We start from the raw sequence: 113167 nt of genomic DNA on the forward strand, positions 1-113167 counted from the left end.
ATCAAAGTGCTTAACGCGAATCGGAGAACTCAGTTGAAGGGTCTTTGGAGCTGGGGACATAGCCAGGATGAAAACTGCCTCTCTTTTGTGTATATGGAGTTACCAGTGCCTCTGGGAAGTCTGAAATCGTATATCAAGCAGGTGATACCGTAAACAAATGTGAAGTCAGCAATAGGTGCTAGATTTTCATTTGGAAGTCATATGTAAACAAGCGGTCATTAAATTGTGGAGAGCATGAGGAATGAGGAGGAGAGGGAACCCCACAAAGAAGCTTGAGAAGGGAGGGTCAGCGACACAGGAGTAAACCGTGTCCTGGAATTGGCTAGCAGCATCTCTGCAGCAGAGGTTGAAGGCTTGAGTGAAAAGTGAGCTCAGGGGGAACAGCGGGGAGGGGCGGGGGGAGACAAGGTAATGAGGATAATTGCTCACATTAATGAGTGGTTGCTAGAGCCAGGCATTGTTCTAAATACTTTAAATTTATTAATTTGTTTAATCCTCACAATGACCCATTATCCCAATTTTACAGAGGGAAAACTGGGACAGGGATTGAGTAACCTACCCACCGATTCCAGGCAGTCGGGCTCCTTTATGCTTGACTATATGCTCTAACACAGTAAAATTCATTTTCCAGGCATTTCATTGATAAAGGTAGGCAACAGGGACTCCAGATTAAGGAAGGATGTTTAGGATGGGAGGTTAAATTTAGTAAACCAACTTCTATATTTTATTTTATTATTTTTTTTAAACATCTTTATTGGAGCATAATTGCTTTACAATGGTATGTTAGTTTCAGCTTCACAACAAAATGAATCAGTTATATATATACATATGTTCCCATATCTCTTCCCGCTTGCGTGACCCTCCCTCCCACCCTCCCTATCCCACCCCTCCAGGCGGTCACACAGCACCGAGCTGATCTCCCTGTGCTATGCGGCTGCTTCCCACTAGCTATCTACCTTACGTTTGGTAGTGTATACATGTCCATGCCTCTTTATTGCTTTGTCACCGTTTACCCTTCCCCCTCCCCATAGCCTCAAGTCCATTCTCTAGTAAGTCTGTGTCTTTATTCCTGTTTCACCCCTAGGTTTTTCATGACATTTTTTTTTCTTAAATTCCATATATATGTGTTAGCATACGGTATTTGTCTCTCTCTTTCTGACTTACTTCACTCTGTATGACAGACTCTAGGTCTATCCACCTCATTACAAATAGCTCAATTTCATCTCTTTTTATGGCTGAGTAATACTCCATTGTATATATGTGCCACATCTTCTTTATCCATTCATCCGATGATGGACACTTAGGTTGTTTCCATCTCTGGGCTATTGTAAATAGAGCTGCAATGAACATTTTGGTACATGACTCTTTTTGAATTATGGTTTTCTCAGGGTATATGCCCAGTAGTGGGATTGCTGGGTCATATGGTAGTTCTATTTGTAGCTTTTTAAGGAACCTCCATGCTGTTCTCCACAGTGGCTGTATCAATTTACATTCCCACCAACAGTGTAAGAGGGTTCCCTTTTCTCCACACCCTCTCCAGCATTTATTGTTTCTAGATTTTTTGATGATGGCCATTCTGACTGGTGTGAGATGATATCTCATTGTAGTTTTGATTTGCATTTCTCTAATGATTAGTGATGTTGAGCATTCTTTCATGTGTTTGTTGGCACTCTGTATATCTTCTTTGGAGAAATGTCTATTTAGGTCTTCTGCCCATTTTTGGATTGGATTGTTTGTTCTTTTGTTATTAAGCTGCATGAGCTGCTTATAAATTTTGGAGATTAATCCTTTGTCAGTTTCTTCATTTGCAAATATTTTCTCCCATTCTGAGGGTTGTCTTTTGGTCTTCTTTATGGTTTCCTTTGCTGCGCAAAAGCTTTTAAGTTTCATTAGGTCCCATTTGTTTACTTTTGTTTTTATTTCCATTTCTCTAGGAGGTGGGTCAAAAAGGATCTTGCTGTGATTTACGTCATAGAGTGTTCTGCCTATGTTTTCCTCTAAGAGTTTGATAGTTTCTGGCCTTACATTTAGGTCTTTAATCCATTTTGAGCTTATTTTTGTGTATGGTGTTAGGGAGTGATCTAATCTCATACTTTTACATGTAGCTGTCCAGTTTTCCCAGCACCACTTATTGAATAGGCTGTCCTTTCTCCACTGTACATTTCTGCCTCCTTTGTCAAAGATAAGGTGACCATATGTGCGTGGGTTTATCTCTGGGCTTTCTATCCTGTTCCATTGATCTATATTTCTGTTTTTGTGCCAGTACCATACTCTCTTGATTACTGTAGCTTTGTAGTATAGTCTGAAGTCAGGAAGCCTGATTCCTCCAGCTCCATTTTTCGTTCTCAAAATTGCTTTGGCTATTCGGGGTCTTTTGTGTTTCCATACAAATTGTGAGATTTTTTGTTCTAGTTCTGTGAAAAATGCCAGTGGTAGTTTCATAGGGATTGCATTGAATCTGTAGATTGCTTTGGGTAGTAGAGTCATTTTCACAATGTTGATTCTTCCAATCCAAGAACATGGTATATCTCTCCATCTATTTGTATCATTTTTAATTTCTTTCATCAGTGTCTTATAATTTTCTGCATACAGGTCTTTTGTCTCCTTAGGTAGGTTTATTCCTAGGTATTTTATTCTTTTTGTTGCAATGGTAAATGGCAGTGTTTTCTTGATTTCACTTTCAGATTTTTCATCCTTAGTGTATAGGAATGCCAGAGATTTCTGTGCATTAATTTTGTATCCTGCTACTTTACCAAATTCATTGATTAGCTCTAGAAGTTTTCTGGTAGCATCTTTAGGGTTCTGTATGTATAGTATCATGTCATCTGCAAACAGTGACAGCTTTACTTCTTCTTTTCCGATTTGGATTCCTTTTATTTCCTTTTCTTCTCTGATTGCTGTGGCTAAAACTTCCAAAACTATGTTGAATAAGAGTGGTGAGAGTGGGCAACCTTGTCTTGTTCCTGATCTTAGTGGAAATGCTTTCAGTTTTTCACCATTGAGGACGATGTTGGCTGTGGGTTTGTCATATATGGCCTTTATTATGTTGAGGAAAGTTCCCTCTATGCCTACTTTCTGCAGGGTTTTTATCATAAATGGGTGTTGAATTTTGTCGAAAGCTTTCTCTGCATCTATTGAGATGATCATATGGTTTTTCTCCTTCAATTTGTTAATATGGTGTATCACGTTGATTGATTTGCGTATATTGAAGAATCCTTGCATTCCTGGAATAAACCCCACTTGATCATGGTGTATGATCCGTTTAATGTGCTGTTGGATTCTGTTTGCTAGTATTTTGTTGAGGATCTTTGCATCTATGTTCATCAGTGATATTGGCCTGTAGTTTTCTTTCTTTGTGACATCCTTGTCTGGTTTTGGTATCAGGGTGATGGTGGCCTCGTAGAATGAGTTGGGGAGTGTTCCTCCCTCTGCTATATTCTGGAAGAGTCTGAGAAGGATAGGTGATAGCTCTTCTCTAAATGTTTGATAGAATTCGCCTGTGAAGCCATCTGGTCCTGGGCTTTTGCTTGTTGGAAGATTTTTAATCACAGTTTCAATTTCAGTGCTTGTGATTGGTCTGTTCATATTTTCTATTTCTTCCTGATTCAGTCTTGGCAGGTTGTGCCTTTCTAAGAATTTGTCCATTTCTTCCAGGTTGTCCATTTTATTGGCATAGAGTTGCTTGTAGTAATCTCTCATGATCTTTTGTATTTCTGCAGTGTCAGTCGTTACTTCTCCTTTTTCATTTCTAATTCTATTGATTTGAGTCTTCTCCCTTTTTTTCTTGATGAGTCTGGCTAATGGTTTATCAATTTTGTTTATCCTTTCAAAGAACCAGCTTTTAGTTTTATTGATCTTTGCTATCGTTTCCTTCATTTCTTTTTCATTTATTTCTGATCTGATTTTTATGATTTCTTTCCTCCTGCTAACTTTGGGGTTTTTTTGTTCTTCTTTCTCTAATTGCTTTAGGTGCAAGGTTAGGTTGTTTATTCGAGATGTTTCCTGTTTCTTAAGGTAAGATTGTATTGCTATAAACTTCCCTCTTAGAACTGCTTTTGCTGCATCCCATAGATTTTGGGTTGTCCTGTCTCCATTGTCATTTGTTTCTAGGTATGTTTTGATTTCCTCTTTGATTTCTTCAGTGATCACTTCGTTATTAAGTAGTGTATTGTTTAGCCTCCATGTGTCTGTATTTTTTACAGATCTTCTCCTGTGATTGATATTGAGTCTCATAGCGTTGTGGTCGGAAAAGATACTTGATACAATTTCAATTTTCTTAAATTTACCAAGGCTTGATTTGTGACCCAAGATATGATCTATCCTGGAGAATGTTCCATGAGCACTTGAGAAAAATGTGTATTCTGTTGTTTTTGGATGGAATGTCCTATAAATATCAATTAACTCCATCTCACTTAACGTAACATTTAAAGCTTGTGTTTCCTTATTTATTTTCATTTTGGATGATCTGTCCATTGGTGAAAGTGGGGTGTTAAAGTCCCCTACTATGAATGTGTTACTGTCGATTTCCCCTTTTATGGTTGTCAGTATTTGCCTTATGTATTGAGGTGCACCTATGTTGGGTGCATAAATATTTACAATTGTTATATCTTCCTCTTGGATCGATCCCTTGATCATTATGTAGTGTCCTTCTTTGTCTCTTCTAATAGTCTTTGTTTTAAAGTCTATTTTGTCTGATATGAGAATTGCTACTCCAGCTTTCTTTTGGTTTCCATTTGCATGAAATACCTTTTTCCATCCCCTTACTTTCAGTCTGTATGTGTCTCTAGGTCTGAAGTGGGTCTCTTGTAGACAGCAAATATATGGGTCTTGTTTTTGTATCCATTCAGCCAATCTGTGTCTTTTGGTGGGAGCATTTAGTCCATTTACATTTAAGGTAATTATCGATATGTGTGTTCCCATTCCCATTTTTTTAATTGTTTTGGGTTTGTTATTGTAGGTCTTTTCCTTCTTTTGTGTTTCTTGCCTAGAGAAGTTCCTTTAGCAGTTGTTGTAGAGCTGGTTTGGTGGTGCTGAACTCTCTCAGCTTTTGCTTGTCTCTAAAGGTTTTAATTTCTCCATCAAATCTGAATGAGATCCTTGCTGGGTAGAGTAATCTTGGTTGCAGGTTTTTCTCCTTCAACACTTTCAATATGTCCTGCCACTCCCTTCTGGCTTGCAGAGTTTCTGCTGAAAGATCAGCTGTTAACCTTATGGGGATTCCCTTGTGTGTTATTTGTTGTTTTTCCCTTGCTGCTTTTAATATGTTTTCTTTGTATTTAATTTTTGATAGTTTGATTAATATGTGTCTTGGCGTGTTTCTCCTTGGATTTATCCTGTATGGGACTCTCTGTGCTTCCTGGACTTGATTAACTATTTCCTTTCCCATATTAGGGAAGTTTTCAACTATAATCTCTTCAAATATTTTCTCAGTCCCTTTCTTTTTCTCTTCTTCTTCTGGAACCCCTATAATTCGAATGTTGGTACGTTTAATGTTGTCCCAGAGGTCTCTGAGACTGTCCTCAGTTCTTTTCATTCTTTTTTCTTTATTCTGCTCTGCAGTAGTTATTTCCACTATTTTATCTTCCAGGTCACTTATCCGTTCTTCTGCCTCAGTTATTCTGCTATTGATCCCATCTAGAGTACTTTTAATTTCATTTATTGTGTTGTTCATCGTTGCTTGTTTCATCTTTAGTTCTTCTAGGTCCTTGTTAACTGATTCTTGCATTTTGTCCATTCTATTGTCCATTCTATCTCCAAGATTTCGGATCAACCTTACTATCATTATTCTGAATTCTTTTTCAGGTAGACTGCCTATTTCCTCTTCATTTGTTAGGTCTGATGGGTTTTTATCTTGCTCCTTCATCTGCGGTGTGTTTTTCTGTCTTTTCATTTTGCTTATCTTACTGTGTTTGGGGTCTCCTTTTTTGCAGGCTGAAGGTTCGTAGTTCCTGTTGTTTTTTGTGTCTGTCCCCAGTGGCTAAGGTTGGTTCAGTGGGTTGTGTAGGCTTCCTGGTGGAGGGTACTAGTGCCTGTGTTCTGGTGGATGAGGCTAGATCTTGTCTTTCTGGTGGGCAGGTCCACGTCTGGTGGTGTGTTTTGGGGTGTCTGTAGACTTATTATGATTTTGGGCCGCCTCTCTGCTAATGGGTGGGGTTGTGTTCCTGTCTTGCTAGTTGTTTGGCATAAGATGTCCAGCACTGTAGCTTGCTGGTCGTTGAGTGAAGCTGGGTGCTGGCGTTGAGATGGAGATCTCTCGGAAATTTTTGCTGTTTGATATTATGTGCAGCTGGGAGGTCTCTTGTGGATCAGTGTCCTGAAGTTGGCTCTCCCACCTCAGAGGCACAGCACTGACTCCTGGCTGCAGCACCAAGAGCCTTTCATCCACAGGGCTCCTTAATTTGGGATGATTGGTTGTCTATTCAGGTATTCCACAGATGCAGGGTATATCAAGTTGATTGTGGAGCTTTAATCCGCTGCTTCTGAGGCTGCTGGGAGAGGTTTCCCTTTCTCTTCTTTGTTAGCACAGCTCCCAGGGGCTCAGCTTTGGATTTAGCCCCGCCTGTGCGTGTAGGTCGCCGGAGGGCGTCTGTTCTTTGCTCAGACAGGACGGGGTTAAAGGAGCCGCTGATTCGGAGGCTCTGGCTCACTCAGGCCCGGGGGTAGGGAGGGGCACGGAGTGTGGGGCGGGCCTGCGGCGGCAGAGGCCGGCGAGACGTTGCAGCCTGAGGCGCGCCTGTGCGTTCTCCCGGGGGAGTTGTCCCTGGATCCCGGGACCCTGGCAGTGGCGGGCTGCACAGGCTCCCCGGAAGGGCGTGTGGCTAGTGACCTGTGTTCGCACACAGGCCTCCCGGTGGCGGCAGCAGCGGCCCTAGCGTCTCATGTCTGTCTCTGGGCTCCGCACTTTTAGCCGCGGCTCGCGCCCGTCCCTGGAGCTCTCTCAAGCAGTGTTCTTAATCCCCTCTCCTCGTGCACCAGGAAACAAAGAGGGACGTAAAAGTCTCTTGCCTCTTCGGCAGTTCCAGACTTCTCCCCGGACTCTCTCCTGGCCAGCCGCGGTGCACTAACGCCCTGCAGGCTGTGTTCACGCCGCCAACCTCAGTCCTCTCCCGGCGCTCCGACAAAAGCCGGAGCCTCAGCTCCCAGTCCCGCCCGCCCCGGCGGGCGAGCAGACAAGCCTCTCGGCTGGCGAGTTCCGGTCGGCCCGATCCTCTGCGCTGGAATCTGCCCGCTTTGCCCTCCGCACCCCTGTTGCTGTGCTCTCCTCCGCGGCTCCCAAGCTCCCCCACTCCGCCTCCCGAAGCCTCCACCCGCGAAGGGGCTTCCTAGCGTGTGGACACTTTTCCTCCTTCACAGCTCTCTCCCGCTGGTGCAGGACCCGTCCCTATCCTTTTGTCTCTGTTTAGTTTTTTCTTTTGCCCTACCCAGGTACGTGGGGGGTTTCTTGCCTTTTGGGAGGTCTGAGGTCTTCTGCCAGCGTTCAGTAGATGCTCTGTAGGAGTTGTTCCACGCGTAGATGTATTTCTGGTGTATCTGTGGGGAGGAACGTGATCTCCGCGTCTTACTCTTCCGCCATCTTCCCGGAAGTCCACCCCAACTTCTATATTTTAAATTAGCATTATGAATTAAAACTGTCAGAACTGACAGTAATCTTACCACATTCTATTTCTTTTCTTTCTTATGGTCTTGATCCCTGCTCTGTATCCACCACCCAACACACACACACACACACACACACACACACACACAGTTCCTTTATAATAACTTCTGTTAGGGACTAAAAATGCAGGGAAGGAGGAAGGGCCAGGCATGGAGAACACCTACCAGAAATGTCCTCAGTGTATAGGGATTTTTAGTCAGAGCTACGTGAGTGAACAAGTGCCGTGTTGGAGGTGAAATTTGGGGATGAGGAAGCAGGGCTTTGATAAGACATGGTCCTGCTGTTTTTCAATTTGTTTCCTGCGTATTATGAAGGCAGAAGAAATGTGCACACCTTCCACCCGTCTTAGAAGGTGGTGCTGCCATTCTCAGTAATGAGAGCAGGAGAGAATGGCGTCGGAGGCTTCCTGTCCTCTCACGTCTCCGCCTCAGGGACTCCGCAGTCTCCCAGGGGCTCTGTGGGGATGGATGTCAAGGAAGGACGTGCAGACACTGACTGCTGCTGGCTGAAAGTGCTCTGCTGCCTGATTCTAACAGCAGATGGAGAGTTACAACAAAACCAACATAGACAATTTTTTCTTCTCTTCCATTAATTAAAATGTCTCATTCACTGGACGCATTTTTCTCTCCTGTTCCCAGCAGCTCCAAATCACAATGGAACCTATCTCAGACTCAAGGACACCAATCATGTGATTCCCCTACTCTGGCTTATCTCTTTAACTCTGTTTCTTTGAAAAAATGGAGGATTTTTAAAAAAAGAATTAAAATGAGACATTTATTATATTAAAAACTCAATATAATAATGAAAGATCAAAGAAGAAAAACACAAATCACCTTAGTTTTTATACCAATAGTATCTGGTGAACATGATTTCAGACATTGTACAGATATACTGACAAGAAGGCAGTCTAGAGGGAGGAATAAATAAAAAATAGACAGAAATTATTTTCAGAGACTATAATATGCCTTGCTGTGTTCACAGTCCCTAGAACAGTGCCTGGATCATGGTAGGTACTCAGCGCATTGTTGATAAAATTAGATTTGTTGGCTCATTGCAATAAGACAGACCACACGCCAGAGGAATGGTGGGACATCTCACCAAACAAAGGAAAAGAAAGAATTATTATAGGATTTGAGGTGAGGGTGGAGTTTAGGTGGATATTACATAAAGCAGAGTGTTGCTAGACTCAAAGCAAAGCAGGGCTGTATGTAAAAAGGTAAACATCAGGTCTGGTCTGCAAAGTGGACCCAGGGTCTGTTTCCTTGGTTACTAGAAAGTTGAGAGATGTGGACTGTTGTGTTCAGAACCCCCTACCTGCAGCTGTTCCCCAAAGTGTATAGGAGTTAGGAAACAAAGGGGCAAACTGAAGAGTTGTTTAGAAGGCAAAATCAGCAGAACTTGCTGACATTGGATGTGGAATGAGGGGAAAGAGTGAATTGATATTTGACTCCTCAGTTTATGACTCCTGTGAGTGGGTAGCAGACCATGTCTTTACCCAGTATGAAATATATGGAAACAATAGTTGGATTAGGGAAGCAGGAGAGGGAAGGGGTAAGATGATCACCTCACTTTTCTTTCTGTTGGGCTTCCGATTGCTGTGCGAACTCTACCGTATAGATGCACAGGCAGGGGGAGGTGTGAGTGTGGGATGCTGGAAGCAGGGGTGAGCACAATAGATGTAGATGCCCAGGAGTCATTCTCATTGCTTACGGAGGGTCTGGAAAAGCACTGGATCAAGAGAAGAACCCCGGGAAGATTACCCTACTTTTCAGAACTGGTAGGATGAGCCCACAGTAAGACCACAAGAGGACAGAGAGGTAGGAACCAAAGCGAAGAGCTGCTGTGTCAGAGAAACTGGGAGAGGGTTCCAAGGAAGGGTGAGTGGTCAGCCATATCAAGTTAGTAAACAGACTCAAGGATGAAAGAACAAGTTGGTTTTCACAGCTAGCAGGTGGGTGGTAACCTTGACCCGAGTAGCTGCAGGGATGTGAGTGGAGCAGAAGACTGATTTCCCTGTGTTCAGCCATTAATAACCAGTGAGGGGTGGGAAGAATAAGGCTCCACCTTTCAGGAGCTCCACTAAGAATGGGAGGAGACAGGGCAGTGACTGCCATGGGAGGCGGGGTCAAGCTATGATTTTTAGCAAGAAGAGTTTCCAGTGATTCACTTTTCCAAGCAGTAAGAGTCAGGACTTCACGTATACCTGATGAAATTTATGGAAAATATTTTAAATGTGTAAATCGTCTATATTCTTTTTCTGTACTGCCTTGAACGCTCCATCTCAATACTTACTCTGCATCCTCCTTCCTCCCCCTTCCCCAGCAACACACACACACACACACACACACACACACACACACACACACACACACACACACACCACACACACAGCCTTATACACTTGATTATATTATAATGACCATGCAGACCCCTTTTAGAAAGAATTCCTACTTGGACTGTACCCAGGAGGTATGGCTATGGGAAAGAGCAAATGAATCTCGAGCTCTGAAGGAAGGGCTAGTTGCACATGTATTTAGTCCTTCCAGACCAAACATTTAGGGAAAAAATGAAGTTTTTAAAAGATAAAACCAATAATAACTTTTATTTTTATTTTGTCCGGCAGAGGTGCCACCACCAAACTGAAGGCAACCAAACCACTCAGACCAGCAAAACCAGGGGAAGCTTATGGGTCCGGTGAGCTCCCATCTCCATCAGGTGGTGGCCCCACTCTTGGATTTTAAGGTCTGTGGAAACTGCAGGCTTCCAGGAGTTCTGTGGGGACAGAGCAGAGGGGTAGGGCAGTTAATATCTACCTATATTTGTTTTCTGTTAAGTGAATCAACAGTTAAGCCTGATACAAAAGTGCTCAGGCCCGTTGCCCTGCTCTTCTGATGGGTGGACCTGGCCGTTCTCCTAGTGGCCTCCTCCTCCTGCCTGCACAGCTCCTGTGCCTACAGTGGGCAGTGTCTCACACCAAGAATGGTAACAGGATTTCCCTGCCCTACATCATCCCCCATCTTGTGTCTTACGGGCAGGGCTCACACGCCTGAGTCCATGTGGCTGGAACGAGCCTGGGAGGACTGTCCTCTCTGATCCAAGTGAGGAACTAACATAATGAGATGCACTAAGCACCCAGCACGTGCCAGTTTCCGTCCTGGGAGCTGGGGATGGAGCAGGGTACAGCAGGGACAGAGTCTCCACCCCCTCACAGACTATATAGGTTAGGTAAATACAACCTGGGTACTCAGAACAGTGGCCATGGATCCTTCCTTATACCAGAATTATGTGGGCAGCTGTTTAAATGCAGAAACCCTGGACCTGGCACAGACTTGCTGAATCAGTATCCCCAGGACCTGGGAATCAGTATCTTAAGGACTGTGGCTTATGGACCTGCACTCTGCAGTTGAAGAATAACCTCCCTATAGCTACATGGTATTCTCCCACATCTTCCAAATGATTCCAAGTCATTAAATGATGTCCAACATAGCTATAGTACAAAGGTGTGTTTTACTGTATTCTAGTTCTTAGAAAACTGGTGTTCTAGATAAGCACAGGCACACCTCATTTTATTGGGCTTCACTTTATTGCACTTCACAGATGTTGTGTTTTTTACAAATTGAAGGTTTGTGGTAACCCTGCATCAAGCAAGTCTACTGGCGCCATTTTCCCAATAACATTTGCTAACTTCATGTCTCTGTGTCACATTTTGGTAATTCTTGAAATATTTCAGACTTTTTCATTATTATTATATATTTGTTATGGTGATCTGTGGTCAGTAATCCTTGGTGTTACTATTATTAATTGTTTTGGGGCACCACAAGCCATGCCCATTAACATGGCAAACTTAATCGATAAATGTTGTGTGTGTTCTGACTGCTCCACCAGCACAACAATATTGAAATTAGGCCGGTTAATAACCCTACACTGGCCTCTAAATGTTCAAGTGAAAGGAAGAGTTGCACATCTCTCACTTTAAATCAAAAGCTAGATGTGATTAAGCTTAGTGAGGAAGGCCTGTCCAAAGACAAGCTGGGCGTCTTGTGCCAAACAGTTAGCCAAGTTGTGGACACAAAGGAAGAGTTCTTGAAGGAAGTTAAAAGTGCTGCTCCAGTGGACACAGAAATGATAAGAAACAGCCTTATTCCTGATATGGAGAAAGTTTTAATGGCCTAGATAAAGGATCAAACCAGCCACAACATTCCCTTAAGCTAAAGCCTAATCCAGAGAAAGGCCCTAACTCTCTTCAGTTCTGTGAAGGCTGAGAGAGGTGAGGAAGCTGCAGGAGAAATGTCTGAAGCCAGCAGAGGTTGGTTCATGAGGTTTAAGGAAAGAAGCCATCTCCAGAACATAAAAGTGCAAAGTGAAGCAGCAAGTGCTGATGTAGAAGCTACAGCAAGTTACACAGAGACCTACCTAAGATAGTTAATGAAGGTGGCTACACTAAACAACAGATTTTCCATGTAGACAAAACAGCCTTCTATTGGAAGAAGATGCCATCTAGGACTTTCATAGCTAGAGAGGAGAAGTCAATGCCTGGCTTCAGAGCTTCAAAGGACAGGCTGACTCTCTTGTTAGGGGCTAATGCAGCTGGTGACTTGAAATTGAAGCCAATGCTCATTTACCATTTCAAAAATCCTAGGGCCCTTAAGAATTATGCTTAGTCTCCTCTGCATATGCTCTATAAAGGGAACAACAAAGCCTGGATGACAGTACATCTGTTTACAATATGGTTTACTGAATATATTAAGCCCACTATTGAGACCTACTGCTCAGAAAAAAAGATTCCTTTCGAAATATGAGTGCTCACTAAAAATGTACATGGTAACCCAAGAGCTCTGATGGAGATGTACAAGATTAATGTTGTTTTCATGCCTGCTAACACAACATCCATTCTGCAGCCCATGGATCAAGGAGTCATTCTGACTCTCAAGTCTCGTTATGAAAGAAATATATTCCATAAGGCTATAGCTGCCATAGATAGTGATTCCTCTGGTGGGTCTGGGCAAAGTCAAATGAAAACCTTCTGGAAAGGATTCCTCATTCTAGATGCCATTAAGAATATTTTTGATTCATGGAGAAAGGTCAAAATATCATCATGAACAGGAATTTGAGAGAAGTTGATTCCAATCCTCATAGGTGACTATAAGGGGTTCAAGACTTCAGTGGAGGAAGTAACTGCAGATGTGGTGGAAATAGCAAGAGACCTAGAATTAGAAGAGGAACCTGAAGATGTGACTGACTTGCTGCAATCTCATGATAAAACTTTAATGAATAAGGAGTTGCTTCTCATGGATGAGCAAAGAGAGTGGTTTCTTGGGATGAAATCTACTCATGGTGAAGATGCTGTGAAGATTGTTGAAATGACAACAAAGGATTTAGAATATTATATAAACTTAGTTGATAAACTAACGGCAGGGCTTGAGAGGATGGATCTCCAATTTTGAAAGAAGTTCTGCTGCGGGTAAAATGCTGTCAAACAGCATTGCATGCTACAGAGAAATCCTTCATAAAAGAAGAGTCAACTGATGGGGCAAACTTAATTGTCGTCTTATTTTAAGAAATTGCCAGAGTCACCTCAGCCTTCAGCAACCACCACCCTGATCAGTCAGCAGCCATCACCACTGAGGGAAGACCCTCCACCAGCAAGGAGATTATGACTTGCTGAAGGCTCAGATGATGGTTAGCATTTTTTGGCAATAAAGTATTTTTTAATTAAGGTACGTACCTTGTTAGACACTTTTTACACATAATGCTATTGCACACTTTATACTGTAGTATAAACATAACTTTTATGTGCACTGGAAAACCAAAAACTTCATATGTCTTGCTTTATTGCAATATTCCTTTATTGCAATAGTCTGAAACTGAATCTGCAATATCTCCGAGGTATGCCTGTGGTGTGTATGGCAACTTTAGAGTTACTGGAACTTATCATTGTTCAAGCTTTCAGGAGCAGCACCATGTAAAAGAACTCTCTGCAATGCTGGAAATGTTCTCTTTGCTCATCTGTGTGGAGACACATGTATCTATTGAGCACTTGAATTATGGCTAGTGTGACTGAGGAGCTAAATTTAAAATTTTGTTTAATACTAATACAAGTTTAAATACCCACATGTAGCTAGAGGCTACCATCTTGAACAAGGCAGCACTGTATAAAAAGGTGTTTAGAGCAGAGTAATTGGCATGGGCACATAACTCTCTTCCTTTTCTTAGTAATAGCATGGAATTCTGTATGTCCTGGCAGTCACTACCTCAGTGCCTTCAGCCGGTGCCCCCTTACGATCAGCCCATGCAAGTTAGCCTTTCATTCATGCTGGGATTGCATTGTTCCCTCAGCATTTCATCCTGTCTGTTGGTCATCTCCTGGGGACTGCAGCCCGCTCCTCCTTTTGTATCCAGCACCCAGAACCCCGCACATGTTCGTTTTGCAGATTCCCCAATGCTGTTCCTCTTACTCACTTGAGGTTGAGCATTGTCTCAGGTTAGCCACAGCTGTGACATACTCAGTTCCTAAGTAGGTTTCATACGTTGTTGCGTTCGGAAGTGCAGCCAAACATTTAGTGTCACTCCTAAACAGAAGGTCCTTGTTTTCTGAGTCGAACAAACAAAAACTGCTCGGGCACTTATTTCCATTTTTTCCAAATTGAGCCTGTCAAATGGACAGAAAGTGCATGAGGACCTGTGGCAAAGAGCTGCTGGGAGCACATGGATGGGATGGAGGAGACTGGAAGCTGGGAACCAGCCCTGGGAAGAAAGGGAAGCTGCAGAGGATGCCTCAGGATCTTTCCACATCCATCACCTGGCATTCATACAATTATGGACCACAAATCTGTACTTCCATGAGGCCCCAAAGTCCTCTGTAGGGTCTATCCTGGTCCCATCTCCTTGGGGAAGTCCCTGCCTCCTGCCCACTGCTGACTTCTCTGATCTCTCTTCCTCACTTTGTTGGCCATTTTCTTGGGGGTGGCTTCCAGGAAATGAGAGGGAAGAAGCATATCCCTTTTAAGTATTATTGTCAAAGAAAATATTAAATATGAGCAGCCCAGTGAGGAGTAGTACAGGTAGCTGTTAAAAGTTCATATCTGACTTTTAAGTTCATATGAACTTAAAAGTTCATCTTTGATCCTATCTTGATAAGAGGCTCAACTCCTCCAGGCCTTCTAAGATTGTAAGTGAAATAATGATTACAGAACATTTAGCATTCCATCTAGCACTTAGGAAATGTCCATTAAATACTAATTATTAGTACCATTTACCTTCAGAGGACTCACAAAGGTAGCTATCTTAATTTTTAAAAGAAGAAAACCAATGGTGGATCATTAATTTTTAAAAGAAGAAAACCAATGGTGGATCAACAGACAGGAAGCTGTCACTGAGGGGAGGGTGGTGTTTGTGGGTGGAGGGGTCTTTAGGATTAAAATACTCAGGCAGTCTCTCTCCCCACAAGGCCAGCCCTGGGTTGGTTGTTTTCCCCAGAGGACAAGTTCCCTCAGGGTAGGTTCCTGGGTTCTGCTGCCTGTTGGAATGGTTCTTAGTATGCCTAAGCAAGAGAAACACAGTCCACATTTCATGACTTGTATCTAGAAGGGCTGGGAAATAGGATCAGTCACCTTCATTTTAAAAAAGGCAGAAGTGGGGAAAATGAGGGTACCACAGAGCAAGATCAGCGTCGAGCTGCAAGGCAGGTACTTGGACCCTGGGAAACATGCATCAGATGGGGTCTGATCTCTAGTGAGCAGAGCGAGGCCTGGGAGATCCAGTTCCACAATCCATGCCCTCCCAGTTCTAACTTCCAGGAAAAGAATGCTGGGGTAGGGCTGGGACTCAGCTGGGAAATCCCCAAATAATCCACACGCACCCAGGAAGAAAGGGTTGGAGGCCCTGTCTGTGCCACCATACCTGCTGTTCGTTTAATATGCTGCAAACACAAGCTGCCTTATCTTCCCGTGAGACCACAGCATGATTCGGGGCTCGGGCCAGGTGGCAATCAATAGCCTCCTTCACAGGCTTCCTGCTTCCGTCGGTGCACAGCAGCTCAAAATCTTTCTCCTGCAGTGTTTTTGCCCACTCTTCAGCGTTGTTTCCTGGGTACAGAAAAGGTGGGTCAGCCACAGTTTTGATCAAGGCACACCTCACTGGGGAGATGTGACCAACCCACTGGCGTGTGGAGGGCCTGGACCCAGTGGCCAGCAGGGGTTACAGTAATGTGGAGAGGAAGAGAGTTACCAGGAATTCCCAGAGACCACTCCATTCAATCTGCCCACTCAGCCAGGGGAGGGGGAACCACATTCTATGGATGATGTTCAAAATGATCTTCATTTCTTCTAAATTCCAAAGCATTTGGATCTCCTGCTCCAGTGTAGAAAGAATGTGACCCTCTAAGCAGGTTTGTGCTGTACCATCTGGCACTAGCAAGCAAAAGAACTTTCCCCAGAGGCCCTTTTGGAAGGGCCAAAGATTTCACTTTTATGAGTGAAATCTGGCTCACTCGTTCTAGTTCTATGTGGAATGCATGCATGCCTCTGTGCATACAGGTCCATATCCTGTTCTCAGCCCCTTGCTTCATCTTTTCTGTATTCTATCTGAAAAAAGAACATCTCACCTATTCTCAAGGCTTAAGCTCCTTCCTCCTAAGGCAATTCTCAAATAAGTTTTCCTGGTTTTTGCTTCTCTCCTAAAATACAGGATTGCAGTCTTTTGCTTAATTTAATTTTCTCATTTAATTGAAAAACTAATATATGAATGCAGTATTTTAAAAGTTTAAATTTATACGGAGAGCAAAAATATCCCTTTTCCTACACTCTCCAAAGGTACGCTTTTGGTTTTTATAGAAAACTCCAAATTGCCTGCCTTTCCTCCCACCAGTACCTGCACATATCTTTGCTCACCTTTTAACATTTCTCCTTTCTTTTCTTACCCATCCCTCCAACTCAACACCTTCCAAGTGAAATCCATCCTTATTCTCTCCAAACCCATTCTGTTCTACTTAGTACTTTAAGCATTTATTCAGTACCATGTCCTCAGCCTTCTGCAAGACACAGTCTTATTGGAGGGGGGAAATAGCACACATACCAAAATCAAAAATGCAGGGCACAGATAATAACATTTTGTATTTTGTGTAACACTCTCTAAACGCTGTGTGAGCTAGGGAACCAGCACAGCGAGAGCACATTAACTCAGGAAGGCAAGTTTTCAGGTGTGTCCTGTAACATGTGTAGGCCTGAGAGGAGGAGAGAGGAACGCTTCTCTGTGAGGGGATGGAGGGCTCCAGCAAGACTCACGGACAGGTACGCGCCCGGTGTTCCTATTGGGTGGAGGATAGCCCCACTGGAACAGAGTCTTGGGCAGTCAGGCTAAACATGCTCTGATCCTCAAGGCCCTGAGTGTGGGATGGAGTGTGGCACTTAGGTAGGAAGAAAAGTGGGTCTATGAGAACTTATGAATGGAAATCAGTGTTAATGTGTGAGCCTGAAATAGGACAACTAGGAAAAATGAGATGGGAGGTGATTTGGTCTGGGTTAGGAGCAGTGGGCATCTAGAAGGGCGTGATAAAAAATTTTCTTTCCACTACAAATAATGCTTGTTTACTGCAGCTAATTTGTAAAGTGCTACATAGTTTAAGGAAGAAGACTTTGAAACCCAGTATAATCCCACAGCATTCACCTTCAACATTGGTGCATTACTTCTAGTCTCTTTTCTAGACTCGTATGATATGCAGACACATATCTATATAATTAGATCATACAGTCTCTATGCCTTCGTATCCTGGTTCTTCCATATCACAACATACCATAGAATTTAATGAAGACATACATATTCCGAAGAAACAAAAAACGTACTGACTGAAAAATTAATCTAGGCTCGACTGGCAGGACATATAATAAAGACCTCCATGAGGACAGAGGCTGTGTGAAGAGGACTGGGTTTTGAGAGAAGTATGAGGAGTTTGGATTTATACAGGTTGAGGTTGCAGTGCCAGTGTACTTTGTACATAAAAATGACCACAGGGCAAACAGAGATCCTGGGATGTTATTTAGATGGGAGGTGGGCCTCCTCTATAAATTCCCCTCAGGAGGTAAGGCTTTTGGAGTCTTTGCAAAGAGAGTTGCGGCCTCGAGAGGGGAGCCCTACTTGGAAGGATACAAAGAGAAATCAAGGGATGACAAAGAACCAGCCTAGGGTAACACTCAGGTAGCAGGAAAAAGGACAGCCCTTAAAGGAAAAAGCAAAAGTAACAGGAGGGAAGAAAGAAAAATTAGCCAAACCAATTATTCCTTCAAGTAAGTACTTAGCAACTTCTGTGTGCCATGTACTATGGTTGGTGTTGGGATGTAAGAAGAGAAAAAAAGAGCTCCCTGTGGCCATAGTTTATTACGGAATGTGATGAATTCAATAATAAGAGCAATATGGACAGAGGATTCTGTTGTGGGATGGAGGTGTGCCATTGGGGAAGGCGTCTTAGAGGAGTTGGTCCTGTACTAGTTCATTCTAAATGAGTTGCTGGAAACATCTGAGGTTGAGTAAAGGGACATGAGGGAAGGAGGGAAGTAATAGCTGCCTGGACTCTAGGTGGGGAATATAAGCAGTTAGTGATAGAGAGTGGGCAGGTGGAATACTCATTCTTACTGACATTTTTAAAATTTTTGTCTTGTTTGTTAATGTCATGGCCATCTAATATTCACCCACTAGTTTTAGTGCCCATTGATGATCCTTGCTTGAATCAATTATTACTATCTTGGTTGCCAAACGATAGTTTTTTAACTTCATAATTATTTCTGCATCTGTAATTAGCATTCTACAATAAGGAAGATGTTTCCCTTATACTCATTTGTTTAATCAGGATGGACTTATGCGTTCCTATTTTATTCAATGGGTTATCATTTCTTACTACTATTATTATGTCTTTTCAAGCTCAAAATGTCCCAGATTTGGCCAGTGGAGGGCTTTCACAATGGCTCCTATGTGCTTTGATACGTCCCATCTCTCTGAGCTCTTCAGCATGATGTTCCAGGTTCACCTTATACTTTTCCTGCCCCAGCCACAGAATCAGCTATTTTTCCAAGGGGCCTTGGTTCCTTCTATTGGAGAATGGTTCTAGAAGCCAAGGTCTTGGTGCTCATTCCTACAGGGGTGCCACTGTCTGTATGTTTTTCCCAGTGGACCTATAATATATTTACATATATATTGGACCTAGAAATAGTTATAAAGGACCTTTTGGGGACAACTCACAGAATTTGAATAGGGACTGTGGACGTGATGAGTATTAAATCCATGTTAGTATAAATTTCCTGATCTCCCTAATTGTAATGTAGGTATGTGAGAGAAAGCCCTGGTTCTAAGGAAATGTGCACTGAAGTATTTAGGGGAAAGGAGGCACAGTGCCTGCACCTGTAGGAAGGTTCCTGGGAGAGACTCAGGGCCACTGGGAAGCCCATGGTCCTTACCATTCTGCCTATCCAAGCAAACACTTCTCTCTTCACCGAACAAACAGGTTGAGAATCAGAGCTCTGGACCCTGACAGTGTCCATAACACTTCCACAAAGACATCCTGGACACAAGTGAACCAGCGACCCTGATTTATGGGGACAAAGGTTATGCACGTACCACCAGTGTTCTCTGTGACAGTCTCGGCCTTCACAAAGGCTACGTCTCCCTTCTCAACCAGACACCTGCAGAGTCCCAGACAGGGAGAGAGAAGAAAAGAGGTCAGAGACACATCTGTCATTCAGAAAGGCCACCTTATAGATCCAGGGCTGGCCATCTGATATCAGCAATTGTGATTCCCATTTGATCACTAATCTATTGTCACTGATCTTACATATTACTAATGTAAGTAATAAAAAGAAAACAAAACCTCTGATATGCTTTGTAGTTATACAATCTCACTTCTACACTCTAAATTCTAAATTCTGGCCCATTTTCTCCAACAGAGCTACATCCATTTCCTAGTTTCAACACAGATATTAGAGGGGCAGTTTTCCCTCAAGGTGATTCCTTACTCACAGTCTCCTTGTAAAATTGTAAACTTGTGGGCTGTGAATTGTTCTTACTCTAACTCACAAGCTGGTTGTACCTGGGAAGTTGGGATAATCTTTGTTTTTCCTTCCCTAGTGAGGATTTTAGTTACAATACCACCATCATTGTGAAGTTGATGGATTCATGAACTGCTAAGTGACACAGGCCCAAGTCAGACAGGATAGTTAAAAACTAATAAGGTCGTAAAGTGCCCAGGTGTCTCTTTAAAAATGATAGAGACTCCATGAGCTAGAAATGTAACCAAAGATGTAGAAGTCATGTACTTTACTTTTGTATTGATATATTTCCATGGTTGTAGGTTCCCCCAGAGGTGAATGGAAGAGCATGAGCCAGATGCTTGACTCCTGTGTTTATTCAATTATGGTAGGGTTTCCTCACCTGGCACTAGTGACATTAGGGGCCAGATAATTCTTTGTTGTAGGGTGCTGTCCTACGCATGTAGGATGTTTAGCAGCCTCTCCCAGTTAGATGCCAGTAGCATCCCCCAACTCCACTGATAATCAAAAACATCTCCAGACACTGCCAAATGTCCCCTGAGGGGCAAATCACCCCCCGCTGAGAACTTCTGACCTGTACCATACTGCCAGTCTTTGCTGTCTATGACAGCCAGGTCTGGAGACCGTGTCCTGGAGGGAGCTGGATGCCTCTTCTCACAGGTTTCTACTTATGTTTGTAAACGTGACACCCTAACATGCAGGACTAATGGGATAGGAATGTAAGAATCTCACCTGCGTTCCTAAAAAGGAATCTCGTCAGGGCTGGGATTACTATTATTTTTGTATGAGGATTATAATACTCACCTGAAAGCCCCTGAATAGCCATAGTATCTCTCATGGTTGTTGGGAAGACACTCCCTTCCCGGAACACCTTCTGAGCCAATGCACAGAGCACAGAGACTGGAATCTCGCAGAGACCCAGGAGCACAGCCTTCACTGAAAAATTTATCTGTGCAGAAGGATAAGAGAAAGTCAGCTCTTCCTGAGTCAATGTCAGTGGCCTTTACCTAACACATCACAGGTGTATATGGCCCAGGATAGGTAGAACATACTCATTATGTGACCTGCCATCAACTCAGGACCTGCCAGGGTATAGGCTTTGAAAGGAAACTTAATTGAGGCTGGGAACCTTTACAAGTCAGGTGGAGGGGATTCCATCAGCATACCAATAGTGTCTCACTCACCTAGAGAGATGGGATGGAAATGATATGAAAGTTGACTAAAAGGGGTAAAATTGAAGGTCTCATTCCCTGAGTTGTGCCACTTGTTTTTGGTGTTTCTTTTCTCTGATATTTATTAGAAGAGCCTTTAACAGAACTTAGAACTCCAACCTTGAGAAACTGCTGGGGAATTTCACACACAGTTCAGCTGCTCTCCCATAGCTGTAGAACTGCCAGGAGGCTCAGGAGAGCAGAAGTGCTGCCCTTGCTGGTGGGCAACAGAACTCCTGAATGCACCCCCCTCACACACACACACACACACACACACACACACACACACACACACACACACAGGACTTGCCTGGTTCATAACTGTCTTTAGAGACCCTCCTTTTGAAGTAGCTACAAATATTTGGAGGTGGCAGGGAGGAAGTACTCAGGAAGTTAAAGAAAATAAGAACCATGAGAAAACATGTCCATGGTGAAATTACACACAGATTTTAGGAGGTAGAACTAAGCTCATACCTGAAGATATTCAGAGGACACAGAGAATAAACTGATTTCCACCACTTTGAAGGGGCCTAGGAGCTGAGCAGTCACTTGGTGAGACTGCCAAGATCTTAAAGAAACCTGAAGATCCCTCATACCACATTGCCTAGAAAGCCCTGTGGCAGGGCTTGGAGCTGTCCACCCAATGGCCATTTCCCCTTGCTTCTTCATAACAAAGATCAAGTTTCTTTTCTTTTTCTTTTAATTTTTTTCTCCATTAATTTTTTATTGAGATATAATTGACGTATAACATTAATTTCAGGAGTACAACATGTTTCGCTACTGTGACTATATTGTGAATGATCACCACAATAGGTCTAGTTAACGTCCATCACCATACAGGGTTAAAAAACTTTTTTTCTGGGCTTCCCTGGTGGCGCAGTGGTTGAGAGTCTGCCTGCCGATGCAGGGGACACGGGTTCGTGACCCGGTCCGGGAAAATCCCACATGCCGCGGAGCAGCTAGGCTAGGCCCGTGAGCCATGGCCGCTGAGCCTGCACGTCCGGAGCCTGTGCTCCGCAACGGGAGAGGCCACAACAGTGAGAGGCCCGCATAACGCAAAAGAAAAAAAATATTTTTTCTTTTGGCTAGGACTTCCAAACTACGTTGCATAAAAGTGGCAACAGTGGGAGTCCTTGTCTTGTGCCTGATCTTAGAGGGAATGCGTTCAGCTTTTCACTGTTGCATATGATGTTAGCTGTGGGTTTGTCATATACGGCCTTTATTATGTTGAGGTATATTCCCTCTATGCCCACTTTCTGGAGAGTTTTTCTCGTAAATGGGTGATGAATTTTATCAAAAGCTTTTGCTGTATCTATTGAGATGATCATATGATCTTTTTCTTCAATTGGTTAATGTGGTGTATCACATTAAATTTTTTTTCTTGTGATGAGAACTTTTAAGAGCTACTCTCTTAGCAACTTTGAAATGTGCAATACGGCATTAACTATAGTCACCATGATGTACATTACATCCCCATGACTTATTTATTTTATAACCGAAGTTCTTACCTTTTGACTACATTCACCCAATTTGCCCACCCCCAACCCCTGCCTCTGGCAACTGCCAATCTGCTCTCTGTGTCTATGAACTTGGGTTATTTTGTTTTATTTTTGTTTAGATCCCACATATAAATGAGAACATGCGGTATTTGTCTTTCTCTGCCTGACTTATTTCACATAGTGCCCTCAGGGTCCATCCATGGTGTTGCAAGAGGCAAAATTTCTTTCTTTTTTATGACTGAATGATATTCTATTGTATATATATAAACCACAAGTTCTTTATCCATTCATTCATGATGGACACTTAGGTTCTTTCCGTGTCATGGCTGTTGTAAATAATGCTGCAGTGAACGTGTGGGTGCATATCTTTTCGAGTTAGTATTTTTGTTTTCTTCCAGTAAATACCCAGAAGTGAAATTGTTGGATCATATGGTAGTTCTACTTTTAATTTTTTGAACAAAAATCTAGTTTTATTTGGGACAGAAACATGCGCAAATAAACGATGACATTTTTCAGCCTCTCTTACAGCTAAATGTGACTATGTATCTAAGTTCAGGGCAATGAGAAGTTAGCTGAAGTAATTGGGCTAGAGTTCCTGAATAGCTCCTTTAACAAGGTGGCACATACGTCAAGTGCCCTTTCTCTTTGTTCCTTGAGGTTGCCTGGATCGTGGATATAATGGCAACCATGAGTGACCTTGAAGATGGAGGCCTCATGCTGAGAATGGTGCAGCAGGAAGAGAGAGGAGCCTGGGATTCTAATGAGAGTACCAGCCACAGACTGCTGTCTCTGGTCTTTTTCATGAGAGAGAAAAGTAAATGCATATTCACTTAAGCCATTATGTGCAACTGAAAAGAACCATTCTGATCCACCTCCCAGCCCTACCATTCCTTTTAGATATTTTCTTGAAGTTCACTAAACCAAATTGTATTACCATAGAGCCACAGCCACAGCATCTTGTACCATACCACACTCTTCCCAGTACACCTCTTCCCACCTGGCCCTGACAACAGTACCCTCTCAAAGCTCACTCACCAAATTCACAGTGCTTAATATTATTGTAGAGCAGACCCATGGGGATGTTCCAACCAGCGGTTCTGTCTACTGCAGTGTGGCAGGACTTCCTGCCTTTCAGATTGTTCCAGTTGAGATCAGTATCTGATTTCTTAACCACAGCCACAGCAAGGTACCCTGCAAGAAAGACACCTAAATAGGGAGTATTAACACCCCTGGGCCCTCCAGAGTGTCTAAACCTGCCATCTCCTTAAGGAGTAGAATTATCCCAAACCATTCCTTCTCTCTTTGAAAGGGTCTTCCCAATAACTGACGGGGGGGTGGGGGTGGGGTGGATACAAGTCATTCCAGGAGGTGGAGATTAATCTGAACTTAAAAAGTAAAGTAGTAAGAATACATAACCATCAGAGCAATGGCTGGTGTATAACCCTTCCCCAAATGCATGAAGCTACTGACATAAACCAGCAACTCACCCTCCACTGTGGAATAGCAGAGGAATGGATACTGAAGGGTACATTAGGAAAGAGTAGTAAATGAGCAATAAACCACAGGGATATTCTGGCCAGATAATTTGTGATAAGGAGAATACAGGTTTGCAGCACAATAAATATGCAAAGTGGAAACTGTCAAAATCAAGTTAGCTGCCATGATTAGCTGCAAATACATGCTGATCTTTAAAACTGGTAATAGAATATCAACTCATGATTTCAGTTTTCCAATTTAATTAATTCAGGAAATTGTTTCCAACAGAAAAGACACAAATCTTATTGTTCATGGAATAAGAATAGTTCTGTTTTCGGCTGAAGAGCTTGGTTCCTAGTGTGATGGGGAGAGGCTGAAGGTTGTAACTGGGAAAAGTGATGAGGACAGACTTGCACACTAATGGCTGGAAATGACCTGCAGGGACCTGAGTGTGGGCCCCAGAGCCCACTTTGATAAGATTTCCTGTCTTTCTGCTGCCACATCTTTCCAGATCCACCCCCAGCCAGAGCGCTGGGTGAGAGCCAGGTTGGCCTGGGTTCCTGGGCCTAGGTCTGGCTGGGAGACTAAGCAATCACATGCCCCTAGACATCTGCCGGTATGAGCCTCTCCCTTCAGCCCTGCCAGGCACGTATCAGCAAGGCTCCTGGGCTGGTGCTAACTCTCATCTAAAACTTTGCTGGCCTCGTGCAATGCGAGGCAGTCAGGAGTGGTGGGGAGGGCCTGTATTTGCTTGCTGGATGTTGGAGTCTAGACAACTTGTAATCTCTCTGAGCTGTTGGTCCTCTTATGCATCCTTAGAGGACAACAAGACATACCTTATAGGATTAAATGAAAATTCCCATGTGCAAGTCATAGCAAGTGTAAAAAAGTAATCATCATTGCCAGTTACTCTACTTCCATGATTCCTTTGCATTCTGAAAATTGGTCTCTTATCTACTTTTGATTTGAATTTAAACTTACCTTACCCTTTCCCAAAAGCAATGGGAATTTATCTTAAACTCATGAGGTTACCAATCTCAACTCACCGTCCTCTGGTGTGTTTGTACAATGTTGGCTCTCATTTTCTGTAGAGGAGAAAATGAAGAAGTCATTAAATACTCATTTATAGATTGGAAATCGTCTTTACCATGTGCAGCTCAGAATTAAAAGAGCCAGGAAAACTGTCTACATATCACCAGTTCCCAAAAGGTCCAGGCTGTCTGGATTATACAAGTTCACTTTAGCTCCCTGGCCTCTGGAATGTAGTCCAAAATTGTAAATTTCAAGTTTCCCACCCTATCTGTCCTGTGGCCACAGTGGTCTCTGCCAACCGTACTTGAATCCCTGCACCAGGGCAACAGGAGAAGTGTGAGCTTTGGAATCAAGAAGACCTGCCAGGAATCCCAACTGAGAATCTAGATGTCCTCTGCAGAGGGGTCACTTTTAGCTAGAACTTCCCAGTGCAAAGCCTCCAACTCCCTTGTGGGAGGTATGATAGAAGATTCCATCCTTCAAGAAAACTGTTGGGGACTAGAGATGAGGGAGCCCAGAGCCTAGGAAGTAGGAGGTGCTCAGTAAGCAAGAGCTTTATGGCCCATGTGGCATAAATCAGGCTGTGATTTTCCATTTCCTTTCTCCATGGCCCAGGGGAAATGAAACACTGAGAGAAGCCCCTTCCACTTACTGTATTTCTCTGCCAGGACAGGTACCAGACCACATTTGCCTGCTATGTAGATGTAGCCTCCATCCAAGCTCATGGCATCAGCTTCTCCTTTCTGCAAAGACACAGCACATCACAGCAGGTGAAAAGAGACCATCTTCTGTCCCACATGCCCTCCAAGCTGTTTCCTTGAAGCAGCCTTGCCAGCACAGGTCATGAAGGCCCAGCGAGACAGAAGCTGCTGGTACTGGACCCCCAAAGGATCAGTCAGGCACACCCAACATAGAAAATAAAATGTACTCCCATTTTCACCCAAACCATGATGAACTGATGATCAACTCTGGGTGCTTTGCTTAGTTTCTTCAGAAGGAAAGACCCACATTCAGTCCCCCTGTCCTCTCATAGGGCACACTGTCCCAGAGACACTCTCACAACACCTTTCTGACACCAAGAATTCTCATTTGTAAGACAAATGAGCGGAGTCAGAGACTCAGGGCTGTGTCTGTGGCACAGAGCGCCTCCTGATGGGGGCCCCAGACCCGAATCTCGGCCACATTGGCTGGGTGCTATTTTGGTGCTTGATCAATACAAGGTCTTTAATGAATGAGTCAAATAAACTCAAATGATCTGTTAGATATAATGATCTAATAGAGCTAATAAGCCCCAAATTTCAGAAATGCTTAAATTCAACAAGACTGCCAAGCTTCCCATTGGGCTTAGAAATATGCTTTTGAGGAATATACCCTAAAGGAATAATCAGATATGTGGGAAACTATTTGGGCAAAATGTGTAAGTGGGCAAAAGCATGCAAGTGTGATTCATAATATCAATAAGATAGGACCAAACTTAATGCTCAATAGCAAGGAAATGGCTCAACAAATCGTAGCACATCCACACTCTGGAATAGCTATCAACATTAAGCTATCAACATGTTTTCATAGAAACAACCTAAATGTCCATCGACAGATGAATGGATAAAGAAGATGTGGTACATATATACAATGGAATATTACTCAGCCATAAAAAAGAATGAAATAATGCCATTTGCAGCAACATGGATGGACCTAGAGATTATCATACCAAGTGAAGTGAGTCAGAAAGAGAAAGACAGATACCATATGGTATCCCTTATATGTGGAATCTAAAATATGACACAAATGAATTTATCTACAGAACAGAAGCCGACTCACAGACATAGAGAACAGACTTGTGGTTGCCAAGGTGGAGGGGGCTGGGGAAGGAATGGGTTGGGAGTTTGGGGTTAGCAGATGCAAACTGTTATACATAGAACAGATAAACAACAAGGTCCCACTGTATAGCACAGGCAACTGTTTTCAACATCCTATAATAAACCATAAGGGAAAATAAAAATAAAAATTTAAATTTAAAAAAAAGGAAAAAAAGAAATGAAAGTCCCCCATAAACTTGGTCCCCAGATATACCACTGTAAACAGAATAGTGTATATTCTTTCAAAAATAAACTAAAATATATTTTTAAAAATCATGTTTTCAAAGAATGACTTGTGACAAGGGAAAAGCTCCCTAGATAAGATTAGGTGAGAAAAGAGAGTAAATTGTATGAATGATATGAGCCCAGTTAACAGGATTTTCTCTGAGTTATAAGGTTACAATTAGTTTTTATGTATTTTCTTCTTTATATCCTCCAATTTTTCAACATTATCTAAAAGCAAATATGGAACGCTCTTGTGATCAACAAGGCTAAACTTCTACCGACTTGCACAATAACACGACCCTGTCACACTTGTCTCACTTGCCATGGCACACCGTGGGTTTCAGGCACACCTACACTCAGGTCCAGCCTCCCTAAGCAGACATGGCTCAGATTGCCCTCCACTGGGTGCTAACACTAGGAGGAAACAAGCCCTAAGGAGCCCTTCAGATCCAGAAGCCCAAAGGTCCTGAGGCTCCGGTGGGGCTGGTCTCCCACAGTGAGGGCAAGGTTCCTTGGAACTCGGCTTTTCGTGTCATTCCCAGGAACACTCACTCACCCTTGGGGACAGGTGGGCAACAGTGGCAGGGATGCTGCCCTACAGAGGCAGGAGTGACGTACCATTATCTTGGCGATGCATTCTTCAGTGCTGTCTGCCGATTCACACTCTATTTCCCCGTTACTGCTCACACTCCACATATCACACTTGGCCTTCTCCTGGTGGTGCACTGCACACCACTTCACCTTCTTGCATTCATCCTTTGAGGCGATCGGGCCTAGGACATAAGGAAGAGAACCAGAGATTAGAAGAGGCCCAGATGTTGCCTGCTGGTTATGCTACTGTCTTCATGAAAATGCTAGGATTTTTCAGCAATACACAAACAGATTCCATTCAAGGAATTAATCTCTTAGAAATCAAAGGTAATAACAGTCTCTTAGTTGGCTTCTTACCATTTAGATTTAACTTAAAATTGTTTCTTATGAGAAGTCAAGTTTCCTCCTGACCCCAAGGCACTCTATCACTTCAGGCTGGGTTTTTTTTTTTTTCTTCCCTCTTTGTTTAGAAATAGCACTTAACCATCTGAGCTGTTGTTATATATTTATTCATTATTTATTGTCTGTTCCCTGCAGGAGAACATAAGCTTGGCCAGGGCTAGGGTCATGCCTGTCTTGTTCTCCATGGCACCCTTAGTGCCTGCCTCATGGTCAGTACAATAAATGTTGGCTGAATAAATGGACACCAACCCAACTTTCAGACCCAGCTCAAGAGGCACTTCCTCAGGGAAGCCTTACCTCAATTCTGGGACCTGTCTTTCTTTGTTTTGCACTCTTCTAGAGCCATGATATTTTGTTCTGGGTTTTTGTTTTTGTTTTCCTTCTGCTGAGGAAATCTCTCATTTTTAATTGATCATTCAATGGAGTGACTATTCCTTCAACATTTGTCTTCCCCACTGGGCTGAAGGTTCCATGACAGCAGAATTTAATATATTTTTGACTCACCATTGTATGCCCAGCACGTTGCACAGTTTATAGATAAGTGGTCAATACATGTCTGTTGAATGAAGGTTCAAACACATCCCCAATGACCCAAGGAAATTCAGAAGCAGGATCGACCTGTCTAAAGCTCCAGCTTCACCATGGCACATGTTGACCATAGCATTGGCTTCAGATGTGCACATTTGTAGCAATTTCATTCTAGTTGACTTACTTCACGCCAGGCTAACTGGCTTCACAAAGTGGGTAGGGTAGCCTTGATTTATACAAGGGAAACAGTGCTGGTATCAATACAAATCATTTTAAGCATGAATTTCCTTTAATGCCCATTGGTGATGCCATTTAGCATTCATCTAACACTGGGCTGCACAGGCAGGGCAGACAAAGGATTGTTGGGACAGGTGTTCAATACCTGGAAAGACTCTATTGCTGGTGCACACCCTCACCAGTTTTCCAAGCTCCTAGAGCCACACGATCCTTCGCAAACACTTACGTGTATCTTCTCTTAGATTCCGGAGAGCGGTGACATACTCATATCCCAGGTAGAGCCAGGAGTCCATCTTAGGAGGAATCTTTAAAAACCCATTGGCAGAGTCCTTAAACAGCAGGTCCTTCCCATGAGGGGAGCTGAAGAGCTGGAAGCTTTCAGAGGTATCTCTGCCAAAATGTTCCTGTGTGTGGTAAAAACACAGATCTGAATGGCTACAGCAACAAGGGATGCTGCAAAATGGGACCGAAGAAAAATTTAAAACTCAGGAAACTAAACTAAAAAGTGAAATTTTCAAGATGCCAGGAGAGAGGGCAGTCGGATCTGTTCTTTCCCACCCAGCACCTTCCCCATTCACAGCCCTCTTGGGCCATATAACAAACATCCTATTTCACTGAATGTGTTTCTGTGCCTGTCTCCCTGGCTGGATGACAGCTCACTGAGTGCAAGAAACACATCTCCTTCAGAGGCTGACACTGTGTGGCTGCCTTGATGGACAGATGGACAGATGGGAGGGCCGGATAAGAGAAAGTTGGCTCAGTTCTGGTGTTCTGCTGCTCTAGGGAAGGAAAGCTGGCTGTGTGTGCAGCTCCCTTGCAGTCAGGCTGAAGGACCTTGGAAGAGAGATCATTTCCTTTCCAATGGGAGAGATATGGAATAGAGCAAGAAGGAGCAGCTTCATGTCACTGGTCTAGAACGTAAGGGTCTGACAGATGATAATGCAGGACTAAGCTCTGTGCAAGTCCAAGAAGGCTTTGCTGGGTGCTTTCTTACAAGTGGATGGTGTGTGGCATGGTCCCCACTGTATCCTGAACACAGAAGGGCTTCTACAGTGGCAAGAAGGGAGTGCAGGAAAATGCCCCAAATCCAAGCAGGAACTGCTAAGCAGGAAAGAGGATGGGGATTCGATACCTGGGCCTGGTTAAGAAGCTCCCAGATCAAGTCCTCCTTGCCGCCCATGCTTCGTGCCACGACAGCGTGGGAAGGGACCCGGGCCAGGTGGCACCTCTCGTACTCGTCCACAGGCCCCCGGGTGTTGTCCCTGCAGAGCAGCTCATACTCGTCCCTGTCAGCCTTGTTAGGCAGGTTCTCTGGGGGAGGGAAGCCCACGTGAGCCGACGGCAGGCAGAGCGTGAGGTGTGGTGCCCCTTCCGCTCCCTTGCAAAACCCCACTGAATCATAAACTGTGTGAGCCGAGAAGCCTAGAGTAAACACTGAGCCAGAAGAAAACTGACTTGCTCAGGATCCCACAGCCAATTTACAGGTAAAGCTTCTGATGTCCCGTGCAGGGGTGACTGCCCACACCCCACAAGAGGTCTCATCTCAGCAGGCTGACTACAGGCCAAGGCCGGCCAGACCTCCTCCCAATCCTTTGCTATTGCAACACTGACCAGGAGGAAGGGTCCCAGTGTCTAGGAAGTTGAACGATAGGATGAAGCCCAGGAGTCCAGCCGGGGACCCCACAGACACACGCCTCTGCGCAGGTAAACACCCCAGCAGTGAGAAAGGAGGAACACACTATGCTCATGTCTGACTACTGAGCATGTAGAAGAAGGCAGGAAGAAAAGGAAGGCCTTCTGCTTGAAGGGACCTGCAGATGCTTCTCCTGTCACCTACCAAATACCGTGGTGTGCTTGACAAAGGCCACTTCCCCAGCGCCCTCCATCAGACACCTGTGGGGAGGAGACACATTAGGAGGGTTCCTGCAGGGCTGGCCCTTCTCCTCAGGTTGAGGGTCTGACCACCCTGTCCAGCCTTGGAGAAAGGGCAGGGCCTGGGGGAGGCCTCTACGAAGACCCACAGCTAAGGGGGCACCATGGGGCACTGATATCCAGGGTACCATGGAGATAGGGGGGTGAGCTCACAGGAGCTGGAGGACCCTCACCATGTGCCCCAAAGCATCAAAAAGGCACTGAAGATGTTTCAATGAGAAAAGTGTTTTCAAACTTCTGGTGGAGGATAAAGGCATAGTGTCTCTTGAGGGAGGAAAGGTGCCCTTGGCTGGCTCTAAAACTTTAGAGTATAACCAAGGGAGGAGAGGGAGCAAGAAATCAGCCACATGAGCTGCCTGCACAGGGACAGTGAGAGGAGCCAGGAGAGAGGCCAGCGCCTTGAGCGGCCAGCGCTGCTGCAGTGGAGAGCAGAGGGCCCGCCACTGAAGAGCAGCATGGACACTAGGGCCGTGCCCGTCATTTCAGGCTCTGCCTAGTCCAGTGAGAGAACTCTGGGGAAACGGAAAGAAGAGCCCCAGGAGAGGGCTTCCTTGTCAATGTCACATGAAGAGAGTATGCACTGGCCCGGCCTGGCCTGGGGAGTCCCAGCTGTGTCACTAAGTCCCTGTGTCACTGAGGCGATTAGGCCCCCTGGTTGCCCCTTTGAAGACTGGGCTCTGCTGTGGGCCAGGGGAGATTTCCAGCCAAGGACATTGGACACTTAGGAGCCCGGATGGAGCAGAAGCCGGTCTCACTCACTTGAAGGCCCCTGAGTAGCCGAAGTACGGTTCATGGTTGGAGCAGGCGCACTTGTCCGTCCCTTTCCCCGCACACAGTTGGCACAGTTTGGGGAAGGCCGACTGATCCGCACAGGGGACGCAGCTGCCCGCGAAGAAACTGGCCGCTGCTGCTCAACACAGAGACACAGAAGCACAGGGCGTGAGCCAGCCTGGCCAGAGGCACTTACAGCTCCCAGCTTAGGCTCATGATGGGACAGAGAGACCCAGACAAAACCAGCACCCCCAGACCCAGTTTGCCTTTACAAGTGTTCACTCTTCAAGATTAAGCGTTTCCAAAAAGGGACGAGTTTAACCCCTTTCCTCCCTCTTCCCTCCCCAAGAACCAGGCTTGTGCCAGCCACCCTCCAAGACCAGGTCACCGTCAGCCCCCCTCCCTGCCTTGTCAGACTGGAACAGCTCAGAGACAGGTCTCCTCTGGGATCCATGCGTGAGAAATGGAGGACCCGCCTGGAGAGGTGCACGCCAAGTTCATGGCCAGCAGATGGCCACCAGGGAAAGCTCCAGCAGAATGGGAAAAGCATCAGCCACAGACAGGAAAGCACCCCAGGGAAGTGAACAGTGGGGCCCAGCAACCTTGGCCCTGACTGAAGCCCTCTGTTCCCTTCCCCCGACTCCTCAGGACAACCTCTGGTGGGGTGTCAGGAGCTCAGAGATAAAAGGACTTGTGACAGCCCCTAATGGCTGCTGGTGCAGCAGACCTGCCAGTTTAAAGCTGTTTAACCTCCCACCTCCATTCCCAGAGTCATCACATATCATCACCTGATCATGTTGAGTGACGCCAGTGTGGCCCATGTGGGCATCTGAGGAAGAGATGCCTGCTGAGGGCACTCACCCTCCTGCCTGCTTACCTCTCTGAAGAGATTCATGTGGCTCAGGCAAGTCCCAGTAAAGTAAGCCCATGGGGATATTCCACCCAGCAGATCTGCCGAGGCCTGTGTGGCAGGACTTCTTGCCTTTGAGCTCTTTCAGACCGAACTCAGTGCCCTTCTTCACCACGGCCACAGCGTAATACTGAGTTTGCGGCTCTGCAAAGGGAGAGCGTGGATGAAAGACTCTCAAACTGGGCCCCAGGGAAGCACTGCTCATCACTACTGGGCTCCTGAGTAGGGAAGGGGAACCCCGAGGTAACGTTTATGTTGGGTTGGCTTCTAAAGAGGGAAGGATCAGAAAAACTTTCCTAGGCTTACATGGGAAAGGAAGGACCACAGAGGAGACATTTGTAACAACCCTCCAGGCAAACCCAGGAGCAAGAAGCCACATGCACACATGCCCCAATGCTATTGCCTACCCAGGCCTTGCAGGGAGTGTCTGCCTACAACTACCAAGCCAAGCTCCCCTGGAAACTGGAACTGTGGCAACAGAGGCCACAGTCCTGACTTTCTCTAAGTATTTCTGTCCCTCACACAGCCCCAGGGACAGTGGAGTTGCTCTCAGATGAGATGCAAAGCTGTCAGGGCTCCAAGTTCATGCTCCTGTGTGATCTCTCCCCTGTGTGTGGCACCTGTGGTTCTTGGAGAGCTGCTCTTTACACATTTAAACCCCAGTGGTGCAGCTCAGATTGCACACAGCCTGCCCAGGAGGTCAGTGTCCTGAGCACCAGTCCTCAACCAGCCCAAAGCTCCCAGAGGCCTTGGGTTGTGGCTGTGGTGGTTGATAGGGCCTCTCATTCCCCACTCACTGCCCCCTGGGGCAGGCTCTTCAGTAGCTAATCTCCATTACCTGCCTGAATGAGACAAGACTCAGCATCTACCAGGAGAGAACAAGGGCCACAAACACCTTCCTGGGTCCCCGGGGAGAACTTACTATCTTTCGGGCCATAGTACTCTGCCACTACAGGCTTCAGGTTGTAGGGCTTCAGGCCTGCCTCAAATACCAAACCACCATCCAACGTCACAGCATCTGCTTCATTATCCTGGAAGAGAACAGACCAGAGTCTGAGGAAGCCCTTACTTCTGAGCAAGGTCTATCTATAGTTGGGTGGTGCTCCTTGGATCTGGGGCCCGAAGAACACTCAGTTTGGCCAATAGCTAGCTGCACAACACCACAAGCTTCAGTTAACTCTACCTCCCTGGTGAGGGGATTTGGCCACCATATTCCTTAATTCCTGCAAAGAGAAAGAATGGATCGTTTTTCTGTTTTCCCTGGTGAGGAGTCCAGCTGCTAGCCCAGAAAACTATCGTGATTTTTCAAGACTGACCTAAATTACAGAGGCTTTACCAGCAGGCCTCTTGGGGGAAAGCTGCCCGCCAACACCAGACTGGGTGCACAGCCCATGCACCACAGGCTCTGAAGGGGCTGCAGTCAAGGACTCAGGTCCCTCTGCCTGGCTATGCTGTTACACATATTTACATTTCAAGTTCAGGTCCTTTCATTTGGTGACCTCTTTATTTTGGGCCTTCTGCTGAGATCTTCCTCAGATGCCTCTGTGGAGAATTCTCTGTGGGGAAGGGGAGCCTTGAAGACATCCTTCTCCACTCTGATTCAGTACTCAGTACTTTTTCTTCCTGTCCTGGGTCCATATAACTGCAGGAGTCTTTTGTTCAGGGACGGGTGCTTTCTCTGGCTTTAACTTCTAGCCTATACTCTGAACTGAGTGTTAAATGCTAACTATTACTTCCATTATGGCTGATTGTTCATTTAATCAACTACACAGACACCATTGTCCAACTCAGCTCCATTTTACACATTAAAAAATAGAGGCCCAGAAACTTTAAGTCACCTCCCCAAGCCACATAGCTAGTAAGTCATGGAGCTGGGATTCGAATCCACGTAGTGTGGGTTTATTTCTCCCATTTACTGTTACTTGCTGGGTTTTTGGTTTTCATTTTTAGTTTTTGCTTCCACTAATTCTCATCTTTAAACCAGTAGTTCACTTGGTTCACTATAACCAATATTATAGATACCTTCCCACTAGGTCTAGAATTTATTTTCTCTTGAAGTGAGGAGCACCATCTTTTATATAGGCACTTCATAACATACTTTTATTGCTTTTTTTCTTGCTTCAAATATCTTTAATCAAAATTATTTTTCTTGAAGCCCTTGCTAGTACTCCATAAATAGTTCTTACTATTTATGGATTAAATTACAAGGCAGGGACTATAGCTCTATGATCTATGTCATGTTATAGATAAATAATAAGGTAATAGTATTTCTAAATGAAATAAAATAATAATGTAAACCAAACCATATATTTGTCTAGCTGAAACTTTTCTTTCAATAGTTGGAATTGTTTTTGTTATTTTATTGTAATTAAATAACAACATAAAATTTATCATTTAACCATTTTTAAGAGTACCTTTCAGTGCCATTAAATACATTCACAATGGTGAAGGACTCTTTTATTCCACAAATAGACTCCATATATGAAACAATCTTTATGGTTTTCTTGGTATCTCAAAAGGTAGGTGAAACCTCCAGAGACTGTCCCCACCCACCTCACACACCACAGAATAAAAATAAATGAGTAAACAAATAAGAGCTTATCCTAGAGCAGTGAGGTTGGGGCTTTTTTGGCCCAGACACCAGGATCCTGGGCAGGAATCACTGGGGCCTCAGGGGCTCAGGAACCAAAGAGCCAAGGCCTAACTCATGGAGTCCACAAGAGCAACAGGGATTCTGAAGGGAAACTGAACCAGCAGGGAGGGGCAGGATTAAAGTCAAGCATGACTTCCCAGGTGCAGATAAACAAACCCAAAAGAAGGTAAGCCACAATGCATGGGCATCAGCAGGAACAGCAGACTTGGGCTCTCAAGGGTTGTGGATGTTGGAATGGTCGGAAACAATGGAGAAGAGCTATATATGTGCTTTATTGGAGAAGAGCTATATATGTGCTTTATGCACAAAGTGAAGGCTACAATCACAGAGATAAACATAGAAAGGAAATTATCAGGAATAAAAAAGAAAAGCTGTTTAAACTGGTACTTCTAGAAGCAAAAAATATAGTTGTTGAAATTAAAAAAAAGTGAATGAATGGGCAACAAGTTGATTAGACGTGTTTAAATTGAGAATTAGGAAACTGGAGGCTATATCTGAAGATTCATCCCAGATGCTGCCAAAAAAGAGGTGCAGAGACTGAAACTATGAAAGAGGGATTAAAAGATATAGATGCTAGGTTAAGGAAGGCCTAACATGTTTTCTTGGAATCCTAGAATTAAAAAAAAAAAAAAAAAGGAACTAAAGAAAAGGCAGTATTTAAAGAGATAATGGCAGCAAATTTTCCAGAACTGGTGAAAAACATGATTCCACAGATCCAACATACTTTAAGCAAGATAAGTAACAAGATTTCTACAACTGGAAATATCATAGCGAATCTATGGAACATCACCAACCAAGGACGTGAAATCTCAAAGTTTTCCAGAGAGATGATTGAGGGAATAATAGGATAATATCAGACTTCTCAACGACTACAGTGGAACTCAGGAGACAGTGGAATGGTATTTTTAAATAGTGTAAAAATATCAAACTAGAATTATACATTCAGCAAAATTACCATTCAAGAATAAGGGGGAGATTAAAGCATTTTCAGAGAAAACAAACAAGCAAGCAATGGAGAGAGTTTAACACCAAGATACTGACTCTAAAGTATCACCAAAAGAACACATTTCAAAAGGAAAACTTGTCCCAGAAGGATGGTCTGAAATATAAGAAGGGATAGTAGGGAGTTCCCTGGTGGTCTAGTGGTTGGGATTTAGTGTTTTCACTGCCGCGGCCTGGATTCGATCCCTGGTTGGGGAACTGAGATCTCGCAAGCCACGTAGCTCAGCCAAAAATTTTTTTAAAACTTAAAAAAAATAAAAAGAGAAGGAATGGTAAACAGATGAAATGGCAAAAATGTAAACAAGTCCAAATTTCTCTCTCTGCCTCTCTCTCTCTCCGTCTCCTTCCCTCTTTCTGAACTTTTGGGTGCATACACAAACTTACACATGCACACACTCACACACACACACACATATATAAATATATATTTATATAGTATTTTATGTATACTGCCAACAAATACATGAAGTATCTACATTCCAGGGTTAAAACAAGATAGACATAAAATATCAAATAGTAATATCTACACAGGGAAGAGCAAAGTCTGAGCTACTACATTCCAGAGTTCTTTTGCTGTTTCAGAAGGACATAACGGTCAAGATTATTTTACTATTAACATTTTGTTAAGCTAAAATTGTACAGTAAAAATTTAAGGGAAGTCATTAAAATATATAAATCGTTTAAATTTACTTTCAGTAGGGGGAAAGGTGGAATAAAGGGAAAACAATCCAAATGAACACACATGTACGAACTCCATTTTTAAAAATCAGAAAAGGAAAAATCAGAAATCAGAGGGAAAGCAGGACTAAGAGAAATCAAAAAGTAAATGGCAGAAATAAGCACAAATTTATCAATAATAAAAATAATAATTTGGGTTTCCCAGGTGCCTCAGTGGTTAAGAATCCACCTGCCAATGCAGGGGACACGGGTTCGAGCCCTGGTCCGGGAAGATCCCACATGCCGTGGAGCAACTAAGCCCACGCACCACAACTGCTGAGCCTGCACTCTAGAGCCCGCAAGCCACAACTACTGAGGCCGCGTGCCACAACTACTGAAGCCCACGTGCCTAGAGCCTGTGCTCCTCAACAAGAGAAGCCACCTCAGTGAGAAGCCCATGCACCACAACGAAGAGTAGCCCCTGCTCGCCAAAACTAGAGAGAGCCTGTGCGCAGCAACGAAGACCCAACGAGGCCAACAAAGAAAATAAATAAATAAATAAATTTATTTATTAAAAAAAATAATTTATTAACGGTCTAAATTTACCACATAAAATAAATAAGATTGTCAGATTTCATTAATAAACAAAATCCAGCAATATACAAATTTCAAAAGACATACCTGAAAGATCAGCACACAGAAAGTTGAAAATAAAGGAATGGAAAGAGATATAGGAAGAGGATACTAACCAAAAGAAAGTTGATGTAGTATGTATGCTAATATCAGAAAAATAGAGTTTAGTTAAGAAGTACTGCCAGAGATAGTGATTTTTTCATAATAATAAAATATCAAATTCACCAAGAATGATATGGGTTATGCTCTCATACACTGCTGGGAGAGTGGAAATTGGAATAACCACATTGGATTTGCTTAAAAACCAAATACATTTGGCATCATCTTCAAAGTCAAATACTCACATATCCCATGGCACAGAAACTCTGCTCCTACATATATATTAAAGAGAAACTAGTAATTCTTGTGTCCCAGGAGATTTGTATAAAAGTATTCCACAAACACTGATTAGAATAACAAAAAACTGGAAAAAATCCAAATGTCTTATGACCAGAAAAGAAAACATAAATTGTGGTATACTAACACAATGGACTTTTGTAGAGCTCTGAAAATGAATGAACAATAGCTATATTCAACAACATGTGTGAAAACTTAGCATAATATTGAGGAGGGAAAAGCAAGTATGAGAAGACAACACATAGCGATGGCATGTTTATAAAATATTTTAAGAAGCAAAACTGTACAATCATCCACACATACCTATATGTCTTAAATTAAAATAAAAGACAAGAAAGTTTTAGGATTCTGTTTGCACTGGATGGGGAAACACACACTAGTTGTAAGTAGGGCCAGTGGCTTACACTACCCCAAGTGGTGTTATTCCCATAGAATCCAATACTGCCACACAGTAGCCCTAGAAATAAGCTATTGGCAGTGATGAAGTTTTGAGAACCTCTGGTGGGTTTGTGGATAATATTATTTTTATATTATTAACATATTTAAAAACAAAGAGGGGTATGCATACACCAAAGCTGAAATTATGTCATAAATCAAGAGTTATAATTAATCCATGATAGTAACTGAGGTTCAATAAACACACACACACACACACACACACACACACACACACACAACAGACCAGTTGTTTATACCAAATCACTGATTCCTTGAGTTAATCATGCTCCATCTGGCTGAGTCTACCTCTCCCACCTCATTCCTCCTTCCAGTCTCCTGCTTGCTCTGCTCCAGTCACCCTACCTTCCCTACAGAAACTCAAACAAGCCCAGCTCTCCTCTGTCTCAGGCCCTTTGCACATGCTATGGTTCACTACCTGGTGTATTCTACCATAGCTTTTGGCAGGCTTACCCATGCTCATCCCTGGGGTCTCAGGTTCATTGCTCCCTCTCAGAGAGATTGTCCCTGACACCCAGGCCAAAGCAGGTTTCCTCTGAAAGTTCTGTTTCTTTCCCTCCATTGTACATGACACAATTTGAAATTTCACATCTACTTGTTTTCATGTCTTTCTTCTCTCCTGACTAGACTGTAAACTCCTCAAAAGTAAGGAGCATGTGTGTTTAAATTCACTACTGCAGCCCCATTGCCCAGCACAGGGTCTGACACACATTCAAATGTGCAGGAACAATGTTAAAGGAGCGAAGAGTATTTTGGAAAACCTAGAAGACAAAAGGATCAGCTATCAACTGCAATCATGACTATGTATTCCTCTTCCCTGTGTGTACCATTCACCTACTTCTTGTGATGCATCAGGAACCTCCAAAATAGTGTTACATGGTCATTCTGATAGCATGTATTCTTGTTTTCTTCTCTGAGTTCAGAGAATTTGGTGGCTCAAAAGAGTCCCCTTTCAGAACATGTTAGATTTTGCTTTAAGACTCATTAAAGGTGACTGCTCGTATTTCCATTTCTAAAGTGATTTTACTAGCACTAGGGGCTGACTGCCCCACACAGCAGCCTCCTACCTGTGAGTACAGAATGATTCCAAAACAACAGGAGAAAGAGAAAGTATGGATTTTCTTCTGCTCTCCTTTAGGCAGCCACGACTTACCATGATGGCCTTGATGCAATCAATGTAGGAGGTCTTCTTCACACAGGAGACAAAAGGACCGGTATCAGGGAGGACTTTATTCATATTTTCACGGAAACTGGAGCACTTATTGGCCTCATGACTTGAAACGGTGCACCACCTCACAGTTTTCTCTGAGACAGCCAGACACAGCCCTAGGGGAGAGAGGTCAGAGGTCCCTGTGCCAGTGGGAGAGACAGCAGCACCCTCTGGAGGGTCGTGAAGTCTACTTCCCCTCCATCATGTCCACTCCCACTCCTGTCCGTGAACAACAAAGGACAGAGTTTCCACTGCATTCTGAGTCTGGGGACAAGTGACAGGCACCCTAATGTCCTCTTAGTTTCCCACTGACCAGACTGTGCTGGCCAGAGGGATGCCGACTTGACTATCAGCTCTCAATTGGAGACAATAAGCTGCTCCTCTGTGTTCTCTGAGCCTCCTTCATTCACCTCATGACCCGTGGCCTGCCATGGAATACAAGCTTCAGTATACACAGGGGATTTTCAGCTACGTCAAGGTGTTGGCTCAATGCTACAACTCTGGGAAGCCAGCAGGGAAGGAATTACATCATCCAGTAATTACTATCTTTTAGAGATGAGGGAACTGGGCTCAGAGAGTGATGCTTTACCCTAGGTTACCCAGCCTGTTAGTAGCTGAGACTGGCCTAGAAATCAGGTCTCCAGACTTTGGTCTCTGCCCAGGGAACAAAAGAAGATAACATTCTGAGTTGTTTTCCATGTGCTTGGCCAGTACATAGGGCTACATGATTGATGAGGCAATAAATTTGCCTGTGATGCTCATCTGTCATCCTCTGTTCCAAGAATAACTAGAAACTCCACATATTCAATGTTTCTCTCTGTTTCCAATGACCCCTCCCTCAATTTTACCATTAGGCTTTTTGGCTGCCACTATGAGAAGCTAAAGCCAGCCATGTCTGTGGCAATTAATCCATGGGGTTGCAGATGTGTTGTCCCCATGATATGAGCATTTGGCACTGTCCGCAAAGCCTTCTGTCATCTCCATTCTGTGGATCAACAGCACAGGGCTGGCTCAAGGAAGCGGATGAATATTCACAATGCACAAAGCAAGAGAGGGGGAGGGAACAGTTCTCCAGGATGGAAAAAGAGAGGCCACAGGAAGCCTGTCCCCCAACCACCCTTTATTCCACCTCTGCCCATGGGATATCAAAGGAGGCAACAAGGAGTCAGTGGCAGACTCTCCCAAAAACCACTCCTCCAGGCCCTCCCCAAACTACCCCTCCTGAGATCCCAAAGGCAGGAATTTGTCCTCAGTCATGCATTTACCTTCCACAGCCCTGTGAGATTCTCTGAGGTTAGGATTGGGGGCTGGGCGGGTAGGCAAAGGCAAGTAAGGTGGGTCGACTCTCAAGGGTTAACTTTTTCAGGAAAGACAAGTAGCTAAACACAGAAGGCTCCAAAGGTATTATAAATGCACCACTACTGGCCAGCAAAAGTTAGAGGACAAAGGGGGCCTAACAGTGACAGGCTTCGAAGCACAGATGTGTGCAGCAAAGTCCACTCCACTAGTGCCTGGATCCACAGCCTCATTTACTCTCACGGGACCTTTCCAGGCCAGGCTGTACTACCCCCCTCACCGCTGGGGACGCAAAAAGTTTGGCTTCAAATCCCATGCTCCAAACCCTTCAACTGCCCTGCCTCATTAGTGGGGCATGGTCAGCACCAAGGGCACCCATGGGACATCAGACTATCAGTGGAGGTGGGACCAGATCTGGGGAGGCCTTGAATGCCATCCTAAGCAGTTTGGACTTGATTGAGACCGCAGCAAAGGGATTTGATAAACCGTGATGGAAGTGCTCTAATTTATTGTGTTCCGCTACTACAAGGTTTTCTGGACAGGAGGAGGAAGCAAGGAGGGGGTGAAAATGTGGCAGAGGCACAGGCAGGACCAGAAGGTGCGCACAAGCGCAGAGCTGTCCCTGAGGCAGTGATGAAGCAGATGCAAGGGTGCAGCGGGGAGAAGCGAAGGAAAGGTCCGGGCTTCCAGTTCCAACGCGGAGCCCAGGGATGGTGTGGCGGGCTCCGGTATTCAGGGGGCGCCCGGGCCGGCGACTCTGCGGGCCTTCCCAGCGACCGCACTCACCCAGGACCGCGCAGGCTAGCAGAGCGCAGACGGCGAGCCTCATCCTCCCGGGTCTGCGAAGCGGAGTGCCGAGCACAGACGGACCGGCTTCTGGGCCACCTCCCTGCACCCCGCGCCCCTTTATCACCCGCGGGGCTGGCCAAGCACAATCTTTGACCCCCTTTGTTTGTGCAGCCCGCTTGCCCAATCGCCCCTCAGCCCTCCCCCTTCATTCCTCGCTCAGGCTGATCACCTCATTTCCTGACCTCTGGGACAGACCCGTGGGTGGAATCCAACACAAAAATGCTGACTGGAAGGGAATTAAAGAAAAATCACCCCGTTGTTAACGCGCGCTTGCTCTGTGCCAGGAGCAGAGTTGCAGCGGAAAGAGGCGGGGGTGGCTCTGCTTCTGAATCCCAGGGTGCCACAGCTGGTCCTGAACCAACCTATGTGCTCATTCTACAGATGGAAGAAGGAAGGGACTGCCCCAAACACACACCAGAACAGGAGAATGACAGGCAGAGACCTTCCTGGGAGAGGGTGTGAGAGAAGAATAAGGCTGACCACAAGTCAAAGACAACAGGCTCAACCTCTTTCACTTGTTCCCAGGTGTATCCAGAAATCCTACTCCTTCTTGGGCCCTTAAAGGCCCACGGAGGAGCTGTCCCTCCCCATGCGTCCTCCTGAGCACAGGATGCTGGACCGGTAAACTTCCTTCCCTTCATGCAGCCTGCTGGACACCTAGGCTAGGGACAGAGTCACAGGAGAGACAATGTCTCTCCTACAAGAAGCTGCCCTGGAATGTGATCAAGACTCTGTGACACTCAGGACAAGTGACACATGAACACAAAGAAAGGGACCCAGGAGAGGATGTGGCCTGATCTCATTGCCCTGGGTCATCCCTGGGTCCCTCCAGAAAAGTGGTCTCCAAACCATTTTGATTGCCCATCCTTATCCAGAAAAATAGTGAGGCTGTACACTGTGTGTGTGTGTGTGTGTATATATATATATATATATATATATATATATATATATATATATATACATACACTTTTTAAACTAATATTGTGTATATTTCAATCATGAAAGGAATAGAAAATTTGTAAACAATGAGACAAAGATGAAACACTCATTTTTAAATGTCTCTCTCTATACTCTGCCTTATACACAATGAAAAATATCTCAAGGCAAAATATACACTTAGGGAAGGGGCAAAGTTCCTGATAGTAGATGTAAGTCCATATTCCAGAGAGTCAAGATAATTTTAGGGTTTTCTTAAGTTACTTATCCAACCCAATCAGATTAGCATTGTTTTTGGTTTTATTTACATTAATTTACACCAGACTTAGAAGATATCTCAGTAGTGCCATTTTATTTTAGTTCACCTGTGTTTGTGATATCGGAATCATCTTCTAGGTCTAGTTTCTTTGCAGGAATCTTTCTAAGGCACTCATGCATTTTGGGAGATCTGATGAGTTAAATCACGTTACTTAATCTGTACATCCATTTTACTGGGCATATGCAAACCACAAAATGTGGAACCACAAAAGCCAAAAGTAAAGGACAGTTCAGGGAGTCACAGCCTTCCAGCATCCCCTTCCCCACCCCACCCCTTGTGAGGCTTTCCCCATCTTCCCTCAGGAACCTCAAAGGCCCTCCGTGACATGCGTCTGCCTGCCTTGAAGACCAGGTGGGAGGCAGTGCCAATCCTCATATGAAACAAGAGTGAGTGTTAACTTATTCATCTTTTGCATGAGGAGTAAATATAATCGGAAGCTAGCATAAACTCCCCACGCCCCAATAGATTGTCTCATGTACAGGGGGCTACACACGCTCCATTTCAGAGAGCGCTACTTTAGCAGGGACTTTCTGTTTACAGGGGGGACATGAGACAACCCTGGCCCTCCAAATCCCTGCCTCACCGTGAAGAAGAGTGGCGGCTGCTGCGCTTGTGTCTCTGCCCTTGTGGACCCTCCGGCTCAAGCCATGGGAAACCCAGAATCTTGGCAGAAGGGGCGAATTCCTGCTGCCCACTGCAGCAGGCATTAGGGGGTGGCCTGTCCTCATGGGGCACCTTGAGGTACGGAGAGAAGAATGGAGGGGGAAAGTCAGGGGCAGGGCTGGCTGGGAGAGACTCCACAGAGCAGGATGCCCACACTCAGCTCATGCCTTCTACAGGTCCTGCAGTGAGCTTGCAGAGTCTGCCCAGAAGCAGGAAGGAGAGTTGTCGAATGTTGAGCTAATCCACAAACACATGGGAGCTTGGTGGAGGGCATGCGAGGCAGATGGATCTTGATCCTCCCCCCTGGGCCCCTTCTGCACTCACACAGTGAGCCTTTCTTGAGGCAGCTCCTCTGGCGACAGGCCTACAGCCTGGCCTGAGCCCTCAGAGAGAGCACTCTGGCCAGGCTGAGCCCTCTCTGGGCCAGCCAAGCCTATGCCTTGCCTCAGTGGAGCCCTCTGAGTCTGAGCCTAAGACACGCAGGGGAGGAAGTACAGAGCCCACGGGATCTGAAGAAGGGCCAGAGGAGACATGGAGAACAGGATCCCGCACCATCTACTCACAAGAGCCTTGGTTCTTGCTCAGGAGGACAGGATAGAGGCCTGTGTCTGCCACTCCCAGGAGGCAGGGGTGAGGCCAACTGTGGGTGTACATGAGTGCATGACCCTGGTTGTATGGCTGTGCCCACATCTATAATGTGTATGGGGGTGTGTGGTGGTGAGAGGTGAAAGTGTCAGTGTTCTGTGTCCTTGGTGGCCCATGACACTTGTCCCTGTGCTCTCCGTTATGGTGTTTAATTCTTTACTAGAAACACTCTGGAGTCAGGAAGCTCATTGTCCCTCTTTTACAGCTTAATGATGGCTAATACTTGCTGAGAGATTCACTGGGCCCTCACCACAGCCCTCTGAGATCAGTGCATTAGAATCCTCATTTTACAAATGAGATGAGGACACTGAGGCCCTGAGGGGTTATTAACTTGTCCAAGGTCAGCTGGCGAGCCAGGTGCAAAATCAGGCTGTCTGATTCCAGAGCGTATGTACCCATCCACCAGGGACACTGCCTCTTCCATGAAACAGGGACACACACACAGGCCAAGAGGCTTGTCTGGGATCACACTGAGAGAGAAACAGACCAGAGGCCTCCAGGACTGCCATTTCTCCACAGACACACAGCCCCCATTTTCTGCTGCAGAGGGGCTTGTCTCTGGGAGAGGTGTGGGTGCCCCAGCTGCAGCACCTCAGGCATGCACTGGCTTATCATGCTCAGATGGAAGGAAAGGATCATGTTTTCAGCTGTTCCACATGCCAGGCACTGTTCTGGGGCAAGACCTTGTGATCTTGACTAACTGCCTAATGAGGTAAGATCAGTCCCCCATTTTTTAGATGTGAACATTACAGTAAAATGACAGGTCCTCATTCACAGAGCTCTGGAACCTGAACTCAAATCTCCTAAGTCCCAGCCTTCTCTAGACCACAGCTGCCTTCTTGATATTGATCTTTTCTCCTTTTTTTTTTTAATATTGATCTTGTCTCCTTTTTTTTCTATATTGATCTTCTCTTTATTTGTCCAGAGAGGAGGGGAGAAAGGGAGGAAGGGAGGGAGGAGAGAGAGAGAGAGAAGAGGACTTCCAGTTACAGATGAATCTAAGTCATGATCCAAATCTTCCACCATAAGCTGAATAAAACTTTTAAATTTCAACAGGATTGGCCCTCTTGTTGAAAGAGGTGGACTTGTGTGTACATGCAGGGAGGTTGGGTAGCTGACCCAAAGGAGATGGCATGAAGGCATTGGTCCTCTGAACCAATATTTGTTTCTAAATGTTGCCTCATTTACAAAGAAGCAGAGCAAACAAAGGGCCTCTGTCTGCTTGAACCCGTCCCTCCTCCCCCTCTCCCTCACTGCTCTCTGCCCAACACCAAGGCTTCTCCTCTGAAAGACATGCCTGTGGTCATTGGGAAGGTGGGATCAGGCAGCCGGAGAACTACACTCGTAGACTCCTTATCCTGGAGACCTGCCAGCTCAGGGATGTGTGGCGTGATAGTTGGTAACAAAGAGCAGAGTCTTTTTAGGAAAATGCCAGGTAATTTGTAATGTCATACACCACCACCTCTGTCTCTCTCTTAGTTCTATCCCTCAGAAGTCCCTGAACAATGGATGGTTCTTGAGTTTCTATTCTTTCCCCAGGGGAGCCCATAAAAATATCCTTTCCATGAAGAATAGTCCAGGACCAGATAGCTTCACGGATGAATTCTACCAAACATTAAAGAAGAATTCTTCTTACACACACTCTTCCTGGTAATAGAAAAAGAAGGAATACTCCTTGACTAAATTTTTAAGGCAAGTACAGCAAAAACCAAAAACTGTCAAGGATATTATGAGAAAGATAAAAAAAATTCTTTTTATGAACATAGATGCAAAAATCTCAAGCAAAATATTAGCAAATTGAATCCAGCAACATCTAAGAGGGATACTAAATCATTACCAAATTGAGTTTATTCCAGGAATGCAAGTTATCTTCAAAAAAAAAAATCAGTGTAATTGATCACATTAACAGAATAAAGGAGAAAAGTTATATGACCATCAGTGGGTAGAGGAACAGCATTTGGTAAAATCCAACAACCATTCATTTTAAAACACTCAGCAAACTTATTCTAGGAAATTTGCTTAATCTGATAAAGAGTATGTACATGTGTGTGTGAAATATACATAAAAGAAATATATATGTAAATATACATAAGAAATGTATATGTGAAACCATCATATTCAGTGGTGAAATGGTGAATGAAAGTTTTCCCTTTGAGATCAAGGAAAAGATCAGAAGGTCTACCATTATCATTTCTATTCAACATTTTTACTTGTAGCCCTACCTGCCAGTCTGCTCAGGTATGAAAAAGATATAATAATATAAAAGGATTGAAAAGGAAAAAATAAAACTCTTATTTTCACTAATGATATGATTGAAAATGTATAAAATTCTAAAAAACTGGATTAAGTATTAGAAAAATAAATGTTAGATAGGCTTCCGGGAAGATGGCAGAAGAGTAAGACGCGGAAATCATCTTCCTCCCCACAGATACACCAGATACACGTGGAACAACTCCTACAGAACACCTACTGAACGCTGGCAAAAGACCTCAGACCTCCCAAAAGGCAAGAAACCCCCCCACGTACCTGGGTAGGGCAAAAGAAAAAAGAATAAACAGAGACAAAAGGATAGGGACGGGACCTGCACCAGTGGGAGGGAGCCATGAAGGAGGAAAGGTTTCCACACACTAGGAAGCCCCTTCGCGGGCGGAGACTGCAGGTGGCGGAGGGGGAAAGCTTCGAAGCCGCGGAGGAGAGCACAGCAACAGGGGTGCGGAGGGCAAAGCGGAGAGATTCCCACACAGAGGATCGGTGCCGACCGGCACTCACCAGCCCGCGAGGCTTGTCTGCTCACCCGCCGGGGCGGGGCTGGGAGTTGAGGCTAGGACTTCGGTCGGAACATTGGCAGTGGACTGGAGTTGGCAGCGTGAACACAGCCTGCAGGGCGTTAGTGCACCACGGCTAGCCGGGAGGGGGTCCGGGGAAAAGTCTGGACCTGCTGAAGAGGCAGGAGACTTTTTCTTCCCTCTTTGTTTCCTGGTGCGCGAGGAGAGGGGATTTAGAGCGCTGCTTAAAGGAGCTCCAGAGACGGGCGCGAGCCGCGGCTAAAAGCGCGGACCACAGAGACGGGCATGAGACGCTAAGGCTGCTGCTGCCGCCACCAAGAAGCCTGTGTACGAGCACAGGTCACTATCCACACCCCCCTTCCGGGGAGGCTGTGCAGCCCTACACTGCCATGGTGCCGAGATCCAGGGACAGCTCCCCCGGGAGAACGCCCGGCGCACCCTAGGCTGGTGCAACGTCATGTTGGCCTCTGCCGCTGCAGGCTCGCCCCGCACTCCGTGCCCCTCCCTCCCCCCCGGCCTGAGTGAGCCAGAGCCCCCGAATCAGCAGCTCCTTTAACCTCGTCCTGTCTGAGCGAAGAACAGATGCCCTCCGGCGACCTACATGCAGAGGCGGGGCCAAATCCAAAGCTGAGCCCCTGGGAGCTGTGCTAACAAAGAAGAGAAAGGGAAACCTCTCCCAGCAGCCTCAGAAGCAGCGGATTAAAACTCCACAATCAACTTGATGTACCCTGCAACTGTGGAATACATGATTAGACAACGAATCATCTCAAATTAAGGAGGTGGACTTTGAGAGCAAGATTTATGATTTTTTCCCCTTTTCCTCTTTTGGTGAGTGTGTATGTGTATGCTTCTGTGTGAGATTTTGTCTGTATAGCTTCGCTTCCACCATTTGTCCTAGGGTTCTATCCGTCCGTTTTTTGTTTTTTTAAAAAAAATTTTATAATAATTATTTTTTTATTTTAATAACTTTATTATATTTTATCTTATTTTATTTTTCTTCATCTTTCTTTTCTTCCTTCCTTCCCTCCTTCCTTCCTTCCTTCCACCCTCCCTCCCTCCCTCCTTTCTTTCTTTCTTTCTTTCTTTCTTTCTACTTATACTAATTCTCTCTTTCTACTTTTTCTCTCTTTTATTCTGAGCCGTGTGGATGAAAGGCTTTTGGTGCTGCAGCCAGGAGTCAGTGCTGTGCCTCTGAGGTGGGAGAGCCAACTTCAGGACACTGGTCCACAAGAGACCTCCCAGCTCCACATAATATCAAATGGCGAAAATCTCCCAGAGATCTCCATCTCAAAACCAGCACCCAGCTTCACTCAACGACCAGCAAGCTACAGTGTTGGACACCTTATGCCAAACAACTGGCAAGATAGAAACACAACACCACCCATTAGCAGAGAGGCTGCCTAAAATCATAACAAGTCCACAGACACCCCAAAACATACCACCAGACGTGGACCTGCCCACCAGAAAGACAAGATCCAGCTGCATCCACCAGAACACAGGCACTACTCCCCTCCACCAGGAAGCCTACGCAACCCACTGAACCAACCTTAGCCACTGGGGACAGACACCAAAAACAACGGTAACTACGACCCTGCAGCCTGAAAAAACGAGACCCCAAACACAGTAAGATAAGCAAAATGAGAAGACAGAAAAACACACCACAGGTGAAGGAGCAAGATAAAAACCCACCAGACCTAACAAATAAAGAGGAAATAGGCAGTCTACCCGAAAAAGAATTCAGAATAATGATAGTAAAGATGATCCAAAATCTTGGAAATATAATAGACAAAATGCAAGAAACATTTAAAAAGGACCTAGAAGAACTAAAGATAAAACAAGCAAAGATGAACAACACAATAAATGAAATTAAAAGTCCTCTAGATGGGATCAATAGCAGAATAACTGAGGCAGAAGAACAGATAAGTGACCTGGAAGATAAAATAGTGGAAATAACTACTGCAGAGAAGAATAAAGAGAAAAGAATGAAAAGAACTGAGGACAGTCGCAGAGACCTCTGGGACAACATTAAATGCACCAACATTCGAATTATAGGGGTTCCAGAAGAAGAAGAGAAAAAGAAAGGGACTGAGAAAATATTTGAAGAGATTATAGTTGAAAACTTCCCTAATATGGGAAAGGAAATAGTTAAGTCCAAGAAGCACAGAGAGTCCCATACAGGATAAATCCAAGGAGAAATACGCCAAGACACATATTAATCAAACTGTCAAAAATTAAATACAAAGAAAACATATTAAAAGCAGCAAGGGAAAAACAACAAATAGTACATAAGGGAATCCCCATAAGGTTAACAGCTGAACTTTCAGCAGAAACTCTGCAAGCCAGAAGGGACTGGCAGGACATATTTAAAGTGATGAAGGAGAAAAACCTACAACCAAGATTAGTCTACCTAGCAAGGATCTCATTCAGATTTGATGGAGAACTTAAAAGCTTTACAGACAAGCAAAAGCTGAGAGAGTTCAGCACCACCAAACCAGCTTTACAACAACTGCTAAAGGAACTTCTCTAGGCAAGAAACAAAAGAGAAGGAAAAGACCTACAATAGCAAACCCAAAACAATTAAGAAAATGGGAATAGGAACATACATATCAATAATTACCTTAAATATAAATGGACTAAATGCTCCCACCAAAAGACACAGACTGGCTGAATGGATACAAAAACAAGACGCATGTATTTGCTGTCTACAAGAGACCCACTTCAGACCTAGAGACACATACAGACTGAAAGTAAGGGGATGGAAAAAGATATTTCATGCAAATGGAAACCAAAAGAAAGCTGGAGTGACAATTCTCATATTAGGCAAAATGGACTTTAAAATAAAGACTATTAGAAGAGACAAAGAAGGACACTACATAATGATCAAGGGATCAATCCAAGAAGATATAAAAATTGTAAATATTTATGCACCCAACATAGGAGCACCTCAATACATAAGGCAAATACTAACAGCCATAAAAGGGGAAATCGACAGTAACACATTCATAGTAGGGGACTTTAACACCCCACTTTCACCAATGGACAGATGATCCAAAATGAAAATAAATAAGGAAACACAAGCTTTAAATGATACATTAAACAAGATGGACTTAACTGATATTTATAGGACATTCCATCCAAAAACAACAGAATACACACTTTTCTCAAGGGCTCTTGGAACATTCTTCATGATAGATCATATGTTGGGTCACAAATCAAGCCTTGGTAACTTTAAGAAAATTGAAATTGTATCAAGTATCTTTTCCGACCACAACACTATGAGACTAAATATCAATTACAGGAAAATATCTGTAAAAAATACAAACACATGGAGGCTAAACAATACACTACTAAATAACGAAGTGATCATTGAAGAAATCAAAGAGGAAATCAAAACATACCTAGAAACAAATGACAATGGAGACAGGACAACCCAAAACCTATGGGATGCAGCAAAAGCAGTTCTAAGAGGGAAGTTTATAGCAATACAATCCTACCTTAAGAAACAGGAAACATCTCGAATAAACAACCTAAACTTGCACCTAGAGAAAGAAGAACAAAAAACCCCCAAAGTTAGCAGAAGGAAAGAAATCATAAAGATCAGATCAGAAATAAATGAAAAACAAATGAAGGAAACGATAGAAAAGATCAATAAAAGTCAAAGCTGGTTCTTTGAGAAGATAAACAAAATTAATAAACCATTAGCCAGACCCATCAAGAAAAAAAGGGAGAAGACTCAAATCAATAGAATTAGAAATGAAAAAGGAGAAGTAACAACTGACACTGCAGAAATACAAAAGATCATGAGAGATTACTACAAGCAACTCTATGCCAATAAAGTGGACAACCTGGAAGAAATGGACAAATTCTTAGAAATGCACAACGTGCCAAGACTGAATCAGGAAGAAATAGAAAATATGAACAGACCAATCACAAGCACTGAAATGGAAACTGTGATTTAAAATCTTACAACAAACAAAAGCCCAGGACTAGATGGCTTCACAGGCGAATTCTATCAAACATTTAGAGAAGAGCTAACACCTATCATTCTCAAACTCTTCCAGAATAAAGCAGAGGGAGGAACACTCCCAAACTCATTCTACGAGGCCACCATCACCCTGATACCAAAACCAGACAAGGATGTCACAAAGAGAGAAGACTACAGGCCAATATCACGGATGAACATAGATGCAAAAATCCTCAACAAAATACTAACAAACAGAATCGAACAACACATTAAAAGGATCATACACCATGATCAAGTGAGGTTTATTCCAGGAATGCAAGGATTCTTCAATATACGCAATCAATCAATGTGATACATCCTATTAATAAATTGAAGGATAAAAACCATATTGTTATCTCAATAGATGTAGAGAAAGCTTTCGACAAAATTCAACACCCATTTATGATAAAAACCCTGCAGAAAGTAGGCATAGAGGGAACTTTCCTCAACATAATAAAGGCCGTATATGACAAACCCACAGCCAACATCGTCCTCAATGGTGAAAAACTGAAAGCATTTCCACTAAGATCAGGAACAAGACAAGGTTGCCCACTCTCACCACTCTTATTCAACATAGTTTTGGAAGTTTTAGCCACAGCAATCAGAGAAGAAAAGGAAATAAAAGGAATCCAAATTGGAAAAGAAGAAGTAAAGCTGTCACTGTTTGCAGATGACATACTATACATAGAGAATCCTAAAGATGCTACCAGAAAACTACTAGAGCTAATCAATGAATTTGGTAAAGTAGCAGGATACAAAATTAATTTACAGAAATCTCTGGCATTCCTAAACACTAATGATGAGAAATCTGAAAGTGAAATCAAGAAAACACTGCCATTTACCATTGCAACAAAAAGAATAAAATATCTAGGAATAAACCTACCTAAGGAGACAAAAGACCTGTATGCAGAAATTATAAGACACTGATGAAAGAAATTAAAGATGATACAAATAGATGGAGAGATATCCCATGTTCTTGGATTGGAAGAATCAACATTGTGAAAATGACTCTACTACCCAAAGCAATCTACAGATTCAATGCAATCCCTATCAAACTACCACTGGCATTTTTTACAGAACCAGAACAAAAAATTTCACAATTGTATGGAAACACAAAAGATGCTGAATACCCAAAGCAATCTTGAGAACGAAAAACGGAGCTGGAGAAATCAGGCTCCCTGACTTCAGACTATACTACAAAGCTACAGTAATCAAGACAGTATGGTCCTGACACAAAAACAGAAAGACAGCTCAATGGGACAGGATAGAAAGCCCAGAGATAAACCCACGCACATATGGTCACCTTATCTTTGATAAGGGAGGCAGGAATGTACAGTGGAGAAAGGACAGCCCTTCAATAAGTGGTGCAGGGAAAACTGGACAGGTACATGTAAAAGTATGAGATTAGATCACTCCCTAACACCATACACAAAAATAAGCTCAAAATGGATTAAAGACCTAAATGTAAGGCCAGAAACTATCAAACTCTTCGAGGAAAACATAGGCAGAACACTCTATGACATAAACCACAGCAAGATCCTTTTTGACCCACCTCCTAGAGAAATGGAAATAAAAACAAAAATAAACAAATGGGATGTAAAGAAACTTCAAACTTTTGCACAGCAAAGGAAACCATAAACAAGACCAAAAGACAACCCTCAGAATGGGAGAATATATTTGCAAATGAAGCAACTGACAAAGGATTAATCTCCAAAATTTATAAGCAGCTCAATAACAAAAAAACTAACAACCCAATCCAAAAATGGGCAGAAGTACTAAATAGACATTTCTCCAAAGAAGATATGCCGACTGCCAACAAACACATGAAAGAATGCTCAACATCATTAATCATTAGATGCAAAACAAAACTACAATGAGATATCATCTCACACCTGTCAGAATGTCCATGATCAAAAAATCTAGAAACAATAAATGCTGGAGAGCGTGTGGAGAAAAGGGAACCCCCTTGCACTCTTGGTGGAAATGTAAATTGACACAGCCACTGTGGAGAACAGTATGGAGGTTCCTTAAAAAACTACAAATAGAACTACCATATGACCCAGCAATCCCACTACTGGGCATATACCCTGAGAAAACCATAATTCAAAAAGAGTCATATACCAAAATATTCATTGCAGCTCTATTTACAATAGCCCAGGGATGGAAACAACCTAAGTGTCCATCATCGGATGAATGGATAAAGAAGATGTGGCACATATATACAATGGAATATTACTCAGCCATAAAAAGAAACGAAATTGAGCTATTTGTAATGAGGTGGATAGACCTAGAGTCTGTCATACAGAGTGAAGTATGTCAGAAAGAGAAAGACAAATACCGTATGCTAACACATATATATAGAATTTAAGAAAAAAAAAATGTCATGAAGAACCTAGGGGTAAGACAGACACAGAGCTACTAGACACCGAGCTACTAGAGAATGGACTTGAGGATATGGGGAGGGAGATGGGTAAGCTGTGACAAAGCAAGAGAGAGGCATGGACATATGTACACTACCAAATGTAAGGTAGATAGCTAGTGGGAAGCAGCCGCATAGCACAGGGAGATAAGCTCGGTGCTTTGTGGCTGCCTGGAGGCGTGGGATAGGGAGGATGGAAGGGAGGGAGATGCAAGAGGGAAGAGATATGGGAACATATGTATATGTATAACTGAGTCACTTTGTTATAAAGCAGAAACTAACACACCATTGTAAAGCAATTATACTCCAATAAAATAAATAATTAATTAATTAATTTTAAAAAATGTGAAAAAAAAGAAAAATGTCAGGCAGTGTTGCTGGATACAAGATAAATATACAAAAATCAATTATATTCCTAGATTAAAATTTTTTAATGAATAATGCTATTTAAAGTAGTATAAGAATCACAAATGACCAAGAATAAGTCTGTCAAAAGATGTCTAAAATTTTTACACACCGAACTGTAAAATATTGATGAGAAATTTTAAAGAAACTCTAAGTTAATGCAAGGCTATACACAGAAAATGGAGTGGTGACTCAATATTATAAAGATGTCAGTTCTCCTCAAATTATAATATATAGGTTCAGTGAACTCCCAATCTAACTCCTAATAAGTTTTTAATATTTTTTAGTGGGAATTGACAATGTAATCCTAAAGTTTATAAGGAAATGCAAAAGACCTTAAATAGACATTTGTTTGGTTGTGTAAGTTGTAGCATTCCAAGATTAGAGCAAAATGCATTTGATTTTTCTAAACTTTTCTGCCTAACTCTAAGTACTGACATCTGAAGTATAATTGCCATGTCTATCCAATTCAGCTGTTCATTATCGATAAAATTATCTACGTGCTTTCTATAACTTGACACTGGATTAGTAGTATGAATAAAAATTATATACAGTCCACTAAATAAGTATTTGTAGACATACATCCACCACAGTTGGTATATAATTTAGTTCTTATGTTTATTCCAATTCTTTCACATTAAAAAGCAAATTAAACTCTAGCTATGGTTTAAGGTCTATTTCAGATTCCTCTTCTCTTCCAGATTCGTCTTCTCTTCCTCCGCCTTCTTTTACATAGATATATGCCATTTTCAAATATACACATAAGTAGAGAAAATGATGTAATAAACTCCCATGTACACCTTACCCAACTTCATCAATTGTCAACATTTTGCCAATATTATTTCATCCATCCTTCCACTTCCCCATTTTTTTCTGGAGTAACAGACAGTGCATTACTTCACCCACAAAAGTGTGCATCTATAACAGCTAAGGGATTTTTAATATATAACCATAATGCATTTATCACACCTGTCAAAAATGAACAATTATTCCATATTATTATCTAATTCCCAGTTAATATTCCAGTTTACCTGGTTGTCAAAAAATTTTATTACCTCATTCAAATTAGAACCTAAAACAAGATCTAGGCATTGAATTGGTTATATATCTTAAATCTCTTCTGCTCTTTTCTTTTACCCTTTATGCTATTTACTTGTTGAAGAAACTGCATCATTTGTCCTTTGGAATTTCCAACATTCGGGATTTGGCTGGTGTGATTTAACATGTTATTTTGCATTTAACAGCATTTTACAGAAAGTCCCTCAATTTGGGTCTGTCTGAAATTGCTTCATGATTTGATTCAGGGTGTGCATTTTTGACAGCAACATCACAGAAGTGAGGCTGGGTTCTCAGAGTATTGCATTAGAAGGAACACAATAGTAATTTGTTCCATTATCACTTCTGTAACCTTTATTTGCTTGGTTAAGGTGGTGTCTGACAGGTTTCTACACTGTAAATTTTCCTTTGTAATTAATGAGTAGTCTGTGGAGAGACACTTTGAAACTACTTAACATTTTGTTCCTCATCAGACTTTCATCCTCCAGTTTTAGCATCCATTGATGATTCTTGCCTGAATCATTATTACTATATTGATTACCAAATAGTGATTTTTCTGATTATATCATTCCTTGTGCATTTATCAATTGCCATTCTAAAATAAACAAGTACTTCTCTTTCTCCATTTATTTATTGATTTCCTTTTATTTGTTTTTATCAGCATGGGCTTGGGGGTTTCTTTTATATTCAGTGGGTTATAATACTTTACTATTATTGTTTTTTTCCCATTTTTTATTGTGGTAAAAAACACATAACATGAAATTTATCATCTTAGCCATTTTAAGGTGTACAGTTCAGTGATATTAAGTACATTCATATTGCTGTGCAAATTGTCACCACCATACATCTCCAGATTTCTTTTCATCTTGCAAAATTGAAACTCTACACCAGTAAACAATAATTCCTCATTTTCCCTTACCCCCAGCCCCTGGCAACCACTTCTCTACTTTCTATCTCTATGATTTTGACTACACTAAGTGCTTCATTTAAGTGGAATCATACACTATTTGCCTTTTGTGATTGTCTTTCTTCACTTACCATAATATCCTCGTTTCATCCATGTTGTAGCACATGTCAATAATTTCCTTCTTTTTTAAGGCTGAATAACATTCCATTGTATGTACATACCATATTTGCTTATCCATTCATCTAGCAATGGGCACTTGGGTTGCTTCCACATTTTAGCTATTGCAAACAATACTTCTATAAACCATGAGTGTATAAATATCTCTACAAGACGCTGCTTTCAATTCTTTTGGGTATATACTAAGAAGTGAATATCTGGATCATATGGTAACTCTACATCTAATGTTTTTTGAGAAATCTCCATACTGTTTTCCACAATGGCTGTACATTCCCACCAACAGGGTTTTAATTAATCCACATCCTCACCAACACTTACTACTTTCTGGTTTTTTTGATAGGAGCCATTCCAATGAGTATGTGGTATCTTAATGTAGAGTTAATTTGCATTTCTCTAATGATTAGTGATGTTGAGCATCTTTTCATGTGCCTATTTACCATTCATATAATTTATTTTCAAAAAAGTTAAAGTTCTTTGCCCATTTTAGAATTGGTTGTTTGTTTTTCTCTTGTTGAGTTTTAAGAGTTTTCTATATATTCTAGGTATTAATCCCTTAAGAGATATCTAACATGGAAATGTTTTCTCCCATTCTGTGGGTTACCTTTTACTGTTCATAGTATCTTTTGATGCACAAAAGTTTTAATTTTCATAAACTTCAATCTATCTGTTTTTGCTTTTGTTGCCTGTGCCTTGATGTCACATCCAAGAAATCACTGCCAAATCCAATGTCATCAAGCTTCTTCCCTATGTTTTCTTCTAAGAGTTTTATACTTTTTATGTCTTAAGTCTAGGTCTTTAAATAATTTTGAGTTAATTTTTATATGGTATTAGGTGAGTGCCCAACTTCCTTCTTTTGCATGTTTATACCCAGTTTTCTTAGCATGATTTGTCAAAAAGACTATCCTTTCACCTATTGAATGACTTGAACTCCTTTGTGGATATATGTCAGTGATTATTTCTGGGTTTTCTATTCTATTACTTTGATCTATGTATCTGTCTTTATGCCAGCACCATACTCTTTTGAAATCTATAAAATATAATGTTATGTTTGTTGGTATGTTTTGACAACAGGAAATGTGAGTCCTCCAGCTTTGTTCTTATTCAAAAGTGTTTTGGCTATTCAGGATCACTTGAGATTCCATATGAATTTTAGGATTTTTTCCTATTTCTGAGGAAAAAAAGTCATTTGGGTTTTGATAGAATTGCATTTAATCTGTAGATTATTTGGGGTAGTATTGACATCATAACAATGTTAAGTTTTCTAATCAATAAACATGGAAGGTCTTTACATTTATGTCTTCTTTAACTTCTTTTAGCAATGTTTTGTAGTTTTCATTGTGCAAAACTTTTACCTCTTTTGTTAAGATAATTCCTAAGCACCCCCTTTTTTTTAACATCTTTATTGGAGTATAATTGCTTTACAATGGTGTGTTAGTTTCTGCTTTATAACAAAGTGAATCAGTTATACATATACATATGTTCCCATATCTCTTCACTCTTGCATCTCCCTCCCTCCCACCCTCCCTATCCCAGCCCTCTAGGTGGTCACAAAGCACCAAACTGATCTCCCTGTGCTATGCGGCTATTTCCCAGTAGCTATCTATTTTACATTTAGTAGTGTATATATGTCCATGCCACTCTCTCACTTTGTCACAGCTTACCCTTCCCCCTCCCCATATCCTCAAGTCCATGCTCTAGTAGGTCTGTTTCCTTAATCCCATCTTACCCCTAGGTTCTTCATGAGCTTTTTTTTTTTTCCCTTAGATTCCATATATATGTGTTAGCATACAGTATTCTGTTCTAGTCAGGCAAGATACTTTATATTATATCTATCTTTAAAGTCTATTGAGACTTAACGTGTGGCCTAACATATCCTGAAAAGAATGTGTATTTGCACTTAAAAAGAATGTGTATTCTGTTGTTATTGGGTGGAGTGTTCTGTATATGTCTGTTTGATCTAGTTGATTTAATGAGTTGTTGAAGTCCTCTATTTCCATGCTTATCTTCTATCTGGTTATTCTGTCCATTATTGAGAGTGGGATATTGATGTCTCCAACTATTACTGTAGAACTGTCTATTTCTCCCTTCAATTCTGACAATTTTTGCTTTATATATTTTGATGGTCTATTGTTAGGTTTGTAAATGTTTGTAATTATTATATCATTTTACTGTATTGAAATCTTTACTAATATATAATGTTCTTCTTTGTCTGTTATAAACTTTTTTGATTTAAAGTCTATTTTTTCTGATATTATGATAGCCAATCCTGTTCTCTTTTGGCTACTATTTGGATGGAATATTTTCTTCCATCATTTCACATTCAATCTATTTGTGTCTTTGGATAAAAGTAAGTCTCTTGCAGACAATGTTTTATTATATCATGTTTTTTTCCATTCTGCTAACTTCTGTCTTTTGATTAGAGTTTAATCCATTTACATTGAAAGTAATTGCTGATAAGGAAGGACTTCTGTCATAGTACTATTTGTTTTCTACATGCCATACAGCATTTTTCTGTTCATTTCCAGCATTACTGTCTTCTCTTGTGTTTAGTTGATTTTTTTTTGGTAGTGAAACATTTTAATTTCTTTCTCATTTCCTTTTGTGTGTATTCTATACCTATTTTCCATGTGGTTACTATGGAGATTACATCTTAAAGTTATAACACTCTAAGTTGAACTTATACCATCCTAACTTGAGTAACATACAAAAACTGCTTGTTTACAGCTCCATTCCCCACCCCTTTCAATTGTTGATTTCATAAAATTACATCTTTATACATTGTGTCTGAAAACATAAGCTAATAAATTTTTATGCGTTAGTCTCTTATATATGTAGAAAACAAAATGTGGAATTATAAACCCTTGTTACAATAATACTAGCTTTTATAATCACTCATGTATTTTCCTTTACTGTGATCTTTATTTCTGCATAAGTCTTCAAGTTATTGTCTAGTATCCTTTGATTTCTTTCTTTTTTTAATTAATTAATTAATTTTTAAATTTTTGTCTCTATTGCTTTTCGTTGCTGTGCGCAGGACTTCTCTGGTTGTGGCGAGTGGGGGTTACTCTTCCTTGCAGTGTGCGGGCTTCTCATTGCAGTGGCTTCTCTTGTTGCGGAGCACAGGCTCTAGGCACGTGGGCTTCAGTAGCTGTGGCTCACACGCTCTAGAATGCAGGTTCAGTAGTTGTGGTGCACAGGCTTAGGTGCTCCATGGCATGTGGGATCTTCCCGGACTAGGGCTTGAACCCACGTCCCCTGCGTTGGCAGGTGGATTCTTAACCACTGCATCGCCAGGGAAGCCCTGTGTCATTTGATTTCAACCTGCAAAACTACCTTTAGTATTTCTTGCAGGGCAGGTCTAGTGGTAACAAATGTCCCCAGCTTTTGTTTATCTGGGAAAGTCTTAATTTCTCCCTCACTTTTGAAGAACAATTTTGCCAGACATAGGATTCTTGATTGATAGTGTTTTTTCTTTTGGCACCTTAAATGTACCAGCCCACGGCCTTCTGTCCTCCAAAGTTTTGTTTTTAAATACTTATTTATTTATTTGGCTGCGCTTGGTCTTAGTTGGGGTATGCGGGATCTTCATTGCCCATGCGGGATCTTTGTTGTGGCATGTGGGCTCTTAATTGTAGCATGTAGGATCTACTTCCCTGACCAGGGATTGAACACAGGCCCCCTGCGTTGGGAGTGCAGAGTCTTAACCACTGGACCACCAGGGAAGTGGTGGTCCTGCAAAGTTTTTGAAGAGGAATTTGTTAATAACCTTGTTGAAGATCACTCGTATGTCAAGAGTTGCTTCTTTCTTTCTGCATTCAAGATTATTTTTTTGTCTCTACTTTTGACAGTTTGGTTATAATATGTCTTGGTGTGGGTCCTGGGTTCATCTTACTTGGTGTTCACTGAGCTTCTTGGATTTATATTCACGTCTTTCATCAAACCTGGGAAATTTTTGACCATTATTTTTTCAAATGTTCTCTCTACTCCTTTCTATTCTCCTTCTGGGACTCCCATAATGTATATGTTATTCTACATTATGAAGACACACTTGTCCCTTATTCTCTGTTCACTTTTGCTCCATAATTTTTCTTTTTGCTCTTCAGACTCAATAATTTCCATTGTCCTGCCTTTCAGTTCACTGATTCTTCTCCCTGTTCAAAAATGCCTTTGAATTCCTTTAATGAATTTTTATTTCAGTTATTATACTTTTAGCTTCAGAATTTCTTTTAGGTTTTCTATCTCTTTACTTATATTTCCATTTTGATTATACGTCATTTTTTTGTTTGCTTACTTTCTGCACATATCCTTTTAGTTCTCTCTTGAGCATTTTTGAAACAGCTGTTTTAAAGTCTTCATCTAGTAGACCCATCATCAGGTCTTTTTCAGGAACAGTTTCTGTTGATTTTTTTCTCTTTTCAATGGTCCATACATTTCTGTTTCTTGGTATGCCTTGTTTTGTTGTTGTTGTTGAAAACTGGACATTTGAATCTAACAATATAGTAACTCTGGAAATCAGATTCTCCTTCCTCAGGGTTTGCCGTTTTGTTTTGTTTTCTATTGCTGTAGACTATCTCTGTGCCAAGGATCAGCTGAAGTACAAACTTAAGATCTTTTCAGTCATTTTTGATCCTGCTCCTTTCCCTGGGTATGCACAATGACTTTCTAATTTCTCTTGAATATGCAGTTGCTTTTTAATGCCCTAGTCTTAAATGTCTCATTTTCAAAAGGGAGAAAAAGAAAAAAGTGAGGGGGGGTGGTAAAAAGGTATTGGCCCTTTAAACCCTCTGGAAGTCACTCAGAGGAGGAGGGTCTTGCAAGGAAGAGGAGAAGTGCAGTAACAATGGCTTCCCTCCTCTGTATCTGCACCTCCATGTTCAGAAGCTGCAATCAATGACCATAACACAAATCCCTAATATTTCATAACAGGATCCTTATTGCCCACCTTGGATCCCACAAGCTGTGTGCAAGCTGCTCCAGGAATACATACACAGCTGCCTGATGTGGGGCATGGGGGAGGGAGATGGGTAGCCACTGCTAGGCTAAGAACTGAAATTGACTGAAATTAATGGCAGTTTACCCTTTAAACATTCCCCTGGAATTTGGAAGCCTTCAATGGATGCCAACGTTCAAAAATACTTACATCAAACAGTTTCTACCAGTGTAATTGTTGTTTGAGTGGGAAGACTGATTCTTGGTGCTTTATACTCTGCCATCTTCCCAGAACACTCCCCCTCATTTATTTTGATGAATAGATTGTTGTGGCCCTTCACGCTTGCTCCTGTGTATTTGTTACAAGCCCCATAATTTTTTAGGCACATCACTTTCTGGCAGAATAAGACATTCAGGCCTATCTCATACTTTCCCTATACTAGCTCTGGAATCTCTGTTTCAGGAATCTCATTTCTCTAAGAAACTTTATCCTTTTAGTATAGAATGGTATTTAGGAACCAAAATATGGGTGCTAGGTGTGGTAACTGCTTTGGAGAGAAATTGATACTAGGATCTTTCAACATATGTATAGATGATACAGATATAGATATATAGATATAGATTTCCATAATAACACACATCTACATCCATCTCTCCCTCCCTCCTTCTCTCTCTCTCTCCAACCATGAGTTCACACTGATTCCTCCAATTCAAGTTGAACATCGCAGCAAATCTTTTAGTTTTCTCCCTCCCCATATTTGCAACTCCCTTCCTCCTGACAGTGAGAAAGCTGGATCTTGATGTTCTCAATATTTTTAGCTCTTTGTTCCATTCCCCTGTATATTATCAACCTCCTGATCCTCCAGCTGCCTCTTTGGCCCCAGTCCCTCAGGCTTCACTCCCCCTGGCCATCTCAAGGAGAGGAAATGAAGGAGAACAAATAAGTATTTTTTAACTGAAGAAAAGAACAAAAAAGGGAAGAGAAAGAGAAAAGTAGAGAAAAGGAAAAGGAAGAGGAGCTTTTTAACCTGTCTCCACAGTCACACAGTAAACTGTGAAGGGCAGAGAGCAGGATCCTGTGCAGAATGAGGAAAAACTGAACAGAGATAGTTAACATTTTTTACCATTAAACAAAGCTCTGGGCTCCTTTTCCTCAACACAATCATTCTTCTATAATGTACTGGGAGAGACTAGCTGGTGTTTGTCCTTGTTTCAAAAGCCAGAGATGTCTATTCTGCATGCAAAAGAACCTCCTAATAAAACTCTCTCCTTATCAGTATAATGTTCAACCTAACCTGGTTGTATCTGACCGCTAGGCCAATAGGTGCAGAGGCCACTGACCCTGGAGCTAAGTGGACTATGGAAACTGTCATGTGTAAAGGAACAAAAGTCCCTGATCAAAGGCAGGTGTGCAGGGAAAGTTGGTCTTCTCTGGCATGCTCTTGGCAGGGCACTCCGACAGGTCTGGCAAAGATGGGAAGAGAGTTAGAGGTCAGGGCTGGGGCACAGTTTAGAGCTCCATGGCAGGGTTGATTTCAGACAAAATTGTGAAACAGGCAGGATCTGTCCCAGGATGGAACATCTATTCAAAATCCCCTCTGGCAATTGACTTCTCCCAGGCCACACAGCGGGATACTATGGAGGGGAAAGGAAGGCTGGGGAATTCTAAGAGCCTGGTATAAAGTGGGCCAGGACACCAGGGTGTCAAGGAGTCTTCATTTTAAAATGAAAGAAGGATCTCAGGTAGAGGAATCTGCTCCTAGAAGTGGAGTTAATTTCCAGATTTGTATTTGGAAATCACCTGCCCAGTGCTAAGCAAGAATGTAGTGGTGATAGAAGGAGCATTAAGTAAACATGAGAAATGATCACAACTGCAAAGACTGGGACAAGAGGAGAACCTGGTCCTGGTTCTCCTTGACTGGGGACACCACTATATCTAGTGTGATTTGGTCATTTACTTCTATTCAGTAAGACTTTCAGTTGTTTAGTGACTTAGGTGAGTTAGTTCACTCTCACCACCTTTTGTTTCCCACCTAGAAAATGAGAATAATAATACCTACTTCGTAGGGTTATTATGAGAACTAAATTAGCAATTAAAGTAAATCACCTGGTACAGTACCCAGCACATTATTCTCCTTCTTATTTTTATTTATGTCATGACCAATATCTTCCCCTTCAATTCCCGTGTGCACAGTGTTGTGACCCCAGCTCCTGAGTCACACCACATCAGGGAGCCCTGCAAGCATGCTCACCACTAGATCCTAGACAATGCATCATAAAGAATATAGCAAGCAGATGCTGCAAAGTTTTTTTCACCTTATGCTAGTTACCTATGCACGCTTTTTATTCACCTGTCCATTCTTGAGGACAGATACTGGGTATTATCATGTGCAATCTGTAGAATAAAATGGGTATGAAATTGGAGTCAGAGACTCCTCGTTTTGAATCATAGGCCACTTAGAAGGTACATGATGCTGGACAAGTTACTTACCTATTCCTAGCACGTTTTCTCTTTAATAATAGGAATATGAGACCTTCTTGGGTCCTTTCGAAGATTACTTACAGTGCTATTAAAGTGCTAGTCCTGCCTGACATGTAACAGTAACCAATAGATGGGCAATGCTATCATTATTATGGAACACTCAGCACAGACTGAGTACTAACAACATATTCAGTGAATTAATGAAGTGACCCCACATAATATCTTCATGGCACCTTCCATTGCTAATGGACCCTTCAGCAAAACACACCCTGCAAGACCATCTAGTACAATGATCTCATTTTATAGAGAGAAAAACTGAAGCCCAGCCAGAGAACGTAACTGGTAGGGTGCCCAGCAGACAAAGCCAGAACCCAGGATTTTGGACTCAATATCCTGAGCTATCCCCACCATCCTGTGACATGCTTTCTTGAAAGGTGTCATTCATAATGTCTTCTAAGTCATTTAGGGATTTCACTTCCCATGCTCTTTCACCAAGAGAAGCCAAGTCCTGAGATCTTCAGGTGGGCCCATGAGGAGTGGCTGGTTAAGCTGAGCAGAGTCTAGTGCTCCTGGGGCAAAAGAAACAGATTGCAGATTCCTCTACTGCCCTGACAGCAAATGCCATTGTTTGATGTCCCTGCTCTGCGTGGGAAGAGGATAGCAAAGTCCACCTGGTTTCTTAGCTGTTTCAAAGTAAACCTTTGATCTATACAGATTTGTAGACAATTGGTGTCAACTCTTGGTTTCTACAATTAAATTATCCTACCCTTTTAGTTGTCCTAAATGTTCCACAGATAGGCCTTTTACATAAATATATGCAACTTGTCTATATGTGCAACAAGACTTATTAACCCCTCAGGGTAGAATCTGCCTGAAAATAGATTAAGTAGCCTCTATCTCTACCCCTCCACCCCAGGGGAAAGTGGTGTGAGGTTGCAGAAGAATCAGTGGACTGGAGCTATGAATACACAAAAATTATACACCAAGGGGTGTGTGTGTGTGTCTGTGTGTCTGTGTGTGTGTGTGTTATGATGGTGAGAGTCCCAAGATTTTATTAATACTCAAAGGGGTCCATTAGTACCCCAAACGTGTTGAAATTCTAAACATTTATTATCTGCTCTTGTCTTTTTTCCAAGTCTTAGAATTGGGAAAAAGTAGAGGTAGAGTGCTTGATAGTTTTTCCCCAGACAGGGAGAAGTCCCTGTTGGACCAGGATCTTCAGGCTCCTGCCTCAAGTCTAATCCACTCGAGACTGCAAGGGTGGCTTTCCTGGTAGGGGAAACTGGTGGCAGAGACTCAAGCCCATCAGAGGCAACAGTCTCTGAGGCTTCAGGCAACAGAGCCTGAGGACTCTGTAGCAGGTGAAACTCTAGAAGAGAGTCTTCCTAGAAGCCCCAGGTTGAAGGATAAGCATGCCTGTGGCTTCCTAGGGGTATTCTGTAGGGAGACAGCCTAGGACGAGATGTGAAAATACCTTTCCCAAGAAGGACAAAAGGACCTGGAGCAGTCTGGTGCAAGAGACTGCTGAACGTGGAATCAGATTTGTGTAGGAAAGGGAAAACAAGGATTAAGTAAAAGGAAGGTTTAGACCAAAGTGGACAAGGGAATAAAACCAAAAAACCCAAGAAAGCAAGCTACTATGTTTTTGAATAATGCACAAAACAACAGAAGACGGAGCTCTGTAAAGTTAGAAAATCTTTCCTGAAAATAGCCTTAGTCTAAAAGTTCAGGAAAGCAAATTTCACATAAAATTCAGTAACCAAAAGTACTGCGGTCAAATACTATACAAAGTTATTACAGAAAATTAAATAAGAAGAAAAATAACATATCTACAGACAATGAAAGCATGCCAGAAAGACATAGCCTCAAAATATCTAAAATCTATAACCTACACAAAAGTATGGAGAGAGCTAGAAACAGTAGAGATGTGGGTAAATATTATAAGATTTTTTTCATTTTTAAATTTCTTTAAAAGGTAATTGACAGCTTGATGTAAAAATAATAAAAATATACTGTGGAGTTTCTAACATATGTAGAAGTAAAATGTATGATAGTAAGAGCACAAAAGATAAAACAGGGAAATCAGTGGGGTAGTACAACCAGCTTGTGATGGCTTGCAAAGGCTGATTGTGTGTATCTCTACTCAACTCTGAATTCATTGACATTACTTTGGTAGCTTGAAATCATCCATGGCGAGAGTACATACTCCATGAAACTGGCAAATGACACAAATCAAGGCTTTTTTTACCTTGAAGATCTGGTTGTTAAAAGTTTATCCACACATCACTGGGGAAAGTGAAGCTGTACAGGATCTTATGTTAGACACAAAGTGATATAATGTTATTTGATGCTGGTATTAAGCTAAAGATGTATATTACAAACCTTGGAGAAGATATTAAAAATAAAATAATAGCTAATAAACTAACAGAGAAGTAAAATGAAATACTAAAAATTATTCAATTAATCCAACAGAAGGCAGAAAAGAGGAAATAAGGAACAAGGAACAGATGAGACAGATAGAAAACAAATATCAAAAATTACATTATATATAAATGAACTAAACACATCATTTAAAAGGGAAGAGAATGTCACACTGAATAAAAAAAAAACTATGTGCTCTTTATAAGAAACCCTCCTTAATAGAAAGAAACAGATGAATTAAAAGTAAAAGAATGTAGAACAATAAACCAAGCACAAACTATTATGAGAAAGGTGGAGTGGTCATATTAATATCCAATGAAACAGACTTAAAAAGAAAAAGTATTACAGAGACAACTAGGAACATTTCATAATGGTAAGGGAGTCAATTCATCAAGAAAGCCTAATCTCCTAAATGTGTATATAACAAAGCCTCCAAATATATAAAGCAAAATCTATTTAAACTGGAGGGAGAAATGAGCAAATCCATACTTATAGTTGGAGAGTTCAATCCTCTTCTCTCAGTAATTAATGCAAAAAGTAGATAGAAAATGAGTCAAGGCAGAGGATTTGAACAATAACTTTAGCCAACTTGACCTACTGCTACTTATAGTACTACACTACATATTACAGAACTACACCAAACAATTAAGAATACTTTTTTTTTAAGTATACATGGAACATACACCAAGATTGGTCATATGCTGGCCAAAAAAAAAAAGAAAAAAGTCAATAAATTTAGCAGGATTGAAGTTATATAGAATATATATCTTCTGACCACAAAGGAATTAAATTAGAAATAAATTACAAAAGTATATCTGGAAAATTGCCAAATATTTGGAAATTAAAAAGAACTTTTAAATAATCAACAGATCAAAGAAGAAATCTTTGAAAAACTAGAAAAAAATGTACCTCAATGATAATGAAAATAAACATATCAAAATTTGTGGGATTCAGCTAAAGCAGTGCTTAGAGGGAAATTTATCATTTTAAATGTCTATATTAGAAAAATAAAATGGGCTAAATATTGATATAAGCTTGCACCTTAAGAATCTATGAGATTAAAAAATAATAGTGGGACTTCCCTGGTGGCACAGTGGTTAAGAATCCATCTGCCAATGCAGGGTACACGGGTTCGATCCCTGGCCCGGGAAGATCCCACATGCCGCGGAGCAACTAAGCCCATGTGCCACAACTACTGAGCCTGCGCGCTAGAGCCGGGGAGTCACAACTACTGAAGCCCCAAGCCTAGACCCCACGCTCTGCAACAAGAGAAGCCACCTCATTGAGAAGCCCACACACCGCAATGAAGAGTAGCCCCTGCTCGCCTCAGCTAGAGAAAGCCTGAGTGCAGCAACAGAGACCCAACATAGCCAAAAATAAATAAATTAAATAAATATAAAATTTAAAAATAATAATATGAAAATTTATAAAACTAAAAATTCATTCTTTGAAAAGTTCAAGAAAATTGATAAAGCTACAGCTACACAGGTCAAGAAGAAAGAAGAAAATACAAATTACCGGTATGAAAAATAGAAGAAGAGATATCACTACACAACCTATAAATATTAAAATAATAATAAGGAAATATTTTGAGCAATTTTATGGCAAAAATAGACAATTTAGATCAAACAAATTCCTTGAAACACAAATGTTGCCGCTCTAGATTTTCACTGGTTCTTTTTGAAACCTTACACTTTTTACTTTGTTATGTTCATGTATGTATGTATGTATGTATTTTTGGCCACATGGCTTGTGGGATCTTAGTTCCCCAACCAGGGATGGAACCCGGGCCCTTGGCAGTGAAAGCTCCCAGTCCCAACTATTGGAGTGCCAGGGAATTCTCTTCATGTTTTCATTTAAATCCTTGTGCCTGTTTATAACAACTGTTTAAAGTTAATTGTCTGAATACCATCATCTCTGTGGTTTCTAGGTGAGTTTCTACTGGTTGATTTTTCTGATGACTCTGGGTCACAGTTTGTGCTTCTTTGCACATCTGGTAATCTTTGTATCTGATGCTGGATATTACGCATGTCACACTGTTGAATATTTAGATTTTGTTGTATTCCTTTAGTGAGTATTGAGGTTTATTTTAGAGGGCAGTCAGGTGACTTGCAGATCTGCTTGATCTCACCAAGGCTAGTGTCACTCTCAGTAAGGGCAGTTATGGAGCAGCCCTTAGTCTACAGCTATTTCAGCCCCAGCTGCCTTCAGAGAAAAGCTTAGGTGTTCAGTGAGGTCTCTTCACACTGGTTGGTAGGAACGTGATTGACTCCTGGCCCCATGGGAGCCCTGGGCATTGTTCAGCTTATGGGCCTCTCACAGTCATTCTTTGCCTAGCCTGACGGACTTCAGTTTCATTCTATACACAAGCAGATTAGTATTTTGCCAAACATTTCAAGGAGACTCCTGTACAGATCTCTCTGTATACAAATTCCAGTCACTCTGGCTTCCCCAAACTCCTATCTCTGTTTCCTCAACTCAGTGTGATGGGCTCTCTTGGGTTCCTGCTCCCTTTGCCATGATCTGGAAATTTCCTCTAAGGAAAAAGTAAGGTCATCACTCTGCACACCTCTTTTCTTTTCCTTCTTTCAAGGATCATAGTCCTGCACTGTTATAGCCCAATGTTTGAGAACATTTGTTTCATGTATTTTTTCCAGTTTTTTAGTTGTTTATGGAAGGACAGCAAATCCTGTACTGGTTACTCATTCACAGGCAGAAGCAGAAGTCCATACACCAAACTGACACTTCACAATATATAACTTGGGTTCCCATGCAGCATTTATTGAGGCACTACCATAGGCTGGAATCATGGTAATAATAGATAAGGCAAAATCTCTGATAAGAAACTGACTTAAATGAGTGTAAATCACACTTCTAGGAAATATACTGCAAAAAGGTAGTAGGATGAGATTTTTGCGGTAATTTTCATATTTTTCAATTAATCTGATCAGGAGTTTGATTCCGCTTGACATTATGGATTTTAAATGCTCAAATATATTTTCAAAATGCAGAAACTCATTCCTTATCAGTCCTTGATACTGCACACACTAATGCTTTTTTTGCACACTCAGACTCCCTTCAGACAGATTTATTGCTTAAATGTTATTTAAGTGACTCGTGGGTAAAACCATCAAACAATAGGGAGGGAAGTTGAGCTAGTATGGTAGAGGTCTAAAAAAAGATATAATTTAAAACACACTAAATTCAGAAGCACAATTCTAGTATAAACAAACCATTTTCTGCCCCTGCCAAAATCTGAGAACATTTCATGAAGTTTTCTGAAAGACACAATAATTTTTATTCATTTTATTTTTTGCATCAGTTACAGGACACACTTATAAAGATTAACTGATATTAACACAGACCCACCATGCAGACAAGTGAGAATGTGGCCCCACTGGATTTGCAGGCTCTGAGCATCTCTGCGGTTGCCCACTTGGATCAATTTTTAATTTCCATGGAATGTGCAGGCATCCAGAAGTTCTGTGAGAGGTAACATAAGAGAAAGACCGTCAGGTACTACCTGTGCTTATTAAGTATGATGCTCTTCCTATTTTCTAAAAGTAAATGGTAGGTAATGAAGATTTTTTTTAAAAAATCTCTCTCTCTCTCCTCTAACTGATGTCAGTGCTATCCTTAAACATCTACATTTTCCTCTCCTCCTATTCTCCACGTCTCTAACACATGATATAATTTAACAAAAATTCAGGCACACTCCCAATAATTTGATTATTCCAGCTCTAATTTTATTTCTCCAACTTATTTTTTTTGAGGCAGCTATGCCATGTCTATAGTACATAGAAATAGAGAGAAATGACTTACTTAGTGCCACTTCTACATATGTATATACGTAGAGGTGGCCTGCTTAGGCTAACAACACTTGTTTATTTTAATATTAATTATACATTTTATTTAAAATCTTTGAAAATTGGTCCACTATGAGTGGTATGTATGTGTTATTTCCAACCTCCTCCCTACACTGAAGTGCTCCCACACACAGACATTTTCATTCTATTAGCCAAAAAATGGAAATATACATGTAAACAAGTTCAATTTCCAAATGATCTTCAGTTCTGTTGCACTCTCTGGCTCCTTCAAATGATTTGGCCTTTTCAGTTAGTGTCTTATACTGTGGCCTAATTGACTGCCTCCCTGGTAAGCCTGAATCCTCTTGCAGGGCCAGGAGCAAGCCTTCCTAATCTTTGTGTCCTATTCGTACTGGCCCAGGCTTGGCACACTGTCGTCCTTAAGACAAACATGTTTACTTTGACCCCCACGTTATTGCTCCTTGGTGTTTATTCTACTCACCAGAGTGTAAGCACTGTCTCATGTTAGCAATAGCATGAAGATACTCTGGCCCTAAGTATTTTTGATAAGTTGTTCTGTCCTGAAGGTTAGTCAAACATTCTGTATCATCGCTGAAGAGCAGATCCTTGCTTGAGGATTTGAACAGCTGGAACATCATGTATTCAAACCCGTTTCTTCCAAAGAGCTCCTGGGTTAGACAGACAGACAGCGAGTGACCAGCAGCGCTGGGCAGCATGGAGCTGTGTGTTCTGCTTCAGAAGCCCCGAGTCTGCTGGACTGCTCAGCGCCAGGCCCTAGGAGACCTGGGACACAGAGACAGCTTAGGAGGTACCGTAGTAAAATGGCACAAAGCATGGCCTCTGCGTTCAAATCCAGGCCCTAGCTTTTCCTGTCGAGTGACATTAAGAAAATTCTTGACGGAGCTCAGTGAACCTCAGTTTACTCATTTGTATATGGAGGTAATTATGCTAAATACTGAGATGATGTATGTAAAGCAACTGCTAAATAGAAAGAGCTCCAAGTTCACAGCTGTATCACTATCCCAACCAATCACTGCCAGATATTTTCAACTCTCTGGGTCATCCTTCCATGTCTTCCTGTGGCCGGAGCCCTTACTACCTTGCCTCTTCTGTTCTCTGGACCTGCCCCAGGCACTGATCCTGCCCCTCCCCCGCTTCCTGCCCCTCCCCCCTTCCTTTGTCCACTTTCCTTGTAGCCCAGGTGACAGCTTGCTCTGTGTGGGACCCATCCCTTCAAAAGTCCATGACCAAGAGCCTCTGTATTTCCACCTGTCCCTGGGTCATCACCTTTTAACTGGGATGTGTGGGCAGAATGTGCTAAGATATGTATGACTCATTTGGGGCTCCTCCAGGAATGGGGTGTGCTAGGGCAAAAGGCAGACAAGGCTCTGGGTTTCCTTAAGATCATCTGATTCAGACAGCCACTACTTCATAGGGTCATCCCTTGTTGGCTGCCTGTAGAGGTCATGAGTTGTCTGAATGTTGGCTCTTTGACTTTCACAAAGCCAAAACAGTCTCAGCCTACCCAGGTCCAGGAAACACACTGGGATCCTCCCTAGGTCACACAGAGTAACCTCCGTTCTGCCTTTTCCACATGTAGCCCAGCCTACTGTGAAGGGCACAGGGCCAACTCCCTTATTTCTGTGACAGAACAAGCCCAAGAGGTACCACGACTCTGCTTAGAGAGTCAAGTGAGTCTCAGGGAGACGCTTGAGATACCCATGCGTCTGGGACTCTTCCAGTCCACTGTGATATCCTAGACAGCCCCAGAGCAAGAAGTGAGCGCAGCCTCCAGCCTTCCGCATTCATCAGAGTCAGGGCCCACTGCCGAGGGAGAAAGGGCATGCGACTGGGATGTGGCCTGTGCAGCTCTGCAAGTAACCTAAGCATTCGTTTCGGGGATGAGGACTGAATTCCCACACCTGTTGATTGAAGAGCATTCTGCGGACAAAATCCGCCTTATCTTTCCTTGAGACCACAGCATGACTTGGGGCTACAGCCAGGTGGCAGCTCTGAGCCTCGGTCACAGGCTTCCTGGTGCCATCGAGGCACAGCAGCTGGAAGTCCTCCTGCTTCAGATCCTTCGCCCAGGCTTCAGGGTTCTTTCCTGGGGAGAGAGAGGAGGTGGACGGGCTACAGCTGACAGCTTTGGTCAAGGCACCCTCAATGGGGGGTGTGACCGACCACCAGTGCCTGGGAGAATCACAGAGGCGCAAAAAAAACCAATAAAGCCTTTACAATAAAGCAGAAGAGCAACATTCATAAACTCATAGATTCTCTTAAAGGCAAAGATTTCTTCAACAGACCTGAAAAGCACTAGGCAGAAAGGAGAAGATTGATGGATTGAACCATACTAAAATGAAGAATGTTTATCAAAAGACATCATCAAGAAAGTGAAAGTCAAGCCTTTTCAGAGAGGGACAAGATATTTGCAATACACATAGCTGACAAAAACTTGTATCCTGAACGCCTAAAAATCAAGACAGCCAGATGTGCTCATATGGACTGTGGCAGCTGTGTGTTTGTCAGTTGAGTTCAAGACCAATGTGATAACCAACCCTGTCAAGTCTGCCCAGACATGAAGAATTTTCTCATTCCCTAAATAAAAAAGGTTAGACCGAAGTCACCAGAGTCTGATGGGGTTAATAAACTTCCCCCTTGCCCATCTGGGGAATGATTTCCCAGGAAGGACTCTGAGTTTTCCGAGAAAGGAAAGGACAGCGTAGGCGCCTACCGTCAGTGTTCCGCAGGACCGTGGGATACTTCACAAAGGCCACGTCTCCCTTCTCAACCAGACACCTGCACAGAGAGGGTCAGGTCAGCAAGGAGGACTTACAGCAGTGGGAGGGAGAGGCTCCAAGAGGGAACCACTGGGAGCTCCCAGCCCTACCCCGGGCCACTTACACCACACACGCTCCTGTGATGCCTGCTGTCCCTGGGGACTCAAGGGGAAATGCCGTGGGAAAATAGAAGTCTGCTTATTTAGATTCTGTTGTAGATACCTATTGTTTGGTTCCTTGTTTTAAACACTGATTGGTTTCTCCACAAGAGCTGCTTGTGTTCTCCTATGAATAGGGATATCCAAGGATAATTCTCTGGTTGGATCAAAACACACATCAGAGATTAAAATCAGCGTAAGATGTGATTCTGAAGGAGTCCTATCACATCCATATGTCTACTCAGCCTTAACAAAAGTTAATGTGCATCATGAGATATTTTTCATGCTTAATCCCCTGAAAAATGTTTCTGTGTGTTTAAGGTGCATTTTTTTTTTTTTTTTTTTTTTTGGTGATACACGGGCCTCTCACTGTTGTGGCCTCTCCCGTTGCAGAGCACAGGCTCCGGACGCTCAGGCTCAGCGGCCATGGCTCACGGGCCCAGCTGCTCTGCGGCATGTGGGATCTTCCCAGACCGGGGCACGAACCCGTGTCCCCTGCATCGGCAGGCAGACGCTCAACGACTGCGCCACCAGGGAAGCCCTAAGGCGCATTCTTTGTGAGAAATGTTGAGCGCGTTAAAAATCAGTTTTGTGACATTCAATCAGTTGGAATTGATCCAGTTCTCTCTCTCTCCTAATCTTCGGGTCCCTCTATCATTAGCTAGGCTCAGCTACTCCGTTCAATTCTCCATCTTGCTCTATTTCCTTGCTTCAACACCACGCCCTCCACCCTGGCCTGATCGTCTCAGTCCTGAAAGAGCCTGATCGTCTGCCTCAGGTGTGTCTGCACCTCGGCAGTGAGGTAAACCAGAGCTTCCCGATCGTTGACTTCACCTGGGCATTCCTGTTGTCCCTTCTCTGCTCTAGATCTGTGATTCTCCAAGTGTGGGCTGGACCGGCAGCATCAGCACCAGTGGGAACTAGTTAGAAATGCACGTTCTCGGGCCCCACCCCAGACCTACTGGCTCAGGAATTCTGGGGGTGGGGTCCAGCCATCGGTGTTTTAACAAGCTCTCTGGGAGATTCTGATTTGTGCTCAAGTGTGAAACAGTGCCCCCTCACCCCCGCTCTATAGAGCTTGAGACAGCACCCCCTCAACTCTATAGAGCATGGACTCCAAAACGTTCTCCCACTTCCTGTAAACCTCTGTCTCTCCACACACCCCTACCCAACACTCACACTCTGACATGTGCTTTGGCTTCCCAGAGGAAACACAGAAATCATCACTTGGGCTTCCTTTCAGCATCCTTCTGCCAAATCTGGCAGCCCAAGGCTCCAGCACGCTCCTGCCCTCCAGGGACAAAGGAGGAGGGAAGGTCTCTCTCCAGCAAAAGTCTCCTCCCTGGGTGGTCTGCACCTCACCCACGCTCACGCACTTTCCACTGTAGTCATCCTCTTTCTCTTCTATAACCCTCTTCACTCTTCTCATCAGCTTCCACACTTCTTGTAAAAACAAACAATAAGCCCTGCCTTGACCCCACACTGCCCTTAACAATGGGCCTCTCTCCAGGACTCATCCAAACACCTGAAAGGATCATCGCACTTGCCATCAGCACCCCTGCACAAGACTCTCTGACCCTTGCCAGTCATCTTAGGGGACTGACTCAGTATTGAATCTCCTCCCGCCCAGGTCACCAGATCCAGGAGCTAGGTTCACTGTACTCATTTTATTTGATCTCTCAAGTTCATCCTTTCCCCAGTGATCTGAAATGTCATCTTTGTTTTAGATTAAATATAGTATGTCCATGTACCTGTCTTGGAAATTTTTTCTCTTCCACTGATTTATTTGTCATTTTTCACATAAACCAGCCTGTATTGCTCACAGCATTACTATATTAAGTAGTATTATAATATTATTTTTATACCTAAGAAAACAAAATTCCCTTTGTATAATTTTATTTTTAAATTCTTGGCGTTTGTTCGGTCTACCTAGCTTTACTACTTTTTTGAGTACTACCCCCCCCCCCCCCCGCATCTGCTTTAATCCATCTGGTCACAGCAGAGGCAGCTGGAACTTCACGATGCAACTTCACAGCATGAGTTATGTGAGCGGGAAACTTTCACCTGAACTGGGCTGACAATCCTATGTCCTGGGACCTGGGACTAATACGTTATGGTCTGTGTTTGCTTCTTTATAACTAAAGACCTGTAACAATGCTGGGGCTGCTGGTCACAGACATTCCCTCTGTGTAGACTGAGAAACAGAGAAAACCACCCTGCGGGGAAAGAGAAATGAGGCAGATGTGCAGAGAGAGAGAGAGAGAGAGAGAGGAGAAGCAGAGTGCTGAAAATTCATTCGTCATTTATCTGGAATTCTAATTTAACTGGATGACCTGAATTTTACCTGGCAACCCTCGCCTTAAAGTATCTTGGCTACTCCTGAGGCTCAGGTCTCAGCCCTTACAAGGAGAAAGCTCCCACAGCACCTATTAAAATATGCCCTTGCCTTAAGATGGTTCATATGGGTGTTTTCGCTTGCAACCAAAGTCCTCATTCACTTTATTAAAGAAAAAAGATGTGAACCAAGATCAGCAGATAAAATGTATAGTATTCTAGAGAGTAAAAAGTGCTAAAGAAAACATAAAGCAAGAAAGGCGGATATGAAATATTGGCAAGGGTATGTGTGTAAAATCAGAGAGTGGCCAGGAAAGACTTCCCTGAGAAATCTTAAAGGAAATGAGGGAACTAGCCATGATGCTATGAGAAGAAGGAGCACTGCAGGTGGGGGTAAGAGCAAGTGCAAAGGCCCTGAGGCAGGAGTGTGCCTGATATCTTCAAGAAACAGCTGTGACGCCAAGATCACAGATGAAGCAGAGACAACAAGAGGAAAGATGTAGGAGATGAGGTCACACAGAGCCTTCCCAGATCTCAAAGGGACCACACAGGTCAAAGAAGGACCCTGACTTTTACTCTGAGTAATATGGAAAATTACTGGGGGGCTTTAAGCAGAGAAATGCTTTAAACAGAATCACTCTCGTTGCTGTGTTGAGACAACACAGCAACGAGAGTGGGGGAGGAGGATAGGACAGATGCATGGAGATCTGTTGGGGGTTATAATCCAGGGAGAGATGATGGTGGTTTAGATCAAGGTGGTATCACTGGAGATGGGCGATGAGGACAATTCTCGTTACCCTTTGCAGGCAGAGCTAACATGATTTGATGATGACCCAGACGTGGGGTTTGAGAGAGAGAGAGTAGACACGGTTATCACACACCAAGGCTTTGACTTTTTCCTAAAGGAAAAACGGAGTTACCTTTAACTGAGATGGCGAAGACCTCAGGAGGTACTGGTTTGGGTGGGAGTGTGTAAATTCCAAAAGGTCAGCTTGGGACATTTAAACTTGACCTGCGGATTAGAAACCAAGTGGACATGCCCAGGAGGCAGTTGAATATATGCGTTTGGAGTTTCATCTGGCGTTTTGAAGAGATGTCTGAACAGGAACATAAATTTGGGAATTGTCAGCATATAGATAGATCGAGACTAGATAAAACCACCAAGGTCTGAGCATGAAGAGAGAAGACCAATGCTGGAGCCCTGGGGCACACCAACTTGTACAGGTTGGGCAATGAGGTAGAGCCAGCAAAGAGGCCGAGATGCAGTAACAGGAGAGGAAGGAGGGAATCCAAGAAAGTGTGGGGTCCTGAAGCCAGGGAAGAAAATGTATGCAAGTGGGAGAAGAGATCGGTGGTGTCGGTGATCTGGGCTTTGGATTTATTTAACAACACAGAGGTCCCTGGCAATTTAAAAGTGCAGTTTCAGCTGCGTGGTGGGTGGTGGTATACAGGGGAGGGGGTTGGGAGGCAGGGAGTGGGGAGGTATGGTGGGAGTAGTCTTCTCACGTGCCAACAGTAAGGAGGAATGTTTTCTGTAGATAATTTAAATACAATAATAAAACCAACTCCACTGGTTGGGGTGGGGGAGGTGAACAGATTCCTAAACTAGGCTTTGGGGAGATTGAAAGGAGAGAAAGTGAACCGAGCAAGGACATTAAAATATCCTCCTTCAATGAATTTTGTTGTAAAGAGGAGAGAAATGGAAAGCTGCTGCAGAGGAAAGTGAGGTCAAGAGAGGTTTTACTTATTTCTTTATGTTTAAGGTGAGAAAACAGCAGCATGTTTGTATGCTGATGGAAATGATCCCGTAGAGAATAAGATGTGAGAACACAGGAGAAAAGAGGGGGAGGAGCGCTGGGGCAACGCCCTTGAGCGGGCTGCCTGCCGGAGACAATCGCTGCAGATGCAGGGCTGGGCTCGGTGAGGAGATGGCCCGCTCCTCCCCAGTAAAAGGAGGGAGGGCAGCGTCCAGGGGCGCACACATGCCAGCACTCGGCAGATGTGGCGGTGGGACGTTGTGGAGTTTCTCTTTTGATTGCTTCAATTTTCTCAGGTGAAATAGGAAACAAAGGTGTGACAGATGGAGGAAGAAGTGTTGGAGGATTGAGGAGAGGAAAGAGTATGGAATGGTCTTGTAGGAGCGTGGGGTAGTAACGGACTAGAGACTTCTGGCTCATCTGAGCTGGGTTCGCATTACTTTAAAGGGAGGCCAGTCAGCCTGGAGGCGCTGGCACCGAAGTAGAATGTTGCACCCAACCCAGGTCGAGGTTCAGCCAGGAGAGATGACCGGCATTTGAGGATGTGCCCAGGGGAATAATTATCACGGTTGGCTGTGGAATGTATGCTGCATCTGGAGGGGGAAAAGGACATGAGGGTGGGTGTGAACAGGATCAACGGACCTCAGGTCAGTAGGAATGGTGGAGCCGGGAAGCTAGAAGGCGTGCAAAGGCAGGCAGGTGGTGGCGGGCAGGATGAGATGTCTAGAGCTAAGATTGTTTTTCGTGTGCTCGTCTGCACTTTGGAACTTCCGTCGTTCTGGATAGAACTCCGAGGACAGAATTCTAGGTCTCTGTGATTCTACTGTAATCATACCAAAATGGGACCATGGACCCTAATACCAATGTACTTCCCAGTGTAAAGAGAAGTTCAACTATTTTAGCCTAGGTTTAATGTTCAGCATATATTTTTGTAGTGGGGTCTGTGAAAATATGTAATTTATGTACGGCTTATGAAAGTGACCAAACTTTGGAGAGGGAGGGACGAAGCAGTCTGGCAGTGTGATGAGTAGAAGGCTCCTTTCTAGAGACTCACGTGTTCTCCACACCACCCTAACTCCACAGGGTGCCCTTCATACTGAGAATTAACTCTACCTCCTTAGCCAGGCCCTCAAGGCACCGAGACAGACAATGCCTGCAGCTCCAGCCTCCTCCCTCACCTGATCCCCTCCCTCCCAATGCTCTACTCTGGCGCCTTCTCTGGCCTCAAATATGGCATCATTTGTCCAGCCCCAGCCTTTGTCCTTGCTGTTCCTTCTTCCTGGATTACTCTTCTCCATATTTTCTCAGGCCTGATTCCCTCTCAACATTTAACCCTCAGTTCACATGGCCCCTCTGATCCTGAGGCCTTCCCTGACCACCTTTTCTAAGATTGTCCCTGAGTCACTGCCATATCACCCCCCTTGGTCACCACCACCACCCCCAGCACTTATCACAGTCAGGAAGTGATTGTGCTTTAAGTATTTATTGTCTTACTCTCCCCACGGTGTGTCTTGCTGTTGCTCTAACCTCTCTACTTAGAATAGTGCCTGCCACATACTAGGTGCTCAATAAATATTTCTTGAATGGATGGAGGAGCCCAGGAATATGTGTTTTTAAACATACTCTTCAACCAGGTGTAAGAAGCATGTAGCCGGTGTCCTTCCTTTGATCTTAAACTGGGTCTCTGAAAGATCCTGTGACTTGTCCACAATCACACAGAAGAACAGATCGAAAGTAGAAGCAGGGTTGTGACCTGTGTCCATCAGTCTTGCCTCTCCCCAGGTGCCCTGAGTCCGCTGGCTCTGCCCAAGAGTGCTCCAGGAAGGGGCTGGGCTTGAGTCCTCAGGGCCCCTGGGAATCTGCAGTTCTGTTCTCTAATTCTGGCTCCTCCTAAATGCAGCACCCAGATGGTGGGATGATGAGAGAGGTGAAAGGGCAGGAAGTTCACCAGGCTGGTGCCAAAGCGAAAGGTGGTGGACAGATGCTACTTGCCTGAGAGCCCCACTCGAGCCGTAGTACCCCTCGTGGCTGTTGGGAGCACACGTGTGGGCTGGCGTGCCACTGCCATTGCACAGGGCACAGAGACTGGACGCTGGATCAGACCCAGGGGCACAGCTTTGACTGAAGAATTCATCTGCGCAGGAGGACACGAGAGGTCAGCTCTTCCTGCCTGTGTTGGCAAGAAAGCCTCAGACTGTGTTCCTAAAATTGCCTGAGTGACATAAAGACACACTCAGGTATTTAGTACCATATGATTAGAAACAAAAAGCTTATGGAATTTAAAAAAAAAAAGGTTGCAGCTGAAGCAGAGTAAAGGGGGCCTGGCTGAAGCTGGGACAAGGGTCTTTGAGATCACAGCAGTCCCGGCACAGGTCAGTGGTGTGGACGGGTGGACACAGGTTTAGCCCTAAGAGAGTGGACAAAATTGGAAGTCCTAGGTGGTTGAACCTGTCCTGTATGCTTTCCAATCTCTACTGCCCTTGTCCATCTTTACAAGTCTGCCATCATGACTCAAAGGCCAGGAAGGGGCCCAAGAGGCCCAGCTGCCCACCCCTGTGCTGAGCCCCAGGGCACTGTGGTGAGGAAACCACACAAGCCCCGCCCTCCTGGACCCCAAGTTTCTGTGGTGACAGTCACGACTCAAGTAACCACGCCAGTGAATTTATGTTTCCCTATCATCGTGTTTCCCCACCGTGCTCTGGGAAAAAGAACATAGTTCCACGGCTATAGATAAAGGAACCTGGTACATACCTGGGAGTCAGGGAGAGGCCTGAAGTGGACAGATGAAGAATGAATAGGAATTACCCAAGTGAAGGGCAAAGGGACGAGTTTTCCAGACAGGGAGCAGCATCTGCAAAGGCCTAGGGCAGGAGTTGGGGGAGGGAGCAAACAGCACAGAGAGCTTAATGGAGGCCATCGGTCCTGGATCACCCAGTGGTCCAGTGAGTGGGAGGGGTCAGGGTCCAGACCACATGTGATATTTTACACCTTTGTGTATATTTTGTTCTTTATTTGCAGAGAAATGGGGAGCCTCTGACGGGCTTTAGACAATGTTGGGCCAGGGGTCTAGCAGCAGGGTGAGCCAGGACAGATGTGGGGTGTAGGCAGCAGGCTACTGCAGGGGTCCAGGGGACATGAGGGCAGCTTGAAGTAGCACAAAGGGGAGGGAGGAGCTACGTGGAAGGAGGAGAAGCTGATATCACTGGTGATGGACAGGTGTGTGGTGGCTGGCAGACTCATTTCCAGCTGGGGCCAGTGGATGGACTGTGGGGGGCCTCCACCAAGCTAGGCAGCTCTGGAGCAGGGCCAGGATCGGCAGAGATGATGCATTCCATGTTGTACAGGTTGAGTTTAATGTACTTTTTGAAATACTGGACTAGATAATGTCAAACAAGCAGTTCAATATACATAGGTTTGGAGAGCAAGGAGAGATCTGTGCCAGGGACAAAAACTTGACAGTTATCAGCATATAGACACAATTATCGTACAGCAGCAAACTTATCTAGTGCTTGCTATGTGCCTAGCTTTGTACGTATAATGTTTGTTTAGATCGTTATCTAGGCTATAGGCATGGATGTGAGGGCTTGGGGGTTGAGTTTAGAGTGGGGAAAAAAGTTGCTTTAAGCAACTCAAACATTTATTAACCAGGTGGGAAAGGGACTTTGTAGGGGTAGGAGAAAAAAGAAGCCAGTGTGTTTTCACAAAAGCCAGGAGATGGTGGTTTAAGGTGATCTGAAGCAGGAAAGGTCATGGAAGCACAGACTGGAGCCCATCCTTCCAGTTGAGCAACATGGAGGTCCCGGTAGCCTTGACCAGAGTTCTCCCTGTGGAACCAGGTGGAGGAGCCAGAGGGCAGTGAGTGCAGCCATGAGTGGGGTGAGTGGCTGAGACCATGATTTTATGAGGTTTGGCCATAAAGGGGAGAAAGAGAAGGCAGGAGCTGGAGGGGAATGTGGGGAGAGGGAGGGTTTTTAAAGGTGGAAGACACTGGGTACGTTCACATGCTGAAAGAAATTGTTGGGCATACCAGAGGAAGAGGTAGTAACTGAGGGTGCAGCTCTGGGGAGGGGCGAGGCAGGGCCCACAGCCAAGTGCAGGTAGGAGGATGGGCTGCGTTGTAGAGGGAGGCTGAGCAGGTGCAGCCAGCAGGAGCCCCCAGCTTTGGTGGTGGGGTGTTGATGGGAACCTTCCTGAGGGTTTGAAGTATCTCTTGCAGGTGCAGATGAGATCATGTGCTCAGAAAGGGTGATAGGTAGGTAAGCGTGGGATGGAAGTGTACGGACAGCTAGGACATTAGGATAATTATTGGGAAGTGTGGGTGTGGAGCAGAGGAACAGCGGGGATACTCGTGAGCACCAGGGTAGGGCAGGGGGCGCTGGGGTCAGCAGCTGGAGCATCTCCATGGAATGAACTGCTCTGCCCTGCGACATTCTCCAGCTGTGTTCAGCTGATCAGGTGCAGAGGGCCAAGAGAGCAGGTGACAGGGTTCCTGCAGGGCTCGGATTTGTCAGATGGCTGGGGAATTCCGGGGAGCAGGAGCCTTTTAGGTATTGGCAAGAGCATTGTTGAAACGACTAATATGGAAATTTAAGAGAGGTGAGGGTGAAAGTGAAAGCTAAAGCACTCAAAACTTACTGGTGTAAGGTTTTCAATTAAGAAAGCAGCCTATTCAGTTTATGTGGAAAGACAACACATACACACAAACACACACACATATCACATGTGCACCCCTACATTCCACTCTTTTTTTTTTTGTGGTACGCTGGCCTCTCACTGTTGTGGCCTCTCCCGTTGCAGAGCACAGGCTCCGGACGCGCAGGCTCAGCGGCCATGGCTCACGGGCCCAGCCGCTCCACGGCACGTGGGATCTTCCCAGACCGGGGCACGAACCCATGTCCCCTGCTTCGGCAGGCGGACTCTTAACCACTGCGCCACCAGGGAAGCCCCCCTATGACCCACTCTTGCTTTGCAACCCAGGTCTCTTCCCTGAGCCAGATTTGAAAGACATAAAGAGTAGCGTATTTCCCTGAGATCTGCCCTTTGGGCCGAACCACTCCCCTCAGAAGCAATGGGAGAGGAGAAATGGGAGTCCTGCTAAGGAGATGTGAAGCTCACTCACATGGCTGTCCAGACCTTGTCCACACCATCCACTTATGCCATTCATTGAACTGAATTTCTCCCCTACACAGGCACAGGCCCAAGGAAGGGGCTGCTGCACCACCGCTCAGAGCACACTTACCAAATTTACAGGACCCAGTTTGGTTGTATATGAAACCCATGGGGATGTTCCAGCCTGCAGAAGTGCCAACTGCAGTGTGGCAGGACTTCTTGCCTCGCAGAGAATCCCAGGTGAGGTCAGCATCTGACTTCTTGACCACTGCCACGACGTAATAACCTTGCAACAGAGATACCAGGATGCAATTTCAATACCTCCAGGGCCCTCCCAAAATGTACTGCAGAGTTGCTGCCTGCCAGTCTCCCAGGGGAGGGGGAACAGCTTGAAGCCCTCACCTTGCTCTAGCAGATCCTCCCAGTAACCATCATTGTTAGGTACTCAGCCAAACAGAGCGACTCTACTGCTCTCCAGATATGTCTCCAGGCATACACTCACAAATATTTACACACACACACTTCATACTTTTTCAACAGAATCCTGCCAGTGCTTTATTCTTCCTCAATGATATACCTTTTTGTTTCAGTAGAAATAGATATGCCTGTCTCATTCTATTTATTAGTTGAATCTAAGTTATGTCCACTGTATAGAAGTACAGTGTTTTATAATCCCCATACTGGTGGGCATTGAAGTTGTGACCCATTTTTCCCCATGAAAAATCACTTATCTAAATAAAGCTTTGTATGGAGTGTGCACCTGCTTAAATATTTCTGTTTGAATAGAAGTCCAAAAGAAAGAGCTTTAATGACTTCTTTTTTAAAGTCAGGTCTCTGATTTTCTAGGTTTACAATAATACCATTTTCTAATAATGACAATTTAATCTCTTCCTTTCCCCAATATATTTTTAAAATATTTTTCTTATCTTTCTGCATTCACTTACAAAATAATGTCAAATATCTTTGGTGCGTGTGGGCATTCTTGTCTTCTTCCTGATTGTTATGGGAACACCATTGATACTTGATGTATTCCTATTGCAGTAGAGTGTAACAGAATCCTGCTTGTTGAGTAAGGCCTAAACTGCAAGGCTGAATTTAGAGACTGGAATCATGGGTAATGTGGTTCCCCACCACCACTCCCACCACCCCCAACACACACACCCTGTCTTGCTGTTGTGGATGAGGTATCTATATATTCATGCCTGGAAAATTTGGGAATCAACATGGCAGTGGAAGACCTGCCCACCAGTTACTAAATGATCTCAGACAAGTCGCTTAGCATCTAGGATCCTAAATTTCTCCTCAGTGAAATGGTAACAGTAATGCTAATATGAGCACACTGTACGTTAGGAATGGGAAGGGGAGGTTACATGGATAGGTTTCCAGCCATATTGCTAATGCAGAAGCAGTACCAGAGCCCCTTTCTTGGTGAAGCAGATTCTCCTGAGGCCACCGCAAGCTCTTGCCTATCCGACTGGGTTCTATTACGCCAATCCGGCGGCCAAATACTGTTACAGTGCCTTTCTTGAGCTGTAACAATTTCTGCACAAATGGTATTATTTATTGTCATCTGGTGTGTGTGTGTGTGGCTTTGGGATTAACCCCTCTCCATCTCTACTCCAATCTAACTTTCTCCATTACCCTGAACCGTCTTCTAAGCATCCTCATTGACCTACATTTGTATATCACTGCAGTTCCTGGAAATTTCAATCACTTGTGAATCAATTAGAATTCTTTCTGACTTTACGTATTTTATAATCAGAACAACGAAATGCCAGCCCTTAGAGTTGAAGATACAGATCCAATTCAGAGAAGACAGAAAGCCGTGAAAGCAGAGGGAAGAGGGACAGTTGACCCCAGGGCTGGGGTCCTGCTGCAAACAAAGGGCAGCTGCCGCAGGGTGAGTGGCTTTGCCCCCCTGAGGCCTTTGTGGAGGCGGGCGGTGCAGGGCCTCAAGACCCCAAGCTTGTGTGCCCGCCCACCTCCTGCAGCTCTCCTGTCTCATAAGAAATTCCAAACCCAGGTGAGCACTTGTTTTCATCTCAAGATCCTCCATCACGATGGTTTCCAAAGCTTAATATGCATCAGAATCATCCCAAGGGCTTGTTAAAACACAGAGCAGCAGCCCCATCCTGGACCCCAGCAGACCTGTGGTCAGACTCAAGAACGCTCACATCTGACAAGTTCTCAGGCGACGCTGATGCCGCTGGTCCAGACACCACACTACCTAGAGAACCACTGCTCTAGCCAATGCCCAAGACTAGGTACCTCAGGGACAGACACAGAACCTCTCTGCCCATGTGGAGACATGGATGGGAAAACTCGTCACCTGGTCTCCTATTCTGAAGAGGAGGTCACTCCCCAGCTATTCAAAGCCAGCCACTAAAAGCTAAAGGGCTGATTTCATCTTCATCCTCCTCCTCTTCAGTAGCAGCATCTATGACTCCCCTCCTCCTCCCCCTCTGAGGCATCCACTGGGCCCCAGAAATGTCAGGAACGGGCTCCTGCCCCGGTGCAGACATGGGTGGCAGTATGTGACAGGGAGCACTGCGGTGGGTCAGGAAGGGCAGGGGTCTCCAGTCACGGCGCCTCTGCCCAAACCCAGGTGCAGCCACTTCCTGGCTGTGTGGCCCTGGGCAAGTCACACCGTCCCTGAGCCTCACTTGCCCATCTACGTGATACGGCCAGCGATGTGCATGTTCTAGAGGACTGCTGAGCAGAGTGAGCAGAAGCAGTCCAAGCAGGAGCCCTCTGTCCACTGTGACATGCCCCACGACAGACCTGCTCCTTCACGATGGACTGCGGCAGTGTCATCTCTCTCTCTCTCTCTCTTTTTTTTCAAACAACTCTACTAACTTCGGTTTATTTGTAAGGCTTTCCTCACCCCCTCCCTGACAACAGGACTTTATCTTTTTTTTTTTTTTGTGGTACGCGGGCCTCTCACTGTTGCGGCCTCTCCCGCTGCGGAACACAGGCTCCGGACGCGCAGGCTCAGCGGCCATGGCTCACGGGCCCAGCCGCTCCGCGGCATGTGGGATCTTCCCGGACCGGGGCATGAACCGTGTCCCCTGCATCGGCAGGAGGACTCTCAACCACTGCGCCACCAGGGAAGCCCAGGCCTTTACCTTTGAGCCCCAGTGTTACCGATTCTGACTCACCTTCCACAGGTGTGTTCACACACTTAGACCCAAGCTGCTCTTTGCCATCTTGAGACACTAAAAAGAAAAAGAATTGAGGTACAGGTCATTAAATTCTCACATTACTCAAGTCCTGACTTTCTCAGTCTCAGTAGTCAAGAATAAAATGAGAAACGCTGCTAAGCAGTTTATCATTGGCCATCAACAAGGCGAGATCCTGCAGTCCTATTTCACCTCCTCTCTCCTGACCTTTGCCACTGGAATATTAGGTTCCCTCCCAGAACATGCCCAACATTCAGGGAATTACAGAGAAAGAAAATGAGATGCTCATTGAAGGGGGTGGGGTGGGGAACAGAAGCCACTGAAGACCTTGACAGAGATCCTTTCGATTTGCTGTGTGATTCTAGGCATACGGACATTCTTCCCTTCCGAGCTCTGGGCTGTGTAGACAATCCTTGTAGTCATGCTGTGTTGGAGGGGAAGGATCCAGCCCATGGTTCAGAAAGACCTAGTTGCAGTCTTTATTCTACCTTGGACACATCATTCAACTCCCCCAAGCCTTAGTAAAATGGAGATACCACTATTTACTTCATAGAGTTGTTTTGTTTTGTTTTGAAGGATAACGTATGGTTTCTCACTCACTGCATAGCAGATGAGGCATTTAACAAATAGTGGTGAAATCCTCTTTTCCCCTGGCTGTATTTTTCCAGGTGGAGGGATCCCCACAAAGACCATGACCTTGTGGCCCCATCCATCAATGTCCCAGTGCATCTTGGGTGAGCTAATTTTGGATTAGTAAATTTGGCAAAAGTATCTAGGCACCTGTGGCTCTTTCTTTGTTGAAGAGAATGGGGAGAGGGTGGTTTCGATCTCATCTATGACAGAATGTGTTTTCCCTCTGCCCTCAGCATGCGGTCTGCCAGCAGACCTGTCCTCCTGAATTGGTGGGTGACTCTAACTCAAGGACAATTTGACAAGCCCCATGGCTAGCTCTATGCCATGCCCTCCAATATCACTCTTTCAGTAATAAAGGTTTTATTTTGATTTCTTTCAGCCTAAGTTCCGCATCTATATCTTAACTGGTTCTGACTCTGGGGAAGATAGATGTTATCTGCTAGCTCCCTACACTCCAGATAACATCTATTGTTATCTCCACATCGAACTAAATTATTTCCTCACCTTTCTGTGTCCATAGCCCAGAAGGAAGAAAACACAGAGACCCTGCCCTCCACTTACAGTAGTTCTCTGCCAGGACAGGCACCAGACCACATTTGCCCGCTGTGTAGATGAAGCCTCCATCCAAGCTCATGGCATCAGCCTCTCCTTTCTGAAGTTAAGAAATAAACCAATAGCACAACAGTGAGGCTGTTATCCTGTCTCATCCTCAGAGGTTTCCATCTCATTGGCTTAATGTCACACGTCCTTGTGATAAACCAAATGGTGTATGACCCAGAGCTTCTGCCACATAAACACAGGGTTTAGAAAACTGGACATGCCTTTAGCCTGTTAACCCAGAAGCAAGCACCCAACCCAGGTCATGCTCCCTGGTCATCTCTGTGCCCTCGCATGAGACCCCGTTCTGAGTACTGGACATGCCATCACTACACTTTCTTTGTGACCATTGTCACTCACTCGACAATCAGACTCAGAGTATGTGTCTAATCTGTTTCTATGGAACACGTTTTCTTCTGTATGGCATAGTTCAATTCTGTTCTTATAACCCCATTAGTACTCTAATTAATAATTCATTAATAATTAACTTATGATTTTAATCAATGAACTTTTCCAACAACAGAGACAAAAAAATGCATACTTATATTCATAGATAAGGTCATCAAGAAACAAACACACAGACACAGGCACTCTTTGCTCTTCTCCTGTTAATTGCTCTTCTAGAAATCTATCTTAAAACAGTAGTAACTACAGAAGCAAAAGCTTATCAAGCCCCTACTATGTGCCAGGCCCTTTTCTAAACACTTTACAATGATTTCCTCATGTACTCCCTCACAGAACCCAGTAAGGTAGGTACTATAATTCTCCCCCTTTTATACCTTAGTTAACTGAAGCAGAGAGAAGCTAAGTAATTTATCCAATAGATGGTCACTAAGACTTAGGTAGTTTAATTCCTTAGCTTCTGCTCATAACCACTATGGAATGTGTCAGCCTCCAGGATCTGACTAATCCAAAGGACACATCCCTAAATACTATTCTAGGTACGTTTTTTTTCATCCACAAAATGGGTGAAAAATCTACCTCATAGGCTCATGATGAGGAATAAATGAGTTAATACAAGTTAAGAGCTCATACATATGCATGGCACATAGTAAGTAACTCCAGACATATTCACTGTCATTAATATTAAAGATATACTTAGAAATATTGATGGGTATAGAACAAAAATGTTCAATCCTATATTGTTTATAACAGCAAAGGATTTGGAAATCATTCAGATATAGACATTTAGAAATTGATTGAATAAATATTTGGTGGACTATTATGCAGCCATTAAGAACATTTTAAATGAATACTTCATTACCTAAAAAGTGCACCAATTGTGCTCAAGAATTGAAATCGTAATAACAACTGTTAACATTTATAGACTGCTTATTATATGCCAGGCAATGTTACAAGTGCTCAAATTCATTTAATTCTTATAATTGACAAATTTAGGAGACTGTATAAATAGCAAGACTTTAATCTTAGACATTGGTCCCAGGGACGTTTACCAAAATTAGATCTTCTTTCTTAAGAAAAATTGTAGTCTCCTACGCTTGTCATTTTTTCAATCTTTTGTTTATAAATTTTTTTCTAATCTCAAAAATATTGTCTGCTCATAGAGAAAATGAACAGTTGATACCAACACAACATCATAACTCAGAAATTATGTGGTGCTGATTTCTAAGTTATGAAGTTGTAAATGATATCATTTATTTTTCAATTCTCTTCCAGCATGTAATAATTTTATCCCCAGAAAAAAACCTGAACCTGTCCAGAGAACTGAAAAGGTTGATTTGCTTTCCCAATCCACAGGGGTCCTGACCACACCCTGGGGTGTCACCCAGCTTCCTAGGCAGGACCCCTCAGAGCTCCCTGGGCTCCAGAGCTGAGCTCCTAAGCAGTCTGGGTCCTGGGCTGCTCTGTGTTTCCGCCGGCCCCCGAGCGGGAGGGGCCTGTGGGAGCAGCAGGGTGTGGCTTTCGAGAGCTGGGGGTGGGGGAAGGCAGCACGTAACAGGTGCGTCTCAGCCTCACAGCTGATGGGAAGACATCTGGGAAGGGGGCTTCACCGCCAGACTGCAGAAGCGCTGCGTGTCTGAGTGTCAGAGCCCAACTGCAGGAACGGGGCCCTCCTTACTGCGACGGCGGCGATGCAGCCCTCCGTGGTCTCCTCCGCGGTGCACTTCAAGATGCCACCGCTCAGGGCACTCCACTCGTCACACTTGGCCTTCTCGTGCTGGCCCACTGCGCACCACATCACCCTCTGGGGGTCTTCTGTCCCTAGGTCTGGTGGAGAAGAGCCAGGGATCCAAAGGAAGCCCCCAGATGGGGGAGGGGAGGGGGGCGGTTAGCGCCACTGTCTTACGAGCGGCTGCCCAACAGCAGAGTTGGCAGCAGTGTCTCATGCCCATGTCACCGCTCATTGCTGCCTATCACCTCCCAGGAGAAATGGTGAACTCGGTTCCCAGAAAGAGCAGTGAAGGCAGAGCCAGCACCCTCCTGACCTCCCCTACTCAGACGTCACCACCCCAGGGGAGGCCTCTCTGAGCACCAGCCTGGCTCAGGGCCTTCTGGGGTTTTCTCTTCCAGGATGGGGTTCTCCCACCGAGGGAGCATCCCCTAGTTGGAAGCCAGTGTCATTTGTTCTGGGTGGGCCTGCTTGCTCTGACGCCCACATCAATCTCAGTGGCTTTGGTACATGCTCCATAACTACTGGTTAACTAAATGAAGGGGGAAAAACAAAAGGAAAGAAGGAAGGAAGAAATAAACCATGGGGATCCAAGGGAAAGCAGGCACTGGATTAAAACCCTCTGAAATTCTAGCTGTGCTCCCGGTGGTGGCAGAGGCTGTGTTCCCACTGCAGTTTAGGATGGGCTATTTTCCCTGTCAAACAGACCTACTGCAGGGTGGGGCAACCCTGGTTCACACAAGGGAGCCAGGACCATCATTACTTCAAGTTGCCTGTAATCTGAAGGTCTTTCAAAGCCTTTTGTGACCCCCTAATTCAGGCCTTTTCCCCAGATCAGCAGAAAATCCTTGCATGAACCCAATGCAGGTGGTAGTTCCCTTGGGCCCTGCAGCCCAGTGAAGGTTGGGTGAGGTGAGGCTTGTGGGCACCAGGAAAACCTCCATGGCCACACCCTGCCCCATGTCCAAGCTCTCCAGGTCCCCCCGCAGGACCTTACACACCACTCATTAGATGCTGGATGGCAGAAAAATGCTCATATCCCAGGTATAGCTTGGCGTCCATCTTAGGTGGGACTCTTAAAAACCCAAGGGCGGCGTCCGTAAACAGCAGGTCCTTTCCATGAGGAGAGCCGAAGAGCTGGAATTCTGCTGACTTGTCTTTTCCAAAATTTTCCTGTTCAAAGGATAAAAGAAACAGTGAAGAAAGGAGGCTAGCATAAGGAAGTAAAGGAAAAACAAACCCCAAACCAGACAAGGAGAGCAGAGAGCGAGAGAAGTATGAGTGCCTGAGAGTAAAGACCATGCCAAGGCCCTCCAAAGTCCCTGTGGCTCATGGGGTTCTCAAATCTTCTCCAGCAAATCCCAGCTTGTCTGCTTTGTGGGCCTCAGAGAGACTGCCAGGGGCTGCCCCCAGGTCTGCATAAAGGGTAATGGTCACCATGGGCCAGGCAGCTGCCCCTCTCCTATGCTGCATTCCCATGGGGCAGCCAGTGATGGTGGCCTTGTTGCTGGCCATCTGATTGCCCCAAGTGGCTCCGGTGGGCTTCATCCTGGAGCGGGTGCTGATCCAGGACCATCAAGCCTGGAGATCAGAAGTCCTGGGCGCGTCTGCCACCCCAAGCCTGCCACTGAAGGCCTTCAAGCAGTCCCTTCCTCTTTCTGGCCCCCCCCAAAAAGCGAAGGGCCCTTTGCGTATAATTCCCACTGACTGGCCCAAAGCCATTCCTGATGGTAGCTGACGGTAACAACTACCCACACACTCTTTGCGACGTCTGTCTGCTTTTTGCTTTTGCAGTGGCTCTGCATGTTGCCTTCTCTGGCAAACCCCACATTTCCTTGGGGTGCCCACAGCTTACCCCGGGGCCCAGGAACCTTTCCAGGTACGCCCTGCAAGTCAGTCCCTTCAAAGTGCATAATCCATGTCCCCAAGGTTGTGTCCTCTGGTGATTAGCTGTGTGTATAATGTGCTCACCGTATCTTCCACAGTCGTCTGTGAGTGACCCAAGGGCAGGTCTGTGTCTAGTTCATCTCTGACCACCCAGTGCTGAGCAGAGGGTGCTGACAGAGATGGGACAGGTGACCGGATGAGGGCGGGCTGGGAGAGAGGGACGCCAGCGCAGGACACAGAATGCTCACAGCCGGGAACCTGCCGCTGAGGGGTCCCCACCAATGGGATAAGAGGGGAGCACCTCATGGAGGAACGGCACCTGCATTGTAGCCTGAGGACCTCTTTACAACTGAGAAGAATAAATTGGGGCAACAAGGGGCTTCTGTGCAGTCTTTGGCCCATGGCGTTGACGATGCCAAGGGAGGGAGTTTTATGGCCACTGCTGCCCATCACGTATCCAGACCGAGGGCTTATCAGTGAAGCGGAGGACATGTGGCATGGTTCCCGCTGTGCTGGACACCCACGACTTCCACAGTGGCTAGAAGGGAGTCAACGAGAGCGCCCCAAATCTAAGCAGAGACCCCTACGCAGGAGGGGAGGATGGTGGGTGGGGCTACCTGGGCCAGGTTGAGAAGCTCCCAGATCAAGTCCTCCTTGCCGCCCATGCTTCGTGCCACGACAGCGTGGGAAGGGACCCGGGCCAGGTGGCACCTCTTGTACTCGTCCACAGGCCCCCGGGTGTTGTCCCTGCAGAGCAGCTCATACTCGTCCCTGTCAGCCTTGTCAGCCAGGTTCTCTGTGGAGGGAAGCCCACATGAGCCGACGGCAGGCAGAGAAAGAGGTGTGGTCCCTGCCCCTCCCTGTATCCCAGATTGTTTGGGGATTTGTTGAAATAACTTTCTAAGCCCAAGATGGAGCCGCTCCTGCCTGGGATGCCAGGTCACCACTGAAACTTAGATAACTTCCTGTGCCTGTAAATGTTCTGCCTGACCAGAAACACAGTCTATCCAGTCAGCCAGGCCCCCAGTGCCAAGCCAACTCTGGGTCTATACTTCCTTCCTTCTTCCTTCTCACCCTTGGCAATGTGGCCCCAGCCAATCAGATATTATCTATTTTTCTCTTAGTTGTTCTTTACCCTATCAAAGCTTCCTGCCTTCTGCCCTATTCTGCAGTTCTCTGAATGGAGACTGCCCACTTCAAGAAGTGTTGAAGTTTGTATCACCTAAACTGTCTTCTTTAATCATTTTTTAACAGCCTGAGGAGGACTAAAAGAGAATCTTTTCCAAATACATTTTATACAGGTGAGGATGCTGAGCCCTCAGGAGATGAAATGACACATTCTCACTGCAGAGAGACCCAGGGCTGGGAGGCATGCTCAGCCCAAGCCTCTGCTAACAAGGATGATGACAGCAAATGTTTTCTGAGAGCTCACAGCACACCAAAGACTGACCTGAAGGCTCTCCATGCTCTGTCTCGTTTAATCCTCATAACAACTGGGGGAGGCTGGTAGATTATCCAGATTATCCTATTCTAGAGATGAGGAGACTGAGGCTAAGAGGGTTAAGGGAACTCATCAAAGTCTGAGTTAGTCTGTGGCTGACACAGCGCCAAGCTAGGACAATGAAACTCAGAAACTTCTGCTTAAAAGACAATGAGGGATCTTATATAATAGTGGACATGTGACTTTCAGCAAAGGGAAATTGGGATGGTCTCGGACAATTGGTTGTTTTCAGAAAGTGAGGATGTTTTCAGTTCTCCAGGGTGAGCATTAGAAGATGCTACCCATTGGCCTAACTGTGCCAACTTGAGCAGCCAGAGGAAATAACAATGACGGCTATCGGGAACAACTTGATTCTGGGAGACAAAACCCATAGATGACACCACTAATTAAAATTATTGATGATAAGATACACATGAATTGCCAAAATGCTAGCAAACCAGGTCAGTGTGTGATAATGAGGGGACAGTGAATTGTGAACAGCTGAGCAAGGGAACAAAGCCACTACACTTCTGCTCCATGTCAGGGAAAGACACCAGGCTACGAGGAACCAAGGCCCCTGGAAAAAGTGAGGGCTCAAAATTCTCCTTGAGGTGGCAGACACATTTTAAAAAATGAACCTAGCATAAAATACACATCTCTTGTTTAAACATCCTAAGTGATACAAGTGTGTTTTGTATCTAACAGAAATTTAATTGGTTATAAAACCCAGAATCTGTAAACTGAACTTGTCTGAAATATTATTTTGTTTGTTTCTGATAAACTGCCCAAAACTCTGGAAGGTTTTTTTTTTTTTTTAACATAGAAATACATCTTTGTCCATGGTAGTAATGCTTTTGCAACAGATTTAATTATAGATGTGCTAATAAGTTCTGAAATCATTATAATAATCTGTGTTTGTTTAAGGTGATTAAAGCATTTAGGAGCCCTTCATAATGAAGTATTCAGGAGAAAGTGATTAGATCGGAAACTGGTATTCCAGTGACTAAGAGAATCTGATTATTAAAACTTGTTTTATTAGTTGGTAAGTAATGCTTAAATGCTCAGATTTGTTTGGTAGATTTATAGACTGAACAAACTGAGCACTAAACAAAGTACAAATAGTGGAAGTGTTTTTTATACAGAAACTCTCCTATTTCATTAAGATCTTAGCACCACCCATCTCTAGATGTAAGGCGGCTCAGGAAGGAATGAGTTCCTCTGGCCAGAGGGTGGCCCGCAGGATTCTTCCTCCATCCGGCACTTACCAAACACCGTCATGTGCCTCACGAAGCTCACGTCCCCCACACTGTCCTGAAGACACCTGAGGACCAGGACAGCTGTGGTCAGGCGCTGTCCACAGCACAGTCTCGCCCCTCCCGCAGTACCCCCCTCCCCAGGCTCTGCCCCGGGCCACTGGCTAACAGGGCTTCACCCACAGTTTCCCAGGCTTCAGTCCGTCCTCACAGAGGTGATGGCCCTGTCTGAAGACCCTTTGAATCCCCACAGCCAAGCCAGGTCTGAAGCAAGCAGGAGCCCCCTAAGCTACATCCCAGGCAACTCTGGGGAGGGAGGCTGCAAAAGAGGAACCCACCACCTTCCTCTTCGAAGGCAGCCAAAAGCAACAGATTAAAAAAAAAAAAAAAAAAGGTTTAAAGCCTTTTACATAGAGGTTAAAAACTCTAGACAGGCTTGGACTCCCGGCCAGTTTTGCTCTGGTTTTGAGCAGCAGCTATGTCTTTTGCAGGGCGTGGAGTATGGAGAGGTGCCTGCAGGCAGGGGGCTGAGAGGGAGGTGGGGAGAAGCAGCATGCGTCCCTGACACAGAGATACTCAGGTAGAGAGAAGCAGCTGGTGTAGGGGAGGGTTCCCAGCCCTTGGCCCAGCTGGGAGTCCAAGCCTGTGTCCATGGATCCCAGAAACCTCCCTGGTCCAGACCCCTCCATCTGGGGAGACGAGCGGGGCTCCCCCACAGAAGACTGCCCCTCAGGACGGGCAGGAACGAGGGTGGGCCGTGGGAGGCACTCGAGACCCTGTGTTTCACACCGACACTCTAGGTGGTCTGGGGCAGGCCCCGTCCACTCCCTGTGCCTTAGTTTCCCCATCATCAGAGTGAGGAAGAGGAGCAAGGGGGCCCCACTCACTTGAAGGCCCCTGAGTAGCCGAAGTACGGTTCATGGGAGTTGCAGGCGCACTTGTCGGTCCCCTTCCCCGCACACAGTTGGCACAGTTTGGGGAAAGCCGTCTGATCCGCACAGGGGACGCAGCTGTCCGCGAAGAACTTAGCCGCTGCTGCTCAACACGGAGACACACGGACCTCAGGGCATGAGCTGCCGGGGCCCCTTGGTCACGCATGCGTGTGTGTGTGTGTGTGTGTGTGTGTGTGTCCGTATGTGAGAGCCCAGAGGTCTGCATGCACTGCCTGGGACTGTCATGAGGAAGTGGGTGTGCAGAGGTGGCCGACAGTGCCCGGGTCTGAGGGCGTGGCTGGCTCACGCGTGGTCCCGGGGCTCCAGCCCAAAAGAAGCTTCCCAGCCTGTCCCCTGCAGGGTGCGAAAACTGCTGAGCTGCACTGACCCAAGCTGCAGCCCCAGCACCACTCACCTGGTTAGCTCACCAACACGGAGGCTCGGGGGTGGTGGGGGAGGCCGCAGGACTCTAAACACGCAGGAACCCCCGACAGCCCTTCCTTATCTCAGGACGTGGTCCCACCCACCCCTCTCCTCTTCTGATCCAGGGTCTGTGGTGGCTCCCGGGGATCCCTCTTCCAGGAACTCATGGGAGGGGGTTGGATTAACTTGCCTCATGGGCTCGGGGGTGTGCCAACAGCCACATCATAACCGCCCAGACAGACGTCCCACAGCATCTGACACCGGGGCAAGCAGGAATCCCAAGAAAGGGCAAACATAGCCAGAGCTGTGGCCCAGGCTGCAGCACCCCATCTGACCTCTGCAGCCCCAAACACAGGTGAAACATAAATGCTGCAGAGTCGGCAGGGCTCAAAAAGACACAATTTTGCAGAGCACAGAAAATTTGGCTGTCATCTTTCAGGGGCTGAAAAGGCACCCTAGGCTCACCATGACTCATCGGAACTGAACAAGAGACTGGAGTACACAAAAAATCATAGTTCTGGTCCACTCATCCCCTCTCGCCTTCATCCCAAGCCCTCACCCACAGCACTGAGGCCTGACTGCTGGCGGTATGGCGATCATCCCCAGTGAGCCTTCCTGGGCAGCTGGAAGGCAGTTCCCCTTTCTCATCAGCCTCCACGATGGCCCTTATCAAGCCAAACTGCTGGGATTACCGTGAATGTGGGGCTGCCAGGAGCTCAGAGACCGGGGTTCCTTTGCTGAGAGAAGGAAAGACTCAGCTGCCAGTTCCCAAGGCTCGCTGGTGCAGCAAACCCAGACAGCACACGTTTAAAGCAGGTTGTCCCCATCTTGGAGTTTATGAAACCTGTACGCCTGTTAGTGTTCGTAAGGCCCCAATAGAATCCACGTGGGTGCTGGGAGTAGGAGCCCTGCCTCAGGGCACCCCGTCCCAGCCAGCTTACCTTTTTCAACCAAGTCAGAGGGAAGAAGTATCCCGATGGGGATGTTCCACCCAGGAGACCATCCCAGGCCTGTGTGGCAGGACTTCTTGCCTTGGAGCTGGTTCAGCTGGAAATCACTGCCCTTCTTCACCACGGCTACAACATAATGGTGAGTCTGTGGATCTGAAAAGGAGCAGAGAAAGACGGGCCAAAGGAAGATGCCACATCATTGCCACTCATCTTACAGAGTGTGTGCAAAGGAACTTGGGGGGATCCTAGGACCTGCAACATCTCCTGGTAAGCAGGCAGAAAAGGAAAGGGAAAGGCCCTTGATTGACAGAAGAAAGGAAACTGCCCCTCTTCAAGGCAATACACTTGAGTTCTTTTTCTGCACCAGCTATTACAGGGCCTGCAGCTCCCAGTCATTGAGATTTACTGTTTCTCCCCACGGGCTCTTCTCCCTTCTCTGTCTGCAGCCTGGGCACGAAGATGAAGGTGTGGGGGGAAGGTATGGAGGGCGTCTCCAGGGTTTCGCCAGGGCCCTGCAAGCTGGACTCAAATTGAGACAGACCGTGCTCACACACACACTGGTGACACTCATGGACAAATATGGCAGGCACCCCATTCTTCGCCTCCCCAAACCCCATTCTTCAAACTGTGTTCTCTAGCAACTGCAGAGGACTTGGCACACGGAGAGGCTGTCCAGGTCTGTGTGTCTCCAGAGATGGGCGACCCCACCGGGCGGGCAGTGGACTCTGGACAACATGCCCGCTCTCACTCAGCAGCACAAGCAGCATTCCCATCAGGATGCTCAGAGTTCACAGCTTCCCAGAAAGAGCCAAGATCCCAGCCCCCATGAGTTAGCGGAGGTAACAGCCTCTCACAGTCTAGAGAACTCCAGCAGCTTTGTTCCCTGCAAGTGTAATGCCAACAGAGTCCCTGCCTTCTGCTGTGGCTGCTGTGTCAGAACAGAGACCTGGGTCCCCGTGGAAGACGCACCATCTTTTGACCCGTAGAATTCTGCCACGACGGGCTTCAGGTTGTAGGGGGCCAGGCCTGCCTCAAACACCAAACCTCCATCAATGGTCACAGCATCTGCTTTGTTTGCCTGAAAGAGAAAAGGCCAGACATGAATGAAGCCCCTCACCTCTGAGGAAGACTCACCTAACCCTCTGCCAGGGACACTTGACAAGTATCGCCATGGATACTTGGTATGGCTCAGACCTCCTCCGCCTCCCTAGTGTTGGCTCAAAAGCCTTCGCAGTGAGCTTTCCTCCGACTGTGCTCTTAAAACTACCACCTCATAAATGCTGGAAGCCCTCTGTTTCTCTCCTGAGCCCTTATCAACCATCTGACAAACATTTATTTATTGTTTGTCCTCCCCTTTGAAATGCAGCCTCCTCCAGGGTGGGGATGTTACTGTGTTGTTTTATCCTGCCAAATCCCAGCACCGACTACCAGTAGGTGTCCAATAAATGTTGAATTGAGTGAATGAGTTGTAGAATATTTCCATCCATAAGAAGTCATGGTTTGCACTCTTGAGTCTGGATTCCCTCTTCAAGGATCTCTCAGCCAAGAATTCCTTCCTCCCTGAGAGAAGCAGTAACTTCACAGCCTCTTCTCAAAAATGAGGTTGGATTATTCCCTACCCCTCATTTCCTCATGGAAATCTTTTTTTTTCAACTGGAAGTCTGTACCTCTCAATCTCCCCCACCTATATCTTTCCTCCTCCTACCCATCTCCCCTCCGGCAACCACCCGTTCTCTGTATCTATGACTCTGTTTCTGTTTTGTTATATTTGTTCATTTGTTTTGTCTTTTAGAGTCCACATATAAGTAAAATCATACAGCATTTGTCCTTTCTCTGTCTGACTTATTTCACTTAGTATAATACCTTCTGGGTCCACCCATGTTGTCACAAATGGCAAGATTTCATTCTTTTTTATGGGTAATATTCCATTGTATATATACACCACATCTTCTTTATCCATTCATCTACTGATGGACACTGAGGTTGCTTTTGTATCTTGGCTATTGTAAATAGTGCTTTTTATTCATTTCTTAATTGACATTTAAAGTAATTTGGCTTTTTATAAATTTAATACTACATTTCTGTATACTTGCCTCCCTTTACTCCATCTCATTTTTTCTTACATATATTTTACAATGTGTATTCATATATAAGTATATGTATACATATGTATATACATATATCAAGTTAGTATTCTGTTGGTTGCATGTATCAGAAACCAATTTAAGAAAAGGAGGGATTTAGTATAAAGGTAAAAGACAAGAAGGCCTTGTGAACACCATCAAGGTCAGAAGCAACAAGAACAGGTTTCAGTCCATCCCCATGGGCTCCAGCTCATGACTGAGGTTCTAGATGGTTCTCAGTCTTTCCTCCTTTTCACACATCTTCCCCCTCCTGCCCACCTCCTCCTCAAGTTCCAGTATCAGATGCAAAGACAATAGTCTTACAGATATCTCTTAACCAGGTCCCACAATTGCATAAGGTCATATATAAATATGAATGAATTAGAGAAAATAAATAAAGTTTGTGTACATCTTTATGACCCTTACTGAATATTTCCAAATTTTTCTCCAGAAATGATGTAGAAATTTATAATTTCTAATGCCCATAGCAATACATACCAATTTCACGCAAAACTACTGGCAAGAAATACTATCATTTAAGAAATGTTATCACATTACGAGATATAAACTGCTACCTTAAGGTGGTTTTATTTGCATCCTTTGATTATTATAAAGGATGAACATTTTCCTTTCCTTACTTGTATCATCTATTAGTTGTCATTTCTGTGAGTAGTTTGTTTATAGCTTGTTATTCTTAAGCATTTCTTATAAATTTAAATGACATCTTTACATAGCTTTTACACTACACTGTTTCGTTATAGCTGATGTGAATATATTTTTCTGTATGCTTAGGGCTTTAATTTTTTTCCTTTGTCAGAGACTTAAAATTTTTACATTTCTAAATTTGTCTACTTCTGTGATTTATCTTTTTATATCTATCTACATTAGTCAAATTGAGTCAAGCTGGGAGTTTATTTTGGTAAATGGATTAAAAATCTCACTTGATTTTATTTCTAAATGGCTATCCAGTTGTCCAACTAAAGAATCCTTTCTCAGACATTTGTTTGGAAAGTATGCCTTATCATACAATATCTAAATCTATGTGTATGTAACCATTAAGCCTAGGACCAGACTGCCTTAGTGTTGGACATTCATCATAGTTTGCATCTACATCATATCATGTAGATAATTAGACAGATGGATGTATGTATAGAAAGCTCGGAGTATGTCTGAATTTTGTTCTCTTCCAGATATTCTACATCTGTCCGAGGACCCTGTTCTTTGTAATGCTGTTATTAAATATGTTATAGTTTCAGGCAGGCCTCAGCTACTCCCCAGCTCATTTTATTTTTCATAATACTATTTTATATTCTCACCCATATTTCTTCTTAAGAATTGTAAACTTATTTTACTGACTTTTTAAATTTTATAATATAATTTTGATAACAATTATATTAAATTTATGAATTAACTTTGGGAAAATGTGCACATATATGAAGTTTAGTCTTCCTGTCTGGGAATATGGCATATGTTTTAATTTATTAATAAGTACTGTTCATTTGTCTCAGACTTTTGTATTACATTTATAATAATCTTGCGGATCTCTCATATGATTTTTTCCCTGCAACATTTTTCTGTATATCATTTTAAATGTAAATGAGATCACAATTTGAGGTTATTTTTCCCCAACTAGTGACTGTTGATATATGAAAATGACATTAATTGTGATATATTTATCTTTTACCAAACTAATTTTTTCATTAATAATTATGGTAACATTTCTCTTGATTCCATTGTACTTTCTAGGCATGCAAGCATCTGAAAATATTGATATTTTGTTTGTTTCTATCTCATATGTATTTTATATCATTGCATTACTAGGAAATTCCAAAAACAATATTAAGTAATAATAGTGATACTACAGCTTCTTGTTTATTTCTGAGTCTTTATAGATTTCTCTTTCAGTGCAATTCTGGCTTTGCTTTACCGTGGCCATTTTCACTGAATCCTTCTCTATCAGTTGTTTAATTATTATTATTGTTGTTTTCACTATTAATGAATGTTGAGCACCTATATTTTCATCTACACATAGTCTCTGTACTTTCAAGTCTTTAGCTTATTTCTTTCTCCTCTAAAGCATGGTCTAGTTCCTTGCTAGAGAGAAAGTTGTTCTGAAGCAATAAACTATAACAAGTACAAAAAAAGAAGGAGAAAGTATGGATTTTCTTCCACTCTTCTTAGGCAGCAGTGACTTACCACAATGGCCTTGATGCACTCAAGGTAAGAGGTTCTCTCCACACAGGTGACATGAGGACCCTCCACTGAAAGGACATTATTCATGTTGTCACGGAAGCTGTAGCATTTATTGGCCTCATGACTTGAGATAGTGCACCATCTCACAGTTTTTTCAGGGACAGCCAGAAACAGCCCTACGGGAGACAGGCCAGGGGTGTAAGTGACCCACAGCACTCACCTTTCTCTGCTGTAAGAAGAAGGTAAAGACAAGGTCAAGGGTTGGCTGAGAGGGGTAGACACACATTGGACTGGCTGCCTGGCCCACATAAATTCTCAGGTCCCATTTCTCTGGTTGTGCCTTTTCCCTTGGAGAAAAAAGCCAAAGCATCCCCCAAAAGTTAAATACAGAATTATCATATGACCCAGAAATTCCACTCATAAGTATATACCCAAAAGAATTGAAAACAGATACTCAAATACATATATACAAATATTCAGAGCAGCACTTTTCACAATGGTCAAAAAAGGTGGAAACAACCCAAATGCACAGCAATGAATGAATTGATAAGCAAAATATAGTACATCCACAAAATGGAATATAATCTACCGTGAAAAGAGTAAAGTACTGCTACATGCTACAGCACTGATAAAGCTCAAAAATAATACGTTAAATGAAAGAAGCCAGACACAAGAGGCCACACATTATATGACTCCATTTATATGAAATATCTAGAATAAGTAAATCTACAGAGGCAGAAAGCAAATTGGTGGTGGCCAGGGGCTGGGGAAGAGGAGGATGCGTACAGGATGCTCTCTTGGGGTGTTGGAACTATGGTGGAACTAGATAGAGGTGGTAGTTGCATAACCCTGTGAACATACTAAATACCACTGAATTGTACACTTTTAAATGACTAATTTCATTTTAGTGAATTTCACACCAAAAAAGAAAATAGCATTATGGGAAGGAAGATTTGGGCCTAATGATTTAATCTTTGTCTTGGCATTAGATACTCTAACCTTACATGGTAGTAACTGCTGGGGCATTAAAATCAGTGTCTGTTCATTTCACTGGCACTTTAGGCTGTAGTAATTAGTGTTAACAATAATGCAAAGGCAAAATGCTGTTTACAGAACTGTGGTATTTGAGCAAAATGTCATCTTAGATGAAATCTAGCAGATGCAAGTAACAGCAGTCACAGCTATGAATTTTTGAGAAGGCCCTGTGTGTCAGGCCAGGCACATGACCCTCCTCGAGTGCCCACAATTGTCCTGCTGGTTAAATACTGGTGTTCCCATTTTGTAGATGAATTTAAACAAGCAAACAAAAAAAACTGTCAGAGACATCAAATAACTTGAGATGAAGCTAATACTTGAAACACCCAGGTCTGTTTGACTCCAAAGCCTGTATTGTGTTTTAACTGTCTGCAAGTAGGAAATATCAAAATAAATGGGACAGGAGATGTCAAATTTCCTTAGAGAGAATCCCATACCAAAGACAGGGAGTGACAAATGGAGTGCTTCAGCTCTGTTTTGAACAGGTCTTCGATAGTAGCCGCCAGGGTAGAAGAGCCAGTGAGAGAATGGAGCTGTCAGGACAGATGCCCTTGCGCAGAATAGAAGTGTGTGGAGTAATAGCTCATATTGCACTTTGAGCCTTTCAAAGCATGTTTACTCTGCTTGCCAATACAGATTCTTAAAACGTTTCTGCTCTTAGAAATGACTGATAACTGTAGAGACAATACAACTCTATAAATGAAAATAGCTTTGTAAGCAGGTTAAGTTACACAAAGAGCCACTGTATACAATTGCAGTTTTTTTTTTTTCCAAAGGTTTGCACTTACTGAGAAAGCCTTTTTGAAAGTCTATTTTCAGTCACCTGTGCTTATGGTCAAATGATTAAAACTGTAGCTTTTGAATTTCTGATGTTTTTAAATTATTTATTTATTTATTATTGAATGAAAGATTCTTTAAATTCTACCGTGCTTTACAATTTCCAAAAGTTTCACACAGATAATTTCATATAATTCTATAATAACCTTTTATTCCCTCTCCTACCTATATATTGCCCCTCATCCCCTCCCTCTCCCCAGTGGTAATCACTAGTTCATTCAGTGTGAGTATAAAATAGGGTGAATGATATTCACATCATTAGGGGAAACGCTAAAGTCTGGACAAAAACATGGTACTAAAGCAGGGAACTAAACAAATGCAAAACAAATAAAACATAAAACAAACAAACAAAAAATCAAACCAGGATGGGCTTCTATTTCCACCTATGAGAAATAACTGATATGGGACTTGCCCTAGCACTTTAAACAGGTGAGAAAAAAAAAAAAACCTGGGGAAAAACATACAAAAAAAATGTTTTAACACATTGGACAACAGGAAGTGCAGGACTGTGATCCCCGAGAGAAGGGAAACAAATAAAGTAAGCCCTGTAATCACACTAGCTTTCTTCCTGGACAAAATGTCCAGATAGCAGGGCAGAGAAGAGAAAAGAAACAGCCCGATGGTCACCCCAAGTTGAGGAGACAGAGACCATAGTTTGGTAAGGTGGAGGCAATTAGAATGTGCAGCACAGGGTACCAAAGAGCAGGGAATGCAAAAAGAGAGGAGAAAGAGAAGAGAGATTGAGATCCAGAATTGTCATACCTTGGAGATTCTGGCTAAATATCAATTTGAGCATTGTGGAGGCCAGGCAAGGACAACTGCTAGGGAAAGAAAATTTAATAGGGAGCCTAAACCAAACATTTCTCAGAACTCAAATGGGGTTAGGAATCATTTGGGTTCCCACCATTCAGAGTGGAGAAAATCTTATTGAATAAATAGTACATTTATGAAAGATTCCATAAGTAAGCTAAACTAGATCTAGAAAGAAGGGTATTCTAGACACTGCCTAAACATCTTGAAAAATAGTCTTGAGAAGGTTAAGCTGATCTGAAGACATTATGAGTGCCTGTCAGAAAAAAAGGTTGACACTCCTTAAATTAAAAAAAAAAAAGCAAAAACCAAAATACAGTACTCAGCAAGGTAAAATTCACAGTATCCAGCAACCAATAAAATTAATACACAAGTGAAGGTGCAGGAAAATGTAATCCATAACCAGGAGGAAAATCAGTCAATACAATCAGAACCAGAAATGAAAGAGATGAGGAAATTAACAGAAAATAGCTTTAAAACAGCTATTTTAAATGTTATAAGTATGCTCGGAGCACTAAAGAAAAACATGAACATCAGTGCTGCTGGGGGATGCGGCGCTTCCTTTCTGCTCCCATGCTTGTTGTGGTGCCACCAGACATGCCCTCAACATGCAAAATGATGCCAGAGAGTTCGTGGACCTGTATTTGCCGCAGAAATACTCTGCCAGCAACTGCATCATCGGCGCCAAAGACCACGCGTCAGTCCAGGTGAACTTGGCTGAGGTTAACAAAGTAACAGGCAGGTTCAACACCCAGTTCAAAACCTAGGCTATCTGTGGGGCCATTCACAGGATGGGAGAGTCAGATGATGCCATTCTCCGACTGGCCAAGGCCCATGGCATCCTCTCAAAGAACTTCTGACTGGAGAGGATCATGGATGTGGAATATTTGCCATAAGTAAATAGTGAACCCTACCCCCAAGAAAAGAAAAACATGAGCATAATGAGGATACAAATATAAGATGTAAGGAGCCAAAAAGAATTCCTATAAATGAAAAATAGAATATCTGAAATAAAAATTCCAGTGGATGAGATTAACAGCTGATTAGATATGCGGAAGAAAAAAGATGATCTAGAAGACATTACTACAAACTATCTAAAATGAAGCAGAGAGAAAGAAAGATAGAAAAACAAATGAGCAGAGCCTCAGTGACTTGTCATACAGTATCAAGTGATCTAACATATGTGTAACTGGAGTCCAGGATAAAAAAGGGGGGAAGGGGCAAGAAAAAAATATGTGAAGAAAGATTTGGCCAGAATTTTTCCTAATATTATGAAAACTACAAACTCCCAGTTCTAAAGCAACCAGAGAAAAGAGACAAAATTAGGTACAGAGGAGCAAAGACAATAAATATCTCAGACTTTTTGTCAGAAACCACACAAGTCATAGACAATGGAATATCCTTAAAGTGCTAAAAGAAAAATAACTTGCTAACCTAGAAATCTAAAACCAATGAAAATAACTTTCAGAACTGAAGGCAAAAATAAACTTTTCCAGACAAACAAATGTTGGGAGAATTTGGGTACAGCAAACTTGCACTATAATGAATGTTAAAGGAAGTTCCAGACCCAAGTGGTTACACTCATGAAATCTATCAAACACTTAACAGAAATAACACCAATGTGGCAAAAACTATCTTATAAAGTAAAGGAGAAAGTAATACTCCTAACTCATTTTCTAAGGCCAGCATTAACCTGATACCAAATCCAAACAAAGACATTATAAGTAAAGAAAACTACAACCAAATATCCCCCATGAACATAGACACAAAAATCATTTACAAAATATTAACAAATCAAACGCAGCCAAAAAAAAATTCTTAAGTACATGAACACACACACACACACACACACACACACACACACACACACACAGGTTTATCCCTTGTCCAGGAATGTGAAGTTGAATTAATGTGCAAAAACTAATCAGTATAGCTCACCATATTACAGAATAAAACAGAAAAATTCATACGATTATCTCTATAGAACAGAAAAGGCACTTGCCAATTCAAAATTCCAAGCAAAGTAAGAATAGAAAGGAATGTCCTCAACCTGATAAAGAACATCTACAAAAAACCCCACAGTTAATATTATACCTAATGGTGAAAGACTGAATGCTTTCCCCTTCAGGTCAGAAACAAGGCAAAGATTGACATTCTCTTCACTTCTGTTTAACACTGTATTAGAGGTCTTAACCATTTTAACAAAGCTCAAAAGAGAAACAAAAGGCATACAGGTTGGAAAAGAAGATAGAAAATTGTCTATATTCACAGATAACATGTTTCTCTACACAGAAAATTTTAAGGAATAAATGATTTAGAAAGGTCTTAGGATCTGAGGTCAAAGCGCTAAAATCAGTTGAATCTCTACAAAGCTAAAAAGAAAAAACTGTAAAATGAAACTTTAAAAATACTACTTACGGGCTTCCCTGGTGGCGCCGTGGTTGAGAGTCCGCCTGCCGATGCAGGGGACGCAGGTTCGTGCCCAGGTCCGGGAAGATCCCACGTGCAGCGGAGCGGCTGGGCCCGTGAGCCATGGCCGCTGAGCCTGTGCGTCCGTAGCCTGTGCTCCGCAACGGGAGAGGCCACAACAGAGAGAGGCCCGCGTACCGCAAAAAATAAATAAATAAATAAATAAATAATAATACTTACAATGGCTTTCAAAGATATGAAATATCAGAACTTCCCTGGTGGTCCAGTGGTAAAAAAAAACCCACCTTCCAATGCAGGGGACACAGGTTCCATTCCTGGTGGAGGAACTAAGATCCCACATGCCGCGGGGCAACTAAGCCCTTGTGCCACAACTACTGAGCTCACATGCCTCAACAAGAGAGCCCACCTGCCGCCAACTACAGAGCCCACGCGCTCTGGAGCCTGCGCACCACAACGAAAGAGAGAAAAACCTGCATGCCACAAGTAGAGAGAAGCCTGCGCACCACAACAAAGAGCCCGTGCCGCAACGAAAGATCCCATATGCCTCAACGAAGATCCAGCGTTCCACAACTAAGACCTGATACAGCCAAGAAAAATGAAAGAAAATAAGAAAAAAAATCTAAAATAGATATATATATGAAATATTAGGGATACATTTAACAAATTATGAACAAGAACTGTACATGAAAACTACAAAAAATTTCCAAGATAAATGAAAGAAGACCTAAATAAATAGATATAGAATGTTCATGGATTAGAAAACTCAATATTGTTAAGATGCCAAGCCTCAAAATAATCTATAAATTAAATGCTATCTCAATAATAATCTAAGCCTAATTGTTTTTTATAGAATTTGATAACCTGATTCAAAATTGTGTTTGGATATGCAAAAGATCTAAATGGCCAAACCAACATTGAAGTAGTACAATAGAGTTGGAGGATTTATACTACCTGATTTCAAGACTTATTATAAAGCTACGGTAACCAAGACAGTGTGATATTGCCACAAGGAGAGATATAAAGCTTAATGTAACAGAACAGAGAGTCTAGAAATTGACCCATATATATAGGGTCAGTAGATTTTCAACAAAGCTGCCAAGGTAATTCAGTGAAGAAAGGATATTTTTTTCGAAAACAAGTCCTGGAATAACTGGATATCCATATGAGAAAAGTGAATCCCAACTCTTACTTTATACCATACACAAAAATTAACTAAAAATGTATCATAGACCAAAACATAAAAGCTGAAGCTATAAAACTTCTAAAATAAAACAAAGAGGAAACTATTGCAACTTTGGGGGTAGCCAATTATATCAATATTTTTAGAGAGGACACAAAACATAATAACAAAAAATAAAAATTAGGTAAGGGAACCTGATCAAAATGTAAAACATCTGCTCTTCAGAAGGTATCATTTAGAAAATGGAGGGCTTCCCTGGTGGCACAGTGAATCCGCCTGCCAATGCAGGGGACACGGGTTTGAGCCCTGGTCCAGGAAGATCCCAGATGCCGTGGAGAAACTAAGCCCATGCGCCACAACTACTGAGCCAGCGAGACTAGAGCCTGTGCTCTGAAACACGAGAAGCCACTGAAATGAGAAGCTCGCGCATGGCAACAAAGAGTAGCCCCCGCTCACCATAACTAGAGAAAGCCCATGTGCCGCAACAAAGACCCAGCACAGCCAAAAATAAATAAATAAAATTAATTATTTTATTGGTGATGTGATGAATTGGGAGATTGGGATTGACATATATACACTAATATGTATAAAATGGATAACTAATAAGAACCTGCTGTTTACAAAAATAGAATTCAAAAATTCAAAAAAAAATAATTAATTAAAAAAAAAGAAAATGGAAAGCTAAGCTACAACATTATTACTCATCAGGGAAATGCAATTTAAAACCATTGTGAGGTAGTACACACACCTATCAGAATGGCTAAATGTGAAAATATTGACAACACCAAGTGTTAGCGGGATGTGGAGCAACTGAAATTATCATATTGTGGGTGGGAATGGAAAATGGTACAACTACTCAAAAAAGTTTGACATTTTCTTAACAAGTTACCATTATGACCCAGCAATGCTACTCCTAGATATTTACCCAAAACAAATGAAAATATATGTCCACCCAAAGACTTGTACACTAACATTCATAGCAGCTTTAGTCATAATATCCCAAACTGGAGACAACCTAAACATCCACTAACAAATGAATGGAAAACAAACTGTGATAAAGTCATACCATGGAATACTACTCAGCGATAAAAAGGAATGAACTTTGATACATACAACAATGTGGATAAATCTCTAAACAATTGTGCTGAATGAAACAAGCCAGTTACAAAAGACTATGTAGTGCATGATTCCATTTACATGAAATCCTAGAAAAGGAAAAACTTACCTAAAGTGGGAAAAAATGCGAATGACAGGGAAGGGGTAGGGGACAGTTTGGGAGTGATGGAAATGTTCTATATTTTGATTGTGGTGGTAGTTATGGGGGTAGGCATATTTCTTGAAATTCATTGAACTGTATGTATACTTGTAGGAGACCATTTTATTAAAAGTAAGTTATGCTTCAATAAAAATGATTTTAAAAAGAAAGAGTGTGTGCAAGCAAGCTAAGTGTCAATGGAGTCAAGTAACCTAAACTAGGCCAGCCATCAACAACACTCCATCCAACTATGTGACAATTTCAAGAAGGGGCAATCAGAGCCCACTGTGAATATTTCAATCTGCTCTAGAAGGGAAAAGCTGCTGGTGGCCACATGCTCACTGCGTGGAGAAATCTCTTCCCCGGAAGAGCAAAAGGTAGAGAAAGGAGGTGGCAGCCAAGGTGGAGGTACAGGCTGTACTGAGCCCCTGGTTCTTGGCTCTTGCAAGGCCTACTGATCACCATTCCCACTCCTCTGACACTTTTAGTTTAAGCTAGTTTGGTTACATTCCTGTCATCTGCCACCAGAAGGGTTTTTATAGGAAGAGAACACTGAGCTTTGAAGAAAGCACGTCCTCGATTCCAGCCTTGTCCAGTGGCCAAGAGAGAAGGAATGTTGGGATGGAGTGGGCGGAGGGCCAGGGAGAGGCAGCTCTTGCCTCTGTTTAGTAAACACAGAGCCGACTGGGAAAGTGAACTTTTGGTCAGTGCCTGACACTGCCAAGAGAGGGGATGGGGGAAGAACAAACAACAGAAGCCCTGTTCAGGAAGAATACGGGAGAGGCCAGGGGGCTGCACTCTGGATTTTCTGCAGCCATAGTTGGACCACAGCTGTAGCAACATTGCCAGCCTTCCCCAGCCCCATCAGAGCTCCCCGTGTGGCCCTAGGTGGCAGCACTGGGCCAAGGAGGGCCACCCCCATCCCTGAAAGCACTCCTTGCCTTTCCTGCCTTCTTCTGCTCAGCCCAGGTTATGCCTCCCCCCATGATAGATACCCTACCCCAGAAATGATTTAAGACAGCCTGAGACCTGACAGAATCAGGGCTGGACAGAACCCAGTTGTCCCGCCAGGCAGGGGTCTCCACCTGCATGAGGTTAGTGACTTTGCACCATTACCTTCCTTACAGTTACCCAGCCAAGAGCCCTGACAGCCCCCCGACGGGGTCCCCTACATTTACGTGCAGGATTTTTTTTCCAGTGATAACTCACCTGTGCCTACAGCTCTGCCCTTAGGTACATGACTTCATGTCACTTTCACAGCAACTGTGTGTTTGCTGTGAAAAAGTAATTTCTACTGAACTGAGGAGGAAATCAGCTCAGAGAGGAGGGCAAGGGACCACCCAGTCACATGGCACCGAGTGGCAGGTGGATTCCATTCTAGGGTGATTGTTTCTCCCCTATATTCCTCCACCTGCCTAGTGTGTAGTCGGGATGGGAGGCATTGTACAGTTCAGAGCAGGAAAGATCCTTCTGGTTAGATACCTGACATGACAAGCTTACCTGATGTGCCCCTCCCCCTCTTAATAATAGTCCTTGAGCCCTCGGAAAAAATCCCTTCTCTCCTCTGACCCTGTTTCCTTCACTGTAAACTGGACGAACAGCCTCCAGGCCAGGGGTCATGAACTTTTTCTGTACTGGGCTAGCTAGGCAATTACTAGCTTTGTGGGCCATACAGTCTTTGTGGCAACTCTCTACTCTGCCCTTAAAGCCTGAAAGCAGCCATGGACAAATACCTGAATGAGCATGATCGTGTTGCAATGAAGTTTTATTTATGGACGCTGACATTTGAATTTCACATAATTCTTATGTGTCAAGCTATTTTTCTTTTTATTTTCTTTCACACATGTAAAAATGTAAAACCCATTCTTAGCTCGTTCGGCTGTATATCAGGCAGCTGGCGGGATTTGGTCAGCTGGTCAGAGTTTGCGAACTCCTGCGCTAGCCTGCAGGGTTTCTGCAAGGGCGAAAGTTGGTCAGGTGCACTGATGAACCACCGGCGGTGGAAGGCACTTTGGAGCCAGCCAGGCGCTGGGTTGCTTCGAAGCCTCCTAGACGAGACAGTGCAGTGTCCCGCCGTGGCTGACCCTCGGCTGGCACCCGGTCCCATCCTAAACGGCCGGCCCCCACCCGGCTCCCAGTGCGCACTCACCCAGGGCCCCCGCGCACAGCACGGAGTAGACCGCGAGCCTCATTCTCCTCGGCGGCGCGCGACTCCTACCCGGCTCTCGGGGCCTCGGCCAACTTTACCTGCCCGCGAGGGAGCGGATCCGCCTCCTCCGAAGGGTTCGCCCTTCCGGCCCATCGCCCTCGCCACACCCCCACCCCTCTCCCAGACAGCTCGCAGGGGCTCGCTGCGGCTGCACCTCTGCCCAGCGCCCGGAACTGAGAGGCTGGATCTTTGCTCGCGGGCTAGTAGTCCGCACCCCGGAGGTACGAACCACAGCAACCCCGGAGCCCACTGGACAGAGAAGCCGAGGCCCAAGATGAGAGTGACCGCCCGGGCCCCAGGTTAGTTACTAGAATGCGGGTTCCTTGACCCCTGGACCTTCATCTAGACAAGCAACTCTTCGATGTCTCCAACACAGACTCTTCGGGACTGAGGGGCGGTCCACTAGGTGAACACTGTGGACCCTTCCCCCAGGAGAGCATGTGCACATGCTTACACAACGTTTTGAACGCAATTTTCAGGTATCCTCAGACTCTTCCTCCAAAAGCGTCTCGGTTGCCCACTCCGGGTCCCTCCCCCACCCCCAATCCCCCTGACACCGTCTCCTGCAACCCTGGCTGAAGTCTGAGGTCAAGTGAAGCGCTGAACCCTGGGAGGGCTGCTTCTACTCACCAGTGCAGCCCGCAGCCCCATCCTCCTGAAGTCTATGAGCTCTGCCTGGGGGAAGTCTTCCGAATTTAGGTTTTTCAAAATTTTTCTTTAAGTGTAATAAACATACATAAAACTTAACATATCCTAAGTATACAACTTGAGCAATTATCACCAAGTGAGCACACCCCTGTAACCAGCACCCACATCAAGAAACAGAACGTTAACAGAGTGGGGGGTGCCTCTCCTCCAATTACTTCCCATCTCCCCACAAAGATATCCATTATCTTGACTTCTGGCAACATAGACTAATTCTGCTGACTGTTTAACTTTACAGAGATGGAATCATACAATATGTACAATGTTGCATCTGACTTCTTTCTGGTTACATTTGTAAGATTCATCTATGTTGTTGTGTATAGTTGCCCGTCAGGAGATCTTGGTGTTGCATATGACCCCATATTGTATATGCAGGACTTGCTATTTATCCTGCCTGTTGGTGATAGTGGTTTCTAGTGGGCTCTTATAGTGAGTGCTGCTGTGAACATTCTAGTACATGTCTTTTCCTGCACACAGGTATATATTTCTGCAGGATATTTTCCTGGGAGAGTAACTGCTTGGTAATAAAGTAGGCGTATGTTCAACTCACAGATACTGCCAAACACTTTTCCCAAGTGGTTGAACCAATTTCCACTCCCACATTAAGAGTACAAGAGTTTGGCTGTTCCACATTTTTACTGTTTTGCTGGGAGTGTTGTTGGTTTTGCACCATAATTTTGAGTTTTTCTGATGACTAATGAGGTTGAGTATCTTTATATGCTTATTAGCTATTTAAATGCCCTCTTGTTCAAGTCTTTTGCCCTGGATACATTTTAAGTAGACTTTCTCTCAAGGTAAGTATTAGGACTGGCAATATAGTAATTCAAACCACAAACCAAGACTCATCTAATAAAGCATCCTCAAAACTGAGTCTTAAGACTGTAAGAATGTATTATAATTGAATTTAAACAGTTTATTATTTTAGCCCACCATAACTCTTTATTCTGCCCCCCTCTTCTTGTGCGCAAAGGGTGAATCTTTGCTAAGGAAATACTGTTGTTTGTTTCAGCTCCTACCAAAATTATGAAAAGTTCTTCCCTCTGTCAGAGATTAACCCTGCCTTCCACTGAGGCCAGAGATAGTCCTGAGGGAGTAAGAAGAGGTTGTAAGTCACAGAATTCACAAGGTCAAAGGCATGAGACTATTATACACAAACCTGGGCTCTCCTCCCCTTCTCTTACACACACACACACACACACACACACACACACACACACACACACTCTCACACATATACCTCAAAGTAAACAATGTATCCTCTTCCTTCCATATCTTACAGACATCACCATCATTGGACAACTAATGGGAGATTGTCCCCATTCTCTCCCCCTTCACACCACCTCTAGCCAGCTAAGTTGAGTTTTCAATTCAAGAAATGTATTGTCTCTATGTGCCAGATAACTAGGGACAGGATAGAGTGAGGAGGGGACCTCTCACATCTGGTCAGCTTTCAAGGTGACCGTCTGGGCTTTGGAGTAAGACCAGCTGGAGGGCACAGAGAAAGGCTTAGGAGCCTCGGTCACACAAGGTCCATGCTGTGCAGAGAGGCTGTCAGGGTCCCTGAGACCACATCCCATATGCTCATGAGCTGGAAATAGCCAACATATTTCTGGTCAGAGATTAAAGCAACCTCTAGACCAGCAATCTGCTGAACACCATCTCAAAGGAAAGGATGAACATGTCCCCTCCTTGGTGAGACACTCATCAGGGGGTTCTTGGCACGGGGTTTGTCCCAGAGACTGCTATGGTGTAAACCCTTACTCTGGGCCTGCTGTGATGGTGACACAAAGTCCTGAAGGCCACCTGCTGCCCCCCCATGCCAAAGACACTAGAGGCCAGAGATTCCACGTTGGGACTCAGGGCACGATTGCTGAATCACAGCATATGCCTATGTTCAGCTTTAATAAGTGCTGCCACACTGTTTTTAAAGTAGTTGTACACTTCCCACTCTCCTCCCACTCCCACCAGCGTATGAAAGTTCCAGTTGCCTCACATCATTGTCAACCCTTGGTTTGGGCTGACTTTTTAATTTTAGCTCTCCTGGAGCATATGATGAAGTTCACTGTAGTTTTAATATTAATTTCCCTGATGACTAATAAAGTTGAACACTTTTTCACATGTTTATTGGTGATTCAGATATCTTCTTTTTATTGGATTATTTTCACATTTTTTATGTTGTAGGAGTTCTTTATTTATTCTAGATATGAGAACTGTGAAGGACCTATGTATTTCAAATATCTTCTTCCATTTTATGGGTTTTCTTTCACTCTCTTGATGGTGTCTTTTAATAAACAGAAGTTTTATATATTTCTGAGTCCTATTTCAACATTTTCCTTTATGTTTAGCACTTTTTGTAAACTGTTCAAGAAATCTTTGCCTGTCCCAAGTTCATGAAAATATTCTCTTATGTTTCCTTCTAGAAGCTTTATAGTTTTACCCCTCACATTTAGATCTAGAATCCACCTGGAATTGATTTTTTTAAAAAAACACAGACATTTATTTTCCATTCATGTGAACGAGAAATTAGGTTAAAAGAAGTAGATGACTTTTCTTAACATGACATTTTTTTGCCCCAAATATTCACTCAGTAGGTCTCCTGGAATTTAACAAATGATGTATAGACCCTGTAATTTGTGCTATATAACTACAGTTATAAACTGAGTAACTTAGTGAGCTATATATAGCATGATGTCATAGAAGACAAGGCTAAGGCACATGGCCTAGATCTTTTTGGAACTGATATTTGTGAATGGTATGGGATAGAAGCCTGTATTCATTTCTCCTTCCATATGTGTGCCCAGTTGACCCAGCACCATTTACTTGAAAGATAATTCTTTTTTTACTGCACTTTAGTATAAACTTTGTCAAAAATCAGGTAACTGTCTATGTGTTTCTAGACTCTCCACTCTGTTCCACTAAGCTATATATCAACTCTTCCACTTATATCTGTCTCAGTCTCTGTAGCTTTATAATAAGTCTTGATATATCAGTGAAGACACCCATGTCTAGAGTTTTATTGGTGGAAAGGTTTTCAATTCCAGATTAAATTTCTTTAATAGCTAAAGAAATGTTCAGATTTTCTGATTCTTCAAGTCTTGGTATTGCTAAGTTTTTCAAGAAATTTACCCATTTCATCTAAATTTCAAATTTATTGATGTAAAGTTGTGCACGATATTATCTTTATTCATTTTTTATGTTTACCAGTTTATTTAAAGGATATAGATGAATGACCAGATGAAGAGGTTCATTGGTGAGGTTTGGAAGGGTCCTGTTACAGGAGCTTCTGTCCTTGAGAAACTGG

General features: G+C 43.7%; 2 protein-coding genes and 1 pseudogene across 4 annotated transcripts; 1 reads left to right on the forward strand and 2 right to left on the reverse strand.

The window, feature by feature from the left end:
• Positions 1 to 10229: 10229 nt before the first annotated feature.
• TF (transferrin) lies at positions 10230 to 41592 on the reverse strand. Its single transcript, XM_082655182.1, has 17 exons — positions 41449 to 41592; positions 39310 to 39482; positions 33282 to 33390; positions 32327 to 32503; positions 31438 to 31585; positions 30584 to 30639; positions 29879 to 30057; positions 28973 to 29150; positions 27607 to 27761; positions 25560 to 25650; positions 24922 to 24960; positions 23435 to 23590; positions 20494 to 20638; positions 19262 to 19326; positions 15557 to 15741; positions 14117 to 14306; positions 10230 to 10429 (listed from the first exon to the last, which is right to left on the reverse strand). The coding sequence occupies exons 1-17, from the start codon at positions 41489 to 41491 to the stop codon at positions 10395 to 10397; spliced, it is 2124 nt and encodes a 707-aa protein (XP_082511308.1). The 5' UTR covers positions 41492 to 41592; the 3' UTR covers positions 10230 to 10394.
• A 27189-nt stretch (positions 41593 to 68781) lies between these two features.
• LOC309822370 (inhibitor of carbonic anhydrase) lies at positions 68782 to 109221 on the reverse strand. Of its 2 annotated transcripts, XM_082654135.1 has the most exons (17): positions 109102 to 109221; positions 99409 to 99581; positions 96059 to 96167; positions 95081 to 95242; positions 93672 to 93819; positions 92797 to 92852; positions 90669 to 90847; positions 89166 to 89337; positions 88114 to 88262; positions 85998 to 86088; positions 84783 to 84839; positions 81755 to 81910; positions 78508 to 78649; positions 72221 to 72285; positions 71409 to 71593; positions 69968 to 70154; positions 68782 to 69142 (listed from the first exon to the last, which is right to left on the reverse strand). In XM_082654135.1, the coding sequence occupies exons 1-17, from the start codon at positions 109142 to 109144 to the stop codon at positions 69108 to 69110; spliced, it is 2109 nt and encodes a 702-aa protein (XP_082510261.1). In that variant the 5' UTR covers positions 109145 to 109221; the 3' UTR covers positions 68782 to 69107. The 2 variants fall into 2 exon arrangements, with proteins under 2 accessions (XP_082510261.1, XP_082510262.1); XM_082654136.1 differs by lacking the exons at positions 92797 to 92852; positions 93672 to 93819 and having other exon boundaries at positions 68784 to 69142.
• Positions 102696 to 102947, forward strand: LOC309822590 (small ribosomal subunit protein eS21-like; annotated as a pseudogene). The gene has a single exon. The product of its transcript is annotated as a small ribosomal subunit protein eS21-like (transcript).
• Positions 109222 to 113167: the final 3946 nt, after the last annotated feature.

Source organism: Grampus griseus, assembly GCF_964374135.1.
Source record: "Grampus griseus genome assembly, chromosome: 5".
NCBI classification, from domain to species: Eukaryota; Metazoa; Chordata; class Mammalia; order Artiodactyla; family Delphinidae; genus Grampus; species Grampus griseus.

Bases quoted from the DNA above. Each gene is read 5' to 3' on its own strand.
- TF (XM_082655182.1), bottom strand. From the start codon at position 41,491: ATGAGGCTCGCCGTCTGCGCTCTGCTAGCCTGCGCGGTCCTGG. The intron at 31,586-32,326 runs GTAAGCAGGCAG...TGTGTTGAGCAG, and splicing joins ACATGAATCTCTTCAGAGAG to CAGCGGCCAGTTTCTTCGCG. The intron at 29,151-29,878 runs GTATCGAATCCC...TACCACACACAG, and splicing joins AGCTTCTTAACCAGGCCCAG to GAACATTTTGGCAGAGATAC.
- LOC309822370 (XM_082654135.1), bottom strand. From the start codon at position 109,144: ATGAGGCTCGCGGTCTACTCCGTGCTGTGCGCGGGGGCCCTGG. The intron at 93,820-95,080 runs GTAAGCTGGCTG...CGTGTTGAGCAG, and splicing joins CTCTGACTTGGTTGAAAAAG to CAGCGGCTAAGTTCTTCGCG. The intron at 81,911-84,782 runs GTGAGTCAGAAT...CTCTGTTGCAAG, and splicing joins TGTGAACACACCTGTGGAAG to GTTATTACGTCGTGGCAGTG.